The sequence below is a fragment of the Schistocerca cancellata genome, chromosome 6 (assembly GCF_023864275.1).
Source record: "Schistocerca cancellata isolate TAMUIC-IGC-003103 chromosome 6, iqSchCanc2.1, whole genome shotgun sequence".
Lineage (NCBI taxonomy): Eukaryota > Metazoa > Arthropoda > Insecta > Orthoptera > Acrididae > Schistocerca > Schistocerca cancellata.
In genome coordinates, this window is record NC_064631.1 from 266746360 (window position 1) to 266890538 (window position 144179).

The 144179-nt window shown below is 41.9% G+C and overlaps 2 protein-coding genes across 2 annotated transcripts in view; both read left to right on the top strand.

Moving 5' to 3' along the window:
• The first annotated feature begins 30858 nt into the window (after nt 1-30858).
• LOC126088280 (ejaculatory bulb-specific protein 3-like) lies at nt 30859-109759 on the top strand. The gene is made up of 3 exons (XM_049906409.1): nt 30859-30945; nt 35295-35430; nt 109563-109759. The coding sequence occupies exons 1-3, from the start codon at nt 30886-30888 to the stop codon at nt 109757-109759; spliced, it is 393 nt and encodes a 130-aa protein (XP_049762366.1). The 5' UTR covers nt 30859-30885.
• Nucleotides 109760-135480: 25721 nt separating this feature from the next.
• Nucleotides 135481-144179, top strand: part of LOC126088281 (allergen Tha p 1-like) — a 9546-nt gene continuing 847 nt past the window's right edge. Inside the window, exons 1-2 of the mRNA XM_049906410.1 lie at nt 135481-135567; nt 139941-140076. Coding sequence (XP_049762367.1) covers nt 135508-135567; nt 139941-140076 — 196 coding nt within the window. The 5' untranslated portion in view covers nt 135481-135507. The remainder of the gene's footprint in view (nt 135568-139940; nt 140077-144179) is intronic.

Consider the following 144179-nt stretch of genomic DNA (forward strand, 5'->3'; position numbering starts at 1 on the left):
TCTCTGGGTTCCTGAAGGACAAACTATTAATCAGTATTAGTATCTTGAGGTTCCAGAAAAGCAGGTCATGAGTTCTGCATAAAGACAACGCAATGGCCAACACCGCAGTGTTGTTAAGGTGGACACAATCCTCGGTTTGGACGATCCACTTTATTTTTCGGACCCAGCACCATGTTTATTATATATTCCCCAAGGTCAAATCTGCATTAAAAGGAACAATAGATCAGCCCTCTGAAACATCGAAAGAAAAGGCGGTACGCGCTTTCAGGCCCTCACTGTGGGACCTTTCCCGCACTACTATCATCAATGGAAAATTAGTATGGAGCGTTATAGGCGTAGAGGAGGGGAGTGTATTGACGGTGACAGTAACTAAGTACGTACGTTTCTGAAGAATAATCCCGTTATTTTATAGCCACACCTACGGTTTGACAGGACACGTTTCTTTGACGGAGTTCCACGCCTAAGCGATCAATAATTTAGGGATGTTCAGTAAAGTCTCAACTGTTTTGTTTAAGGTATAACGTTACTGATTATATGGTAGAGAAGCATAGTCGATTCATATTTTTACCGCAGTATTCTCATGAATAATGTTATATGAAGAGGGTTTGTTTCCACTAGCCTCACAGGAACGTTACATCAGAGCATGTCACGGTAAACTCCAACCAACCAAATCATTATCCTTGTGATGCCTTAATATTTCATGATCTGTCGAACTGCTGAATATCAACTTGCATAATATCTGTATAAATGGATGTGAGTGTAAATTTAATATGATGCAGGAGTCTCACTTCAGCGCTTTTTCAAAATTCGGCGCTATTATTTACGACAAAATTAGACAAGAATATTTTGCCACTTTAAAGCTAAATTCTATGCGTGCTTCACTTTCACCGTAAAATCGGCTATTCGTTCTCAGGAAGAAAGATAGGGGCAAGTGGGGCAGAAACAAACAGTGCTGACGTAAGTAGCAGCTTTGTGTCAAATAAGAGCTCGTAATTGCCCAATTAACTACCCTCTGAAAATATTTTACTTGTAGTCGGTCCTTTGCAAATGTCTGGACAGCTCATAAATCACGCAGCTATCATGCAAAATCTTCCCTGTGAAACGTTCAGTGACAGTCAGCAAACGGTGACCAGTTCTTTGTGCAAATGTAGTATCGCGCGCTATCGGCAGTTTTAGGGAATGCAAAAGAGTTCGGGGCGTGGCACAGCACACGCCTATCTCTGCCACACAGTCAGTCTGTAATACCTGTTGCTCTAGCTGCCACTGCCGCTCTGCTTTCTCCAGATCAGTCGTTTCAAAGGTCTTAAATGTTGGGCAACTTTGTAGACGTAACTACTGTTGACAAATATCTGATCCGAATAAATCAGTTCCTGTAATATAGGTTGGCCTTACGTACGGGTACGTAAGTATTGTCTTCGTAGTGTGAACAATTATAGCAAGCGCATGCCACTGCTTGCGAGAATAGTACTATTAGTAACGGCCTCATAATTTGGGTTAGAGACATCATCCGATACAATTTGTAAACCACAACTGAAGAAGTCCAGTTATTACTCGAAATATATGATAAATAAAAATTGTAAATTTGGACATCAAAAATGCCACTTGCTTACTTGTATGTGATTTTGTGTTAAAAGCATGAATGAAATGGTTACAGCTGACACCTCAGTTTTGCAGTGACGCCCTTTATTTACATGACAATATGAGTTATTTTTTAGTGGAAACCTGTACGCACCTCATAATTAATTTGAAATATGACATCGTATTTTTGTGATGCTATCAGTTTTAATAAAATCCTACTTTTAGGTTTTCTCCGTAAACTTAAATAATAGATTAATTATTATATTTGTCCCTCAAATGTTAGCTTACTGTTTGTAACTTTAGGTATGCTATGCTCTGTTACAGACAGGATCAGTGGAGTAAAATAGTTAACTAGTACGAGTTCGACGGTTGCAAGTGCCGTTATTCATTCCATCACCTCACCGGTTTCCAACTTTCGGTGTCTTTGCTCTCTGGGTGCAGGCTTTTTATTATATTGTGAGGCTACTTTTCCGTCCATCCCTTGTATCACAGTAAGATTTCAGGAATAATGCTTGATGCCTCCTTTTGATTTGGACGCCTGAATAGGAAGGACGTCTTTGTGGTCACTTCACTGAGCACATGCGCTTTGGTGGTGAGAGCAGTATAGAGCATTGGGTAACACAACAGCCAGAGGTGCTCCATGAGCTCAAACATAGGAGCAGAGAAGATTTTAATGTACGAGTACTGCGACCCACTTCTAGGATTAAATGAGAGGTCATCGGCTCAGATGTACTCTTAAAGCGAAAGATGGGAAAATGTATTGCACCCACGAACATGATCGTTTTAGTAATCCTGGTGATATGGTAAGTGGGGGCATAATGTTGCGTGTGTATGCTGACCAGTCACCAGCCAATGTTTTTACTGCACTGTACTCCTTCCCCACGAGCGTACACTCCGACCAGATTTCATGTTTATGGATGAAAAAGCGCGACCGCATCTAACAGCGCAGGTGAGCAACTCTTGGAACGAGAGGATATTATTCGGCAAATGGACTGGTCTGCCCATTCCCGCTCGACTTGAGTCCCATCGATCAAGTGTTGGACGTGTTTCGAAGACGTACAGCAGCACGTCCGCATGGACCATCGACACCCACGCTGGTGGAGGTGTGGAACGAATGTGGCGAGCATGGGAGCATTGACGTCCGTGGTTATTACGCGCCGTATTGGGAACCGTACGTTGAATTAACGTGTCATTTCTGTTCGTCTCGTTCCGTCTCCCAAACTTCACAGAAGCTCTCCTGGCGGCAGGTAGGGGAAGTAGGAGACGAGGTACTGGCGGACGTAAAGCTGTGACGACGGGTTGTGAGTCGTGCTTGGGGAACTTAGTCGGTAGAGCATTTGCACGTGGAAGGCAAAGGTCACGACTTCGACTGTCGGTCCGGCACACAGTTTTAACCTGTCAGGAAGTTTCACATCAGCGCACACTCCGCTGCAGAGTGAAAATTTCATTATGGAATGTTTTCTGCCATTAGGATTCAGTTACCCCAGGTTAAGTGACTTCAAACTAGCGTATGTTGCGAGCGCTGCTAAGAAAACGGCGTGTTTTGTAAGTAATTCGCAACAGAACAGATGGTACACACATAGATGGAAACATCGCCAAGTATACAAAACCAGATGAACAACAAAAAGGTCTAAATACTATAGACATTACTGCCGCCAAGGTAACGGGTACGGCATATGGGGACGTGCTACGATAACTGCGGAAAGCCACCCAGGGAGATCGAGGAAGGGCTGGGCAAAGGTCCTGTTAGGTATCATTTTCAACTGTACAAAACTTCTTTAACTTGTTCAACAAATTTTTTGATATAAGATAAGGATCGGCTTAAGGCCGTTCAGTTATCTAGATCCAGTTGTTTAAATACATGAGCCGAGAGAAGAACTCTATGGGAACCTTTATTACTCACGCATTCCGTCAGAAATACATAGTAATCCAATAGTAATCATGAGAAAGATCTTCCGATAGCGGAAATTTTCACAAGTGAAGTGAAACTAATGACAGTCAAATGGAAGGAAAGATACTACGTAAACCAGCTGTGGAACAGCAAAACCATTGTGAATTCAACGTGAATGAAACGTGAATATAAGAATATCCTTATATCTAAGCCTTTCAAGAATGATGCATGTGCAGGACACTTCCGTGCAGGCTTTTATTCAAGAGCTTGGGATGGCAAAGCCTAGTGAAATATTAAGGATAATACACTCTAATACAAAGAAAAACCGACGCACCACGAGGCATTTACTCGAATGGGACGGAAATCGGTAAATCTGATTTACATGTACAGACAAAGAAATAATTACAATTTCAGAACAAACCAATGAGTGGGAAAAGTGAAAAAGCTTCAAAAATTGGGCAAGCCAATAACGCGTTATTCCGCTTTATGCAGACAGTTTTTCTGCGTGGTGCTAATTAAGAGTTGTTGGATGTCCTCCTATTGTCCAACTGGCGCATTAGCTCGTGTAAATCCATAGATGGCAGAAGGGCCCGGTCCATGATGTTCCAAACATTGTAGATTGGGGCAAGGTAGGGTTTGGCAAATGGGGGTTTGGCAAATGCGGAGACAATAATAGAAGGTCTCGATGTGTGCGGGCAGGCGTAAGCTCGTTGAAACATAAGCCCAGCATAGATCGCCACCAAGGGCAATAAAACAGGATCCTGGAAATTCGTCGACGTACCTCTGTGTTGGAAGGATGCAGCGGGTGACTACCAAAGGAGCCCTGGTATGAAATAACGTGGCATCCCGGACCATCACTCCCGGTTGTCAGACACGCCAGTGAGGTTGGTATCCCACTGCTGTCTGGGGCTTCACCAGACACGTCTACGCTCGTCGTCGGGGCTCAGTGCGAAACGGGACACATCACTGATCACTGATGACTGAAGAATCAGTGAGATTCTAGGCTGACGAAGTGTCGGGAGACGTCCTGGACAGCGGTGGGATTCTAACCTAGCCGTCTCCCAACGTAAGGCCCGACAACCGGGGATGGTGTCTGGGTGCCTTTCTTTTCACACCAGGACAGCTTTGGTTGTCATCCACAGCAATGTTACTGCACAGCGGTTCGTCGACGGTACTCCACGCACCGTTTCGTTGCATTCCATGGTGAGCCATCCTGTGCTTACATTCCAGCAAGATAATGTCTGCCCGCACACAGCGACAGTTTCTACTGCTTGTTTTCGCCCTTGGCAACCCCTGCCATGGCCAGCAAGATTGTCGGTTATCTTCCCAAATGAGAACTTTAAGCGTTACGGGCAGGGCCCTCCACTAGCTCGGTCTTTTGATGGTCTACCTCACCCGTTGAACAGAATTTATCACAATGTCCCTCAAGGGCAGGCAACAGCTCTATCAATCTATGCCTGGTCGAATAACCGCCTGCATAAGGGTCAAAGATGCTCAATTTGTGAAGCTCTTGGTCTTGAATAAACAACCAATTTTTTCTGAAATTGTAATTTGTCTTCGAGTATATTTACACAGAGATTTTGAGTCTGAAATGTTATATGATAATCTTCCTTATCCTTGTGATGGACGCTCTCCTTACGGCGTAAAATTGTCTGTCGTTTGTAAATGAATACTTCTCAAAAATAATTTGCTCTGAGAAAAATCAGATGCGCCGATGGGCTGAAGCTCAAAATTGCAGTTTGGCACCTAAGGTATAATTTTCTTATATCGTACAGAAAGTGAAGTCTGGAAGCACTCACTACATCGGTATCATGCTCATAAAGTATTGCTATGCAACAGTTCTGATGAACACTCATCTAGAAGATCCTGTCAAAGTTCTGCAAGAAAAACGATCTTTGTGCTTACAGAAAATAGAGAGCTATAATTTAAATATTATTGGCAGAATCGTGTGGAAAATGCTTACGAAAAGGTTACAAAAGTAGGTCGATGTTCTTACTTCATACCAATCGGGATTCGGGAAAGATACGTCAAGTATAAGCCAGATAAGTACTCTACGAATCATCAAGGAATAGTTTTCAGAGTTTAACGTAACTTCATGGATTTTGATCGTGCTTAGGAAATCGGTTTATGAAACATCAGATGAAAAATCTTGAAACAGGAGCCCTTGACATGGATTCACAAGTAAAAAACGAATGTCTGCTACCTCCTGTCCTAAATTAAACAGACTCTTCTACTAAGAAAATTTGGAGTCATTATTTGTTATAAAAATTTCCTGGCAACTGCGAATTAATATGAAACCAACATAAGTGGAAATGCTAAAACGCAGTAAATCAGTAATACCAGCAGATCGATGGCAAGGGTAGATGGCTAATTATTACCGCCGAATCAACAGTTCAACGAGTACGCTCTGACATATGCAATCTATTTGTGAAGCTAGCCAACGTCAGTATCGAACATCCAATATTTAACAGAATCCTTCAACTATATGTGTACTTCAAATATAACTCATCTTTGATAGGGTTACTTAACCCACCTTTTTGAAGGAGTCCTGAAATAATACTAATGTAGGGGGATCTATGTGTTCTGTAGTTAGTAACGTTTGAGAAATACTCACCTAGAGACCAACAGAAGAGCAAATTAAGAAGCGAATGTGGAGGTTCCTTTCAAATCCTTCACCTTGTCTCAGGGCAACCGACGACTGATGGGGTCACACAAGCTGGAGGAAACTAGGACGACCTCGGATTACGCGAAGGAGATCTGCGAGCCGGGTAGACTACTTGCGGCAGTAGACGGTACTTTGCAAGACGCAAAAGATACGACTCTAGAAGGCCTTTGGGGCTCTGCGAGGATAGCCTGTATTTAACTAGGAATTAAAGTATCATGTTATCGACTGTCCGGTCGGAACTATTTGAATCTTTCAATTTTAAAATGAATTCTTTTTTTCTTCATGAATTCATAAACGGAAGGAATACAAGCATGTTTTATAAGGGGCAGCCAAATGAAAACGAGACAGACGAAGACAAGTAAGTAAAAGGTTTATTATTTGAAAAGTAATCAGCGTAACTGTTAATATATTTATTCTACTTTGAAAAATGTTTGCGGTTGCGTACGAAACAACGATTGCTCCCCGGTGTGCACGTCCCTGCCCGAAGGCAATTGACGGCCACGGTGTCTTTCTATAGGGCTCCAAAAGCTATAGAAATCGCAAGGGGAGGCATCAGGACTTCATGGAGCATGTGAGAGAGCTTCGCAGAAAATCAGCTGCTGCGTATTCGAAACAAATGTGAGCGGTCCAACACGTTGCCAAAGTTCTTTCGACCACGCTACAGAGATTTCGCTGGAAAGCACTATGAGACTTAACAGCTGAGGTCATCTCCGTTAGACCTAACCATTCTAAGGACATCACACACATCCATGCCCGAGGAGGGATTGGAACCTGCGACCGTAGCAGCATCGCGGTTTCGGCCTGAACAGCCTAGAACCGCTCGGCCACAGCGGCTGGCAAAGCTCTTACACATCTTCCAACCAGCCCGGATTTCTCTCCACGCGATATCCATAATTTTCGAGCCCTGAAGGAAGAGGTTCGTGGCCGTCTATTTGCTTCGTGTGAAGAGATACACGTCTGGGAGCAATTGTGATTCCGTAGGCAACCACATACGTTTTTTCATGAAGGAATTGACCGTCTCCTATCACAGTGGGATAAATGTATTAACAGTTACAGCGATTACTTTAAAAACAACATTCAGTTTACTTTTTCCCCCCTCTGTCTCGTTTTCACTTGACTGCCCCTTACATATGTCAGATCAAAATTTTTATGATTGGGAGAGTGTTGGTTGATTTGAGAATTTATTAGTCTTACTTATGGAATGTTTATAGTGTCACACTAGTTCAGTCAGAAGGAAGAAGTTTTTTGTTGCTAAACAACCTCTGAATATTTAAAATTTCTAACTAGTGGTATGTCTGCAGCTCGTGGTCTCGCGGTAGCGTTCTCGCTTCCCGAGCACGCAGTGCCGGGTTCGATTCCCGGCCGGATCAGTGATTTACACCTGCCCTGAGATGGCTGAGTGTTGTTGTGTCGTCTTCATCATCATTATTCATCCTCATTACGGTCGCAGTACGGCAACGTCAAACCACCTCCATTACGACCTTGCCTATTACAGTGGTGTGGTCTCCCGCATTGTTCCCTAACGCTTTGTCAAAGAAGCATGGGGCTCCATTTCCATTTCCAACTAGTGGTATGTAATGCACTCCTTCTTCAGACCACAAGTGGCCCATCGGGACCATCCGACCGCTGCGTCATCCTCTGTTGTGGATGGGGATAGGAGAGGCGTGTGGTCAACTCACTGCCCTCCCGGTCGTTATGATGGTTTTCTTTGACCGGAGCCGCTACTATTCGGTTGAGTAGGTCCTCAATTGGCATCACGAGTCTGAGTGTAGCCCGAAAAACGGCAACAGCACATGGCTGCCCGGACAGTCACCAATCCAAGTGGCGGCGACGCCCAACAGCACTTCAGTGGTCTGACGTGTATCCACTGCGGCATGTGGAATGTAAGGAATACAATACTATGACGTAGATGGACTACTACTCCAACGCAATCATCCTTCGAAAACTGCGACTTGCTAACTTAATATATAATGGTCTGCAATAAGAATGATATTGAAAAATACTGAATGATGATTTTTTTTACTATTGCAGGGAAAAGATATATTTTCTGCAAAAATTATGGAGTAAGTACAATGAGTTAGCTATCACAGACTATGGAGTTGGGAAAACAGTACAAATATGTGAAATAAACAGCGGGCAAAGACGTAGTGCCAGTCCATGCACTCCAAGAATGCGTAACAGAGGATTCCTTCAACTTATGTAACAATAAAGAGTTTCTAAAACAAGTAAAAATCGTACCTCTATTAACGAAAGAAAATGTTGAAGACTTAGAAAATGGGCGGCTCACCTGGTCTACGACTCTTGCTCGAGAGCATCACTAATGCTATCATGTATGCGTTGAGCGAGTCGTTGCTTAGAGCAAGTCTGGCTATGGCTTTCACTAGACACGACTTATTCATTACCCTGCAAGTTCAGTTTGCACTGATATCATTTCATGTAACTACTTCTCCACCAGATTAATCATCATCGATCTACTCATTTCATTTCAGTGTATTAATTTCGTATACAATGACGAGCCGACCACCGCGAGACAGAATGGCTGCCTGGTGGCACTTAAGGCACGAGACGCTATAAGCTGTGCAGAGAGGAGTGGGGAATCACCCCAAGAGATCCATAATTGCAGCCGTAAGAAAAGTGAAATGACGGATGACTCGAAGACATAAGGATACCCGAGAAGTTAGCCCTCCATAACATATAAGGAAAAATAACCCAATAATGTTCTTTCAGATGTTGTGTTAGAGAATCATTCCAGAGAGGATACGAGTAGGGAATGGGAAAATCAGCTAACATGACTGACGTGTGTCAGATTATTGTTACCGCCCGACACCCGGTATAGAGCTCATCGGCAACAATAAGCTGTTCGGCCGTTGGAGTGCTACTGTCGTGAAAACCTGTGGAAAATGGTTGAAGGACGCTAATAACACGATCAGGCGACAAGATGTTAGACGTCCACGCTCTATTACAGGCCACGGAAGTAGGAGGCGGACATCTGCGACAGCACAATGCTGGTGCAGGCACAATTTGTTCAGAGCACACAGATCAGTGCAACCCCACGTTTTCTCATGTGGAACCAGCGGAATTGTCAATGACTACAGCTGACGCAGGAAAATCTAGAATAGGCCGTACATCAAAGGAAAAATGTCGTCTGGTCGGATTAATCATGTTTATTGTTACAGCTGGTCGTTGGTCGTGTTCAGATAAGCAGTTATACTGTCGAACGGGTGCTCACTGGGACATTTACCTTGTCTTCCACGTAGAAGAGTACCATGACAGACGTAGAGTACGTTAAAACTGCTGCGGACCAGCTGCATCACTTCATGCTTGATGCCTTCCCCAACGGCAATGCCATCTTCCTGTGGGATAATTGTCCGTGCTGCAAGCCCAGTACTGTACTGGAATGGTTACATTGGTGGAGCACGCTAGTAAACTCACATTGATGCCTTGGCCAACAAATCTGCCGGAGCTGAACCGATGGAACGTGTCTGGGACTCTATTGTGTATGTGCCCCAAAATTTACAGGACTTGCGTGACTCGTGCGTAGACATCTGGTACTACAAACCCTTAAAATACTATCAAAGACTTATCGAATCCATGCCATCATGCATCGCCGTTGCATTGTTGCTCAATAGGTGGGCACATTAATTTGACTGATCTATGTCAACTTATAAAAGGCTGGTCCGTGTACCAACTGACATACTTTTCTCCATGACCACCCACTCTTGGTTGTGGTGGTCCATAGCCCTTCATCTCATGCTCTTAGTAAGGGAATTTGGTCTCGGTGCTAGGCGGTTGGTGACCGTGGCGAGCAAAATTTTGCGAAATATGAAGCAATAAATTATGCATTGGACATTTTAGAGACACAACATGGTCAATTTAACTGAGTACATATTGCTTGTTTCCTATTTTCCAGAGGAAAGTTCTACTTATTCTGAAGTCTTTCAATGTACGTCAGAAAGCTAAACTGGACAGTGAGGGCAGTAAAAGATTACTTCACGCCGTCATACAACATCGTAAATGACATAAGACTGCCTTAATCTATAGTGTCTGTCAATGTCTGTGCCACATTGTCACAAGCTTGATGTGGTTCCAAATATGAGTGGAATTTTGTGATTTATTTAGAAAGTACTTAACGTTGTACCGTGCTGAAACTGCTAGCAACCCGCCATTGGTAAACCAACTACTGAACAACTGCTTTTCACACATGTGTCAACCACCCCCTGTGTTTTCAGGAGATTCATCCTATTTCACCACATATATATGGAGTACATTAAAAAAGAACAGCATCATACAAATAACAACATCCAGATACCACACAGTGGCTAACTCCATGAAACGTACATCTAGAAAGTTTAACAGATTCATGGGATTCTGCAGTCACACCGGACGGAATTTAAAGATTAACTAAATAAAACAATTTCAAGAAAAAGGGAACCATGTGCCTCTTATCCCGACTTGGTTTACATCAGTGGAACTGATGCTTCTAATAGTAGAGAAGAATGAATTGGATGAGAAGATTCAAATAGCTTTATTCAACCTCACTGAAAAAGTCAGACAACGAAAGAATGAGTATGACAAGGGATTGATTCATGCAAAACCCTTTCAACTAGGAGAGAGGATGTTGTTGAATAATCACTCAATGCATCACACCTTTGTATAGAAATGGAAGTGGGAGAAGTATGTTGGATCTTTCTAGATCCTAAGGATACCTAATCCTGGTTTATGTTTATTTGGCTGTCTGGGTAGCCACCAGAAAAAAGGAACTATACCCACATCAAAATGTCAAAAAATGTTGTATTCGATTTAGTGACTGGACATGATGCTTGACAATTTGGTGTTCAGTGAATGTTTCATTTTCAAGATTTACACTATATTATTCTTAATGTAACACTTAAAAGAGAATTTCAACGCATAAATGTAAGGTATTATTATAGCACTGACGAGTCGAAACATAAAGAACACTTACTTAAAAGCGTGTTGGCCCACCTCTTGAATGCGTCTCAGTAGTGATTCTGCATTCCATGGATTGGATCAGTACTTGATAGGTTTCCAGAGATTTATGGCATCAGATACCTATTCACAGATCACAAATTTCCCATAATCTATAGGCGGTTGTTTTGTTGGCGTCGAGTTGTCACCAATAGCATCCAAGTTGTGTTTTAGGGGATTCAGATGATCCGAATATGATTGCCAAGAAATCAACTTGAGTTCAGTATCATACTCTTTGAATCACTTCAGCACGGTTCTGGCCTAGTGACACGGCCATCGCTGTTGGGGAAGACATTGAGCATAAGGGGTTACATGTGGTCCCTAATAATGCTCACGTAGCTCACGGCTGTCATGGTGCATTCGATTACTACTACAGATCCCATGGAAGCCCAGGTGAATGTCCCCCTAACATAATACACCTTCCACCACCGCGCATCATGGCAGGCTGTGTTTTTCGAAAAGTCGTTCTCCAGAGGGCGTGCAAGCCTCCAAACCAAATGTTGTGTGATAAGGCGGCGAGGTCCTACTTCTTGTCGCATTCTCGTGGGTTAAGCATCCTTCAGCCACCTTCCATGCTCATGACATCAGTACGCGAACATTCGATCAGCTTTGGCGTTTCCGAGATGGCATCTCCGTGGCACTGGGCCACAAGAATCAAGCTTTTCTCAAAGTCACTTATGTCGATGGATTTCATCATTTGTGCCGCTTATGGTTGCTAAAGTGATTCCCCATTCTTCTCTGCTCCGCTCATATACCTTTCTTATCGCATCACGTGCCCTCGGCGCCGCCAGCCAGCATACAGCCTCGAAGTGTGCAGTGTTGATAATGTTTTGGCTCATTAGTGTATGTTGTTACTGCAGTAATGACATTTATTTTCAGTAGGAATGTACGTAGACAATATCTACATCTACATCCATACTCTGCAAGCCACCTGACGGTGTGTGGCGGAGGGTACCTTGAGTACCTCTATCGGTTCTCCCTTCTATTCCAGTCTCGTATTTTTCGTGGAGAGAAAGATTGTCGGTATACCTCTGTGTGGGCTCTAATCTCTCTGATTTTATCCTCATGATCTCTTCGTGAGATATACGTAGGAGGGAGCAATATATTGCTTGACTCCTCGGTGAAGGTATGTTTTCGAAACTTCAACAAAAGCCTGTACTGAGCTACTGAGCGTCTCTCCTGCAGAGTCTTCCACTGGAGTTTATCTATCATCTCCGTAACGCTTTCGCGATTACTAAATGATCCTGTAACGAAGCGCGCTGCTCTCCGTTGGATCTTCTCTATCTCTTCTATCAACCCTATCTGGTACGGATCCCACACTAGTGAGCAATATTCAAGCACTGGGCGAACAAGTGTACAGTATCCTACTTCCTTTGTTTTCGGATTGCATTTTCTTAGGATTCTTCCAATGAATTTCAATTTGGCATCTGCTTTACCTACGACCAACTTTATATGAACATTCCATTTTAAATTACTCCTAATGCCTACTCCCATATAATTTATGGAATTAACTGCTTCCAGTTGCTGACCTGTTATATTGTACCTAAATGATGAGGGATCTTTCTTTCTATGTATTCGCAGCACACTTATCTACATTGAGATTCAATTGCCATTCCCTGCACCATGCGTCAATTTGCTGCAGGTCCTGCTGCATTTCAGTACAATTTTCCATTGTTACAACCTCTCGATATACCACAGCCTCATCCGCAAAAAGCCTCAGTTAATTTCCAATGTTATCCACAAGGTCATTTATGCATATTGGGAATAGCAACGGTCCTACGACACTACCCTGCGGCACACCTGAAATCACTCTTACTTCAGAAGACTTCTCTCCATTGAGAATGACATGCTGCGTTCTGCTATCTAGAAACTCTTCAATCCAATCACACAATCGGTCTGATAGTCCATATGCTATTACTTTGTTCATTTAACGGCTGTGGGGAACTGTATCGAACGCCTTGCGGAAGTCAAGAAACACAGCATCTACCTGGGAACCCGTGTCTATGGCCCTCTGAGTCTCGTGGACGAATAGCGCGAGCTGTGTTTGACACGATCGTCTTTTTCGAAACCCCTTGCTGATTCCTACTGAGTAGATTTCTAGTCTCCAGAAAAGTCATTATACTCTAGCGTAATACGTGTTCCAAAATTCTACAACTGATCTACGTTAGAGATATAGGTCTATAGTTCTGCACATCTCTTCGGCGTCCTTTCTTGAAAACGGGGATGACCTGTGCATTTTTCCAATCCTTTGGAACGCTACGCAAGTTCCTTCGCGTACTCTGTGTAAAATGGAACTGGTATCCCATCAGGTCCAGCGGCCTTTCCCGTTTGAGTGATTTTAATTGTTTCTCTATCCGTCTGTCGTGTATTTCGATATCTACCATATTGTCATCTGTGTGACAATCTAGAGAAGGAAGTACGGTGCAGTCTTCCTCTGTGAAACAGCTTTGGAGAAAGACATTTAGTATTCCAGCCTTTAGTCTGTCATCCTCTGTTTCAGTACCTTTTTGGTCACAGAGTGTTTGGGCATTTTGTTTTGATCCACCTACAGCTTTGACATAATACCGAAATTTCTTAGTATTTTCTGCCAAGTCAGTACATAGAACTTTACTTTCGAATTCATTGAACGCCTCTCGCATAGCCCTCCTCACACTACATTTAGCTTCGCGTAATTTTTGTTTGTCTGCAAGATTTTGGCTATGTTTATGTTTGCTGTGAAGTTCCCTTTACTTCCACAGCAGTTTTCTAACTCGGTTATTGTACCAAGGTGGCTCTTTTGCATCTCTTACGAGCTTCCTTGGCACATACTCTGCATATTGTACGATGGTTTTGAACTTTGTCCACTGATCCTCAGCACTATCTGTACTTGAGACAAAACTTTTGTGTTGAGCCGTCGAATACTCTGAAATCTGCTTTTCGTCACTTTTGCTAAACAGAAAAATCTTACTACTTTTTTAATATTCCTATCAATGGCTGAAATCATCGATGCAGTAACCGCTTTATGATCGCTGATTCCCTGTTCTGCGTTAACTGTTTCACATAGTTCGGGTCTGTTTGCCACCACAAGGTCTAATATGTTATCGCCACGAGTCGGTTCTGTGTTTAACTGCTCAAGGTAGTTTCCAGATAATGCACTTAAAAACACTTTCACTGGATTCTTTGTCCCTGCCACACGTTATAAATGTTTGAGTCTCCCAGTCGATATCTGGCAAATTAAAATCTCCACCTAGAATTATAACATGATGGGGAAATGTACTCGAAATATTTTCTAAATTTTCCTTCAGGTGCTCTGCCACAACAGCTGCTGAGCCAGGGAATCTATAGAGACACCCAATTACCACGTTTGAGCCTGCTTCAACGGTGACCTTCACCCCAATTATTTCACATTTCGGATCTCCGTCAGTTTCCTTCGATACTATTGCACTTTTTATCGCTATAAACACGCCTCCCCCCTCACTGTTCAGTCTGTCTCTGCGGTATACATTCCAATCTGAGTGTAGAATTTAATTACTGTTTATGTGGATAGATGTGGATGTATGTGTTCCTATGGTACTAATGACATTTAGTTTCAGAGTTATCATTAGTGATTAAGATATTTATGGATGACTGCTGAAGTAACGGTTGTTATAAGAATTCCATACATAGTAGATAAAAATATTTATTATTACTTTATTAGCATAAGGAGTTTCTCTAATAACTGTATGTGTTCCTGCCATAGAAGTTAAGAAACAGTTCAGATTTTATGAGTAAAATCATTCTGATGGTTATTGTATCGAAACACTTTTACCTTACACTGTTCAGATTTCTGAATTGACGTCAATCAATACAGTTGGGAGTACTTTCCCGAGAGATATTTCAGGTTTTCAAGTACCCTAGCTGTACATTAAGGTATTTCAAGCTGGTAGGGGTGAGGTATTTAAAAGCTTTCTTGTGATGTGTCTTGCACTCCAAATTCCGATCCATCCTTGGAACTACACACTTGTTTGCCAACTGTTGATTTTGGTTGAACTGGAGATTCTTTTTAGTCACTTATCCGAATTCCACTTGATTCGGGTGTGATAACGTTCTGAGTTTGTATACTTATGCCTTATGGTACTTCTGTAACACTGAAGACCGTAATGCTGTTACAAACAATAGACAGCGAACTTCTTGTGAAGATGTTGTTGTGCTATGATATGCAAAATTTGAATAAATGCATGAACACGTGCTCCTCCAGTATCATAGCGAAAAGTAAATATTTTGACGTACACTGCCAGTCAGTGTTCCAGTCGGGATACAACTCAACAATCGAAAATTTAGAGGACACCCAGCGACAGCGTGAGAGGTACATCCTACAGTTCCGCCTGTCCAGCGTCATTCAGTATCAATCCTGATATAAAGATATAAAACAGATCTCCGAAAGATATCTACTAACAGTTTCTAAATTCCCTCGTCCGGTTCACTAGAAGTCAGAGCAGACCAACACTAATTTGATTGAACTGTTTATACCAAACCCATTTCTTTCAGCCTAGTATCAGTACAGATTATTAATTGTTCCTGACTGTGTTTTGTATCCACGTAATGGTCCTGTGCTCGGGAATGGTGCTGTGAGAATTCCGTTGACATCATTTCGCTCACTGATGACCGTCTCTGTTCCAGTCATCCCACACCTCGGCCGATATTGCATGGCTCGCTTAGCCAACACTCCTAGATCACCACCACGTAGTCTACGGCGTCAAGCAAACGTTGTGGTGACGTTATCATCATTGCAGTGTGCGTCATCTCTCAGTTCTGATTTGTTTTGTGAAGGAACTCCTGGCTGCACCAAATAAAATTTTAAAGTCAACCAAAATTTGTAACTTAAATGATCAATCGCAAGCAGTTTTTACTATTATGCACTGTGTTTAATACGATTTTAAGCACTATGTAAAAATTAATTTTCTTTACACGAGTGAACATAGTGCTCCACTCAAACTTTATATCTGGTGTACAAACGGATTATTAACTTGTGCAACTGGACACTATTGATACCACTGAAAGTTAACATACGTTTTTGTGAAATGCTTCTGTTTACTATTGACATAGCAGTAGCATATATTGGGTCATGTAAATTTGTGAATGTAAACCAAAACTGACCTCGTTTCCTTCCCGTTTTTCCGTGGTTACCCGTACAAACCCGCCCCCAAGTTGGGAAGCTCTTTGTGAGATCACTGATCCAAGGTTGCACTAGCCGCTACTGATGTACGAAAAGTGCTAACTGCGAAAATTTTTGGTCAACCTTGGTTCCGGGTAGCTCGAGCGCGTCAACAATCGCTACCAAGCAGAAGTAGTTTTGAATAAGTCAGCTCCATATTTACTCTTAACCAGATTAAAATGAATGTCAATCGGACATTCCGTAACCAAGAAAAATCTGAACGTTTAACCAGTTTGTACTAAAACTATGATATAAAGACAAATGACTTTGAAAGTTACTTTGAATGAATAATTCGACCACTATTATTAACGTGTACAAAGTAATTGTGGTCAAGGCTTAATTCCAGTTCACCATTAATTCCAATATTGCAATTTAAAGACATTCGTAAACAATTTTACCAGGTGTTCTTAGGGCTTTGCATCAACGGTGCTTAATGATGAACAATTTAAAATGACCCAGAATTACTACTTTATCTATCAGAAACGTCAAACAGTTAAAATTGTGCTCCCAAGGGGGAGGAGGAAGGGGATCATGATGCTATCCCTTTTATGTATTATACCTTTTAATTATCTGAGAATGTTGTATAGTTGTAACGCTGTAGCGTGCGATGCGCGCCAAGGATTATGTTTAGACGCTACAGACTACGAATGAGAGCTCTGTGGAATGAATGAATGAATAGTTTACTTCGTGTAATGAGAATTCTATGGGTACCACCAGTCTCACAAGACATTCTGGAAACGTGATGTCGATAGTCGATGCGGCATGCGTTGTATTCAATTTGACAAATTTAGATGTTTGTGTTATAGCTTGCAGTATGGCGTTTCAAAGGAACGGCGCAATGAAAATTTATCACAAACACGTCACTATTGTCATTAAATGTCAATTAATCACCCATAAACGATATAAACCTTCAAGAGATGCTATAATTGTAGAGAATGAAGAATGAGATAAAAATTTGACGATTCCCGAGTGTGTGGCTAGACAAGATCCTAAGAGGGACAGCTGAAATCCTTGCTATTAAAAGAAACAGCAAAGAAATCGTATTCTACGTTCTGACAAATATTTTGTTGCTTATTTCCGACTATGTGGCGATCTCCGAGTGTATTGTCATGCAGAGACCTAAGTGGGCAGCTTAAACTATTGCGAGTGAAAGTAGCAGCAATAACATTCACATTCTTACTTGTCACAAATATTTTGCTGTTTATTTCCAAATAAGTGGCACACGAGCAGTGTCGTAACTACTCAAGAATGTGCAATGAGCAAACAATATATAAAATTTCACCGTCATAAAACTACTTTTTTGAAACATTCAATTGATTAATCTTCAGCCTTCGAATCCATTATAAACCAGTAACCAGAATTCTAAGTTCCTGCAATTTTCTGAGAGTTGAATTAGTGTCATTATTCGTATGCCTCATATTTTTCAGACTATTCCCTGAACAATTAACTTGAACAGTTTGAGAGAAACCTTAGTTACATTTTGGGAGATATAGCTTATGCAGAAGACTGTTGCAGAGAGTGAATGAGGTGTAACCAAGGAACTGACAGTGTTGTCTGTCACATGTAGGGAATGTTTCGCGTAGTAGCGCAATATCTTTCTTTCGAAATGATTTCCTCGCACCTTTCGTCCTCTTTCACACGCTGTCGAGTAATAAGACCTAAGCGATGAGAAAATATAATTTCGATATAATTCCAAAGTGTGCGTTCGTGCATAGAGTCACACGATTGTTTTATTGTCTATGGGAATGGAGAGGATGCGACAACCGTGAATTTCATAAATGTGATACATCTACGACTACGGCTATGTGGCATAGAAAGTTACATATACAAAGACGCAGTCTGCAAAAGGGCACTGTCGCTGCTAAGGTCGTACAGGGACGCGATTTGGAGCAATGAGCCATAGGTTATTACATATTGGTCCTAGGATTTATAAACATTTAAAATAGTTCCCAGCAACTTTCTAGCTGTCATATTTGATATTCTTTCCCTATGTTATAACAGTAGCCGACGATGTATCGAAATTATGAAATTTTTTCGTCAATCATAGCATTAGAGAACCAGGATAAATTATTAATGTAAGCATTTTATTGTCATTTACTTTAAGGAATTTATACAGTGGTTTTACAGTGGCTAGGTAAAATAAGAAGTGTCCTTTAAGGAGGTATATTAAAGTTCTGTATTAATCATCATTGGCAAAAATCAGAACCACAACAGTCTTTTTGTATGTGGTACACGGTCTCAGCTATTTGTCTTTTCAAGTCTCGGACCAATTGATTTTACCATACATGTAAAAAATAGTTTCGATATCCTGGTCAAATTTTAGTGAATTTACTCTAATGTATGGTATATCAGTTCTCAAGTTAAAGTTTCGGAAGCTTACTCAAAATGAAACGAATCTACAAAGTTTGCTACCTCTCTCTCTCTCCCTCTCTCTCTCTCTCTCTCTCTCTCTCTCTCTCTCTTTCTCTCTTCCTCTCTCCCTCTCTCCTGGCACATGTAGCTACAATTCATGTGGGTGGTACTGCCCACAATACATAATTTCTAATTCATACGATGCGTGAAACACTCCTTTAGGGCATCCAGAGAAATGGCGGATAAATATCTGCGGAAGGTGTAAAGTAAAATATAAACTAGAGCCATGTATCTCAAAGACTTGTCACACAAATAACGTTATTTAGCTTTTAAATTTCCTTCTAATATAAAATGTAACTATTGGCTTTAAGCATTTTATGCTTCTTTTTCTCACAAAATAAACTGATATAGAGTACTGTAGTATTTGCTACTTGTTTATTGTTCCGCTTTTGCTTAGAGCAGCTTTATTCGTTTTAGTAATGCTTATAGAGAACATGTGCCTTCTCTTTGCAGTGATACTGTTATTATTTTCGTTTACAGACATATTACCAGAAATTGTAACGTCGGACTGCGCTAAGTGTACGGAAACACAGAATGAAATAGTGAGCGATTTCTTCGCCACCGTATTGCAGCTCTATCCAGACGAGACTGAATATTTCTTGGAAAAGTATGACGCGGATAGAAAATACCGCAGCAAGTACCGAGGGGCTTGGAGTGTGAGACGTGTCCTCACAACAGACATAGAAGGAGAATTTTATAAGTAACAATCCAATGTTTGTTATACAAAATCAAGTAAACTTTAAATTAGACACTGGTAATTATCACACTGGAAGAGTTATCACTTACGTTTCATCATGCCTCAAGCGACATGAAAATAGCATGTGCATCAGCTGTCGGAGAAATAATGATTTAGAGTGCTTTCCTACTCGTTTGGTGCTTGCATGCAAGTCTTTAAGGTTCGGAAGTACTGAAACTCTCTGAAATCTAATAATGGAATGGATTTCACAGAGACATTTGTACATCTGAACATCCTGCAGTACTACTTTTGCAAAGAAAAGTCCTCTGGTTACGTCTTTCTTTCCTGAGTTGGTGACCAATATCGTACTTAAAATGGCAAAAGATTTACTGAGCACAATTTTCCAGAAACCAATGGTTGTAACCAAGTGCGGTGGTGCGGTTGTCAGCGCAGTAGATTTGTCTTCGGGAGGACAATTAGCTAAATCCCCATACTACCATTGAGAGCTATACGATATGAACAATTGAACAGTACACTACAGTGAATTCGGACAAACGTTTCACTTATTCTTAGGTGTATAATCCTTTCATAATTTATCGCATTTTTGTCATTCACTTCGCTTATTCTTCTTTTGCATTAGTCTTCGTTAGCATAAGCCTTATTAGTTAATGCAGGTTATTTAATATTACTCATTCACAAATCCATTTCCATATAAGAAACCGAAGCGTAAAACTGTGTTCATACTTTCTCATGTGAATTACGCAACAAAGAAAATGTTAAATATAACACAATTAAAACATTAAATGTGCCTGCATAGCTTACTGTCAATACGGATGAAACAGAGTGAGGATTGTGTATGAGAGTATATTCGCCTGTACTGCAACGTTCAAAAGTCATAGGGAATATAGCTTCTTCTAAGAGAAGTAAGTGTTCCGTATCAGGCATTATATTGAGATATCTGCCAACATAAACCGCACTTACACCAACCACAATATGGATAAAACACGTTGCGGACGTTAGGACACGGTAACAATAATTTTCTGCTATTCTTCTCTGGACTTCGCCATCAGTTACGGTAACCGACAAGGGCAGCGTCCTCTTCTACCTCGTCGCTCCGTCTCAACCTAGGTCGTCCTCTTGCTCTTCTCTCTCCAGGTTCACTGCAGCAAGCTTTCCTAGCGGGATCTGTCTCATCGAGTCGCATTACATGTCCAGCCCATCTCAGTCTCCACAGCTTTATGAACTTTACCACATCATCCTCCTTATAAAATTCGTTGTTCCTTCGCCTTCCCCAGGTCCAATTTTCATACACAGGTCCAAAAATCCTCCTCCTTCTTTCAAGTGATCTCAGTTTCTTTTCACCCTGCTTTGTAATTGTCCATATTTCTGAGCCATAAGTAAGTACTGGGCGTATCAGCGTTTTGCTAAGTTGGCACGTAGTCCCTCGTGATAGATTTAAAATGTCACAACAATCCAAAGTAGCGTCGGTTAGAAGTACTTATGCGAGCGGTAATTTCAGTAAAAATGGTCCCATTTGCTTTTATCTTTGACCCCACATAGGTAAAACATTCCACTCGCTCAAATGTCATTCCATCAAGGGTTATTGTGGGCTGTAAGGGTTGGTTTGTGCCATTACACATATACTTCGCATTTCTTTCATTAATTCTCAGGCCCATCTTCTCTGCACTCAGTTTCAGAGCTGAAAATGTATTTTGTAGATCTCTAAAGGTTCTGCTCATTAAATCCAAGTCATCTGCATAGCACAGCAACTGTACAAACTTATAGTAGATTGTACCTCTTATCTGAATTCCCGTTTCACGAACTAGTTTTTTAAGTGCCAAGATGAAAAGTTGGCAGGAAAGCCCATCTCCTTGTCTTAGCCCAGTTCGAGTGGGAAACTGAGGTGATAGCCTGGGCTGCACCCGCAAGGTACACGGGGGATGCTTTAGGGTGACCTATAATAAATGCACTAATTTTCCAGGCACTAGAAATTCTCTCATTGCCTCATAAAGTTTGGCCCGGTTCATTGTGTCATACGAGATTTAAAGTCAATGAAAAGATGGTGCACACCAACATTGATTTCATGTGTCTTCTCTACTATTTGTCGGAGAACCAATATCTGATTTACAGATGACTTTTCTGCTCTGAACCCGCATTGATAGTTTTCAATAATGTCTTCTGCTACAGGTGAAAATCCACTAAACAGGGTATTTTATAGTACTTTACTCGTATAATATTTAAAGGCTGTTATGCCTCTGTAGTGGCTGCATTCAAATAGATCTCCTTTCTTACGCACCAGACGGACTGTCCCTACATTCCATTCTTCTGGAAACAAGACACACAGTCTTGTAGATCCTACGATTTAGCTCAACTCTTCCAGCTTTCAATAGTTCAGATGTTCTATTGTCAGTCCCTGATGCTTTATTGTTCTTCAATCGAACAACTGCTTTGTTCACTTCTCCTTGGGAAGGGGGGAGGTACTATGTCATCGTATTCTGGAAGGACTGGGATATCTTCGATAGGGCACTCTGAAGCATCCAACAATTCACTGAAATACTCTACCTAACGCTCCAATACTTCTTGATCATTGGTTAGTAGTGTCCAATTTTTACTTTTACTCAGGTTGGTGCTCGTCTTAAATGCTCTTCTTTCACTATTAATTTTCTGATAAAATTTTCTAACATCGTTTGTTTTTCCAATTGTCTCCAGTTCTACCATCTGCTTGCTTTCCCGTTCCCTTTTCTTCGTCTGATGCAGTTTCCTTTCTTCTTTCCTTTTGTGTTGATAATTTCTTACCGCTAGACGAGTGTATGATTTATCCAGCATTTTCCTGGATGCCATATTTTTCTCCTGACTTATTCTCTTGCGTTTTTCATCAAACCAATAATTCCTCGGTTGTTTTCCTTCTTTCCCTAGCACTTTCTCAGCTGCCTTAATGACTGAATCCCTGCAAGCGTTCCATTCCTGATGCAGATTGTGACTTACACTAGGGGTGTATAATGCAAGATTCTCAGCAACCTTCTCAGAGCAGGTTTCAGAGATATATTCATTTTTTAGCTTCGATACCACATACATTCGGCGTCCCTTTGACTTTTCTTGTATTGGATATTCCATCTCTTAGTTTTTCAATTACAAGATAGAGAGCTAAATCTACATGAACTCCTCTGTAAGTACATACATCTAGAAAGTTTGAGGAATGCCTGCCATCAATAAATACATGATCAATTTGGTTAAGGGTACGCTGGTAATGGCTTATTTTTAACCATGAATGTGCACAAAGGTGGCAAAAATGTTTTGCTTCGCTCTATGCTGAATGTTTCGGTGTGTAATCTACGACTATTATCCAGTTCTTTCACAATTCTCCAAGGAGAGAGCAATAAGCAATAGAAGTAATGAACATAAGCAGTCCCTTTCCCTTACCTCACTACCATCTTCAGACAGACGTGGACAATCAACACCTTTGATTACAGATGTTGCACTGAGTACTGATAGAAGGGACAAACGTGCAGAACCTGAACGCATTTACTGAATTGTAAGAAGCTATTGAACGTTATTCGAATTTTTCGCTTGTGAACGTGATCGTATACAATCCACAGGAAGTAGAATAATGACATCATGTGTTATAAGAGAGGGAACTGTTGTTTCCAGTATTTTTCTGCATTGATAAAAAATCATGGACCGCCATTATAGCTGTCACAAGCCCAGTAACAAAATCTCAGCTATCTCATTGCAGAAGGCTGGAAAATCCAACATGTTATGCAAGTGTTAAAAAAAAATGGGTCAAATGGTTCTGAGCACTATGGGACTTAACATCTGATGTCATCAGTCCCCTAGACTTAGAACTACTTAATCCGAACTAACCTAAGGACATCACAGACATCCATGCCCGAGGCAGAATTCGAACCTGCGACCGTAGAAGCAGCGCGGTTCCCGACTGCAGCACCTAGAACCGCTCGGCCACAACGGCCGGCTTGTGCAAGTTTTTTGCAGCTGTGTATTACATGTTGTGCCGATTCCTCAACTGATGTTCAAATATTCATCATTCCGGTTCTGATCAGCAGTGACAGTTTCATTCCTGGGATGCTGAAATGTACAGTCAGAAGCTGCTGCGTAGATAAATCATTGCTACTTGGGGCCGCTGTCAGCTAGGAGTGTCGATAACCGTTTGTACACATTTTGGTCTATGAAAACAGTGGAAACAACTGCGCAATACCAGGCAGCAGAATTAGTCACAAATCCCTATAAGATGTGCAGATCTGTGGAATGGTATAACTGGACTTTTTCAGTGTTTTGTGATGAGACGCTATGCATTAGCGAGACTATTAAGTGGTCGTCCACATCAACATCCTGAATCCTTGTGCAGACACTTTACATGTTGCTTAACAGATTATTGGGCATTGTGTCGAATTCTGTCATAAAAACTGCACAACAATTCAATGAGGCAGTCGAACTTATAGATGACGTTCAGCAGCCTTGTTGGAATGTTGAACAATTTTTATGAGAGCATCTGCCATATGCAGCTGCTACGAACAAAGAGTCTCAAAGAGGACAATTTTCACGCTGGTCTACATAGTACAAAATGTTTCTGGATTACTCTCTCCATCGCAGTCAGCGGCACGAGTTGCGCATCGGAGGTGGTATGGGAGAGTCATTAATGGACCGCTATCGATCCACACTATATTACCGAGAAACTTCTTAGACTACTATTTTTTTTTGTTGAGTCATCAGTCTTCTGACCGGTTTCATGCGGCCCAGCACGAATTTCTCACAGAGTAGAGCTTGCAACCTAAGTTCTCAATTATCAGCCGGATGTATTCCAAGAGCAGTCTTCCTTTACAGTTTTTGCCCTCTACAGCTCCCTCTAGTACCATGGAAATCAGTCCCTGATAACTTAATAGATGTCTTGTCATCCTGTCCCTTCTCCTTGTCCGTGATTTCCTCTCCGATTCTGTGCAGAACCTCCTCATTCTTTACCTTATCAGTCCACCAAATTTTCAACATTTTCCTGTAGCAACACAAATCAAATGATTCCATTCTCTTTTGTTCCGGTTTTCCCACAGCCCATCTTTCACTACAATACAATGCTGTTCTCCAAACGTACACTCCAAGAAATTTCTTCCTCCAGTTTAGGCCTATGTTTGATACTAGTAGACTTCTCTTGGCCATCAATGCCCCTTTTAGCCAATGCTCGTCTGCCTTTGATGTCCTCCTTGCTCTGTCCGTCATTAGGCAATAGTAATACTGCACGTAAAAGACTTGGAAGATGACACACGACACTTCTGTGGTTGTCTTTCGTACGATTTCTGAATTCCAGCGAACAAAGTCTATGCAAATATGTGCCATAGTGGCTGAAGCTAATCTGTGACAAAAGTCTGTGGATTGGTAAATGATAATAATCACCAAGTGTGCAACCTGTGTTGTACAAGAATAAAATTTCATTCTTCTCGCACCACAGACTCACGCATGCGCGCGCGCACACACACACACACACACACACACACACAAACACACACACACACACACACACATACACATACATACACACACACACACACACACACACACACACACACACACACAGACATAAATATACATGCATCATCAGCGAACATCCATCAAAGCTCAATATCAAAATTTCTAGCGGTTGGCAGTCACAATAATAAACATAATAAACGAGTTTGGTCACGTTCCGTACAGGGGCGTAGACGTTTGCGGAATCTCTTGTCCTAACAGCGGTTTGTGATGTTGTTATCCTGTCACCATATTATCAATATCCAAACGTGTGTTCATATTTTAGTCCACTTGCCTCTCAAGAACTACATAAAATGCTCTACAGTTCCATTAAAAACAATTCAGTATCACAATGCGGCAGCTATGAACATAAAAATAAATTTCGTACGTCACAAAATTCATCGCAATGATCGCTGCGACTTTCTGAGAACCGCATCTCGAAGTAATCACTGATTATAGATAGACTTTTGTATATGATCGTATCAGGTAGGTTCAAGTTATATTTAGTATACCATCGTTTCCAAATAAAATCTGGCATTCTAAAAAGTAATGCCTTTGAATTTCTCATGGAAAGACTCTAAAAAGCTTTTTAATTAAATGACTTTATTAATACTCTACATCTTTAGTCTTCATGCCTAAATATTTATTTCTCAACAGTCAGCCTGGCGATGAGCACACTTCTCTCTACGAGACACCAGTTTTTTCATATCGTCACTGCAGAATGTTTGACATTGTTGATGGAGTCCAACCTCACCTCTGCTTGCACCGCTACATAACTATCAAAGTTAAACTCTTGAAGGTGTCCTTTAAGTTCTGGAAACAGGAAAATCGGATGGGCTGAAGTCGGGATTGTATGGAGAAACGTGACAGTGAACCCAAGGCGTCAGACTTTTGAAGATGTAGCTGCGCTCGTGTGTGATCTGCTATTCTCATGTCGAAGGAGAGGGAGCTCCAGTGTGGACGAAGTCTACGAAGTCGTGCCGTCAGTTTTCTGTGCTGTTTCACCGCCGTGTTAGACGATTCAATTCTGTACCCTCTGACGGCAGAGGGTTACAACATGCGTCAGTGAGGCGACAAAGTCGACCGTCTAATAAGCATGACACGTAACAAGTCAACCGATATTTAGAACAGAATGAAAAACTTGGTGGCATTACGTTTCAGCACACCCTCGCAGCTGTACCCTACTTCGGTAGAAGTGCTTAATCTGCCTCACGTCTGCCAGCGGACATTGCAACACTATCAAACAAAGACGTCGAAATCCCGGGAAGCCGGCCGCGGTGGTCTAGCGGTTCTGGCGCTGCAGTCCAGAACCGCGGGACTGCTACGGTCGCAGGTTCGAATCCTGCCTCGGGCATGGATGTGTGTGATGTCCTTAGGTTAGTTAGGTTTAAGTAGTTCTAAGTTCTAGGGGACTTATGACCTCAGAAGTTGAGTCCCATAGTGCTCAGAGCCAGCCAATCCCGGGAAACCGCTCCATGCCTCCCCTTCATTCTTACACCACCATCTTCTCTACCTCGTCACGGTGACTGCAAGGCTAAAATCTCAATTAGTCAGTCTCGTTTGAACCCGACGGCACTGACACACATCTCAGCTTTATCTCTGTCTCATACTCATACCTTACTATGCCTGCAATTATGTTTCAATAACAAATGTGAAAGAGTACAACATAATCATAACAGACTATATAGCACGTATCGGAAAAAGTATTTATGTAGCTAATTTACAAAGAAACGTTACCACCAATACCAAAAATTCAGGCACGAAATCTTACGAATTTCATTGTACTTAGTTCAGCAGCAACAGCGATTCCTTCGTCAACTAGAGAAGCAATACTACCAAGACTGCACTTAATCTCGTGACAGAAACGCAGCTAGGAATGACTTCCTGCTGCCGAATTTATAAATTTTGGAATTTTGCGGAACCAATCAATAACCAGAATCCATTTCTTTTACAGCAACATCGTCACTTGAAGGTCATAATAATGGTATTAGTCGACAGAACTAAAGAGTAAAATAATGCTAAACAGTGTCTAAACATTACAGATAAGGAAACTTCACGTTTATTTGAAGTTTTAGTTCTTTGAGAATATTTTCGCAGTTGTCGACTTCAGTTAAAATATCTTACTCCGTTTCTTCCACTAAACGCTTGAAAGGCTTTTGCGCAATATTGATTGGAAACAACACAGGGCAAATTTTACTACGAGGAATCTCTCTCAATTTGGTTTGCCGTTTAACAAGGGATACAAACCAGTCATTTACTTCTGGAAGCAAACATGCAATTTTGACCTTAGTTTTCCTGGGTCAGAAAGGGGAACCTTCACGTTGTGTCTGTGTTGTTCTCTGCACAGCTATGGCAGACGTTCAAGATGCCACTAACATTTTTCCTGCGTCTGAGAAACGTAGATGTGTAAAACAGGAACCTGCAAAAGCATCAGAAGTGAAACGCTGTCTTGATCTATCAGGTGGAACTACATAAAGAAAAACACGCCTAATGTTATGGTAGCACAGATATGCTTCTAAGCGGTATTCACTTCGAAGGACGCCTATTTTTTAGTGACTCGCGTATCATATCCGTGTTAACTCTCCACTATTTCGTGATAATTCAAAACGAGCTGCCCTTCTTTGAACTTTTCTCATGTTATCCGTTCATACCCGGTAAGGATCTTATATGTGCAGCAATACTACTAAAATGACGAAAAATCGTAGTATGTGCAGTCTTCTTAGTAATTCTGTTGCATATTTTGAAGTAAATAGCCTTTGGTTCATCTCTCCCATGACATTTCCTAAGTTATTTCAGTTCGTGCGTAATGGTAAAATCAAGGTATTTAGTTCAATCTCTCTCTTTTTATTTTTGCAGGTTGGTATGATGTTTCATGCGACACCACGAATTCCTCTCCTGTATCAGTCTTTGCGTATCAGAGGAGCAGCGTACGTCTCAGTTATTTGCTGTATGTATTCCAATCTCTGTCTTCATCTACAGTTTTTATCCTCTATAGTTCTCTCTTTTATCGTGGACGCAGTTCCCTCATGTCTCAACAAATGTCCTGTCACGCTGGCCCTTCTTGTTACCGGTTTTGTCCATATACTCCTATGATCGCCGATTCTGCGGATAACCTCCCCACTCCTTATCTTTTCACTCCGCCTAATTCATCTGTTGCACTATATGTCAGATACTTTGGTTCTCTTCCGTTCCGAGTTTCCCTCAATTCATGATTCACTACCAAACAATGCTTTTCTCCAAATGTACATTCTCAAAAATTTCTTCCTTAAATTGAAGCAGCTTGGAAGCTTGGCTAGGAATGCCCTTGTGTCCAGTGCTAGTCTGCTGTAGTTTCAATACGGAATATATGACTTCAAGTTTGTAAGCATTCCTAACTTCAGCTGTCTTCTTCATAACCTACCAGATTGTTATTATTAAAGTGCAGCTTCTCACAGAAGCCCAGTGTCGGCTCCATCCGTCCTGGGTTATTTTATTTCCAAGGTGGCAAAATTCCTTAATTTCGGCTATTTCGAGATTCCTGATTTTGATATTAAGTTTGTCATTTTTCCTACCGCTCATTCTTTTTGTCTTTCTTCGATTTAATCTCAGTCCTTACTTTGTACTCATTGGACTGTTCATTCCACTCAACAGACCCTGTAATTCTCTTTCACTTTCAATGAGAACAGCAAATCATCAGCGAATCTCATCATTGATATCCTTTCAACCTGTATTTCAGTCTCACTCTTGAACCTTTCTTTTACTGCCGTCATTGTTTCTTCGATGTTTAGATTGAATAGTAGGGACGAAAGACTACCTCCCTGTCTTACACTCTTTTTAGTCCGAGCACTTCTTTGATGGTCTTCCACTCTCATTATTCACTGTTGGCGCTTGTACATATTGTATATTACACGTTTTGCCCTACATCTCACCCCTATTTGCCTCAGAATTTCAAATATTTTGACATTTTGACAATCAGGAATGCTTTTTCCCGGTCGACAAATTCTATGAACGTGGATGATGTTTTTAAGTCTTGCTTCCACTATCAATTGCAACGTCAGAACCGCCTCTCTAGTGCCTTCAATTTTCTTAAAGATGAACTGATCGTCATCTAACAATTCCGAAGTTTCTTTTCCCATTCTTAAATCTACAACCATTAAATCTGTGTTATTTAACTTACAACCGAAATTTAATGAAATTTATTAATATTAGTGGGAAGGACTTCCACACTATTTCTTTTTCGGGGCCAAGCGTGCTATCTTGTCGAAATTATTCTACAATTCGTTCACATAGACCAGATAAACTGATAGGGCGACTGAGATTGTCTGTTAAATTCTTTAAATAATTACGAACAGCAGAAGGCCTATAACGTTACATTTGGAAACCTCAGATACCATTTCTGTTTGAGTAGATGACCTCCCATGATACTAGTCACTGTGATAGTTTTAACAGGTAGTCACGAATCCAGTCGGACAACTAAGAGGGTGTCAGACTGAATAGAAGCCATCTGTGATGCAAATTGTCAGTCGCCCTTTGGAAATCTGGAAATATAGTATCATCTTGAGATTACTTATCGTTAGCACTCATTATTTGTTGAGAATAAACAGCCAATTGTCTTTCACAAGAGCGACATTTTCTGAATCGGTGCTGGTTATGAGTCAACAGAGTCATTCCGTGCATTGCGAAAGAAAAGAAAAATAAACAAATAAATAAATCCGGATAAGTGCGAGTAGGACTCACGCACCGAGGGTTCCGTACAAACTTTATTATTTATACAGACATTTCATTCATACCAGGAATTGAGAATCTAGACATTTCTTGATGGTTAACGATATCGATGCAGGCAAGATATACACCTACACATTCCCGAGAAAAGGGGACCTTAACAGCACAGGCAGGCATTAGGATAGCAAATGAGAAAAAAATGAAATAATTTAATAAAAAATGACCAATTATGGACTTTTTTCCTTTGCATTTAGAGTGAGGCCTTGCTTCCTTGCAGATACTCTATAGGTTTTGATGAGCTAGTTTGTGAGCACGAAAATTTGTGACATAAATAGCCGTACCTCTTGATTCCATTGAGTTTGAAGCTTACGTTAATTACACCGCCAAAGACTGAAGACCCTAGAATACGTCACACACTTCAAATTGATGCTTCTACCTGTTCCTGATAAAAAGAGGTCATAAAAGATGGATAAATAGATAGACAGTTAGGTAATAAACAACCCAAAAGAATTGTTTTCGTGTGTTATAATTCTGATTTAATAATTTTCTGACTTTTTTCTTTAGTTTTAATGTGAAATTTTGCTTCTTGTCAAATTTAATATATCTAGGTCGACGTGAAGTACCCTATAGGTTGTGATGAGTGCGTTTGCGAACATCCAAATATCCGACATAAATGGCACTATCTTTTGATCTTATTGACATAGAAGCTTCATTTTTTTTCTCCTTCAGGAGCCATAGACCTTAATACGTGATATAAATCTCAGCTTTTTGTTTCCACTCATTCCTAAGAAAATGGGTTTTTAACAGTGGCACAGAGAGGCAGAAGCACGGACAGACAGCAGACGCTACAAAGCGATGCTATAAGGGTTCTGTTTTTACCGTCTGAGGTACGGAACAACATAGACCGAGAAATCACCGAGAAAAAATGAAAGTTACTATGAAGCTCATAAAATTTAATAATAATGTTTTGGAAGGTCCTGGAAACGACTGGTTTATTTTGATATCTGAACCTAGATGTGTCTTTGGCAGTTGGTTGAGGCAGTGGGGAGTGTTTGAGGAGACTAGGTCGTGGCTTGTAATCAGTGTGGAACACCGGCCGTGGTGGTGGAAGTGGTAACCGGCCGTGGCCTGCGGTGAATCAGTGAGGCTGTGGTATCAAGTGTGCGGCCCCCGCTTTCTCCTCCGACAGCCCAAGTGCGATACGCCGCCACTCCAGGCCGGCATATAAGCCGTGCCATCCGTCACTGCGGCACAGTCGACAACAGGTAGCTCACAGTACCGACACCACCACCATGAACCGTCACGTAGCTCTGCTCCTCTGCGCCTCCTTGGCGCTCGTCGCGGCCGCCGAGGTAAGCATCACTTCTCGTCGCAAGGGTCACGCCGCGTTTCTAGTGCACAGTCTTCAATTAGACACAGTCTTCCATAAGCGCCCACAATTCCTGATACACAGTTGTCCACAATGCTTTCAGGTAGCAAACGTACTTCAGGCGTACCACAAAGGAACTACTGTAGGACCTTTGTTTTCTAGTAAGTTTATAAGTAGCCTGGTGGGTATGGCCCCATGCTGCCATTCTCCTACAATGATGTTCTGTGCGTGGGTCTCCAAATCTTAGAGATATCTCATTTTACCCTTTGTTAGACTGCTGTAGTTTCAATACGGAATATATGACTTCAAGTTTGTAAGCATTCCTAACTTCAGCTGTCTTCTTCATAACCTACCAGATTGTTATTATTGAAGTGCAGCTTCTCACCGAAGCCCAGTGTCGGCTGTGATATCCTATTGCTTTAAAGTGGAACCGATTTACGCTGGAAAAAGAATTAGTTCCAATTTTTGCCACCAGGTTCAAATCTGGCACTGTGAATGCAAGAAGTATAGAAATGTTTCCATATGTAATGGATTAGGAACAGGATGTGGGCAGAAAATGTTAAACCAATGAGAAAGTAATAATGTTGACTTACACAAATTGTTGAATGTGAGCGCCGGAAACGTCGGCGAGATATTTTACAGGGCTAGAGTTGCACCTTGTGGACAAATTCGAAACTATTTTTTTTCAGCATAAATAGGCTCCACACTAATGCACTAGCATAATTACCACATCTCGTTGTCATACAATAATTACAGCTCACACAGAACCGTGAATAGTTTCACTTTAATCATAACCACCCAGCAGTTGAATATGTCATAAGACAACTTATTTTTATTCAGTCAGTGAAACTGGCAGCGTCGTTTCCATCATGGTACCCAAAATTGCTTCCATATTCAGGTAGATTTCTATGTTGACCTGAATTTTACACCGTCATTAAAGACTTGTCCTTTGATTTTTCTTCGATTTTTGCTTCCATGTTTCCAAATGTGGTTCTTTCACATTCACTGATAGGCATTCTGATTTGAGAACGTGCAGTAGCACGTAGATTTTGAGATTCCTGTGAACGCACTTGTTTTGTTGTTCTATTATGTATACTTGCACTTCCGCCGTAAGGAGTAGTTACCGACAATAGTGACGTTAGCTAAGACATAATTTGTTGTTATGGTATTCAATGCGAAGACTGATGTAGCTGTTCTCGACGTCTCTCCTGCAGACGCCTCTGCGATTAAAATATGTGATACTCCATGTTTCGACCTACAGAACTAGGGATTTGTTTTTCTTAATGACGACGACCAGTTCAGTACTCCTCATCCGGAATTCCTGGTGGGGAACTATTTGACCTCCACAATATTTTATCAAAGGGGCTACCATCATCAATAAACATTAGATTAAAACGGCATGTTCTCGGAAAATATAATAGCTGTAAACTCCCGTCCTTTTCAGCCAATCACAGTACCAACACACCAACTCCTTGTTGGCTTATGTAAGAAAAAAATGGTTCAAATGGCTCTGAGCACTATGGAGCTTAACTTCTGAGGTCATCAGTCCCCTATAACTTAGAACTACTTAAACCTAACTAACCTAAGAAAATTACACACATCCATGCCCGGGGCAGGATTCGAACCTGTGACCGTAGCGGTCGCGCAGTTCCAGACTGTAGCACCTAGAACCGCTCGGCCACCCCGGTCGGCGCTTATGTAAGATGGCAGCGTAAGTCATTCAGACTGTTGCTCCTGCAACTACATGGAAACGTTGCTGTACTACTTCCGGAACCCTATGCTAGTCTGGCCTCTCTACGGATATGTATGTGTTGTGGTTGCACGAACCGTGCGGTGTCTGAATCGTGGAGAAGCACAAACACGACTGTCCACTCCACTCCCCCGCCTCCCGCCCCCTTTAATGGGTAGGTGCGTGGAACGTGAGGGGTGGCATTGTTATCATGAAGCTCACATTTACCTTAAGAATGGCAGCGAATGTCTAATGTATGGATACTACCAAACACTTACGAAATGTATTGAAATGATCCCGTCGCCACTACTGAGAGCTAATTATTCACTTTAAACGTCAACCAAGGGACCTGTTCATAACTTTCTTACTTTTATAGTCTCCACAATGGCAGTATGTGAAATGAATGTTCTTGTTGGGATGAGGGTGGCTGTGGAAATGAGAGAAAACTCTTTAAAAATGTATCGAACGACGTGAAATAATAATCATGAATTTATGATACGTCTTTGTATAGAATTCACTATGTGTCTAAAACTATGTTTTGGATTCAGAATTTTTCTTCCGGCTGGTACAACGTGCAGAGATCAGGGAGTGTCAGTAGGGCTACATAACCTATAATTGCAACTCGACTAACATTTTCAATTACAGTAAGCACATTAGGTCATAGTAGCAATAGGTAACTTTGATTTTATCCATACATCCAATAGGTAAATCACAACTCAAGGCGACGATGACAAATATGTTTGTCGTCCAGGGAAATAAATTCATTTAGAAAAATCGGCATGTACGACAGACAGAGATAATGGACTACCGCACTGGCCACGGTTATTATTTATGGCTATGCTGTATACATATTATACAGTTAATAAATACTTAGAAACAAATAAAATGTATTTGTGATAAGGCAATATGAAAAGGGAGTCTCTAATTCGTTATTAATAAGTTACATTTGTAAAATAGAGGTCTGCAGCTGCTCATCCATGATGCCTTTTTGCCTATGGTAGTTGAAAATCTCTTTTATGTTAAAATTTTCCACAAATGGTGAACTTTAGTGCAAAATTGTTGTACAATGTCAGAAACAGGTTAAAAAACCTGACTGACCATTCCGAATGCACAATCAAAAGCCATAAAGTAAAAAATTATGGAAAGCTCAGATGTACACAGAAACCAAAGACGACAGTGAGCTGTCTGTCATTCTGAACAAAGTGATTGACAACGAACACACAAAAGTAATAAGGACCTTAGCGAAACTTGCCTCTTCTCTCAAAGCACATCACAAGCAACAGATTCCATTTAGTTTTATTTACTATAGATCCACTTTTCGTAGAAAATGTTATTTTTGCAAACGTATTAAATTACAAACCGAGTAACTTTATCCAATATCATTCAGAATTGAAAATCTGTCATACGCTTTAGTGTTTTTAATTAAATGGATGACATATTTGAAAATCAGACCAAACACATCACTCTTTAACGTAAAACACTGGAAAAAATTAACATCTTCATAAATAGAAAAACTATGTAATACCTCTCTTAACGAGGAAACGCTAGGTGCTTGTAACATCTCTAGTGAAGTCTGTAAATTCTGAATGTATTTAGTCAAATTGCAGCGCCCTCGAGAAAGGTAGGCAACGAATATTAAGGGAATATTTCGCCTTATGAATCCACCAAAAGAATTCTGAACAAAAAACAGGGTTCAAATGGCTCTGAGCACTATGGGACTCAACATCTGAGGTCATCAGTCCCCTATACTTAGAAGTACTTAAACCTAAGGACATCATCATGCCCGAGGCAGGATTCGAACCTGCGAACATAGGAGCAGCGCGGTTCCAGACTGGAGCGCCTAGAACCGCTCGGACACCGCGGCCGGCTCTGAACAAAAAGCGATAAATTTAAAACCTACATACTTCTACATCGATGATTTTCCAAGAACAATGTAACTAGACCTAAACCTGCGAACCAACAGCTGATGAAGGAGCAGAGCCTCCAAAATACGCCGTAAATAATAAAAGAAGAAGAGGAACTTGAAATTTAGTAACTGTTTGCCATGGGTATCTATTTATATTTAAAACAGAGTCACAGTAAGTGCCAGCACAGCATGTGTATATGTAAAACAACAGAGTTCTAGTTTGAAATATAAGTGACAGTATCAACGATCAATTTCCGCTGTCGGTTTTTGAGTTTCCTCTTCTTCTTCTCGTGCTATACCTAAGTTAGGTGACAAAGTTTTTGGGATGTGGTCTTTAATGACAGTTTCATCTTTTGTACATATAAAATTAATCACGTAATTTAAGTACACACTAAGCAAACATTTATTGGATACACACATACCAATGCTAATTATGGTATATATGTCTTCAACAACTCATTAAGGAAGACTTCAGATATTTACTGAGTGAGGTGGAGCATTGGTAAGCTGCTAAGAACGTTTTCGTGAAGATGGTGGCTCCGGTTCGCTAACAGGCTCCCGAGTTACAGTTTAAAGCGATTGCCAGGATGGTACCTTTGGAAGGGTACGGGCGATACCGCCACTTTTATGCGGCAATACGAATTAGTGTGCATGCAATGTGTCCTCTGGTTACAGCGAGTGGTGTGCTGTGTTGCAGGAGAAGTACCCGGCCACGTTCGACAGCCTGGACCTGAAGGAGCTGCTGTCGGATGAAACTCGAGTCCAGGATGCGATGCGCTGCCTGCTGGAAGAAGGAGACTCAGCGTGCAGACCCGCCGGGAAGGCGCTCAAGGGTGAGCCCCATCATAGTCTACACTCCGCTACCCAGTAGGATGGTATAGCCCACACCACACCGAGCGTGGTGGCGCAGCGGTTAGCATACTGGACTCGCATTCGGGAGGACGACGGTTCAATCCAGCATCCGGTCATCCAGATTTAGGTTTTCTGTGATTTTCCTAAATAGTCCAGGCAAATGCCGGGATGGTTCCTTTGACAGGGCACGGCCGACTTCGTTCCCCGTCCTTCCCTAATCCGATGAGACCGATGACCTCGCTGTTTGGTCTCTTCCCCCAAACAATGCAATCCAGTCCAATCCCACACCACAAGCTCACACACTCAAAATGAGACCCGTGCCATGAGTACAGTGAGTCTGTATTCAGTAATCGGGTAGCTCCAGATGGCAGTAACGGGGTCCCAATGGAGCAATGATGACTGGATTATGAGTGTTCCCTGAATTTAAACAAGTCTGCTTGGAAATAAAAATGTGGGTTGGGATAAAGGTATAAGTCAGTCTGAAATTCCAGTCTACTGTGCGTGATAGTGCAATAACTATATTATGCACAGTGAACAACCTCCGAGACCATACTCTGGTTCCATACAGGAAATTAATTCTTCTCCCAGATATATAGAGCTTATAGGTCCCCAGGGTAAAATTAGAAAAATCCTGCTTTACTGCAGTACCAGTCAACTTTACCTATGCATGTACATTTGATTAGCTATGCAGCGTATTTCCTTACCCTGTAACGCAACGCCAGGCCACCTTTATATCTTCTTCCTTAGTGAATAATCTGATATTATTTGTTTTACGTGGTTAGCAAGAAGAGAAAGCGGAATTTTCTAGATAGCGGGGTGGCGATAAAAATCGGCACAGTTAATGACAAGGAATAAGAAGTTGGCCCGTCACTAACAGAGTGATGTGTTGCTGTGGAAAGAAATAAACGTATATCAACACTAGTATTTGCGTTTGTGATGTTCTGTTATTCATTGCATTTAATATTTGATCAGTGAAAGCATATATAGCATTTTCTGTTGAAAGGCCTTTCTGAAAACCAAACTGACATTTTGTTAGTACTTCATCTTTACAAATACATGTAATGCTACACTTGAATACATTTTTTTTCAATAATTTTGAATAAAGATGTCAGAAGTGTGATTGGGCGGTAGTTGTTAGTATCAGATCCATCCCCTTTTTATGCAATGGTTTAACAATAGCATATTACACTCTATCGGAAAAAATTCCCTGTTTCAGTGAGCTACTACATATGTGCTGAGAATCCTACTTATTTGTTGGGAACAGGTTTTTAATACTCTGTTGGATATGCCATCAATTCCATATGAACTTTAACTTTTGAGTGAATTTAGTATTTTCCTAATTTCAGTGGGTGAGGTGGGTTGAATTTCAGTTTTATCAAATTGCATAGGTACTGCTTCTTCCATATCCTGCTTTGCATTTTCTAATGAATATCTGGGACCTATTTTCTCTACAACAGTTAAAAATGATTATTAAAATATTTTCTACTTCTGATTCCCTGTTAACAAACGTTTCATTGTGTCTGATAGAAATACAGTCTTCCTGTGCTCTCAGTTGTCGTGTCCCCCTTTTCACAATATTCCAAATTGTTTTAATTTTATTATCAAATGTGCTAATCTCAGACATAATTCACATACTTCTGAACTTTTTAATAACGTTTCTTGATATAGTGCAATAGTTTTTTTATAGTTTTTCATTGTTTTGAGATCATTACTCCTCCTAGCTATAAGATACAGTTCCCTTTTCTGTTTACAAGATACTTTTATCCCTCTATTAAGCCATGGATTTTTTACATGGTTTCTTACAATTACATTTCACTGTTTTCTTAGGAAACTGTTTTCAAATATACTCTCAAAAGTATCATGAAATAGGTTAAATTTTAAATTAGCATCATGTTCCCTGTACACATCAGTAGTTTTTATAACTATTTATTGTGTTGAGATCATTACTCGTCCTAGCTATAAGATACAATACCCTTTTCTGTTTACAAGATACTTTTATCCCTCTATTAAGCCATGGATTTTTTACATGGTTTCTTACAATTACATTTCACTGTTTTCTTAGGAAACTGTTTTCAAATATACTCTCAAAGGTATCATGAAATAGGTTAAATCGTTAATGGAACACACTACTTCGGAGGACTGTTTTGCATTACTGTATGGAGCTATATCATATATGGTAACTAGCTGTAATCATGATCAGACAGACCATTCTTAACAGGAAAATTTTTTATTTAATTAAATTTACCTTGGTGTATGAGAAAGTTATCTATCAGTGTGCTGCTTTCCTGTACCACTCTAGTAGGAAAATCAATAGCTGATGTCAAATTAAAAGAACCAAGTAATACTTCAAGTTCGAGCTTTCTATCTGACTCTTTCAGAAAATCTACATTGAAATCCCCACAAACAATAATTTGCTTTCCTTTGTCTGACAGGTAGTACAACAAATAATCCAAGTTTTTCAAAAATAATTGAAAATTTCCCAGTGGGGAAAATGGCTACAATTATAAAATTGCCTTTATTTACTTTAAGCTCACATATACATGCTTCTGTGTTGTTGCTCTACAGAAAATTCTTTAGTTTCCAGATTTTTCACACTATGACTGATTTTAACATATACGGCATCTCCTCCTCTCTCCATAGTATCTCTACTTACATGTGCTGAAAGCTTATATTCACCTAAATTTACCATTTTCATACCTGTGACGATATGCTGTTCAGACAGGCATAGTAAATCTATTCCACTTTCCGTTTATAAATCTTCTATACAAACAAGAAGCTCATCTAATGTGTTTTTTAAATCCCTGATATTCTGATGACATATATTAATATTATTGTTTACTGTGTTTTTATGTGAATCTTGTGACATACCAACATTATTTTTCACTGTACTGTTATGAGAATCTTGTGATTTTTCACATCTCTAGTACCTGCCTGTTTGAGCTTTTCATGAAGCTTGATTTCAATCAACCTAGGATTATTGTATATTGATCTTAGCCTAAAAAAGTAATCCCATGAGTTCGGGTGCCCCCACTTAAAGATTTTGCTAGCATCCCAGCCAGTTTACTCTCTCCTTTCCTACTGAGATGCAGGCCATGTCTTGTGAAGTCCCACCTACCCATACCATCAACAGGAACCAAACCTATGCTTGACAAAGTATCTGCCCGAAGCAGCTGATCTAGCTTCATATTGACATTCCTGACGGAGCTGTTCAATAGGGGCCCGTGATACCGTATGATAGCAGGAACCAAGACAACATTTGTATGGTTCGTTGCAGATGCTATTTTCACTACGTCACACTTAATATTATTGCCCTGATCCCTATCAATACTGTTTCCCACTCCACCCACTACCACAACATGATCCTGCTTTGTAAAATCTTTGCACAATAATGCTACATTCTCTATCACTTGGCTACGACATGCACTGGGCTTGAAAATACTTGTGACGTGGTACCTGTCACCTAATTTTTACTGCAAAATCTGGTCCACACGCTTACCATGGCTACTACCTAACAACAGAACTTTCCTCCTTCTTTCTACTTTTTTTGCAACAGTTGGTTTCCTAGTGAAAGTCTCTTGAGTGCTGAATACACTTTCATCTACTTAAGACTCTTCCTTAGCTGATTGAGGTAGCAAGGCAAATTTGTTGCTTGTGCAAATGATGAAACTGCCTGATACTGTTCTCTTTCTGTGGCCCCTGTTCCTTGCTATCACTTCCCACCTTCCTGTTCCGCTATTTTCCTATACCTTGAACATAATCTGCAATACCATGGAAGACACCCATTTACTTCCCCAGTTCCCATGGCACTATATTCACCCGAATGCAACCATCTGCCACAACAGATGCACTGAACCCCATAACTGAATTTCCTATGGCAGCTCAAACTCTTCTTGCTCATGGTTGTTTACGATATTTTTAACAAAATTGGTCTAGGCAGTAACAATAATATTCAATTAACTACAGATCACAAAAGCCACTAATACACGTGTATACTATTAATATATCAACGTAATGAAGTTAAACTAACGTTAAATATCAAAACTTGCATACCTGAAGAAATTAGGTTTATGATCGTGTATGCACAATAAGTACTTTCCGCGTTTTTAAAGGAAATAAAAGATAGAAATTGAAACCTTTAATTCCCCAAGTAGATACGGTACTAGTAAATATATGTGTAATGAAAACAACCTAATTTCTTCACTTAATACTTAATGTAGTACATCTTAAAATTCTGCCCGTAATCATGTTGTTTTGAAACATTTATACGTCCTCGTAACAAAGTTAACCTGTAAAACATGGTCCACTATTTACTTCATCAATATTCCATTATGTTCTTGACTTGAAGTTTCCCCATAAGAAGACGTAGCAGCTTGGTTGGTACCTAAGTTTTCCTTTAATGGCGTAGTTTCTTCCGCAGTATACTCAATTAGCCAAATGGCTATGTTTTAAAACGCCTGGGACCTGTCATTCATCTTATGTTGTTGGCTACAGCCTTGATACTTCAGACCTGATGTCAACCGACACGTTTTAAATCTGGGAATGTGATTATGTGGCAGAACTGTAGAGTCGACGCAGTAATATTTCCAGAAAAATTAAGGAGTAGTTGTGTTTTGACGCCTGAGGACCCTAGCGACTATGTCAACAATTTACGCACTGCTCACCCCAATCTACACATTCTAAACAGGCCGCCATCACGAAGCACAACACAATTCTAAGATTTTAAAAGTATTTTCCTTTGCAGAGGTGCTGCCCGAAATAGTGCGTACAGACTGCGCCAAGTGCACTGAGACACAGCACAAGAAGATAGGAGTTTTCTTCGGAGAGGTTTCGCGCCGCCACCCAGACCTCATGAAGAAGCTGCTGGACAAGTACGACCCATCTGGAGAATACAGGAAGAAGTACGCCAAGTCCTGGGCCGAGTACAGCATCCAACACTAATCCTCATCATCCCTTGTAACTCTTATATTCAATAAATCTATCGCCTACCCCATAATGTAAAAGACCATTTCGACCTACCCACAAACACGGAAATACATGGAACTCCTAAACTCGTTTGTTCTGTGAACACAGGAACGATCTGCTTTCATCTCAGTGATGAAGCAACATTTCATTTTAAAATCAACGTCATTTGCACTTATGGGTCTCAAGAACCAGAAGTCAATCGTTCAGCATTAAAGAGACTAGCCATAAGTGCTTTGTTTAATTTTTTGATGACAAGGTGTACCACATATTCATTTTGGGGACACATCAAGTAACTGGAAAGGTAGTCATGGAGTGCCACAGCCGTAGATTTTTCAACAAATTCAAGAAGACACCAGTGATTTCTTATGCGATCAACAGGCACTCTGAAACTTCCTGGCTGATTAAACCTGTGTGCTGGACCGAGACGCCAACTCGGGACCTTTGCCTTTCGCGGGCAAGTGCTCTACCAGCTGAGCAGCCCAAGCACGAATCACGCCCGCCCTCACAGCTTTACTTCTGCCAGTACCTCGTCTCCTACTTACCAAATTTTACAGAAGCTCTCCTGCGAACCTTGCAGATCTAACACTACTGAAAGAATGGATATCGCGGAGACATGGCTTAGCCACAGCTTGGAGGATGTTTCCAGAATAAGATTTTCACTCTGCAGCGGAGTGTGCGCTGATACGAAACTTCCTCACAGATTAAAACTGTGTGTCGGACCCAGACTCTAACTCGGGACCATTGCCTTTCGCGGGCAAGTGTTCTACCAACTGAGCTACCCAAGCACGTCTCACGCCCCGTCCTCACGTTAGGAGGCGAGGTACTGGCAGAAGTAAAGCTGTGAGGACGCGGCGTGAGTCGTGCTTGGGTAGCCCAGTTGGCTAGACCACGCATTTGACCGAGTTGACCACCATTCCCTGCACGCTGTCTCAGAGAAGGTGGGACTGTCCTCAATATCGGCAGGTGTGGTTCTCTGTCTCATCCACGGAGCCCCTTCCACAGTTCTCGACAATGGCTACCACTCACCACCGTTCACTATAGAGCGCTCAGTGCGACAAGGATGCCCCTGTCAGCCTTTCTCTTCGCTGTCGCCCTCGAGAACGCACTTCATGGTCTACGACAGCGGTTGGAGGGCATTCGCTTCCACGATGTACATTTTAAATGTTGAGCCTATACGGACGATGTAGTATTCTTGGCGAGTTCCGCAGAAGATACATGTACGGCGATCGCGTGGTTTCATCAGTACGGAGAGGTGGCCGGGAGCCGCATCAACCTGCGAAAGTCGCAGTACATGGATGTGGTCAGAGGTCTGCAAACGAGTACGCCAGTTCCCATTACCAAAGTCCCGGCGATGAAGTGTTTGGGAGTGACCTTCCATGGGAACGTGCAGCCTACAGCAGCATACACTTATCGCAGACTACTTAATGTGATCCACACGCAAGTTCGCCTCCATAACTTTCGAACACTTGACTTGATCATGCGGGTTCATTTTGTCAACCTGTACCTCGCTCCGAAACTTAATCATTACACACACGTTCTCCCGATGGCTGCTACGGTCGCTGTCTAGTTCCAGAAGGCGTTCGGTAATTTCGTCAGCCGGGGTAGGGTGTTCAAGAACCGTTACGACACGCTAACGTTGCCCACACACGCAGGCTGCATTGGAGTGATAAACGTGCACAACAGGGCGCGCGCTCTCTTCCTGCGGACGATGCATCGCCTACGTACTTCGGACGAGGCTACCCTCCGTGGTACATTGATTTATTAGGTGGTGCCTCAATCCATCCGTCCGCCGATTCCTGTTGGACATATCACGCCAGCACTGTGTCACATTCGCACCTATGTGGTCGACATGAGGTATCTGTTGGATGTCTTGCCGACCACGCGGGATCCTAGCAGCAAGGACTTCTATCACTACTTTCAACGAACGCCGACATCAGACGGTTGGCTGGAGACGGGTGTGGAGTAACATACACTCCCCTTTCCTTCCCACCACGGTCAGGGCGCTGTGGTATGTCATAACGACGGAAGAATTCCCCACCCGACAACGTTTACAAATGATCCATCTTGCGAGGATCATCTCTGCCCCAGATGCGCCGCTGTTGACACCGACACTCACCGTTTCATTTGCGGTACGGCTGCCGACTGCTGGGTCCTCACACGGCGCATGTTGGCATTGTTGCTGCGACGGACGCCTCAGTCCGTAGAGCCCACCGAGCTGATCCATCCCGGCGTCATTTACTTCCCTGCTACTCGTCATTACGCCACGGTGTGGGTTAAGGGTATGTCATTGTCATACTTTATTAATGCGAGCGTTGCAGGGTTGTTAGATTTCTGGCATTATTTAACGAGTAACTACACGATTTTACGGCGTAATGCGTCGTATGGTACGCTCTTTGCGAATTACTTGGGGTCGTTGTTTACGCGCCCTCCAGACCACTGGGGTGTACCAGTTGTGAGAAGAGACAGAGATTGCACATGATGGACTGATGAGAGTCATCAACGGTAATTATAGGGTATAGCGAGAAGACGACCAGGACATCCCGCCGTCTGACTGCTGTGGACAACCCCTGACGGAAAAACAGAAAAATAGAACAACAACAAAAAATTACAAATAAATAAATAAGAACAAAACGAGCAACGAATAGAATATAATAAAGTATTGTACCTTTTCGTTTCATCTTTCTTTTTTATAAAATGTTCAGAGGCATATTTAATTTTTGTTCGTGGGTGGAATCTGAAGTGGTGGTGAACGGCCTTCCTAGTTAGCTTTAGGATGAAAGTGGCTGGGCACTAGCTTTGTTTTCGTTTTTAGGATAGATAGGTTTTTGGGGCTAGTATGAGTGATAGGGGCCAAAGCCTGAAGTGGAAGAGGTGATTTTCTTTCTTTCTTTATACATAAGTTGGTAGAGCACTTGACCGCCAAAGGCAAAGTTCCCGAGTTCGAGTCTCCGTCCGGCACACAGTTTTAATCTGCCAGTAAGTTTCATATCAGAGCACACTCCGCTGCAGAATGAAAATCTCATTCAGTGTACCGATAGACTGCGGAGGTGGGAAACAAAAATCACGAGCCCAACCAGGCTCGGAAACTCAAGCATTAAGAGGCTCTTAAGAAGCCAAGTTTAGCGTAGATACCTACAGCACAAACCACCCACTAGTAAATATTAAATTACGGACTTCGCAACTGCGCGCATACCAAAACAAATTATCACAGTTAAGCCCAGAACATCCCAAGCAACCTCTATGCACTGACACAATTTCAACTGACTGTACAAATCATAAGTTACAAACAGACAGGAGGCTACAGCCAAATCAAGTGAACAAAAAATTGAATTATTGAAATGCTCAGGTCAAAACTACATCAAAACTGCCATGAAACTAGTTCACCAAGTATCCAATTATAAATCTGCCATATAGGCATTACATATCCCGTTCAGAGACAATATCCAGATAGGCAGTAGACAGAGTAAATGTCAGTACTGAGAGGGGGTAAAATAACAAACACCCACATTGATCACTAATTTTCAAGGTGACAATGTCAGCGAAGCAACTCTAATGCTGGGCCGGATAACTTGAATTACTGTTCTGCACCACTCCAACACAATAAATCATGACTATGAATTCAGAGTTCCCGGAGCAAACAGGAAACTACAATTAAAACAACTTCAGGGTCAACACACCTGCAGATATAGGGCCAGGAAACATGTTAAAATAAAACGCAGGAAACTCACCTTAAAATATTTTCAAGTGCCCACTTCTGACAGCATGAATTCTCCATGCCTAGGATAATACTGCCGACGCCGGCCAAATCGACGACGACTTCGCAAGGCACTTGATGGCTCGTAGTGCTCTGATCTCTTTCCAAAGACCCCTTTCCTCTCTCGTACAGTGCGCCACATCGTGCCCTAAGTGATGGCCGAAGATCAAAACAGAGGGAAAGGGTCGATATCCAGAGAGTCGCCCCGGCTCAAAGCTATTCTTGTAATTTTTCTTTACTTTCACTTATGATAAAAATGTAAGCACTGATATTCTTTCACCCTGAATTTTAATCTCACTGTTGAACCTTCCCTGTACTGCTTCTCTCACGTATCCCAGCTTGGCGTGCTTCAAGGTTCGCCGTACTCTATGGAAATCAATGAGGACCGTTAGGTAGTGCGGCTAGGTTTTTGGGCGCTGCTGTCGCCGTACTCTATGGAAATCAATGAGGACCGTTAGGTAGTGCGGCTAGGTTTTTGGGCGCTGCTGTCGCCGCCGCGAGCGCTGCAGCAAAGACAGTCAGACAGGGCAGTTGTGATTTCTCTGAGCGACAATATTGATCAACATACACACCGTTGTCTTGGTTCTGAATGCGCTAACCTTAGTTTTAGATCTTGGTTTGCTCGCTGGACTCGTTGTTATTCTGTCTCGAGTCTCCGTTCTCCGCCATTCTTTCGTGTTGTCGACCTGTTACTTTCTTGAAGTTCGCTTCCGATTCTCCCGGCCAGTGGGCCAGCCTCCGCTGGGTCTCATGTCATTTCCGGCTTTGCCTCATTCCGGCCATATACCACGTACAGATTGAACAGTAGTGGAGGAAGACTGCATCCCTGTCTAGTTCGGCCATACCTTTCTCGCCCTTACATTCTTGTTGCTCCTTCTTCGTTGTTGTTTGTATTGTGTATTACCCATGTACTACCACAAGCTTCGCATCGGACATACTTTATAGGTTTGCAGGTCGTTTGAAAGTATCTTAATTTTTCTTAAACCTAAACTCCGTCATCAACTACAAAGAAAGAACTGCTTTTCTCAAGTCTTTACCTGATGTAAAGAAAATTTTACTCTCTAAATAACCCTTACTTTCCTTTCAGTTGTTTAGCATACAGCTCTTCTCAACATCTTAGGTGATTGAGCTAATTGTTTTTTCAAATGTATCCGTCTTTGATGTTTTTATCATTTTGTGCATGACACCCTTTCAAAAGGATGATTCTCATACATTCAAACATAGTAACTTAAATAATCCTTTGCTTGACATTTGCTCGAATGATATTAATAATTCTGTAGGAATATCTATACCTCATGCTTTGTATAGTTACAGGTCCTACAAAGGACTCTCAAACTATAATTTTAGATACCCTAAATATTAGAAATCGACATTCATTTCCTTGTCCATCACTTCAGCAGATTTCCTACCTTTCGTAGTGATATTTAAGGCTTTAAATGCTAGCGACGTACATTAACCGTGTACTGTAGTCGTGCTAAGACGTACACTGAGATGGCGAAAGTAATGAGAGACCTCGTAATATAGTTTCGGGGGCGGGGATTTGCTAGCTTAGAGCAGGAACTCAACCAGACGTCGGAAGTCCCCTGCAGAAATACTGAGCCATGCTGCCTCTATAGCCGTCCATAATTACGAAGGGGTTGCCAGAGATGGATTTTGTGCACCAACTGACATGTAGATTATTTCCCATAAATGTTCGATAGGATCCATGTCGGGCGATCTGAGTGACTAAATCGTTCTCTCGAACTGTCCAAACTATTTTTCAAATCAATCGTGAACAAATGTGGCCCAACGACATGGCGCATTGACATTAACAAAAGTCCATCGTTGTTTGGGAGCATTAAGCCTATGAATGGCTGCAAATAGTCTCCAAGTGGATAAAGATAACAAGTTGCAAACACATCTCAAGACTAATGAGGACAAAGCGCAAGGCCAGCAAGATAAGTTCTGTGTGGCTAAGATGTGAATTAGGGTCTGATGGGAGGGGTACTGCGGTAGTGCGTGCAGTTGCCATGACCGCTGTGTATGGATGGCTCAGTAGTCAGCTCACCTGCCTAGTAAGCAAGAGACTCGGTTCGAATCCTGGTCCGGCACAATTTTTAACTATCCCAATTGATTTAAATCAATGCCCACTCACAGCCAACTTCTGAATTCCTTTATATCTCACATCCCACACCATTATTGAGCTACCACCAGCTGGCACAGTGCCTTGTTGACAATTTGGGTCCATGGCTACTTGTGGTAGCCTACCACCAGCCTGTCAGCTCTTACAACTGAAATCGGGACTCATCTGACCAGTCCGTGGTTTTTCTGTCGTTTGGGTTCCATCGCTATTGTCACGAGCCCAGTAAGGCGCTCCAGGCGATGTCGTGCTGTTACCAAAGGCACTCTACCGTCATAGCTCACAAACGCCAAACTTCGCCACACTGTCCGAACAGGTACGTTCATCGTGCGTCCTCCATTGATGTTTGCGATTATTTCACGCAGTGTCTATTAGCTCTGACAAATCGACGCAAACGTCGTTGTTCTCGGCCGTTAAGGCCGTCGACACTGTCTTTTTCGTAGTCGGAGAGATTGTGACCGAAATGTATTATCGCCAGTCTTGACACTGTGGATCTCGGAATGTTGAATTCCCTAATGATTTCCAGACTGGAATGTTCCACGCGTCTAGCTCCAACTAGTCCCGTGTTCAAAGTCTGTTAATTCCCATAGGGCGGCCATAATCACGTCGGAAATCCTCTCATACTAGTCACCTGTGTACAAAAGACAACTCCTCCAATGCACAGCCCTTTTGTATCTTGTGTGCGCTGTACTACCACCATCTAACACCGTCTGTGTGTATGTGCATATAGCTATCCTATGATTTTTATCACCTCAGTGTATACTTGCATATGCGAAAGAAACTTGAGTGTGCCAGGAGTACTAACAAACGATATATACAATTCAACATTTTTTTAGTAAATGCCAGTGATATGGCAGTATGACAAAAAGAGAGAAAAACAAGCAAAGAGCCAAAGAAATGTTTAAAAAGAAGACGTTTGTCTATTTGAAATATGCGGCATTCAAAACGCAGGAGCCGTATGTAGATTACAAAAGCACTCATAATGAAACAAAATCACTAGTGAATTGTTATATTGAAAAGGATGGGAAATCTTTTCTAAAAATATGGATCATCTATTGGCCACAGAAACAAATTTAAAAATTTGGAGGCTAATGAAGCAGAGGAAAGAATTAAACAAAATTTTGAATGTTAACGACATGAATGAGAAATCATATGTTGAATACACAGCGTCGTTTAAAGATAAGAAATTATCAGAAAAACGAAAGATATCAGATATCGGCATATAAGTAAACGTTGGTACAACTGTTTTGCTTGCAGGGGATAAGAATCCGTAACTGCTAAAACTTTGCAAATTTCAGGGAATGAAAGGATTCCCAACGAATCAGGGAAGTATGGAGGATATCGACTAACTGAAAAATGAACCAAGTTAGTTAACAATGTTATAACTCTTATTAAAGTTCCATATGAATAGTGAACTAAACTTACTATTCTCACATACTAAAGAGGACACAAAAGAGAACCATCCAATTACAGAAGGATAAATATGGATAATTCAGTTGTTAAACACTTAACAAAGGAACAGGAATTGAAAACATTATTATAAGGCTTGCAAGGAGCAGTACGGTTGTCGACCTGGTCGGTCGTGAACAGATGCAGTGTTCATTTTTAGACAGGTTGTTGTGGATATGATCATTGGAAACAAAAGACAAGCTTATCTTTGTTTTACTGATTCACAGAAAGATTTCCATACGATTCAGTTAGCAAATCTGGCAAACCCGCTCAACAATCGTGGCATTACTTCCAACTTACTAAAAACAACTGAAGACATTTATTCCAAAACTACATCCAGGCCAAAATAGGTTCCATGTTAACTAGCTGTGTACTAGTTAATGGGTGTATTAGGCGAGGTGAATCTTTGAGCACGCTAGTTTTTAATATTGTCATGGACAATGTGATAAGGAAGGTATGGGTTGGCAGTGGTTATAGGATGGAGAAATCAGAGACAGTTACGCTATCGATGCAGTTCTGCTGGCAAATAGTGAAGGTACTCTGCAGAAATTTTCACATAAATTTGAATTGGTAGCCTAAAACTTATATATGGTCATCTCCACACAAAAAAACCAAATGTATTGCCACATATGTGGAACCAGTTATCTGCAAACTGGAAGTAGATGAAAAATTTATTCAACACGTGATGACATTCAATTACTTTGGTACTAAATTGTCGACAAGTGGACATGTGGAAACGGAAGTTAAATAACACATTGAAAAAGCAAACCAAGTGGTGGGGTGTTCAAATGATACAGTTGGGGAAAACAAACACACAGAAAAACGGCAAAAATGCAAAACAAAACCTAATGAGACCAATTATGTTATACACAGTAGATAAAAGACCTGAATCAACAAAAACAAGAAGATGGCTCTGAGCACTTTGCGACTTAACTTCTGTGGTCATCAGTCGCCTAGAACTTAGAACTAATTAAACCTAATTAACCTAAGGACCTCACACACATCCATGCCCGAGGCAGGATTCGAACCTGCGACCGTAGCGGTCGCTCGGCTCCAGACTGTCGCGCCTAGAACCGCACGGCCACTCCGGCCGGCCTAGAACAGAAGAAGAAGAAGAAGGAAAAGTTGATGAGGATGATGAAAATGAAGACGCTGTGCACCTTGATTCTAGTCTTTCGACATATTAAGAGCCGTTGCACAGCTTCACCTTCCAGATGAACGTTTGACACCGATACTGAGGATGCAGACTTCGTGCCCCACTGAAGTTCGCCGAGTTTATGAACAGGAAAGAGCTGAATCTCAGGGTTCATGATTTTATTTAGCACATTCAGGTGTTACTCTTACACTTTCGAAAAACGGTAGGCACAAAAAATTTTCAGACGTTGTCCGCGAAGGAAAGAGACGCAGTTATTTGCAGAAGAGAATAATAATTACCTCACTGATTTTAGTTCTACTCGGTATGAGTAAAGCGTTTTACAGCATTGAAAGATAGCGGAATAGCAGTATTGTTTTGCTGCCTGGCAGTAACTGATATCGTGACGAGAAATATAAACTGAAATATTCGCAATAGTGGTCAAATGATCCTGTCCTCGAAACGCCGATTATTGGTCAAATAAGGTCATCTGACAGATATTTATTGGTAGGTCATATGTTGCATATTTGCAATAACAATGTTCCCGCTTCACCTGTGGGTCATGTCTGGAAGGGAAGTTCAGAACAGCACTTACTCAATTCTGAAAAGTTTATACTGACGAAATAATTTTTTTTTTCGAGGAACCCTTCATTTTGAGTCAGTACATTCCGTAAAAGGCGTAGTCCTGGTATAAAAAGTATTTTTTCCGTATGATTCTGAAATGGATTTGTAATTGACTTTATACTGGTGCGAACTCTGACATTGTAGTCGGTGAAGACTATTTGGGATTTATTGACTATATTGGGACAACAACTTTGCAACTTTATTTGGGAACAGGGCCAAACTATATGTGGACAATTGCTACACAAGTGCATCTCTCTTCCACTACTGGCATGAGAGAGGAACAAATGCAGTAGGTACAGTTCACACGAACGGGGAAGGTACCTAAAAACTTGAATCCAAATGCAGAGAGGATAGATGGAATTTATGTGCCAGACACTATGTTACTGGTAGTTGGGAGCTCCAACGTCAGGCGCGTAATGGGGCCCCTTAGGGATATGGCAGCAAGAGAGGGGAAGAAAACCAATGTGCACTCCGTGTGCATACCGGAGGGAGTCATTCCAGATGTGGAAAGGGTCCTTCCGGATGCCATGAAGGGTACAGGGTGCACCCATCCGCAGGTGGTCGCTCATGTCGGCACCAATGATGTGTGTCGCTTTTGATCGGAGGAAATCCTCTCTGGCTTCCGGCCGCTATCTGATTTGGTGAAGACTGCCAGTCTCGATAGCGGGATAAAAGCAGAGCTCACCATCTACAGCATCGTCGACAGGACTGACTGCGGACCTTTGGTACAGAGCCGAGTGGAGGGTCTGAATCAGAGGCTGAAACGGTTCTGCGACCGTGTGGGCTGACTTGCGCCATAGGGTGGTGGGGTTCCGGGTTCCGCTGGATAGGTCAGGACTGGGCGGCTTTTTAGGTTAGATGGCCTCGGGCAAGTACAGAAAGGGCAACAGCCTCAAAGGGTGCGGGGCAAAGTCAGGACATGCGGGGAACAAGCAGCAATCGGTATTGTAATTGTAAACTGTCGAAGCTGCATCGGTAAAGTACCGGAACTTCAAGCTCTGATAGGAAGCACCGAAGCTGAAATCGTTATAGGTACAGAAAGCTGGCTGAAGCCAGAGATAAATTCTGCCGAAATTTTTACAAAGGTGCAGACGGTGTTTAGAAAGGATAGATTGCATGCAACCGGTGGTGGCGTGTTTGTCGCTGTTAGTAATAGTTTATTCTGTAGTGAAGTAAAAGTGGATAGTTCCTGTGAATTATTATGGGTGGAGGTTACACTCAACAACCGACCTAGGTTAATAGTTGGCTCCTTTTACCGACCTCCCGACTCAGCAGCATTAGTGGCAGAACAACTTAGAGGAAATTTGGAATACATTTCACATAAATTTTCACAGCATGTTATAGTCTTAGGCGGCGATTTCAATTTACCAGTTATAGACTGGGACACTCAGATGTTTAGGACGGGTGGTAGGGACAGAGCATCGAGTGACATTATGCTGAGTGCACTATCCGAAAATTACCTCTAGCAATTAGACAGAGAACCGACTCGTGGAGATAACATCTTGAACCTACTGATAACAAACAGACCCGAACTTTTCGACTCTGTAAGTGCAGAACAGGGAATCAGTGATGATAAGGCCGTTGCAGCATCCCTGAATATGGAAGTTAATAGGAATATAAAAAAAGGGAGGAAGGTTTATCTATTTAGCAAGAGTAATAGAAGGCAGATTTCAGACTACCTAACAGATCAAAACGAAAATTTCTGTTCCGACACTGACAATGTTGAGTGTTTATGGAATAAGTTCAAGGCAATCGTAAAATGCGTTTTAGACAGGTACGTGCCGAGTAAAACTGTGAGGGACGGGAAAAACTCACCGTGGTTCAACAACAAAGTTAGGAAACTACAGCGAAAGCAAAGAGAGCTTCACTCCAAGTTTAAACGCAGCCAAAACCTCTCAGACAACCAGAAGCTAAACGATGTCAAAGTTAGCGTAAGGAGGGCTATACGTGAAGCGTTCAGTGAATTCGAAAGTAAATTTCTATGTACCGACTTGAGAGAAAATCCTAGGAAGTTCTGGTCTTACGTTAAATCAGTAAGTACCTCGAAACAGCATATCCAGACCCTCCGGGATGATGATGGCATTGAAACAGAGGATGACACGCGTAAATCTGAAATACTAAACACCTTTTCCCAAAGCTGTTTCACAGAGGAAAACCGCACTGCAGTTCCTTCTCTAAATTCTCGCACAGACGAAATAATGGCTGACATCGAAACAAGGAATAGAAAAGCGACTGGAATCACTCAACAGAGGAAAGTCTACTGGACCTGACGGGATTCCAATTCGATTCTACACAGAGTACGCGAAAGAACTTGCCCCCATTCTAACAGCCGCGTACCGCAAGTTCCTAGACGAACGAAAGGTTCCAAATGATTGGAAAAGAGCACAGGTAGTCCCAGTCTTCAAGAAGGTTCGTCGAGCAGCTGCGCAAAACTACAGACCTATATTTCTGACGTCGATCTGTTGTAGAATTTTAGAACATGTTTTTTGCTCGCGTATCATGTCGTTTTTGGAAACCCAGAATCTACTGTGTAGGAATCAACATGGATTCCGGAAACAGCGATCGTGTGAGACACAACTCGCTTTATTTGTTCATGAGACCCAGAAAATACTACATACAGGCTCCCAGGTAGATGCTATTTTCCTCGACTTCCGGAAGGCGTTCGATACAGTTCCGCACTGTCGCCTGATAAACAAAGTAAGCTGGTGGTGGTGGTTAGTGTTTAACGTCCCGTCGACAACGAGGTCATAAGAGACGGAGCGCAAGCTCGGGTTAGGGAAGGATTGGGAAGGAAATCGGCCGTGCCCTTTCAAAGGAACCATCCCGGCATTTGCCTGAAACGATTTAGGGAAATCACGGAAAACGTAAATCAGGATGGCCGGAGACGGGATTGAACCGTCGTCCTCCCGAATGCGAGTCCAGTGTGCTAACCACTGCGCCACCTCGCTCGGTAAACAAAGTAAGAGCCTACGGAATATCAGAGCAGCTGTGTGGCTGGATTGAGGAGTTTTTAGCAAACAGACCACAGCATGTTCTTCTCAATGGAGAGACGTCTACAGTCGTTAAAGTAACATCTGGCGTGCCACAGGGGAGTGTTATGGGCTCTTGCTATTCACAATATACATATAAATGACATAGTAGATAGTGTCGGAAGTTCCATGCGGCTTTTCGCGGATGATGCTGTAGTATACAGAGAAGTTGGCAGCATTAGAAAATTGTAGCGAAATGCAGGAAGATCTGCAGCGGATAGGCACTTGGTGCAGGGAGTGGCAACTGACCCTTAACATAGGCAAATGTAATGTATTGTGAATACATAGAAAGAAGGATCCTTTATTGTATGATTATATGATAGCGGAACAAACACTGGCAGCAGTTACTTCTGTAAAATAGCTGAGAGTATGCGTGGGGAACGATTTGAAGTGGAATGATCATATAAAAGTAATTTTTGGTAAGGCGGGTACCAGGTTGAGATTCATTGGGAGAGTCCTTAGAAAATGTAGTCCATCACCAAAGGAGGTGGCTTACAAAACACTCGTTCGACCTATACTTGAGTATTGCTCATCAGTGTGGGATCCGTACCAGATCGGGTTGACGGAGGACATAGAGAAGATCCAAAGAAGAGCGGCGCGTTTTGTCACAGGGTTATTTGGTAACCGTGATAGCGTTACGGAGATGTCTAGCAAACTCAAGTGGCAGACTCTGCAAGAGAGGCGCTCTGCATCGCGGTGTAGCTTGCTCGCCACGTTTCGAGAGGATGCGTTTCTGGATGAGGTATCGAATATATTGCTTCCCCCTACCTATACCTCCCGAGGAGATCACGAATGTAAAATTAGAGAGATTCGAGCGCGCACGGAGGCTTTCAGACAGTCGTTCTTCCCGGGAACCATACGCGACTGGAACAGGAAATGGAGGTAATGACAGTGGCACGTAAAGTGCCCTCCGCCACACACCGTTGGGTGGCTTGCGGGGTATAAATATAGATGTAGATGTAGATGATGGCTTTGAAGTGGCATGACAAAAGCGACGTATATATGTTGATGACGTTTCATACGGGTGAAGTGAAATTCTCTGGGAAAATTAATCGCCAAACTGATACCGACAAAAGGAAAAATAAACGTGTATTCCATTACAAATAGTCTAGTGCAGTGGTTCCCAACAGGTGCTCCGCGGACCCCCAGGGGTCCGTGAACTATGTCAGAGGGGTCCGCAAGACGCTATTAGAATAAAAAATATACTAAATATTCTTCGTATGATCACAGACTTTTTGTTTTGGCTGCGCCGCCCTCTGTGGCCGAATGGTTCTAGGCGCTACAGTCTGGAAACGCGCAACCACTACTGTCGCAGATTCGAATCCTGCCTCGGGCATGGATGTGTGTGACGTCCTTAGGCTAGTTAGGTTTAAGTAGTTCTAAGTTCTAGGGGATTGATGACCTCAGCAGTTAAGTCCCATAGTGCTCAGAGCCATTTGAACCATTTTTTGTTTTGGCGGCTTTCTGCATGAGGAAATATTCTGGGTTCCAGTTTCGGTTCGACACTCAGTTTAAATATGGTAGGAAGTTTAATATCAGCCGACACTCCACTGCGAAGTAAAAATTCATTGTGCAGGATGGTTGTTGGTGGTAAGTGAAACTGCAGCAATACGTCACCCCCGCGCATCCCACACGTGGTTGATGAGGTGGAAGTTGGGGTACGGGGAGGCCAGTCCATTCGCCGAATATCCTCTCGTGTCTAGAGCTCATTCACCTGCTCTGGAATTGAACGTCCTACAACAAGAGTCCTCACCAACTTTGTCGATAACATGGGAGCACGTTGCAGGGCGTGCTTTGCCATCCGTGATGATCACATACCCTATTAAGAAACATGCCTCGCGTCTGGTAATGGCCAAGGAACATCCGGGAATTCGGTAACTTTGCAGACGCACCTCTACCTGCTTGTCTGATTTCATCATCTGCTATTACCGAGTCTGAGATTCATTCATACCTACTATGGGCGCTTGGTTGTCTCATTTGTTAATACTTCTGATAGTTATTGCTTGAAGCTACCTCTCACTGCTTTCTATGGCTTGTGGCAACAGGGTTTCTTTCGAATTACTGCCCAGTTAATTAAATGATTAATATTAGTTAATTTTCATCACTCAATTAATTGAAATGAAGCACAACGGATAATGCTCCCTGACTTAATTTCTTTCAGGTAATTAATTTAAAAAAGTCGTGTGGAGAGGGCTTCCCGGCGGGTAGACCCGATCGCCTAGTGCAAGCCTTTTGAGGTGAGGCCACTTCGGTGACTTTCGCGTCGATGAGGATGAAATGATGATGATAAAGACGACACAAACACGCAGTCCCTGAGCGGAAAAATCTCCAATCCAGCCAGGAATCGAAACCGGGCCCCCTGGCGGACAATTAATTAATTATCCTCCTCTACCGAATACAATCAAGTACTGGGAATTTACTTTGGCTTGGAATGAGTGAAAGTTTCCCTCACATCAATAGCAACAGAGGGATCTTGATGTGCCGAGATTATCTCCCAAGTTGACGATCATATCGTAGTTACCTCTCCCGTCCACATTAGGACTTTTACATAAGACTATATATAATAATTACTAATGGGGATTCATCTTCGTCTCCTAGTGCAAATATTAAATCGTTACACTGTTAGGTAGCATGAATATTTATATAATGGAATAAATCTCGCCTCACAACACACAATTCTGACTGGCATTCAAGATTGTATTAACTACTAGCTGTTGAGAGCCAAGCATTTGAGATCAGCTGAGTCAGTTCTGACCATCAGATCTTATAATAAAGCACTGCACTCAAAAGCTATCGTGCTGTTTGGATTATTAAGGAATGTATCAGTGAATGGAAATATACCCTTGATTATATTAGCAACGAACTGAGTGAAATTTAAACTTGGTAATCATTTCAGAGAAAGTATTCAAACATGAACTGACTATACGATAACTCTCGTGATTTATGCTAAATACAACGAACTGAAATTGTCGAAATTGTGTTAAATGTGCGTTATACTCTTAGAGAATTTATAGTGGCGGCCTGGTTTCTTAGATCAGAAACCACCATGGTTTTTTTAAATTAAATTAACATTCAGGGCCTCAAAATTCGAGCACAGTTTACCAAACAATGATTGTACAGCCAGGCTATTGTGGCATCGATGTTCTGTGATGTAATACTGCATACTGAAGCTCTCTACAGTGCACAAAACACAGTCACTCAAGGCATAACACGTAGTACCGCCACCCCACACAATGAAAACATGAAAAACAATCACCATCAATAAACATACACTCGCGAAGCTGCTGTTTTCCTTAGCAATGTCTGAACATTAATAAAAAAACATAAACAAATGATTACTGGCCACTGAGAACTGATCCACTAACTTGGTGCAAAACATGTGCTACAAAGCAATTAACAAAAGAGAGAGACAGAGAGAGAGAGGGTGAATGGGAGGGGGAGAGAGACACCAAATCGAAAAAATTACACTGCAAAATTATTTCATATCAGACTATATCCCATCTAACAACTGTTTAGCAAACGCACTTACAAAATTACCAGATTTCTCATAGTCTCCGTTACCTTGGTGTGCCAGTCACAAAGGAAACTCACGAAATGTTAAAAGTGATCCTGTTAAACTGTTATGATTAGCTTTGGACCTATATAGCAATTACGAGCGGTTGTAGTACCCCGTCAAACTTTGAAATTTTATATCTTATGGCTCCTTTACGTTTTCAGTATTAAATGAGCTCAGTACCGAATAAAATCTATCATCATGTCCATAGAACTGAATAATTCTATTCGTTCCTTTAACTGAAGAAAACTTAACACAATTGTTTCGCGCTGAGAGGCAGCACTACACCCGAACTGCTGTTGATACAATAGTATAATTATCAAAATTATCCAAAATATGAAAATTACAACATCTTCTAGCATTTCCCTATCTGTGTTGGCTTTATTTAATACGTTTCGACTATGATCAAAGACAATATAGCTAATTTTTCATCCAGTTTTTCTTACCATACCAGTACACTCGACGACGAGACACCCGCGCTGTAGTCCCTCGAACTACACAGTGCCTAAAAGGGCGCACCCAGGGACGAACGTCGTTCAGTTTGAATCTCTGGGGGTGGAGGGGGTGGTGAAAGTTTCTCTTTGGCGGAGTTATCTGACCATCGATACAATGTGAATACCTGTGCTATCCTCATTGTTCAACCTTGCTCACATATTTCTCTTCGGAAAACTACCACCCTCTATTCGTCTGTGGTTAGTTCTATCTATTCCACATCACAAACACTCATAGTTTCATTCACTCAGTTTCACGTGAACGTAAAGACGGGACTTAAGGATAAGTGATTAGTAAACTGAAACACAATTTAACAGTATTTTCACATCCAAATCATCATTGTTTGAGCGAATTATCTCACGTAGCTTCTCTGTATGCTACCACAATATACACTCCTGGAAATGGAAAAAAGAACACATTGACACCGGTGTGTCAGACCCACAATACTTGCTCCGGACACTGCGAGAGGGCTGTACAAGCAATGATCACACGCACGGCACAGCGGACACACCAGGAACCGCGGTGTTGGCCGTCGAATGGCGCTAGCTGCGCAGCATTTGTGCACCGCCGCCGTCAGTGTCAGCCAGTTTGCCGTGGCATACGGAGCTCCATCGCAGTCTTTAACACTGGTAGCATGCCGCGACAGCGTGGACGTGAACCGTATGTGCAGTTGACGGACTTTGAGCGAGGGCGTATAGTGGGCATGCGGGAGGCCGGGTGGACGTACCGCCGAATTGCTCAACACGTGGGGCGTGAGGTCTCCACAGTACATCGATGTTGTCGCCAGTGGTCGGCGGAAGGTGCACGTGCCCGTCGACCTGGGACCGGACCGCAGCGACGCACGGATGCACGCCAAGACCGTAGGATCCTACGCAGTGCCGTAGGGGACCGCACCGCCACTTCCCAGCAAATTAGGGACACTGTTGCTCCTGGGGTATCGGCGAGGACCATTCGCAACCGTCTCCATGAAGCTGGGCTACGGTCCCGCACACCGTTAGGCCGTCTTCCGCTCACGCCCCAACATCGTGCAGCCCGCCTCCAGTGGTGTCGCGACAGGCGTGAATGGAGGGACGAATGGAGACGTGTCGTCTTCAGCGATGAGAGTCGCTTCTGCCTTGGTGCCAATGATTGTCGTATGCGTGTTTGGCGCCGTGCAGGTGAGCGCCAGAATCAGGACTGCATACGACCGAGGCACACAGGGCCAACACCCGGCATCATGATGTGGGGAGCGATCTCCTACACTGGCCGTACACCACTGGTGATCGTCGAGGGGACACTGAATAGTGCACGGTACATCCAAACCGTCATCGAACCCATCGTTCTACCATTCCTAGACCGGCAAGGGAACTTGCTGTTCCAACAGGACAATGCACGTCCGCATGTATCCCGTGCCACCCAACGTGCTCTAGAAGGTGTAAGTCAACTACCCTGGCCAGCAAGATCTCCGGATCTGTCCCCCATTGAGCATGTTTGGGACTGCATGAAGCGTCGTCTCACGCGGTCTGCACGTCCAGCACGAACGCTGGTCCAACTGAGGCGCCAGGTGGAAATGGCATGGCAAGCCGTTCCACAGGACTACATCCAGCATCTCTACGATCGTCTCCATGGGAGAATAGCAGCCTCCATTGCTGCGAAAGGTGGATATACACTGTACTAGTGCCGACATTGTGCATGCTCTGTTGCCTGTGTCTATGTGCCTGTGGTTCTGTCAGTGTGATCATGTGATGTATCTGACCCCAGGAATGTGTCAATAAAGTTTCCCCTTCCTGGGACAATGAATTCACGGTGTTCTTATTTCAATTTCCAGGAGTGTATTTTACATTAACACACGTCAATATGTAGAAGTCCAGTCAAACGAAATCCACCGTTTACAAGGTATGAGGCACTGTGCCCACGGGATGCACTGGAAATGTAATGAAAATTAAGGACATCGAAATAAAAGTCAAATTTGTGAGGTGTGATCTGCCACAAATGTCACCTGCTGAGAAACGACTGAAATTTCGTGTTTGAGAAACTGAAAGTGTGAGAAATTGTACATACGTATGCAAGCGAATGGACAGTGAAATTTATGAACTAAACATAGGTGCTTTCTAGGAATTTCTGGTGTACACATCTGATTCACTTACGCAAATATGCTATTGGTAAATGAAGAATCCTGGTGAATTGTTGAGAGCGCTAACCTGTGTAGAGAAATACTACTGAAATTTTAAGGGAAGCATGAAGATGTTTCGTATTGCCAGATAATCTGTAAGCAAGATTTTTGCTACCATGCCGTGGTCTGCGAGCTGGTAGTCCATGCTGCTGCAAACGTGGTAAAACTATTCGTGCAGATGGTTGTTGTCTTGCAAATGTCCCCATCTGTTGACTCAGGGATTTAGACATGGCTGCACGATTCGTTACAGCAATGCGGATAAGATGCCTATCATCTCGACTGCTAGTGATACGAGGCCATTGGGATCCAGCACGGCGTTCCGTATTACCCTCCTGAACCCCCCGATTCCATATTCTGCTAACAGTCATTGGATCTCTACCAATGTGTGCAGCATTGTCGCGATACGATAAACCGCTGGCGCGATAGGCTACAATCCGACCTTTATAAAAGTCGGAAACGTGATGGTACGCATTTCTCCTCTTCACACGAGTCATCACATCAACGTTTCACCAGGCACCGCCGGTCAATTGTCGCTTGCGTGTAAGAAATCGGTTGGAAACCTTCCTCATGTCGGCACGTTGTAGGTGTTACCACCGGCGCCAACCTTGTGTGAATGCTTTGAAAAGCTAAGCATTTGCAAATCACAGCATCTTCGTCCTGTCGGTTAGATTTCGCGTCTGTGGCACGACATCTTCGTGGTGTAGCAATTTTAATAGCCAGTAGTGTATTAAACATTTTGCAATAGATATGTAAGCGAATGAGTGAAGCCAGGTGGAGTGGACGTCATACTATCATTAGAATTACAAAATTCTGTTGGAACGCAGGAGATCGTCACTCTGGTTCATACGTCTTGGAGGCAAAGCCTGCTGAATGAAACATCTGCTAGTCATTGATAATAAATAGTAAACTACGGAAAACAAGAACTTACAGACAGACTGTAATGCGGTAATTAAGTATCGTATGGCACATAAGACCATTTTTCGCACCGTTTGCCATACTTGTAAATCTTTGCTGCACAACGCACATCATAGTTCCCACTCTGCGCTAACGGAGTGTCCTCTTTGTCCATAGTGAACTATGCCGCATTTAAACGTGTCAACTAATTATATGTTTCTCATCATTAACATAAGCGCTACCGGCCTCTTTTTCATATTAAATTTTTACAATGACCGAACGGCTATAGAGTTCGCCTCTTTCGCACCGAGAAGAGTTGCTCAATATGACCGGAAGGTATTCTGTGCATCAAACATTTTTCCTCTACGTATTGGTAGCTGTCCATGGGTAAGTGGCATCAGACGTCCACACACAGATGAGTTAATCTGCGCGTATTATAGGTGGTGTGTAGTGGGCGCGGACCTGGAGCCCGATGTGGTCCCACATGTGTTCCATCGGGTTCAGACAAGGAGATTTTGGTGGACGGACATCACTATAGCACGATTCTGACGTTGTGACTCAGATAGTTGCCCTGCTGGCAGATCCCATCCCCGTCAGAGAAGACTAGCATGAAGCGATGCAGGTGGCCTGCAATAATGCTCAAGTATTACACATGTCCCACGGAAGTCGAAGTGACATCTCCCTTAGCATAAATACCAAGCCCGTAGCCGTAAACAGAAATATTAAGAAAGGTAGGAAGATTTTTCTGCTTAGCAAAAGTGACAAAAAGCAGATTACAGAGTACCTGACGGCTCAACACAAAAGTTTTGTCTCAAGTACAGATAGTGCTGAGGATCAGTGGACAAAGTTCAAAACCATCGTACAATATGCGTTAGATGAGTATGTGCCATCAAGATCGTAAGAGATGGAAAAGAGCCACCGTGGTACAACAACCGAGTTAGAAAACTGCTGCGGAAGCAAAGGGAACTTCACAGCAAACATAAACATATCCAAAGCCTTGCAGACAAACAAAAATTACGCGAAGCGAAATGTAGTGTGAGGAGGGCTATGCGAGAGGCGTTCGATGAATTCGAAAGTAAAGTTCTATGTACTGACTTGGCAGAAAATCCTAAGAAATTTTGGTCATATGTCAAAGCGGTAGGTGGATCAAAACAAAATGTCCAGACACTCTGTGACCAAAATGGTACTGAAACAGAGGATGACAGACTAAAGGCCGAAATACTAAATATCTTTTTCCAAAGCTGTTTCACAGAGGAAGACTGCACTGTAGTTCCTTCTTTAGAGTGTCGCACAGATGACAAAATGGTAGATATCGAAATAGACGACAGAGGGATAGAGAAACAATTAAAATCGCTCAAAAGAGGGGAGGCCGCTGGACCTGATGGGATACCAGTTCGATTTTACACAGAGTACGCGAAGGAACTTGCCCCCTTCTTTCAGCGGTGTACCGTAGGTCTCTAGAAGAGCGTAGCGTCCCAAAGGATTGGAAAATGGCACAGGTCATCCCCGTTTTCAAGAAGGGACGTCAAACAGATGTGCAAAACTATAGACATATATCTCTAACGTCGATCAGCTGTAGAATTTTGGAACACGTATTATGTTCGAGTATAATGACTTTTCTGAAAATTAGAAATCTGCTCTGTAGGAATCAGCATGGGTTTCGAAAAAGACGGTCGTGTGAAACCCAGCTCGCGCTATTCGTCCACGAGACTCAGAGGGCCGTAGACAAGGGTTCACAGGTAGATGCCGTGTTTCTTGACATCCGCAAGGCGTTCGATACAGTTCCCCACAGTCGTTTAATGAACAAAGTAAGAGCATATGGACTATCAGACCAATTGTGTGATTGGATTGAGGAGTTCCTAGATAACAGAACGCAGCATGTCATTCTCAATGGAGACAAGTCTTCCGAAGTAAGAGTGATTTCAGATGTGCCGCAGGGGAGTGTCATAGGACCGTTGCTATTCACAATATACATAAATGACCTGGTGGATGACATCGGAAGTTCACTGAGGCTTTTTGCAGATGATGCTGTGGTGTATCGAGAGGTTGTAACAATGGAAAATTTTACTTAAATGCAGGAGGATCTGCAACGAATTGACGCGTGGTGCAGGGAATGGCAATTGAATCTCAATGTAGACAAGTGTAATGTGCTGCGAAAACATAGAAAGATAGATCCCTTATCATTTAGCTACAAAATAGCAGGTCAGCAACTGGAAGCAGTTAATTCCATAAATTATCTGGGAGTACGCATTAGGAGTGATTTAAAATGGAATGATCATATAAAGTTGATAGTCGGTAAAGCAGATGACAGACTGAGATTCATTGGAAGAATCCTAAGGAAATGCAATCCGAAAACAATGGAAGTAGGTTACAGTACGCTTGTTCGCCCACTGCTTGAATACTGCTCAGTAGTGTGGGATCCGTACCAGATAGGATTGATAGAAGAGATAGAGAAGATCCAACGGAGAGCAGCGCGCTTCGTTACAGGATCATTTAGTAATCGCGAAAGCGTTACGGAGATGATAGATAAACTCCAGTGGAAGAATCTGCAGGAGAGACGCTCAGAACAGGCTTTTGTTAAAGTTTCCAGAACATACCTTCACAGAAGAGTCAAGCAGTGTATTGCTCCCTCCTGCGTATATCTCGCGAAGAGATCATGAGGATAAAATCAGAGAGATTAGAGCCCACACAGAAGCATACCGACAATCCTTCTTTCCACGAACAATACGAGACTGGAATAGGAGGGAGAACCGATAGAGGTACTCAGGGTACCCTCCGCCACACACCGTCAGGTGGCTTGCGGAGTAAGGATGTAGATGTAGATGTAGATGTAGATGTAGAACACTGCCCCCACCATCCTGTGTGCGAGGAGCGGAGCATGTTTTAGCAGCCTTTCCCCTGAATCACAGCTCATCCGCTGTCCAGTCTGGACGATAGCGTGTCAGCTGCAGTAGTAGCTGATGCTGTCATTGTTTCAGCATGGTAGCTCGACGGAGGCACCTGCTGCGAAGCCCAATATTCGACAATTTGAGCTGAACGCGGTGCTTCTAAACTCTTTTGCATCCGGGAGAAGTGTGCTCTGTAGGCAAATCTGGACAGATGGTCTCCTACCCTGCTTTATGGGGTGGGTAATTGTCCGACCTCCACGCTCTGGACGTGGACTACCAACTGCTTTTCGCCTACTCGTGACTTTCCATTGAGATGCATGACATCAGACCAAATGCTCATTTCCAAACGTCAGATCATAAACATCCACCGCTTCTCTGTCGCTCGTGTCGGTAGATTTTCTCATTTGCGAATTATTGTTAGAATTATTTGTCTCCGTTCCTCTTACATACACTACTGGCCATTAAAATTCCTACATCACGAAGATGTTTTGCTACAGACGTGAAATTTAACCGACAGGAAGAAGATGCTGTGATATGCAAATGATTAGCTCTTCAGGGCTTCATACAAGGTTGACACCGGTGGTGACACCTTCAACATTGTGACACGAGGAAAGTTTTCAACCGATTTCTCATATACAAACAGCAGTTGACTGGCGTTGCCTGGTGAAACGTTGTTGTGATGCCTCGTGTAAGGAGGAGAAATGCATACTATCACGTTTCCGACTTTGATCAATGTCGGATTGTAGCCTATCGCAATTGCGGTTCATCCTATCGTGACATTGGTGCTCGCGTTGGTCGAGATCCAATGACAGTTAGCAGAATATGGAATAGGTGGGTTCAGAAGGGTAATACGGAACGCCGTGCTGGTTCCCAACGGCCTCGTATCATTAGCAGGCGAGATGACTGGCATCTTATCCGCATTGCTGTAACGAATCGTGCAGCCACGTCTCGATCCCTGAGTGAACAGATGTGGACGTTTGCAAAACAATAACCATCTGCACGATCAGTTCGACGACGTTTGCAGCAGCATGGACTATCAGCTCGGACACCATGGGGTTGCGGTTACCCTTGACGCTGCATCACAGACAGGAGCGCCTACGATTGTGTACTCAACGACGAACCTGGGTGCACGAATGGCAAAACGTCATTTTTTCGGAAGAATCCAGGTTCTGTTTACAGCATCATGATGGTCGCATCCGTGTTTGGCGACATCGCGGTAAACGCACATCGGAAGCATGTATTCGTCATCGCCATACTGGCGTATCACCCGGCGAGATGGTATGGGGTGCCATTAGTTACACGTCTTTGTGACCTCTTGTTCGCACTGACGGCACTTTGAACAGTGGACGTTACATTTCAGATGTGTCACGACCCACGGCTCTACCCTTCATTCGATCCTTGCGAAACCCTACATTTCAGCAGGATGATGCACGACCGCATGTTACAGATCCTGTATGGGCCTTTCTGGATACAGAAAATGTTCGACTGCTGCCCCTGCCAGGAGATTCTACAGATCTCTCACCAATTGGAAACGTCTGGTGAATGGTGGCTGAGCAACTGGCTCGTCACAATACGCCAGTCACTTCTCTTGATGAACTGTGGTATGGTGTTGATGCGGCATGGGCAGCTGTGCCTGTACACGCCGTTCGAGCTCTGTTTGACTCAATGCCCAGGCGTATCAAGGCCGTTATTACGGCCAGAGGTTGTTGTTCTGGGTTCTGATTTCTCAGGATCTATCCACCCAAACTGCGTGAAAATGTAATCACATGTCAGTTCTAGTATAATATATTTGTCCAATGAATACCCGTTTACCATCATCAATTCTTCTTGGTGTAGCGATTTTAATGCCCAGTAGTGTGTTTTCCTTACCGCGTCACGAGCCAGCAGTCCTTCATTCAGTCATGCGGTGGGCGATTGTCACAAATTTTCTGCTCATCCGTGTGTGTTCATGGGATTTGTTGGTCCTTAATGCTTTAAAACATGGTACAAGAGGTTACACTGTTATACAATGCAATCTATTTGTTTTTTAATCATCTAAATCTGAAGACAATACGAATGTCAAAGAGCTATCTTAATGATATCTTTGTGGAGGTGGTTTGACAGCGCCTCTGGTCTGACCTGCGAATGGATAATTGTGGATGACTGTATCTCGTTATGACTCCTCTAGGGTGTTTTTGTATTGAATAGTAACGACTGGAATGGTAAGGCAGGTTGAAATGAAATGCAGGAACAAAACCAATTCCTCTTCAATAGTATCGATATTTCCATCTCTCTTAACATTATTATCTAACATGGATCAGCATCACCAACACCCAATGCTGTCATTCCGCTACAAACATTGAATAAGTATGGTATTCAAATACAGAGGAACAAATTTTGGTGTCATGAACTGTTCGTCACTACCTGATTTCTTTTACTAACTATATACTAATTATGAAAATTACTTCCACGATCAGTGTTCGAATGAATTGTCACGGCTGCTGACCTCATTTGCTAATTTGATTGTATTAATTAGAGGTTTATTTTATGTTTCAGTTCTTGACATGCTATGGTGAAAGCCGACCGCCGTGTTTTGTAGACGGTCGAATATGTAAAAGAAATCCAGTCCACATATATTTTGATATAAGGTAATTTCATTTTAATCTTTGGTACTTACGCTTCGTATATCTCTCGAAACTGTTGTGGCAACTTAAGTGGGAAAGCAAAGAAATATGATTATGTCTACAGAGAAATTTTTAATCGTGAAAATAACACTGCAATTAACATCATCTCTATATAATCTCCGTCAATCCCTATGCATTTGTATCATCTCCTGACAACGTAGTGCCAACCTCAAAGAAGCATTGTAGCATCTTTCACATCTGCTCGTTCAACGTCTTCACAACTTTGTGACAGAGGTGTTCCTTCATCGAATCCAAAAAGTGAAAATTACGTGTAGGACGTCACGACTGTAGGATGGGCATTCATCAGCTCATAAGTAAAATTTTTAATGCTCTGTAGTGCTTCACCAGCTGTATGAGCGCGTGTATAATCCTGAATCAAAACCAGAACTTTGAAAGCTCCACTTTCCTTTTCGGTTTGAATCAGGTTTTACGTCTCGCAGTATCTCACTGTAGCTGTCACTGTTCACCGTTCGACCCCACATAGTGCAATGAACCAGCATTGGACCTTCCATATCCGAAGGCATTGTTATGACAGCCTTTCCTGCGGAAGGCTGGTGTCTGAAATTTTTGCAAAGTTGGTGAAAGTTTTGCACAGTATATCCTTCCATTTCGATAGTTCATAGTAATGGACCCACGTGCCACCAACATTTACTATGGGAATGTTAAATATTTCCCTTCGTCCTCAAAATGCTTTAAATAGGAATTCGACACGTCCGAAAGGTCGTATTTCTGTTTGCTACCTGACGTGGTACCAAATGAGTACCAACTTTGCGATAATTCTGAGATTCACAGCAAATGCAAACCCTGAAGCGTGGCCATACATCACTGATTCTGGCACGACAAATGCCACAAAACATTTGCTCAGCTGAATAAGATTCCGTAGAGCAGTGAAGGAATGTAAAGGAACAGACAAAATAAGCAAAGAAGATATTCGACTGGAGTTGAAAATTTGGTGTCAGAATGAAAAGCTGGACGAAAACAAAATGAAATGCAATGAATGTCTACAATGAATGGATCCAGAGAGACTAGGTGAGATAAAGAACTTTACACCAAAAGGGAGAGATCCTGGAAGACTGACAAAATAGTGGTAACCCTACCAGGACTCAACTGGCCTTATACGGAAAGTGCGGGAAAAGATTTCCCATCAGAATTTTTTTTTTTTGTTTCTGCCCAATACGACATATACAGTAGAACAATGTTATTCCTGTTTAAGGCTGATCGTGCAAACTGAACTTTATTCCTTTGTTTCCTCCAACATATATCTCACTAAGAGACGATTAAATTTAAATGAGATTCGAGCTCACACAGAAGCTAAATTACAATTGTTCATTCCACAGACAATTTGCGACTGAAACAAAAATACAGGTAAGTAATAGTGGTACACAAAGTACCATACGAAACGTAAGGTGCCTTACAGAGTATGGATATTGACGGAGATGTTGACATGTAACATTTTACCGTTGTGGTTTAACTTGGCACAGGTTGTCTCCATATTCTGTAAACCGAATCTTAGACATTCGCTCAGCAGAGGGAAGTTGATCTGAACCTCCTAATTTCTCTGTGACTTTTCATTACCATTTACAGCAGAAATTTCACTACACCTTTGTTTTACATTTCTCTTACCAAAAGTAATCACTACTGAATTTATTGGTTTCTCTTAGCTTCATTTTATTGGAAGTTATTTTTCGTGAGCTATGTGTTGTTCGCTCACAGCCTAGACACACTTACCTCCATCTATCTATAACTAGCCTAATTCGCCCTCTTTGCTTTCTACAGCGCACTGCAGTATCTGCGGGAGAGCAGGCTTATCTCCTGCTTAAGTCCGAGTATGAGAGTTGAACTTTCTTCTTTTTCTTATATCGTCATGTAGCCTTTATTCTCACGACCTTCGGCGAGAATAATTTGTTCATCAAGAATGAACAAATTATGTTGTGTGATGAGTGGCTATAAAATAACATGGTTCATATTGTCACGGAGTATGTAGGTGTGTGACAAAGTTGAACGATCAATATCTGTGAAGCGTGAAGGCTTTTCAGTCGATTTCTGCATCTGTGGTGTCTGTAGACAAGTCAGTGCGACCGTGGCCTTCGTTTCTGTAAGGTTCGTTACTTTTTTTTCAATAATAATGGTAAGGGTAATAGAGCCACGAACTTAAGTGATGTTTCAAATGTAGCGTGGAAAACTGCTGCTGTAACCTATCTCCTGCTATAACAACCGTACGATGGTAACTGTATATCTCGTACGCGAGAATTTGAGTGGTTCAAGAGTCTTCAAAATGACCTAGAAGAGCTGAAGACGACTCACATCCGAGACGTCCTTCAACATCAGCAACGCATGAAAATATCGAAAAAGTATTTGATATAACCATGGGTTGAGAATTCGACCGATCGCGGAAACTCTAGGAATTTACAAAGAATATGTAAGGAAATTTAGCGTAACCAATTGAACATGAAAAAAGTTCTCAAAAATTCTCGCGATCGAACAAAAAGAAGTTCGTGAAAATGTTTGTACTCACATTTCGAATACCACTAAAAATAATCCTAATATCTTGGAAAGCATGATAAAATTTTACAAATCCTTATATGTTATTTATGAATCAAACAGTAAGCGCCAATCCATCCACCGGAAGCCCCAAACTTTAGGTAGCGAAAAAAGCTCGAATGGACGTATCAGAATTAAAGGGATGATATTAATGGATCTTTTATCTTCTCTGGGTTTCTGAAGGACAAACTATTAATCAGTATTAGTATCTTGAGGTTCCAGATAAGCAGGTCATGAGTTCTGCATAAAGACAACGCACTGGCCAACACAGCAGTGTTGTTAAGGTGGTCACAATCCTCGGTTTGGACGATCCACTTTATTTTTCGGACCCAGCACCATGTGTATTATATATTCCCCAAGGTCAAATCCGCATTAAAAGGAACAATAGATCAGCCCTCTGAATCATTGAAAGAAAAGGCGGTAAGCACTTTCAGGCCCTCACTGTGGGACCTTTCCCGCACTACTATCATCAATGGAAAATTAGTATGGAGCGTTATAGGCGTAGAGGAGAGGAGTATATTGACGGTGACAGTAACTAAGTACGTACGTTTCTGAAGAATAATCCCGTTATTTTATAGCTACACCTCATATATACGGTTTGACTGGACACATTTCTTTGACGGAGTTCCACGCCTAAACGATCAATATTTTAGGGATGTTCAATAAGGTCCCAACTGTTTTGTTTAAGGCATACAGTTACAGATTCTGTGGCAGAGAAACATAGTCGATTCATAATTTTACCGCAGTATCCTCATGAATAAAGATATATGAAGAGGGTTTGTATCCACTAGCCTCACAGGAATGTTACATCGGAACATGTCACGGTAAACTCCAACCAAGCAAATCAATTGCCTTGTGATGCATCAAGATTTCATGATCTGTCGAACTATTCCATATCAACTTGCTTAATACCTGCATTAGTGGATGTGAGTGTAAATTTAATATGATACAGGAGTCTCACTTCAGCGATTTTCCCAAATTCGGCGCTATTATTTACGACAAACTTAGACAAGAATGTTTTACCACTTTCAAGATAAATTCTATACGTGCTTCACTTTCACCGTAAAGTCGTCTCTTCGTTTTCCAGGAAGAAAGATATTGGCAAGTGGTGCAGAAACAAGCGGTGCTGGCGTAAGTAGCAGTTTTGTGTCAAATAAGAGCTCGTAATTGCCCTATTAACTACCTTCTGAAAATATTTTACTTTTAGTCGGTCCTTTGCAAATGTCTGGACAGCTCATAAATCACGCAGCTATCATGCAAAATCTCCCCTGTGAAACGTTCAGTGACAATTAGCAAACGGGGGACAGTTCTACGTGTAACGTAGTATCGCGCGCTATCGGCAGTTTTAGGGAATGCAAAAGAGTTTGGGGCGTGGCACAGCACACGCCTATCTCTGCCACCCAGTCAGTCTGAGATACCTGTTGCTCTGGTTTCTCCAGCTCAGTTGTCTTAAAGGTCATTCTAACTGCTGTTATTTCTTAAGACAAAGTAAATGGTGGGCAACTTTGTAACGTAACTACTGTTGACAAATATCTGCCTCGAAAAAATCAGTTCCTCGCATGCCATTGTTTGCGAGAGTACTAGCATTAGTAATGGTCTCGTAATTTGGGTCAGAGACATCATCCGATTCAACTTTTAAACTGCAACTGAAGAAATCCAGTTATTGCTCGAAATCTATGATAAGTAAAATTTGTAATGTTGGATATCAAAAATGGGGCTTATTATGTGATTTTGTGTTAAAAGCGTGAATGAAATGGGTACAGGTGACACCTCAGTCGTGCAGCAACGACCTTACTTACATGGCAGTATGAGTTATTTTTTTACTGGAAACTTGTACGCACCTCATAATTAATTTGAAACGTGACATCGTAATTTTGTGGTGTCATCAGTTTAAAAAAAATCCTGCTTACAAGTTTTGTCCTTGAACTTGAATAATAAATGTAATCGATATATTGGTCACGGAAATGTTAGCTAACTGTTTGTAACTTTAGGTATGCTATGCTCTGTTACAGAAAGGATCAGTGGAGTAAAATAGCTAACTAGTACGTGTTCGACGGTTGCAAGTGCCGTTCTTCATTCCATCACCTCACCAGTTTCCAGCTTTCCGTGTCATTGCTCTCTGGCTTTTTATTATATTGTGAGGCTACTTTTCCGACCATCTCTTCTAGCACAGTAAGATTTCAGGAATCTTGCGTGATGCCTCCTTTTGATTCGGACGCCTGAATAGGAAGGACGACTTTGTGCTCACTTCACTGAGCACATTTGCTTTGGTGGTGAGAGCAGTATAGAGCAATGGGTGACACAACAGCCTGGTGTGCTCCGTGAGCTCAAACACAGCAGCAGAGAAGATTTTAATGTACAAGTACTGCGACCCACTGCTGGGATTAAATGAGAGGTCATCGGCGCAGACGTACTCTTACAGCGAAAGTTGGGAAAATGTATTGCACCCACGATCATGATCAGATTAGTCCTGGTGTTGCGATAAGGGGAGGCATAATGTTGCGTATGTGTGCTGACCACTCACTTGTCAATGTTTTTACAGCTCTGTACTTCTTCCCCATGAGCGTACACTGCGCCCCGATTTCATTTTTATGGATGAAAAAGCGCGACCGCATCTAACAGCGCAGATGAGTAACATTTGGAACGAGAGGATATTATTCGGCGAACGGACTGGTCTGCCCATTCCCGCTCGACTTGAGTCCCATCGACGAAGTGTTGGACGTGTTGTGAAGACGTACTGCAGCACGTCAGCGACACCCAACAGTTGTCAACCGCGCGGGTGCAGGTATGGAGCGAATGTGGCCAGCATGGGAGCATTGCCGTTCGTGTTGATTACGCGCCGTATTAAGAACCGTACCTTGAATTATGGTGTCATTTTTGTTTCGTCTCGTTCCGTCTCCCAAACTTCACAAAAGCTCTTCTGGCAGGAGGTAGGGGAAGTAAGAGACGGGGTATTGGCGGAAGTAAAGCAGTGACGACGGGTTGCTAGTCGCGCTTCGGTTCCTCAGCCGGTGGAGCAACTGCACGTGAAGGGCTAAGGTCCCGACTTCGAGTGTCGATCCGGCATACAGTTTAAATCTGTCAGGAAGTTTCACATCAGCGCACACTCCGCTGCAGAGTGAAAATTTTATTCTGGAATGCTGAAAATGTCTTCTGCCATTAGGATTCAGACTAGTTACCTCAGGTTTAGTTTCTTCAAATTAGCGTATGTTGCGAGCGCTGCTAAGAAAATGGCGTGTTTTGTAAGTAATTGGCTACAGCACAGATGGTACACACATAGATGGAAACATTGCCAACTATACAAGACCAGATGAACACACACCATGTCCTAAATAAAACCGACATTACTGCCGCTATGACGGTAACGGCATATTCGGGCGTTCTACCGTAACTACCGAAAGCCACTCAGGGAAATCGAGGAAGGGCTGGGCAAAGGTCCTGTTCGATATCATTCACAACTGTACCAAACTTCGATAACTTGTTATACAAATTTTTTGGTATAAGATAAGGATCGGCTTAAGGCCGTTCAGTTATTTACATCCGGTTATTTAAATAGAAAAATTGAGAGAAGAATTCTAAGGGATCCTTTATTACTCAAGCATTGCGTCTGAAATACATGGTAATCAAATGGATCATGCAAAATATCTTTCGATAGCGGCAATGTTCACAAGTGAACTGAAACTAATGACAGTCATATTGAAGGAAAGATATTTCGTAAACCAGCTACGAAACAGCAAAACCATTGTGAATTCAACGTGAATGAAACTTGAATATATGAATATCCTTACATCTAAGACTGTCAAGACTGACGCATGTGCAGGACACTTTCGTGTAGGCTTTTATTCAACAGCTTGGGATCGCAAAGTCTAGTGAAATATTACCGATAATATACCCTAATACAAAGAAAAACCGACGCACCACGAAGGAATTACTCGAATGGGACGGAAATCGGTAAATGTGATATACATGTACAGACAAAAAAATAATTACAATTTCAGAAAAAAACCAAAGAGTTGGTTAAGACAAAGAGCTTCACAAATTGGGCAAGCCAGTAACGCGTTAGTCCGCCTTATGCAGACAGTTTTTCTGCGTGGCGCTAATTAACAGAGTTGTTGGATGTCCTCCTATTGTCCAACTGGCGCATTAGCTCGTGTAAATCCATAGATGGCAGAAGGGCCCGGTCCATAATGTTCGAAACATTGCAGATTGGGGCAAGGTAGGGTTTGGCAAGTGCGGAGACAACAATAGAAGCTCTCACTATGTGCGGGCGGGCATAACCTCGTTGAAACATAAGCCCAGCATAGATCGCCACGAAGGGCATTAAAACAGGGTCGCAGAAAATCGTCTGCATACTTCTGTGTTTGAAGGGTGGCGCGGGTGACTACTAAAGTGGCCCTGGCATGAAATAACGTGGCATCCCGGACCATCACTGCTGGTTGTCGGACACGCTAGTGAGGTTGGTATCCCACTGCTGTCTGGGGCTTCACCAGACACGTTTACGCTCGCCATCGGGGCTCAGTGCGAAACTGGACTCATCACTGATAACTGAAGAATCAGTGAGATTCCAGGCTGACGAAGCGTGGGGAGACGCTACGGTCAGCGGTGGGATACTAACTTAGCAGTCATAAGGCCATAAGGCCCGACAACCGGGAGCGGTGTCTGGGACTGCTTTGTCGGTCACCCACAGCAGCATTACAGCTCAGCGGTACGCAGAAGATATTCGACGCATCATTTCGTTACATTTCATGGCAAGCCATCCTGTGCTTACATTTCAGCAGGATAATGCCTGCCCGCACCCGGTAACAGTTTCTACTGCTTGTCTCCGATCTTGGCATCCCCTGCCTTGCCCAGCAAGATTGTCGTTTATCTTCCCAAATGTGAACATGTGGAGCGTTATGGACAGGACTCTGCAACTTGCTCGGGCTTTTGATGTTGTACCTCTACAATACATTTACACAGAGTTTTTGAGTCTGAAATGTTATATGATTATCTTCATTGTCCTAGTGATGGACGTTCTCCTTACGGCGTAAAATCGTCTGTCGTTTGTAAACGGAACTTCTCACAAGTAGTGTGCTCTGAGAAGAACCAGAAGCACCGATGTACTGATGCTGAAAATTGCAGTTTGACACCTGAGGTATAATTTTCTTATATCGTACAGAAAGTGAAGTCTGGAAGCACTCACTACATCGGTATCATGCTCATAAAGTATTTCTATGCAACAGTTCTGATGAACACTCATCTAGAAGATCCTGCCAAAGTTCTGAAAGAAAAACGATCTTTGTGCTTACAGAAACTAGAGAGGTATAATTTAAATATTATTGGCAGAATCGTGTGGAAAATGCTTATGAAAAGGTTACAAAAGTAGGTCGACGTTCTTACCACATACCAATCGGGATTCGGGAAAGATACGTCAAGTATAAGCCAGATAAGTACTCTACGAATCATCAAGGAATATTTTTCAGAGTTTAACGTAATTTCATGGATTTTGATTGTGCTTAGGAAGTTGGTTTATGAAACATCAGATGAAAAATCTTGAAACAGGAGCCCTTGACATGGATTCACAAGTAAAAAACGAATGTCTGCTACCTCCTGTCCTAAATTAAACAGACCCTTTTACTAAGAAAATTTAGAGTAATTATTAGTAATTAAAATTTCCAGGGAACTGCGAATCAATATGGCAACCACATAAGTGGAAATGCTAAAAACCAGGAAATTAAGTTCAGTAATACCAGCAATTCGATTACAGGAGAAGATGGCGCATTATTAGTGCAGAATCAACAGTTCAACGAGCACGCTCTGACGTATGCAATCTATTTGTTAAGCTAGCCAACTTCAGTATCAAACACTCTCTAAACATTCTGCGTGGTGTCTGTTTGTTCTATATCGTGTCTCCCTACCACTTTCACGCAACGACGCTCTGAGCATGTTTTTTAGGGAATTGACTAGTTTGAACCTGGGACCTGTTACTGGTAAGGAGACGCCAGACCACACATGACATGTAGAATTCAGAAGAGTTCAGTGAGACTAGCGATGATATAACCAAATACTTAATGATTTCAGCGTCAGCTCTACTGCACTCCCTGTAAAAGGATCTTAATACTAACTAAATTTAGTGGAAGGGGTTCAAGGCTCTCCAATTTTTAGTTAGCTGGTAAAATAACGTCGAAAAAGCAGTTAAGTTTACCATTGGAAATTTTATTCTACTCACAAAACATTGTTTATAAATCGCACTATTGATAAAAGGAAATGTTTTAATACAGGATGGTAAAAACTAAATGCGTTCAACAAAAATGTGAACGAATATTCCCTGAATTGGTTTCCAAGTTCTAAAATGGATCGAAGGATGTCCTATGCAATATCACATCTATAATCTAGGTTTAATTTAAGTTTCACAAAAGAGAAAACTATCAAAATGGTCTATAGTGACCCTCAATTATCTTTAATTACTTATCTAACATGTCGTAAATTACAGTGGCTGATGTGGCTTCTCAGTAACTATATAACAGAAAAATCATCGCGTTTCAGATTTTTACTTCAAGTGGCAAATGTGAACACCATGAGCTTTAATTGACGATCGACACTAATATTACGAAAAAAGGGGGTGTAACAGATGAGACTTCTGCAGTTCTGAGTGAAGCCTTATGCGCTCAAAAATACGGCATCGCGTGCGTTCATTACCTTGTCGGTGTTCATCAGGGGGCGGCGGACAGCACAGCTCCGCTCACCTCGCCGTCTCCAAAGCAACTCTCCCCTAACTTCTCCTTACTACAATTTACCGCAGTTGTTTTAAAAAAACTATCTGGCTGTGTTTTCATTTGACCAATCAGGGTCTCAATGTTAACCTTAAGCTCCGCCTACAAAAATTCTGTCTACCCAATGAGAAATGTTATACTTTTCATGGTGGGGCAATGTTTTTTAAAGTTTGCAACATAACAGAGACGCGAAAAAGTCTCACGATAAAACTAGCAGCTGGTGTGGTCCTTTTAGTGTTATCGTAAGATCTATATAGTTCTTCTGGAGGGCTCTATCTATTAACATGGGCTGGGGGGTGGTCTTAACGTAACAGAGACGCGAAAAAGTCTCACACTAAAACTTGCTGGTGGTGTAGCCCTTTTTGTGCTTTCGTAAGATCCATACTGTTCTTCTGGAGGGTTCTAGCTTTTAACATGGGCTTTGGGGGTGGTCTTGACGTAACAGAGACGCGAAAAAGTCTCACACTATAACTTGCGGGTGGTGTGGTCCTAGCAGTTAGCTGGCGACGTGGGTGTCCATCCGTCCCTTATCGTAGGGCCTTCCAGCTTAACACGGTTCTGCTCTCGGCTTCTGTTCTCGTTTCTCCCCTCGGAACTGCGTCTGTCTCACGGTGGGAAGGTATGACATGCATTTAGGCATTCTTGTGTTAGTCTGTGGTATTCCATTTGCTCACTCGTTACTCGTATTACTTTGGTTAATTTAAGGTCACGAGTTATTCGGAGCTATGTGACATACTACTGGATTTTCTTATCATGTCAGGGTTTTCATGGAAGGTGTTGGATTTGCCTGACACCTTACAACTCAATATTTAACAGAAACCTTTAACTATTTGTGTTCCTCAAATATAACTCATCCGTAAAACAGTTACGTAACCCATCATTTTTAAAGAGTCCTGAAATAATAATAATGTTGGGGATCTAGGTATTTTATAGTTGGTAGCGTTTGAGAAATACGCACCTTGAGAGCAACAGAAGAGCGGATTAAGAAGAGAATGTGAAGGCTCCTCGCAAATCCTTCGCCTTGACTCAGGGTAACCGACGACTGATGGGGTCACACAAGCTGGAGGAAACTAGGACGACCTCGGATTACGTGAAGGAGATCTACGAGCTGGGTAGACTACTGGCGGCAGTAGACGATACTTCGCCAGACGCAAAAGATACGACTCTAGAAGGCCTTTGGGGCTCTGAGGGGATAGCCTGTATTTATCTTGGAACTGAAGTATTCGATTATCGACTGACCAGTCGCATTTCTCTGAATCTTTAAATTTTAAAATGAATTCTTTTTTCTTGATGAATTCGTAACCGGAAGGAATACAAGCATGATTTATGAGGGGCAGCCAAATGTAAAACGAGACAGATGAAGAAAAGTAAGTAAAAGGTTTATTATTTCAAATGTAATCGCCGTAACTGTTAATATATATTTATTCTACTTTGAAATAAGATGCTCATTACCTTCATGGAAAAATGTTTGCGGTTACGTGCGAAACGATTGTTCCCCTGTGTGCACGTCTCTGTACGATGGAAATTGACGGCCATGGTGTCTTCCTTCAGGGCTCCAAAAGCTATGGAAATCGCAAAGGGAGTCATCAGGACTTTATGGAGAATATGCTAGGGCTTCACAGAACAACAGCTGCAGAGGAGTCGAAACAAATGTGAGCGTTCCCACATGTTGCTAAAATTCTTTGGACCACGCTGCAGAGGGTTTTTCTGGGAAGCTCGTACACATCCACCAACCAGCCCTGATCTCTCTCCACGCGATTTCCATAATTTTAGAGTCTTGAAGGAAGACATTCGTGGCCGTCTATTTTCTTCGTGCGAAGAGATCCACGTCTGGGAGCAATTGTGGTTCCGTAGGCAACCGGAAACATTTTCCATGAAGGAATTGACCGTCTCGTCTCACAGTGAGATAAATGTATTCACAGTTACGGCGATTACTTTAGAAACAACAATCAGTTTACTTTTTTCTCCCTCTGTCTCGTTTTCACTTGACTACCCCTTACATATGTCAGATCAAAATTTTTATGATTGAGAGAGCGTTGGTTGATTTGAGAATTTATTAGTCTTCCTTATGGAATGTTTATATTGTCACACTAGTTCAGTCAGAAGGAAGAAGTTTTTTGTTTTTAAACAACCTCTGAATATTTAAAATTTCTAACTAGTGGTATGTCTGCAGCTCGTGGTCTCGCGGTAGCGTTCTCGCTTCCCGAGCACGGACTGCCGGGTTCGATTCCCGGCGGGGTCAGGGATTAACATCTGCCTCGAGATGACTGAGTGTTGTGTCGTCTTCTTCATCATCATATTTCATCTCCATTACGGTCGGAGGAGGAGAACGGCAAATGACCTCCATTAGGACCTGGCCTAGTACAGCAGTGTGGGTCTCCCGCATTGTTCCCTTACGCTTTCTCAAGAAGCATGGGACTTCAATTCCATTTCCAACTAGTGGTATGTAAATCACTCCATCTTCAGACCACAAGTGGCCCATCGGGAACATCCCACCGTTGCGTCATTCTCAGCTTAGGATGGGGATAGGGGAGGAAGGGGGGGGGCGTTTGGTCAGCATACCGCCCTCCGCCTCTGTAGCTCAGCGGTAGCGTTACCGCCTACCACGCAAGCGGGGCCGGGTTCGATTCCCGGCAGGGGACTGGGTGTTGTCTGTCCTTCATCATCATTTTCATCATCGTTGACACGCTAGTCGCTGAAGTGGCGTTAACTAAAAAGATTTACAATACGTCGGCCGAACCGCGAAGGGGATACCCCTGTCAATAAATGCCATACCGCCCTCCAGGTCGTTATGACGGTTTTCTTTGATCGGAGCCACTACTATTCGGTCGAGTAGCTCCTCAATTGGCATCACGAGTCTGAGTGCAGTCCGAAAAATGGCAACAGCGGATGGCTGCCAGAACAGTCACCCATCCAAGTGGTGGCCACGTCCAACAGCACTTCAGTGATCTGACGTGTATCCACTGTGACAAGGCCGTTGTTAGTGGAATGTAAGGAACACCAAACTGTGACGTAGATGGAGTACTACTCCAACGTAGTCATCCTTTGAACAACGCGACTTGCTTACTTAATATATAATGGTCTGCATTATGAATGATATTGGAAAATAGTGAATGATTATTTTTTTACTATTGCGGGGAAAGAAATTGATTTAGTACAATGAATTAGCTGTCTCAGACTATGAAGTTAGGAAAACAGTACAAATATGTGAAATAAACTGCAGGCAAAGGCCTAGTGCCAGTCCATGAACACAAAGAATGCGTAACAAAGGATTCCTTCAACTAATGCAACTGTAAAGAGTTTCTAAAACAAGTAAAAATCATACCTCTATTAACGAAAGATAATGCTGAAGACATAGAAAATTGGCGGCTCACCTGATCTATGACACTTGTTCGAGAGCATCACTAATGCTATGATGTATGTGTTGAGCGAGTTGTTTCTTAGAGTAAGTCTGGCTGTGACTTTCATTAGTCACGACTTATTGATTACACTGAAAGTTCAGTTTGCACTGATATTATTGCATGTGCCTAATTTTCCAACAGTTTAATCATCATAGATCGACTCATTTCATTTCATTGTATTAAATTAATTTCGTAAACAATGACGAGACGACCACCGCGAGACTGAATGTTTGCCTGGTGGCATGCAAGGCACGAGACGCTGTAAGCGGTGCAGAGAGGAATGGGAGATTACCCTAAGATATCCATAATGGCAGCCGTAAGTAAAGTGAAATGACGGATGACTCGAAGACAGAAGGACACCCGAGAAGTTAGCCCACCATAACATATTAGGAAAAATAAGCCAATAATGTTCTCTAAGACGTTGTGTTAGGGAATCACTCTAGACAGGATACGGGCAGCAAATGGGGAAATCAGCTAACATTACTCTGACGTGTGTCAGATTGTTGTTATCGCCCGACATCTGGTAAAGGGCTCCTCGGCAACAATAAGCTGATCGGCCGTTGGATCAAAATTGCGCCGTACATCAAAGGAAACATGTCGTCTGGTCGGATGAATCATGTTTATTGTTACTGCTGGTCGTTGGTCTTGTTCGGATACGCTGTTATACTAACGAATGGATGCCCACTCGGTCATTTACCTTGTCCTCCACGTAGAGCTGTTCCAAGGCACCATGACAGACGTAGAGTACATTAAAACTCCTGCGGACCAGCTGCATCACTAAATGCTTAATGCCATCCCTAACGTCAGTGCCGTCTTCCTGTTGGATAATTGTCCATGCTGCAAGCCCAGTATGGAATGGTTACAGTCGTGCAGCACACTAGTAAACTCATATTGATGCCTTGGCCAACAAATCTGCCAGAGCTGAACCGATGGAACATGTCTGGGACTCCATTGTGTATGTGCTCCGCGCATATAACCCACCAGCCTAATATTTACAGGAATTGCGTGACTTGTGCATGGACATCTGGTACTACAAACCCTTCAAATACTATCAAAGACTTGTCGAATCCATGCCATCATGCATCGCCGATGCAATGCTGCTCAATAGGTATGCTCAGTAGTTTGACTCATGTATGTCTACTTATAAAAGGCTTGTCCGTGTACGAACTGATAAACTTTTTTCCATGACCACCCACTTCCACCCACACGTGGTTGTGGTGGTCCATAACCCTCGATCTCATGCTCTTAGTAAGGGAATTTGGTCTCCGTGCTAGGCGGTGGGTGACCGTGGCGAGCAAATTTCGCGAAATATGAAGCAATAAATACTCTTATTGAGAGCTATACCAAATGAATAATTGAACAGTATACTACAGTGCATTCGGACAAACGTTTCACTTACTCTTAGGTAGTATAATCCTTTTCATAATTTATCACTTTTTCGTCATTCACTTCGCTTATTCTTCTTTTGCATTAATCTTCCTCAGTATAAGCATTATCAAACTTTTATTAGTTAATGCAGATTATTTAATATTACTCACTCACAATTCCGTTTCCAGATAAGATACCGAAGCGTAAAACTGTGTTCACACATTCTCATGTGAATACGGTTCAAAGAAAACTGTTAAATATAAAATAATTAAAATATTAAATGTGTCTGCATAGCTTAATGTCAATACGGATGGAACAGAGTGAGGATTGTGTAAGTGAGTATACTCGCTAGTACGGTAATGTTGAATAGTCAAAGTGAATGTAGCTTCTTCTAAGAGAACTAAGTGTTCCGTATCAGGAATAATATTGAGATATCTGCCAACATAATCACCCACTTCCACCAACCACAGTACGTTTTACATTGTGTCGTGAACGAAAGGTTAAAAACATTTACACGTATACGATGATGTTCGTAAGTATTGTGTTTATTTAGCTTTACTTACCAGTATCTGTTGCTCTATATTTCGCGGATCTTGCCCTCCACCCTCACCCATTGCCACGCACCGCGACCAAGCTGCCTAAGTAAGGGGACAACTGCATTCATCATATCCTTAATGAGATACACGTCTGTATGCAACTCATACCTAGAATGGTACTCATGCTTTCCCTCATACCTATATCCTGACACTTGCAAAATTTACAATTTTTACTACATATTGAGTATTAGTAACGAGGTGAAGTGTTTTAGGTGATCTACAGCGAACATTCACAATCACTCCACTCACATCTTAACCTGATTCTTTCCCTTTGACTGTCCAGTGTTTCATTCCTCTTTCTGTTCATTGAGTGTATTGCAAATTCTGTACTTTTCCACTCAAAGAGATGGTTTATTTTATGAACATCGTCTCATAGCTGAAAAAGGTTTGAATGCTGTTGCTTTTTATAACCCAATAACCCGGCGATCCAGAGAAGTAATTTTGCTATTCAATTACCTCATACCACCTCACTTTGCTTCTAATCCTTCGAAAAAGCATTTAAACGTTATGACACGGTAACTTTTTTCTTTTTCTTCCGCTTCTTCAACTGGCACTACATCCCGGGATAGGACTTGGCCTCCTCAATAATTTTCTGCCATTCTTCTCTGGACTCCGCCATCAGTTACGGCAACCGACTCGGGCGGTATCAACATCATCGCTCCGTCTCAACCTAGGTCGTCCTCTTTCACTTCTCCCTCCAGGTTGACTGCAGCAGGCCTTCCTTGCGGAATCTGTCTCATCTAGTAGCATTACATGTCAATCCCATCTCAGTCAAACATTTTTATGAACTTTACATCATCCTCCTTATAGCAAACTGGAAGTTCGTCATTCCTTCGCTTTGTCCAGGTCCCAAATTCATACATAGGTCCAAAACTCCTCCCCTGTATACTTCTTTCACATGATCTCTGTTTCTTTTCACCATGCTTTGTAATTGTCCATTTTTCTGAGCCATAAGTGAGTACTGGGCGTATCAGCGATTTGCAAAGTCTACACTTAGTCCCTCGTGATAGATTTAAAATGTCGCAACATTCCAAAGTAGCGTCGGTTAGAAGCACTTATGCGAGCGATAATTTCAATAAAGGTGGTCCCATTTTCTTTCATCTTTGAGCCCAGGTAAAACACTCCACTCGCTGCAATATCATTCCATCAAGGGTTATGGTGAGCTGTAAGGTTTGGTTAGTGCCACTATATGCACAGTTCGTCTTTATTTCATTAATTCTCAGGTCCATCTTCTCTGCACTTAATTTAAGAGCTGAAAATTTATTTTGCAGATCTCTAAGTGTTCTGCTCATTAAATCCAAGTCATCTACATATCCCAGTAATTGTACTGAGTTACAGTAGATAGCACCTCTTGTCTGAATACCCGATTCACGTACCACTATCTCAAGTGCCAGGTTGAAAATATGGCAGCAAAGCACATCTCCTTCCCTTAGCCCAGTTAGAGTGGAAAACTGAGGTGATAGCCTGGACTGCACTCGCACGGTACACTGGGGATACTTTACGGTGACCTATGTTAAATGCACTAATTTTCGAGGCGCTAGAAATTCTCTCATTGCCTCATAAAGTTTGGCCCGGTTTATTTTATCATACGAGATTTAAAGTCAATGAAAAGATGGTGGACACCAACATTGAATTCATGTGTCTTTTCTACTATTTGTCGGAGAACCAATATCTGATTTACAGTTGAATTTTTCTGCTCTGAAACCGCATTGATAGTTTTCAATAATGTCTTCTGCTACAGGTGAAAATCCACTAAACAGAGTATTTTATAGTACTTTACTCGTATAATATTTAAAGGCTGTTATCCCTCTGTAGTGGCTGCATTCAAATAGAGCTCCTTTCTTACGAACCAGACGCACTGTCCTTACATTCCGTTCATCTGGAAACTCTTCCTTTTCCCAGGTAGGGACACAGTCTTGTAGATACTACGATTTAGCTCAACTCTTCCAGATTTCAATAGTTCAGATGTTCTATGGTCAGTCCCTGATGCTTTATTGCTCTTCAATCGAACAGTTGCTTTGTTCACTTCTCCTTGGGAAGGGGGGAGGTACTATGTCATCGTCTTCTGGAAGGACTGCGATATCTTCGATAGGGGACTCTGAAGCATCCAACAGTGCACTGAAATACTCTACCTAACGCTCCAATACCTCTTGATTATTGGTTAGTAGTGTCCAATTTTTACTTTTACTCAGGTTGGTGCCCGTCTTAAATGCTCTTTTTTCGCTATTAATTTTCTGATAAAATTTTCTAACATCGTTTGTTTTTCCAATTGTCTCCAGTTCTACCATCTGCTTGCTTTCCCGTTCCCTTTTCTTCCTCTGATGCAGTTTCTTTCTTCTTTCCTTCTGTGTTGATAATTTCTTACCGCTAGACGAGTATATGATTTATCCAGCATTTTTATGTATGCCAGATTTTTCTCCTGACTTATTCTCTTGCGTTTCTCAGCTGTCTTAATGACTGAATCCCTGCAAGCGTTCCATTCCTGATGCAGATTGTGACTTACACTGGGGTGTATAATTCAAGATTCTCAGCAACCTTCTCACAGCACGTTTCAGAGATATATTCGTTTTTTAGCTTCGATACCACATACGTTCGGCGTCCCTTTTCTTGCATTGGATATTCCATCTCTCAGTTTTGCAATTACAAGATAGAGAGCTGGATCTACACGAACTCCTCTGTAAGTACATACGTCTAGAAAGTTTGAAGAATGCCTGCCATCAATAAGTACATGATCAATTTGTATATAGGTACGCTGGTCAGGGCTTATTTTTAACCATGAATGTGCACAAAGGTGGCAAAAATGTTTTGCTTCGCTCTATGCTGAATGTTTCGGTGTGTAATCTACGACTATTATCCAGTCCCTTCACAATTCTCCAAGGAGAGAGCAATAAGCAATAGAAGTAATGAACATAAGCAGTCGCTTTCCCTTACCTCACTACCATCTTCAGACACAGGTGGACAATCACCACCTTTGATCACAGATGTTGCACTGAGTACTGTTAGAAGGGACAAACGTCCAGAAGCTGAACGCATTTACTGAATTGTAAGAAGCTATTGAACGTTATCCGAATTTTTCGCTTGTGAACGTGATCGTATACAATCCACCGGAAGTAGAATAATGACATCCTCTGTGATAAGAGGGGGAACGGTTGTTTTCAGTATTTTTCTGCATTTATAAAAAATCATGGACCGCCATCATAGCTGTCACAAGACCAGTAACAAAATCTCAGCTATCTCATTGCAGAAGGCTAGAAAATCCAACATGTTGTGCAAATGTTAAAAAAAATGGGTCAGATGGTTCTGAGCACTATGGGACTTAACATCTGAGGTCATCAATCCCCTAGACTTAGAACTACTTAAACCGAAATAACCTAAGGACATTACACACATCCATGCCCAAGGCAGGATTCGAACCTGCGACCGTAGTAGCAGCGCGGTTCCGGACTGCAGCGCCGAGAACCGCTCGGCGACAACGGCCGGCTTGTGCAAGTCTTTTGCAGCTGTGTATTACAGGTTGTGCCGATTCCTCAACTGATGTTCAAATATTCATCATTCCGGTTCCGACCAGCAGTGACAGTTTCATTCCTTGGATGCTGAAATGTACAGTCAGAAGCTGCTGCGTAGATAAATCATTGTTACTTGGGGCCGTTGTCAGCTAGAAGTGTCGATAACCGTTTGTAAACATTTTGGTCTATGAACAAGCAGCCCAATATCAGGCATCCTCTCACACCTTAATACTGAGCGGGCTTCTGTTTCTAGCGTAACGGAAGCTGCTACTGGAATTATGAATAAGCTACCATTAGCTATTGTGCCATGGAGCCCCTCTGAGCCAGGTAGAGTCGGTATGTATCCGATCAGTTTGAGTGGAAACAACTGCGCAATACCAGTCAGCAGTATTAGTCACAAATCCGTATATAATGTACAGATCCGTGGAATGGTATAACTGCACTTTTTCAGTGTTTTGCGATGAGACGCTATGCATTAGCGAGACTATTAAGTGGTCGTCCACATCAACATCCTGAATCCTTGTGCAGACACTTTTCATGTTGCTTAAAAGATTATTGGGCATTGTGTTGAATTCTGTCATAAAAACTGCACAACAATTCAATGAGGCAGTCGAACTTATAGATGACGATCAGCAGCCTTGTTGGAATGTTGAACAATTATTATGAGAGCATCTGCCATATGCAGCTGCTACGAACAAAGTCTCAAACATGACATTTTTCACGCTGGTCTACATGGTACAAAATGTTTCTGGATTACTCTCTCCATCGCAGTAAGCGGCATGAGATGCGCATCAGAGGCGTTATGGGAGAGTCATTAATGGACGGCGATCGATCCACACTACATTACCGAGAAAATCCTCAGACTACTATTATTTTTGTTTTTTTGAGTCATCAGTCTTCTGACCGGTTTGATGCGGCCCAGCACGAATTTCTCACAGAGTAGAGCTTGCAACCTACGTTCTCAATTATCAGCCGGAAGTATTCCAAGAGCAGTCTTCCTTTACAGTTTTTGCTCTCTACAGCTCCCTCTAGTACCATGGAAGTCAGTCCCTGATAACTTAATGGATGTCTTGTCATCCTGTCCCTTCTCCTTGCCAGTGATTTCCTCTCCGATTCTGTGCAGAACCTCCTCATTCTTTACCTTACCAGTCCACCTTACCAACACAAATAAAATTCTTCCATTCTCTTTTGTTCCGGTTTTCCTACAGCCCATCTTTCACTACAATACAATGCTGTTCTCCAAACGTACATTCCAACAAATTTCTTCCTCCAGTTTAGGCCTATGTTTGATATTAGTAGACTTCTCTTGGCCATCAATGCCCCTTTTAGCCAATGCTCATCTGCTTTTGATGTTCCTCTTGCTCTGTCCGTCATTACGCAATAGTAATACTGCACGAAAAAGACTTCGAAGATGACACACGACACTTCTGTGGTTGTCTTTCGTACGATTTCTGAATTCCAGCGAACAAAGTCTATGCATATATGGGCTATAGTGGCTGAAGCTAATCTGTGACAAAAGTCTGTGGATTGGTAAATAATGATAACCACCAAGTATGCAACCCGTGTTGTAAAACAATAAAATTTCATTCTTCTCGCACCATAGACACACGCATGCACACGCGCGGGCCCGCGCACACACACACACACACACACACACACACACACACACACACACACGCACACACACACAAACGTAAATATACATGATTCATCAGCGAACATGTATCAGAGCTCAATATCAAAATTTCTACCACTTGGTAGTCGCAATAAAAAACATAATAAACGTGTTTGGTCACGTTTCGTACAGTGGCGTAGACGTTTACGGAATCTCATGTCCTAACAGCGGTTTGTGACGTTGTTATCCTGTCATCATATTATCAATATTCAAACGTGTTTTCATGTTTAAGTCCAGTTGTCTCTTCAGAATTACAGAAAAAGCTCGACAGTTCCATTAAAACCTATTCGGTATCACAAGGCGGCAGCTGGGAACGTAAAAATGACCTGCGTACGTCACAAAGTTCATTACAATGATTACTGCGACTTTCTGAGAACCGCATCTCGAAGTACTCACTGATTATCGATATACGTTTGCATATGATCGTATGCGGTAGGTTCAAGTTATATTTAGTATACATCGTTTCCAAATACACGAGGGCATGCTAAAAAGTAATGCCTCCTAATTTTTCATATAACATCTCTAAGCAGCTTTTTTAATTAAATAACTTAATTAATACTCTACATTTTATTCTTCATGTCTACATATTTATTTCTCAACAGTTAGCCTGGCGGCGAACACATTTGTCCCTACGAGACACCAGTTTGTTCATATCGTCACTGCAGAATGTTTGACATTGTTGATGGAGTCCAACCTCACCTCTGCTTGCACCGCTACATAACTATCAAAGTTAAACTCTTGAAGGTGTCCTTTAAGTTCTGGAAACAGGAAAATCGGATGGGCTGAAGTCGGGATTGTATGGAGGAACGTGACAGTGAACCCAAGGCGTCAGACTTTTGAAGATGTAGCTGCGCTCGTGTGTGATCTGTTATTCTCATGTTGAAGGAGAGGGAGCTCCAGTGTGGACGAAGTCTACGAAGTCGTGCCGTCAGTTTTCTGTGCTGTTTCACCGCCGTGTTAGACGCTTCAATTGTGTACCCTCTGACGGCAGAGGGTTACAACATGCGTTAGTGATGCGACAAAGTCGACCGTCTAATAAGCATGACAGGTAACAAGTCAACCGATATTTAGAGCAGAATGAAAAACTCGGTGGCATTACGTTTCAGCACACCCTCGTAACTGTTCCCTACATCGGTAGAAGTGCTTAATCTGTCTCAACATCTGCCAACGGACATTGCAACACTTTATCTCACAAACACGTCGAAACCCCGGTAAACAGCATCACTATCTTCTCTACCTCATCACGGTGACTGCAAGGCTAAAATCTCAATTAGTTTCGTGTGAGCCCGGCGGCACTGACACATATATGAGCTAAATCTGTGCCTCATCCTCAGAACTTACTATACCTGCAATTATTTTTTAATAACAGATGTGAGAGTGTCCAACATAATCATAACAGACTACATAGCAGATATCGGAAGAAAGTATTTATCTAGCCAATTTACAAAGAAACGTTTCCACCAGTACTAAAAATTCAGGCCCGAAATTTTATGAATTTTATTGTGCATGGTTTGTGAGCGACAGCGATTTCTTCGTCAACCAGAAGCAATACCACCAAGACTGCACTAAATCTTGTGTCAGAAACGGTGCTAGAAATAACTTCCTGCTCCCGAATTTATAAATTTTGGAATTTTGCGGAACAAATCAATAAACAGGTTCCATTTTTTTTCACAGATCCCGTGTATTTGAAGGTCATATTAATTGTATTAGTCGACAGAACAGAAGAATTAAATAATGCTGAACAGTGTCTAAACATTACAGATCAGGAAAGTTCACGGTTTCAACCAAGTAAAATAATTTTAGTTGTTCGAGAATATTTTCGAAGTTGTCGATTTCAGCTAAAATATCTTACTCGTTTTCTTTCACCAAACGTTTGAAAGGCTTTTACGCAATATTGATTGGAAACAACATAGGGCAAATTTTACAAGGGGGAATCTGTCGTTTATCTAAGTCTGGTTCGTCGTTTAACAAGGGATACAAATCAGTCTTTTACTTCTGGAAGCAAACATGCAATTTTGTCCTTAGTTTTCCTGGGTCAGAAAGGGGAACCTTCACGTTGTGTACGTGTTGTACTCTGCACAGCTATATCAGAGGGTAAAGATGCCACCAACATTTTTCCTGCGTCTGAGAAACGTAGATGTGTAAAGCATGTACCTGAAACAGCGTCAGAAGTGGAACGCTGTCCTGATCTATCCAGTGAAACTAGAGAAATAAAAACACGCCTAATGTTATGGGAGCGCAGATATCCTTCTAAGCGGTATCCACTTCGAAGAACCCCTATCTTTTAATGATTGACGCAACAATTCGCGTATTATATCCGTGGCAAATCTCCCCTATTTCGTGATAATACAAAACGTGCTGCCCTTCTTTGAAATTTCCTCACGTTATCCTTTCATACCCTGTAAGGATCCTGTATGTGCAGGAATAATACAGAAAAGGACGAAACGGTGTAGTATGTGCAGTTTACTTAGTAATTCTGTTGCATATTCTAAAATAAATAGTCGTTGGTTTACCTCTACCATGACGTTTTCTATGTGATTTCAGTTCGTCTGTATTGATGATATCAAGGTGTTTAGTTCAATCTCTCTCTTTTTATTTTTTTCAAATAGGTATGATGTTTCATGCGACACCATGTAGCAGCGTCCGTTTCAGGTATTTGCTGGATGTATTCCAATCTCTCTCTTCATCTACAGTTTTTATCCTCTATAATTCTCTCTTTTATCCTGGAAGCAGTAACCTCATGTCTCAACAGATGTCCTATCATACTGGCCCTCCTTATTACCAGTTCTTATGATCACCGATTCCGCGGAGAACCTCCCCACTCCTTACCTTTTGTGTTCACCTAATTCTTCTGTAGCACTACATGTCAAATACTTCGGTTCACTTCCGTTCCGATTTTCCCTTAATTCATGTTTCATTACCATACAATGCTGTTCTCCAAATGTACATTCTTAAAATTTCTTCCTGAAATTGAAGCAGACGTCTCTTGGCTAGGAATGCCCTATTCTCCAGTGCTATTCTCCAGTGCTAGTTTGCTTTTTGTGTGCTCCTTGCTCCGTCCGTCCTGGGTTATTTTATTTGCAAGGTGGCAAAATTCCTTAATTTCGGCTGTTTCGAGGTTCCTGATATTTATATTGTCTTTGCCATTTTTCCTACTGCTCGTTCTTTTTGTCTTTCTTCGATTTAATCTCAGTCCATACTTTGTACTCATTGGACTGTTTATTCCACTCTAAAGATCCTGTAATTCTCTTTCACTTTCACTGAGAACAGCAAATCATCAGCGCATCTTATCATTTATATCCTTTCAACCTGGATTTCAGTCTCACTCTTGAACCGTTCTTTTATTTCCGTAATTGTTTCTTCGATGTTTAGATTGAATAGTAGGGACGAAAGACTACCTCCCTCTCTTACACCCTTTTTACTCCGAGCACTTCGCTCATGGTCTTCCACTCTCATTATTCCCTGTTGGCGCTTGTACATATTGTATATTACTCGTCTGCCCCTACATCTTACCCCTGTTCGCCTCAGAATTTCGAACATTTTGCACATTTTGAAAGTCACTTCCCGGTCAAATAATTCTATGATTATGAATAATGTTCTTTCAGTCTTGCTTCCAGTATCAATCGCAACGTCAGAACTGCCTCTCTAGTGCCTTCACTTTTCTTAAATCTGAACTGATCGTCATCTAACAATAACGAAATTTCTTTTCTCATTCTTAAATCAACAACCATTAAATCTGTGTTATTTAACATATAACCGAATTTTTATGAAATGTATTAGTAGTCGTGAGAAGGACTTCGCACTATTTCTTCTTTGGGGCCAACCGTGCAGATATCTTGTTGAAATTGTTCTGCAATTCGTTCACATAGACTAGACAAACTGATAGGGCGACTGAGGTTGTCTGTTAATTTCTTTAAATAATTACGAACAGCAGAAGGCCTATAACGTTACATTTGGGAACCTCAGATACCATTTCTGTTTCAATAGATGACCTCCCGTGATACTACCCACTGTGATAGTTATAACAGGAAGTCACGAATCCAGTCGGACAACTGAGAGGATGTCCGATTGAATAGAAGCCATCTGTAATGAAAATTGTCAGTCGTCCTTGGGAAGTCTGGAAACATAGTACCATCTTGAGATGATAGCACACATTATTTGTTGAGAATAAAGAGCCAGTTGTCTTTCACAAGAGCGACATTTTCTGAATCGGTGCTGGTTATGAGTCAACAGAGTCATTCCGTGCATTGCGAAAGAAAAGAAAAATTAACAAATAAGTAAACCCGCATAAGCGCGAGCGGGACTCACGTACCGAGGGTTCGGTACAAACTTTATTATTTATAGAGACATTTCATTGATTCCAGGAATTGAGTATCTTGACATTTCTGGATGGTTAATGATATCGATGCAGGCAAGATATACACCTACTCGTTCCTGAGAAAAGGGGATCTTAACAGGACACGCAGGCATTCGGATAACAAATGACAAAGAAGTGGACTTTTTTCCTTTGCATGTAGAGTGAGACCTTGCTTCCTTGCAGATACTCTATAGTTTTGATGAGCTAGTTTGTGAGCACGAAAATTTGTGACATAAATAACCATACCTTTTGATTCCATTGAGTTTGAAGCTTACGTTAATTACACCGCCAAGGCCTGCAGACCTTAGAATATCTCACAAATTTCAAATTGATACGTCTACCAGTTGCTGATAAAAAAAGAATTTTTTTCGTGTGTTATAATTCCGATCTAATAATTTTCTAATTTTTTTATTTAATTGTTATGTGAAATTCTGCTTCTTGTCAAATTTCATATTTCCAGGCCAACATGAAGTGCCCTATAGGTTTTGATGAGTGCGTTTGCGAACATCCAAATATCTGACATACATGGCCTTATCTTTTGATCTTATTGACTTCTAAGCTTCAATTTTTTTCCCGTCAGGAACCATAGACCATAATACGTAAAATAAATTTTAGCTTTATGTATCTACTCATTCCTAAGAAAAGGGGTTTTAACAGTGTGACAGACAGGCACCGAGACAGACAGACGCAACAAAGTGATGCTATAAGGATTGCTCTCCTACCGACTGAGGTGTGCAACACTAAAAGCCGGAACAACATAGACTGAGAATTCGTCAAGAAAAAACGAAAGTTACTTTGATGGTTTGGAAGATCCTGAACACACCAATAAAAACGACTGGTCAATGATGAAACTTGAACCTAGATGTGTCTTCGGTAATTGTGTGAGGCAGTGGGAAGTGAGGAGACTTTTTCGTGGCTTGTAATCAATGTGGAACACCGGCCGTGGTGGTGGAGGTGGTAACAGGCCGTGGCCCGCAGTGGATCAGTGAGGCAGTGGTGTCGGGTGTGCAGTCTGCGCCCCCCGCTCTCTTCTCCGGCAGCCCCAGCGCGATACGCCACCACTCCATGCCACGCCAGGCCAGCATATAAGCTGCGCCACCCGTCACTGCGGCACAGTCGACAACAGGTAGCTCACATCACCGACACCACCAGCATGAACCGTCACGTAGCTCTGCTCCTCTGCGCCTCGTTGGCGCTCGTCGCGGTCGCCGAGGTAAGCATCACCTCTCGTCGCCAAGGGCCACGCCGCGTTTCAAGTGCACAGTCTTCAATTAAACACAGTCTTCCTTAAGCACCCACAATTCTTCATACACAGTTGTCGACAATGCTTTCAGGTAGCAAACTTACTTTGGGTGTTCCACATAGGAACTGCTGTAGGACCTTCCTTTTCAAGTATGTTTACAAGTAGCCTGATGGGTAAGGTCGGAAGCTCCATGCTGCCATTCCCGTACAATAATGTACTGTATGTGGGTCCCAAATATTTCAGATATCTCATTTCACACTTTCTTAGACTGCCGTAGTTTCAATACGGAATATATGACTTCAGGTTTGTAAGCAACTTCAGCTGTATTCTTCAAAAGCTACCATGTGGTTACAATTAAAGTGCATCTTCTCACAGAGGCCCAGTGTCAGCTGTGATTATCATACGACACCGACACTTTGTACATATCCTACTGCTTTAAAGTGGAACCGATTTACGCTGGCAAAAGAATTAATTCCAATTCTGGCCACCAGGTACAAATCTGGCGCTGTGAATGCAAGAAGCATAGAAAGGTTACCATATGTAATGGATTAGGAACAGGGTATGGGCAGAAAATGTTAAACAAGTGTGAAAGGAATAATGTTGACATTGTTAACCCTGCTTACATAATTTGATCAATGTGAGCGCTTTCAACGTTGGCGAGATATTTTACAGGGCTAGAGTTGCACCTTGTGGCCGAATTGGGAACTAATTTTTTCCAGCTTAATTAGGTTCCACATTAAAGCACTAGCATGATTACCAGGTCTGACTACCATACAATAATTACAGCTCTCACAGAACTGTGAGTAGCTGCAGTTTAATTATAACCACCCAGCAGCTGAATATGTCGTACGACAACTTATTTTTATTCAGTCTGTGAAACTAGCAGCGTCGTTTCCATCATGGTATCGAAAATTGCTTCCATATTCAGATATATTTCCATTTTGATCTGAATTTTACACCTTCATTAAAGGCTTGTCCTTTGATTTTTCTTCGATTTTTGCTTCCATATTTCAGGCCGTAGTTCATTCACATTCACTGGTAGGCATTTAGGCATTCTGATTTGAGAACGTGCTATAGTTCCTACTTTTGAGATTCCAGTAAACGCACTTGTTTTGGTGTTCTGTTATGTATTCTCGCCCTTCCGCCGTAAGGAGTAATTAGCGACAATAGTGATGTAAGCTAAGACATAATTTGTTGTTATGGTATTCAGTGCGAAGACCTATGTAGCTGTTCCAGTCGTCGATCTGCGGACACCTCTACGTTTAAGGTGTGTGACACTCCCTATTTCGACTTACAGAGCGACGGTTTTGTTTTTCTTAATGACAACGACCCGCTCAGTAGTCCTCATGTGGAATTCCTAGTGGGGAACTATTTTACCTCCACATTATTTTATCGAGGGCGCTACCATGACCAATAAACGTTACATTAAAGTCGCGTGTTCTCGGAAAATATAATGGCTGTAGACTCCCGTCCTTTTCAGCCAAACACAGTACCAACATAGCAACTCCTTGTTGGCTTATGTCAGATACCAGCATAAGTCATTCAGACTGTTGCTCCTGCAACTACATGGAAACGTTGCTCTACTACTTCCGGAACCATCTGCTAGTCTGGCCTCTCTACGGATATCTACACGTTGTGGTTGCACGAACCGTACGGTGTCTGAGTCGTAGAGGAGCACAAACACGACTGTCCACTCCGCCCGTCGCCCCTTAGTGGTTAGGTGCGTGGTACGTAAGTAGTGGCATTGTAATCATGATGCCCACTGTTATGTTAAGAATGGCAGCGAAAGTCTGATGTATGGATACTACCAAACACTTATGAAACGTATTGAATTCCCATCGCCACTACTGAAAGCTAATTATCACTTTAAACGTCAACCAAGGGACCTGTGCATAACTTTGTTACTTTTATAGTCTTCAATAATGGCAGTATTTTAAATGAATGTACTCGTTTGGATGAGGGTAGTTGTGGAAATGAAGAGAAAAATATTTAAAAATGTATCGAACGACGTGAAATGATAATCATGAATTTATGATACGTCCTTATATACTATGTTTTGCATTCAGAAATTTTGTCCGGGTTGTACAACCTCAGAGATCAGGGAGTGTCAGCAGGGCCACGTAACCTATAATTGCAGGTCGACTAACATTTTCAACTACAGCAAGCACGTTAGGTCGTAGTAGCGATAGATAAATCACAACTCAAGGCGACAATGACAAATATGTTTATCGTCTAGGTAAGTAAATTCATTCAGAAAAATCAACTTGTACGACAGAACGAGATAATGGACTGCCGCAATGGCTACAGTCATTATCTATGGCAATGATGTATACATATTATTCAGTTAATAAACACTTTCAAACAAATAAAATGTATTTGTAATAAGACAATACGAGAAGGGAGTCTCTAATTCGCAATTAATAAGTTACATTCGTAAAATATAGGTCTGCAGCTGGGCATCCGTGATGCCTTTTTGTCTCTGATACACTACTGGGCATTCAAATTGCTACATCACGATGATGACGTGCTACAGACGTGATATTTAACCGACAGGAAGAAGATGCTGTGATATGCAAATGATTATCTTTTCAGAGCATTCACACAAGGCTGGCGCCTGTGGCAACACCTACAACGTGCTGACATGAGGAACGTTTTCAACCGATTTCTCATACACAAACAGCAGTTGACCGGCGTTGCCCGGTGAAATGTTGTTGTGATGGCTCGTGTAAGGAGGAGAAATGCGTACCATCACGTTTCCGGCTTTGATAAAGGTCGGATTGTAGCCTATCGCTATTCCGGTTTATCGTATCGCTACATTGCCGCTCACGTTTCTCGAGATCCAATGAGTGTTAGCAGAATATGAAATCGTTGGGTTCAGTAGGGTAATACGGAACGCCGTGCTGGATCCCAACGGCCTCGTATCACTAGCAGTCGAGATGACAGGCATCTTATCCGCATGGCTGTAACGGATCGTGCAGCCACGTCTCGATCCATGAGTTAACAGATGGGGACGTTTGCAAGACAACAACCATCTGCACGAACAGTTCGACGACGCTTGCAGCAGCTCGGAGACCATGGCTGCGGCTACCCTTGATGCTGCATCAAAGACAGGAGCGCCTGCGATCGTGTACTCAGCGACGAACTTGGGTGCACGAATGGCGAAATGTCACTTTTTCGGATGAATCCAGTTTCTGTTTACAGCATCATGATGGTCACATCCGTGTTTGGCGACATCGCGGTGAACGCACATTGGAAGCGTGTATTCGTCATCGCCATACTGGCGTATCACCCAGCATGATGGTATGGGGTGCCATTGCTTGCACGTCTCGGTCACCTCTTGTTCGTGTTGACGGCGCTTTGTTGAAGCAAATATCGTTATAGTGAAGATTAGTTATATCCAGTGCTATTTTTCTGGGGGAACGCTGGCGGATGCGTACGCCTTAACATTTTGTCGACAAAGTAATTTTTTTACGATGTTGAGAACTTGGAAGAGTGCTAAAGATTTATTTCACGGACGTAAATTTTTTATTTCATTTTTTTCTGGTTGGTAATTGCAATACGAACGACACCAGTGCAGTTTTTGGTGGGAAAAGCGTTGTTATTGACTGTTTCCAGCATTTCGAAGCTGCGGCAACCGTTCTCGACAACTGAAGCGCTGGCAGCCAGGTCGACAAGCATGTAGTGCCCTCTCCCGCTAATAGTGAGCGATGGTAGTGCTAAACGGATATGCATATGCTCAAAGACGAGCTACTGATAGATGTCTACAGTCCCGCTACCGTGATCTTACGTGATTCATTGCCATCTTTGCTTTGTTATTCTTTATTCGTTTGCGTTTGCCGTTCCGTTTGCTGTTTCATTTGAGGTGTATTATAGGTCAATTGAAGTGTACGATACCATTTTCTTTTATTGTTCAGGGGTTGATGGGAATCGCATACTTCATTTGAGGCGATGTAAACTGATGTGTTCGATAGCCCATTCTCTTGCATGTTTGGGTGTTTGTCGGTATCGCCTGCTTCATTTGAGCTGTAAAGTCAACTGAAGAGTCCAAAACCATTTTTTTCTTTTTTTTTAGTTCTACATGTTGATGGCCTCATGGCTGAAAGCAGACGGGTGGTATACCATGCTTCAGTTATAAGTAATTTTTGCTGGATATATCCAATGTCGGAGTACCCTCAAACGTTCTTTTAGAAAAAAAAAAAGCACTGGTTGTATCTCCATGCGAAGTAGTGATTACCGGCTAGCAGAAGTACACTGGCTGCAAAGATACGCTGTATGCAAACCAGATAGCCGTACTTGGCTTTGGAAAACAGCAAGTCAGTGTGGGTCAGCGGCGAGGCGCCAGGTACCCATACATATACACACACTGACGTACGAGTGTTGTAGGTCGGGAGGGAGAGCGGTCCAGTCGGCTGTTGCGCCACCAGTGGCGCAGGTCGCGGTTTCGCCGACTGGAACACAGGCGTCACGCCGTAATAGCTGCATCTGCAACTGATGACAGAGTAAAACTTTAATAGCAGCATACCACGCGATAGTATTGCCTTTATTAGTCCCATACCACGCGATAGTATTACATTTATTGGACCCATCTGCTACCAGATACCTAGGATCCTGAACAAATGTGAGGTCAACATCAGTGTGTCGTTCAAAACTAACTCAATAATCCATCATACGCAAATAGCAAACAACGTAAACTCTATTAAGGCTTGAGTGTATAATTTTCAGCATAGTTGTCACAACTTGTATATTAGACACAGGGAGAGCGTATTAGAACGTATGGAGCCCTTCCACGAAATAATTACAGTAAGTGAACTGTTGGAATCCTTCTGCACCAGGCTGGACACAAAACGACAGACATCAATACCTGACTGACCATTTTGAATGCACAATCAAAAGGCATAAAGTAAAAGTGTGAGGAAAGCTGAGCAGTACACAGAAACCAAAAACGACAGTGCGCTGTCATTCTGAACGAAACGATTGACAACGAACACACAAAAGTAATAAGGACCTAACGAAACATGCTTCTTCTCTCAAACCCCATGATATGCAACAGATTGCACTTAGTTTTATTTATTATAGATCCTCTTTTTGTAGAAAATGTTTTTTTGCAAACATATCAAATTACAAACCGAGTAAGTTTATCCAGTAGCATTCGAAATTCAAATTCTGTCATACGCTTTAGTGTTTTTAATTAAATAGATGACATATTTGAAAAACAGACTAAACACATTACTCTTTAACGTAAGAAACCGTAAAAAGTTAACATCTTCATAAATAGATAAACTATGTAATACCTCTCTTAACGAGGAAACGCTAGGTGCGTGTAACATCTCTAGTGATGTCTGTAAAGTCTGAAGTGTTACGTCCAAATGCATGGCCCTCCAGAAAGGTAGGCAACTAATATTCTGGGAATATTTCATCTTTGGAATCCACCAAAAGAATTCTGAACAAAAAACGATAAATTTAAAACCTACATATTTCTTCATCGATGATTTTCCAAGTAAAATGCAACTAGACCTAAACCAGGAAACCAGCAGGTGATGAAGGAGGAAAGCCTCAAAAATGCGTCGTCAATAATAAAAAAAAGTAGAGGAACTTAAAACTTAGTTACTGTTTACGATGGGTCTATATTTATATTAATTGAAACAGAGTCACAGTAAGTGTCTGCACAGTATGTGTATATGTAAGGCAGCAGAGTTCTAGTTTGAAATATAAGTGACAGTATCAACGATCAATTTCCGCTGTCGTTTTTTAAGTTTCCTCTACTTCTTCTTCTTCTTCATCTTCTGGTGCTGTACCCGAGTTAGGTGACAAAGTTTTGGGATGTGTTCGTTAACGACAATTTCACCTTTTGTACATATAAAATTGATCGTGTAATTTATGTACAGACTTATCAAACATTTATTGCATACACACATACCAATCCTAATTTTAGTATATATGCCTTCAACAACTCGTTAAGGAAGACTTCAGAAATGTACTAAGTGAGGTGGAGCATTGGCAAGGTGCTAGAAACAGTTTCGGGAAGAAGGTGGCTCCAGTACCCCAAGAGGCTCCCGAGTTACAGTTTAAAGCGATTGCCACGATGGTAATTTGGAAGGGTACGGGCAATATCGACAGTTTTTTTCGGAAATACGAATTAGTGAGCGTGCAATGAGTCCTCTGGTTACAGCGAGTGGTGTGCTGTGTTGCAGGAGAAGTACCCGACCACGTTCGACAGCCTGGACCTGAAGGAGCTGCTGTCGGATGAAACTCGAGTCCAGGACGCGATGCGCTGCCTGCTGGAAGAAGGAGACTCAGCGTGCATACCCGCCGGGAAGGCGCTCAAGGGTGAGCCCCATCGTAGTCTACACTCCGCTACCCAGTAGGATGGTATTCCTCACACCACAAGCTCACACACTTAAAATGAGGCCCATGCCGTGGATGCAGTGAGTCTGTATTCAGTAATCACGTAGCTGCAGATTGCAGTAACGGGACCCCAATGGAGCAATGACGATTGGAATATGAGTGTTCCCCGAATTTAAATAAGTTTGCTTGGAAAGAAATACACTCCTGGAAATTGAAATAAGAACACCGTGAATTCATTGTCCCAGGAAGGGGAAACTTTATTGACACATTCCTGGGGTCAGATACATCACATGATCACACTGACAGAACCACAGGCACATAGACACAGGCAACAGAGCATGCACAATGTCGGCACTAGTACAGTGTATATCCACCTTTCGCAGCAATGCAGGCTGCTATTCTCCCATGGAGACGATCGTAGAGATGCTGGATGTAGTCCTGTGGAACGGCTTGCCATGCCATTTCCACCTGGCGCCTCAGTTGGACCAGCGTTCGTGCTGGACGTACAGACCGCGTGAGACGACGCTTCATCCAGTCCCAAACATGCTCAATGGGGGACAGATCCGGAGATCTTGCTGGCCAGGGTAGTTGACTTACACCTTCTAGAGCACGTTGGGTGGCACGGGATACATGCGGACGTGCATTGTCCTGTTGGAACATCAAGTTCCCTTGCCGGTCAAGGATTGGTAGAACGATGGGTTCGATGACGGTTTGGATGTACCGTGCACTATTCAGTGTCCCCTCGACGATCACCAGTGGTGTACGGCCAGTGTAAGAGATCGCTCCCCACACCATGATGCCGGGTGTTGGCCCTGTGTGCCTCGGTCGTATGCAGTCCTAATTGTGGCGCTCATCTGCACGGCGCCAAACACGCATACGACCATCATTGGCACCAAGGCAGAAGCGACTCTCATCGCTGAAGACGACACGTCTCCATTCGTCCCTCCATTCACGCCTGTCGCGACACCACTGGAGGCGGGCTGCACGATGTTGGGGCGTGAGCGGAAGACGGCCTAACGGTGTGCGGGACCGTAGCCCAGCTTCATGGAGACGGTTGCGAATGGTCCTCGCCGATACCCCAGGAGCAACAGTGTCCCTAATTTGCTGGGAAGTGGCGGTGCGGTCCCCTACGGCACTGCGTAGGATCCTACGGTCTTGGCGTGCATCCGTGCGTCGCTGCGGTCCGGTCCCAGGTCGACGGGCACGTGCACCTTCCGCCGACCACTGGCGACAACATCGATGTACTGTGGAGACCTCACGCCCCACGTGTTGAGCAATTCGGCGGTACGTCCACCCGGCCTCCTGCATGCCCACTATACGCCCTCGCTCAAAGTCCGTCAACTGCACATACGGTTCACGTCCACGCTGTCGCGGCATGCTACCAGTGTTAAAGACTGCGATGGAGCTCCGTATGCCACGGCAAACTGGCTGACACTGACGGCGGCGGTGCACAAATGCTGCGCAGCTAGCGCCATTCGACGGCCAACACCGCAATTCCTGGTGTGTCCGCTGTGCCGTGCGTGTGATCATTGCTTGTACAGCCCTCTCGCAGTGTCCGGAGCAAGTATGGTGGGTCTGACACACCGGTGTCAATGTGTTCTTTTTTCCATTTCCAGGAGTGTATATGGGTTGGGATAAAGGTATAAGTCAGTCTGAAATTCCTGTCTACTTTGGTTGATACTACAAGAACTATGTTGTGCACAGTGAACAACCTCCGAGACCATACTCCAATTCCATACAAGAAATTAATTCTTCTCCCAGAATACATAGTGCTTATTGGTCCCCAGCGTTAAACTGCTGAAATCCTGGTTTACTGCGGTGCCAGTAAGCTTTTGCGAGGCACGCACATTTGATTAGCTGTGCAGCTTATCTCCTTACGCTGTAACGCAACGCCAGGCCACCTATATATCTTCTTCCTTTGTGAATAATCTAATATTATTTGTTATACGTGGTTAGAAAGAAGAGAAAGCGGAATTATCTTGATAGCGGGAGTGGCGATAAAAACCGACACAGTCGATGACTGTTTGTCCGTCACTAACAAAGTGATGTGTGGCTATGGAAAGAACTAAACGCATATCAACACCAGTATTTGCGTTGGTTAAGAATCCTTCTTTTAAAAAGATCGAACTCCTTAAAACGAATGTTCAGTAGACACCGATTCCATTACAGATCATGCATGATCTATTTAAGGATGCAGCATATGGATGCCGATCAATAGCTACGCCTTATTAGCAACACCCAAATCCATTTGGTGTTACTCGTTAAAATCCAGGAAAACTATTTAAAACAGAGAATATTAGTAATACCGAACAAAAGTAGTACAGTTTTGGAGCATATTAATCTAAGATGTAGAAGGATTATCAATATGACCTTCTACTTTCTGTACTGACGGTAGAGAGGCCAAGAAATAAGTTGTACAAGAAACTGAACTAATTTCAGCAAATGCTTTATAGCAGAAGCACAACGAAAAGTTGACATAGGGGCTACAATTTTATACATCACCTCATATCTTGGGAGGCTGTGGTTTCTCTTTCATATAATAATGTTCTATTACACGCCACAGGATGCACACAGATATACCCACTGAAGAAATCACCGTTGTCACACTATACACTTTTATCATCAGTGGACTAGTAAAAACAGAACAATTAGATCGATTAAAATGGAACATTGTTTATCAATCACAAGCATTAATTCTTCCTTCAGGCATGTGGAATTGCTCTGTAGTTCTCAATTAAAGAGGGCGGTCAGTAACAGTCTGACAAGCTAGTAAAAGTGTTCCATGGTAGCTTGTGCTGAGAAACAACAGTTAAGAATGAAACTCCAAACGTTGCGCCGTTTCCGACTTCATTAGTATAGAAATTAGTCAATCAGGGCGTTGTACGAGCCAGAGAAGGTGTCGCCAAACGTGTTCATCGTTTGATTTCCTAATACCGGAGAAGAGAGCGATACAAAAGTTGAACATGGGACGGTAGTAAGTATCGAACTCGAGGCAAAGCCTGCGCTATAATCTGCGCCAGATTACCTAACTACAATGCTAATTAACTTCGGAACAGCGCAGCTTATCGAGTTATCAGCTGAACAATTATTTATTAGCATAACCTAATCTGGAACTCCCTTACAAGCTTTTCAGTTTATTCCTCACCACCCTGTGTATCATCAACCAATCAATAAGCTGCCCGGGAACATAAATCAGCTCAAAATACTACACACACTGTCTCTAAATGAAAGAAGGAATATTAATTGGTTGACCAAAGCATAACACTTTACACTAAAACACCACTCATGGTGCTAACTCAGCTTCATTTCTATTACATCTTCAAGCTCGCCTAATGACTGTAGTAATGGCGGTATAACAGTCCATTCCGCTAGTCAGAGGCCTACTCTATCGTCCAGTTGTTCATTGTTATCACCGTTAAAAATTGCAAACCTCACAAGTAGACACCCTAACGAGCCAAAATTTTGTCACCAGCTGTTTAGTATTCTTTTCGTACACTGTTGGTACGTAATAAGGAAGTGTGCGTGGAAAGATTTTTGAAAGTCCTAGTTGGGTCTGTGAAGGTTTATGACACCAAATCTCTACGCACTGCCCACGAGTTTTCTGTAAATCACGGGCTGCAGATATGTAGTGGCGGAGCTGGCACCCTGAAGAGTCACAGATGCGTTTAGTTTGTGTCTTTTCATACGTATTTGATGACCAAAATACCAATTTGAGTTCACTGTCTTGCTGCTAAAACTGCTGTATCATGATTCTGGTCTTGTGATGCGGGCAGTTATACTGCTGGAAGATGCCATCACCATCGGGAAAGATATCAAACGTAAAGAGATACAGGCGGTCCGCAATAATGTTACTGTGGTCCACAGCTGTGATGGTGCCGTCAATTGTTAAAACAGATCCTATGGAAACCCAAGAGAAAGTCCACCATAGCGCGCTAGGCGGTAATCTTGGTGCGATGAACCTTCGGATTGATGACGGTATATCCAGGCATGACCATCGACCTGGAGTAACAAGAAATGTGATTCAGCAGACCAGGCGACAAGCTTCCACTTGATCCACGGTCCAATACCGGTAACGGCGTGTCCGTGCTCCGAAACACTTGTGCCCGGAGAGCGAGATATCTCCGAGCTCCACGTTATGTGGTGGAACGTGGACGTCCATCAGCTTGTGGTGTAACCGTAGTTTCACAACCTTCGCCGGCCGGAGTGGTCGTGCGGCTCTAGGCGGGCGACCGCTACGGTCGCAGGTTCGAATCCTGCCTCGGGCATGGATGCGTGTGATGTCCTTAGGTTAGTTAGGTTTAATTAGTTCCAAGTTCTAGGCAACTGATGACCTCAGAAGTTAAGTCGCATAATGCTCGGAGCCATTTGAACCTTTTTTTTTTCACAACCTTCAAACAGTTTCCGTACCGGTTCACGACCTAATCACGTGAAAAGCCGACCATATTCGCCGTTTCATAGATGCTCTTTCCGCGGCGTCGAACCATAACAATCTGCCCTTCGTCAGAGTGGCTTATATCAGTGGACTTCTCCATGTCGTAGGATACGCCGCGAACTTACTCTCGCAATGCTTCCAGCAAGAGACATTACGTCGCTCTAACTTCTCGTACTCAGTTAATCACAAGTAAATGCCTAATTACCACTATCATTCTCCGCTAATTGATCTGTTCCTTTCCTAGCCTCAAGTCTTGTACAGTGGAAGATGGCATTCTGTCTACGCTATTCGACTCACCTTATGACAGTTCGCTACGGACAGATATACGAGGCGGGATGACTCCCTAGTTAATGTCAGAACCACACTTCCTGGCCCTTCTTCAGCCAATCGATGCTTGTGTTTTGACTTTAGTTAACTTATTCTAAAGGCAATTGCACCCTAATATTTCTTCAAATCTACTAGCGTAATAGCTTGTTTCGTATTGAATTACATTGTCTACGAGCGTGAATTATCCAATTTTACACATGTATTCAATGTTTGGAACTATTTTACTTAAATGATGTTATTGGAAATCTTGTTATTACCTTTCAACATAAAATTAATGCACTAGTTTCCACCCAGTAGGCCTCTATATCTAATTATCTACTGGAATACTCCACATAGAATTTGGCGTTCGTAAGCGGTGGCTTATTATTCTTGGTGTTTATATTTTTATGGAGCGAAAGTTTCAGGATGAGACAGATGTAATGTCTTCCCGTATTTCATTAAAAACCTGAGCAGTACACGAACGAAAATATTAGTACCAAATCCCATTGCCTCTGAATTCTATGTGCTTCCCGAACAGTTTTGATACTGAAACTCCTTGGCAGAATGAAACTACGATACCGGAACTCCAGACTCCAACTATTGCATTTCGCGGGCAAAGATCTGATCTACCGACTGAAATATCCAAGAACGTCTGAAGTGCTACACTGACCAAGCTATCGAAGAGTGACCCACGTCTCGCCCTCACAGCTTTAGTTTCGCGAGAATATCTTCTCCTGGCCCTACACACACTTTTATTCTCCCAGGAAGTTGAGAATTGTCGACTGGAAGACCGCCGCCTCCTTTTGCCACTAAGGTATAAGGTTATTGAGCCACCTGTTTGGAAAAGTATTCGTAACTATTATTCCGTCCTGAAGTGTCAGTGACATGACCTAAGCGTATCTACTAAAGGTTGCTGATAGATGCGTCCGGAAACAGTTGACCCCACTTCTTGAATTTCTGATGACATTGAGAACTAAGGGAGAGGGAAAATGTTATGAAAATTTCAAATCGTATGAAAACAAGCTAAATCTCGACCCTATGTTTTAGTGACAGTTTTCACTGCAGAGTGTCTTATTTGGTCAATAATTATAAGATTCCTTCCTTCGAGTCTATTCTTAAACGTCTGTATATACCAAAAAAATGTAAACAGCTTCGAAATGTTAACTTTTTTGGATCAAGGATGGATTTTGGCGAAAAATCGTCTTCTCTGCATGTCTTTCCAACAAGTGTTCTTTTACCTGTATCTTTATCCACAAGCTGTACGATGGTGAGGTAGTTATCTGTAGGCCTAAACCGGAAAAGCAATTGCTATATATTTAGACATCCCTGCGTACAGCCTTTTTTAGAAGTTACATATGCTGCGGAAGTGCGCATATTTGTCGTGATATGATTTATGACCCCCCCATGAACCATGGACCTTGCCGTTGGTGGGGAGGCTTGCGTGCCTCAGCGATACAGATGGCCGTACCGTAGGTGCAACCACAACGGAGGGGTATCTGTTGAGAGGCCAGACAAACATGTGGTTCCTGAAGAGGGGCAGCAGCCTTTTCAGTAGTTGCAGGGGCAACAGTCTGGATGATTGACTGATCTGGCCTTGTAACATTAACCAAAACGGCCTTGCTGTGCTGGTACTGCGAACGGCTGAAAGCAAGGGGAAACTACAGCCGTAATTTTTCCCGAGGACATGCAGCTCTACTGTATGATTAAATGATGATGGCGTCCTCTTGGGTAAAATATTCCGGAGGTAAAATAGTCCCCCATTCGGATCTCCGGGCGGGGACTACTCAAGAGGACGTCGTTATCAGGAGAAAGAAAACTGGCGTTCTACGGATCGGAGCGTGGAATGTCAGATCACTTAATCGGGCAGGTAGGTTAGAAAATTTAAAAAGGGAGATGGATAGGTTAAAGTTAGATATAGTGGGAATTAGTGAAGTTCGGTGGCAGGAGGAACAAGACTTTTGGTCAGGTGATTACAGGGTTATAAATACAAAATCAAATAGGGGTAATGCAGGAGTAGGTTTAATAATGAATAGGAAAATAGGAATGCGGGTTAGCTACTACAAACAGCATAGTGAACGCATTATTGTGGCCAAGATAGACACAAAGCCCACGCCTACTACAGTAGTACAAGTTTATATGCCAACTAGCTCTGCAGATGATGAAGAAATAGATGAAATGTATGACGAGATAAAAGAAATTATTCAGGTAGTGAAGGGAGACGAAAATTTAATAGTCATGGGTGACTGGAATTCGTCAGTAGGAAAAGGGAGAGAAGGAAACATAGTAGGTGAATATGGATTGGGGGGAAGGAATGAAAGAGGAAGCCGCCTTGTAGAATTTTGCACAGAGCATAACTTAATCATAGCTAACACTTGGTTCAAGAATCATGAAAGGAGGCTGTATGCATGGAAGAAGCCTGGAGATACTGACAGGTTTCAGATAGATTATATAATGGTAAGACAGAGATTTAGGAACCAGGTTTTAAATTGTAAGACATTTCCTGGGGCAGATGTAGATTCTGACCACAATCTATTGGTTATGAACTGCAGATTGAAACTGAAGAAACAGCAAAAAGGTGGGAATTTAAGGAGATGGGACCTGGATAAACTGAAAGAACCAGAGGTTGTAGAGAGTTTCAGGGAGAGCATTAGGGAACAATTGACAGGAATGGGGGAAAGAAATACAGTAGAAGAAGAATGGGTAGCTCTGAGGGATGAAGTGGTGAAGGCAGCAGACGATCAAGTAGGTAAAAAGACGCAGGCTAATAGAAATCCTTGGGTAACAGAAGAAATATTGAATTTAATTGATGAAAGGAGAAAATATAAAAATGCAGTAAATGAAGCAGGCAAAAAGGAATACAAACGTCTCAAAAATGAAATCGACAGGAAGTGCAAAATGGCTAAGCAGGGATGGCTAGAGGACAAATGTAAGGATGTAGAGGCTTGTCTCACTAGGGGTAAGATAGATACTGCCTACAGGAAAATTAAAGAGGCCTTTGGAGAGAAGAGAACCACTTGTATGAATATCAAGAGCTCAGATGGCAACCCAGTTCTAAGCAAAGAAGGGAAAGCAGAAAGGTGGAAGGAGTATATACAGGGTTTATACAAGGGCGATGCACTTGAGGACAATATTATGGAAATGGAAGAGGATGTAGATGAAGACGAAATGGGAGATAAGATACTGCGTGAAGAGTTTGACAGAGCACTGAAAGACCTGAGTCAAAACAAGGCCCCGGGAGTAGACAACATTCCATTAGAACTACTGATGGCCTCGGGAGAGCCAGTCATGACAAAACTCTACCATCTGGTGAGCACGATGTATGAGACAGGCGAAATACCCTCAGACTTTAAGAAGAATATAATAATTCCAATCCCAAAGAAAGCAGGTGTTGACAGATGTGAAAGTTACCGAACTATCAGTTTAATAAGTCACAGCTGCAAAATACTAACGCGAATTCTTTACAGACGAATGGAAAAACTGGTAGAAGCCGACCTCGGGGAAGATCAGTTTGGATTCCGTAGAAATGTTGGAACACGTGAGGCAATACTGACCTTACGACTTATCTTGGAAGAAAGATTAAGAAAAGGCAAACGTACGTTTCTAGCATTTGTAGACTTAGAGAAAGCTTTTGACAATGTTGACTGGAATACTCTCTTTCAAACTCTGAAGGTGGCAGGGGTAAAATACAGGGAGCGAAAGGCTATTTACAATTTGTACAGAAACCAGATGGCAGTTATAAGAGTGGAGGGGCATGAAAGGGAAGCAGTGGTGGGGAAAGGAGTGAGACAGGGTTGTAGCCTCTCCCCGATGTTATTCAATCTGTATATTGAGCAAGCAGTAAAGGAAACAAAAGAAAAATTCGGAGCAGGTATTAAAATTCATGGAGAAGAAGTAAAGACTTTGAGGTTCGCCGATGACATTGTAATTCTGTCAGAGACAGCAAAGGACTTGGAAGAGCAGTTGAACGGAATGGACAGTGTCTTGAAAGGAGGATATAAGATGAACATCAACAAAAGCAAAACGAGGATAATGGAATGTAGTCAAATTAAGTCGGGTGATGCTGAGGGAATTAGATTAGGAAATGAGACACTGAAAGTAGTAAAGGAGTTTTGCTATTTAGGGAGTAAAATAACCGATGATGGTCGAAGTAGAGAGGATATAAAATGTAGACTGGCAATGGCAAGGAAAGCGTTTCTCAAGAAGAGAAATTTGTTAACATCGAATATAGATTTAGGTGTCAGGAAGTCGTTTCTGAAAGTATTTGTATGGAGTGTAGCCATGTATGGAAGTGAGACATGGACAATAACTAGTTTGGACAAGAAGAGAATAGAAGCTTTCGAAATGTGGTGCTACAGAAGAATGCTGAAGATAAGGTGGGTAGATCACGTAACTAATGAGGAGGTATTGAATAGGATTGGGGAGAAGAGAAGTTTGTGGCACAACTTGACTAGAAGAAGGGATCGGTTGGTAGGACATGTTCTGAGGCATCAAGGGATCACAAATTTAGCATTGTAGGGCAGCGTGGAGGGTAAAAATCGTAGAGGGAGACCAAGAGATCAATACACTAAGCAGATTCAGAAGGATGTAGGTTGCAGTAGGTACTGGGAGATGAAGAAGCTTGCACAGGATAGAGTAGCATGGAGAGCTGCATCAAACCAGTCTCAGGACTGAAGACCACAACAACAACAACAACATGATTTATGATAAAATTTCTGTACATACATAAATTAATCCTTTTTTCATAGATCATGACTACGACATTTCGTAATGATGTGGAACGTGTCTTCCTGTGCTCTCAGTTGCCCTGTTTCCCTTTACACAGTATTCCAAATTGTTTTAATTTTATTATCAGATGTGCTAATCTCAGACATAAGGACATACGTCTGAACTATTTTAAAACTTTTCTTAATACAGTGCAGTAGTTTTTATAATGTTTCATTGTTTTGATGTCATGACTCCTCCTAGCTATAAGATACATTTCCCTTTTCTGTTTGTAAGATATTTTTATCCCTTTAGTAAGCCATGGCTTTTACAATTATATTTCACTGTTTTCTTAGGAAACTGTTTTCAAATATACTCTCAAAGGTACACATGAAATGGGTTAAATTTTAAATTAGCATCATGTTCCCTGTAGACCTCATCCCAGTCTGTTGCAAGGTTTTCCTAAAATTTTGAAGTGTTAAATCGTTAATGGGACACACTATTTTCGAGGACTGTTTTGCATTACTGTATAGAGCTATATCATATACTGTAACTAGCTTTGCATCATGATCAGACAGACCACGCTTAACAGGAAAATTTTTATTTAATTAAATTTATCTTCGTCTATGAAAACGTTATCTATCAGTGTGCTGATTTCCTGTACCACCCGAGTAGGAAAATCAGTAACTGATGTCAAATTGAAAGAACCAAGTAATACTTCTAGGTCAAGCTTTCTATCTGACTCTTTCAGAATATCTACGTTGAAATCCCCACAAACAATAATTTGTTTCCTTTTTCTTACAGGATGCACAACAAATAATCCACGTTTTTCTACAATAGTTGAAAATTTCCCAATGGGGAAACAGCTAAAATTATAAAAGTGCCTTTATTTAGTTTCAGCTCATATGCAAATGATTCATTGCGTTGGTCTGCGCAGATTTTTTTAGTTTCCAAATTTTTCACACTATGACTGATTTTAACATACATCCTCTTTCCATAGTGACTCTAGTTATATGTGCTGAAAGCTTATATCCACCTACATTTACCATTTCCATACCTGTGACTATATGATGCTCAGACAGGCATAGTAAATCTATTCCATCCTCAGTTTCTAAATCTTATGTACAAACAAGAAGCTTATCTACTTTGTTTTTTAATACCCTGATATTCTGATGCAATATATTAACATTATTTTTACTATACTTATATGTCAATCTTGTGACATACTAATATTATTTTCACTGTACTGTTATTAGAATCTTGTGATATTTTCACATCCCTAGTACCTGCCTGTCTGAACTTTTCATGAAGCTTGATTTCAACCAATGTAGGATGATTGGATACTGATCTTAGCCTAAAAACGACTCCCATGAGTTCCAGTGCCCCCACTTAAAGATTTTGCTATCATCCCAGCCAGTTTACCCTTCCCTTTCTTACTGAGATGCAGGCCATGTCTTGTGAAGTCCCACCTACCAATACCATCAGTAGGAACCAAACCTATGCTTGACAAAGTAGCAGACCGAAGCAGCTGATCTAGCTTCATATTGACTTTCCTGACAGAGCTGTTCAATTGGGGCCAGTCATACCGCATCAGAGCAGGAACCAAGCCAACATTTGTATGGTTCGTTGCAGATGCTATTTTCACTAGGTCACACTTAATATTGTAGCCCTGGTCGCCATCAATACTGTTTCCCGCTCCACCCACTACCACAACATTATCCTGCTTTGTAAAACCTTTGCAAAATCATGCTACATCCTCTATCACTTGGCTAAGACATGCACTGGGCTTGAAAATACTTGTGACTTTGTACCTGTCACCTAATTTTTCCTGCAAAATCTGGCCTACACCTCTTTCATGGCCACTACCTGAAAACAGAACTTTCCTCCTACTTTATAGGTCTTTGCCACAGTTGGTTTCCTAGTGAAAGTCAGTTGAGTGCTGAATACACTTTCATCTAGTTCAGACTGAGGTAACAAGGCAAATCTATTGTTTGTGCCAATGATGAAACTGTCTGATACAGTTCTCTTTCAGTGGCCCCTGTTCCTTGCTATCACTTCCCACCTGTCTTCACCCTCCTCCGCCCTTAACCTCATCAGTTCCTCCCTAGCACTATCCAGTTCAGCCTGATGGGCTCTAATGTTCCCTTCCCGTTCCGCTATTTCCTATGCCTTGAAGATAATCTGCAATACCATGAAAGAGACCCATTCACTTCTCCGATTCCCATGGCACTATCGTCACCCCAGTGCAAACATCCCCCACAACCGCTGCACAGAACGCCAGAACTGACTTTCGTACAGCAGCTCAAACACTACTTGCTCATGGTTGTTTAAATATTTTTAACAAAATTTATTTAGGCAATAACAATAATATTCTATTAACTACTGATCACAAAAGCCACTAAAGTTATGTGGAACACTAATATTCGTGTATAATGTTAATATAGTAACGTAATACAGTTAAACTAAAGTTAATAATCAAAACTTGTATACCCGAAAAATTAGGCCTAAGATCATGTATGTGCGATACGTATTTTACGCGTTTTGAAAGGAAATAAAAGATAGAACTTAAAAACTTTAATTCTCCTAGTAGATACGGTACTAATAAATATATCTGTAATTTAAACAACCTAAATTCTTCACTTAATACTTAATGTAGTACATCTTATAATTCTCTCCGCAATCCTGTTGTTGTCAGACATTTAAACGTCCTCGTAACAAAGTTAACCTGTAAAACATGGCCCACTATTTACTTCAACAATGTTCCATTAAGTTCTTGACTTGATGATTCCCCATAAGAAGACGTAGCATCTTGATTGGTACCTAAGTTTTTCTTTGATGGCGTAGTTTCTTCTGCAGTATACCCAAGTAGCCAAATGGCTATGTTTTAAAACGCCTGGAATCTGTCATTCATCTTTTGTCGTTGGCTACAGCCTTGATACTTCAGACCTGATGTCAAACAACAAGTTCTGAATCTGGGAATGTGATGATGTGGCAGAACTGTTGAGATGACGTAGTAGTATTTCCAGAAAAATTAAGGAATAGTTGTGTTTGACGCCTGAGGACCCTAGCGACTCTGTCAACAATTAACGCACTGCTCACCCCAATCTACACATTCAAAACCGGCCTCCATCCCGAAGCACAACAAAATTCGATGATTTTAACAGTATTTTTTTTTGCAGAGGTGCTGCCCGAAATAGTGCGTACAGACTGCGCCAAGTGCACTGAGACACAGCACAAGAAGATCGGAGGTTTCTTCGGAGAGATTTCGCGCCGCCACCCAGACCTCATGAAGAAGCTGCTGGACAAGTACGACCCATCTGGAGAATACAGGAAGAAGTACGCCAAGTCCTGGGCCGAGTACAGCATCCACCGCTAATCCTCATCATGGTTCAAAAAATGGCTCTGAGCACTATGGGACTTAACATCTATGGTCATCAGTCCCCTAGAACTTAGAACTACTTAAACCTAACTAACCTAAGGACAGCACACAACACCCAGCCATCACGAGGCAGAGAAAATCCCTGACCCCGCCGGGAATCGAACCCGGGAACCCGGGCGTGGGAAGCGAGAACGCTACCGCACGACCACGAGATGCGGGCAATCCTCATCATGCCTTGTAACTCTTATATTCAATAAATCTATCACCTACCCTATAATGTAAAAGACCATTTCGACCTACCCACAAACACGGAAATACATGGAGCTCCTAAACTCGTTTGTTCTGTGAACACAGAAACGATTTGCTTTCATATTAAGATCAGCGTCATTTGCACTTATGGGTCTCAAGAATCAAAATTGACACTCTGACAATGTTGAGTGTCTATGGAAAAAGTTCAAGCCAATCGTAAAATACGTTTTAGGCAGGTACGTGCCGAGTAAGACTGTGAGGGACGGGAGAAATCCATCGTGGTTAAACAACAAAGTTAGGAAACTACTGCGAAAGCTTCACTGCAAGTTTAAACGCAGCCAAAACCTCTCAGACAAACAGAAGCTAAACGATGTCAAAGTTAGCGTAAGGAGGGCTATGTGTGAAGCGTTCAGTGAATTCGAAAGTAAAATTCTATGTACCGACATGACAGCAACTCCTAGGAAGTTCTGGTGTTACGTTAAATAAGTAAGTGGATCGAAACAGTATATCCAGACACTCTGGGATGATGATGGCATTGAAACAGAGGATGACACGCGTAAAGCTGAAATACTAAACACATTTTCCCAAATCTGTTTCACAGTGGAAGACCGCACTGCAGTTCCTTCTCTAAATGCTCGCACGAACGAAAGGAATAGAAAAGCTACCGAAATCACTCAACAAAGGAACGTCCACTGAACCTGACGGGATATCAATTCGATTCTACACAGAGTACGCGAACGAAGGAATAGAAAAGCTACCGAAATCACTCAACAAAGGAACGTCCACTGAACCTGACGGGATATCAATTCGATTCTACACAGAGTACGCGAAAGAACTTGCCCCCCTTCTAACAGGCGTGTACCGCAAGTCTCTAGAGGAACGGCAGGTTCCAAATGATTGGAAAAGAGCACAGGTAGTCCCAGTTTTCAAGAAGGGTCGTCGAGCAGATGCGCAAAACTATAGGCCTATATCTCTGACATCGATCTGTTGTGGAATTTTAGAACATGTTTTTTGCTCGCGTATCATGCCATTTCCGGAAACCCAGAATGTACTCTGTAGGAATCGACATGGATTCCGGAAACAGCGATCGTGTGAGACCCAACTCGCTTTATTTGTTAATGAGACCCAGAAAATATTAGATACAGGCTCCCAGGTAGATGCGATTTTCCTTGACTTCCTGAAGGCGTTCGATACAGTTCCACACTGTGCCTGATAAACAAAGTAAGAACCTACGGAATATCAGATCAGCTGTGTGGCTGGATTGAAGAGTTTTTAGCAAACAGAACACAGCATGTTGTTCTCAATGGAGAGACGTCTACAGACATTAAAGTAACCTCTGGCGGACCACAAGGGTGTGTTATGGGACCATTGCTTTTCACAATATATATAAATGACCTACTAGATAGTGTCGGAAGTTCCATGCGGCTTTCCGCGGATGATGCTATAGTATACAGAGAAGTTGCAGCATTAGAAAATTGCAGCGAAATGCAGGAAGATCTGCAGCGGATAGGAACTTGGTGCAGGGAGTGGCAACTGACGCTTAACATGGACAAATGTAATATTGCGAATACATAGAAAGAAGGATCCTTTATTGTATGATTATCTGATAGCGGAACAAACACTGGTAGCAGTTACTTCTGTAAAATATCTGGGAGTATGCGTACGGAACGATTTGAAGTGAAATGATCATATAAAATTAATTGTTGGTAAGGCAGGTGCCAGGTTGATATTCATTGGAAGAGTCCTTAGAAAATGTAGTCCGTCAACAAAGGAGGTGTCTTACAAAACACTCGTTCGGCCTATACTTGAGTATTGCTCATCAGTGTGGGATCCGTACCAGGTCGGGTTGACAGAGGAGACTGAGAAGATCCAAAGAATAGCGGCTCTTTTCTTCACAGGGTTATTTGGTAAGCGTGATAGCGTTACGGAAATGTTTAGCAAACTCAAGTGGCAGACTCATCAAGAGAGGCGCTCTGCATCGCGGTGTAGCTTGCTGTCCAGGTTTCGAGAGGGTGCGTTTCTGGATGAGGTATCGAATATGTTGCTTCCCCCTACTTATACCTCCGGAGGAGATCACGAATGTAAAATTAGAGAGATTAGAGCGCGCACGGTGGCTTTCCGGCAGTCGTTCTTCCCGCGCACCATGCGCGACTGGATCAGGAAAGGGAGGTAATGACAGTGGCACGTAAAGTGCCCTCCGCCACACAACGTTGGGTGGCTTGCGGGGTATAAATGTAGATGTAGATGTAGAAGAACCAGAAGTCAATCGTTCAGCATGAAAGAGACTAGCCATAAGTGAAAGTGTTTTGTTTAATTTTTTATGACAAGGTGTACCATATATTCTTTTTGAGGACATACACAGAAACTTGAAAGATAGTCATGGAGTGCCACAGCCGTAGGTTTTTCAACAAATTCAAGAAGACACTAGTGATTTCATATGCAAACAACAAGGAGTCTCACTTCACTGGCGCAACAACGAGCGGCAATTCCTCAGTGACACACTGCTCCATGTTCTTGATGTCCATGTTTCCAGACATGATACCATCCTATAGTTCATGTGTACCTAAAGGATTCCTTACAACTTCTTCTCGTGACATGAATCAGCTCTTCGGCAGAACAACAAGAGCAGTGACTTTTGTCGTCAAAGGAATCTTGCTTAGCGTAAGTGAAGAATTTTGTAGACGTCATCTACATGATTAGTGATAATAACACAGCGAAAAACTTTGGTTTTGTAAACATTTTGCGGTTTTTCTCTGTTTTAAAGTGATAATCCACTAGTATATATAAGTGCTTATACTCATCGTATTATTTTTGAAACCCAACATCCTAGCACAACCAGTGTCCAACGTAGATCCAGCTAACATAGGTAACCAGATTTCCAAGGTATTAGCAGCAGAGAAACAGCTTAGGTACTTGTAACTACTGCTTGATATAGCTTATGGAGACAGAATTCATCGACACGCAAGTCGCTGAAATGGCGTCAGCTAACGAGACTTGAAATACGGCGGCCGAACCCCGAAGGGAATATCCCGTCCAATAAATGCCATACGATAATTTCATACACTGCTGTGGTCCAGACGTACTCTCTCAGGAATTTCGTCTTCAATTTAAGACCTACGGTTTATGCTAGTAGACATACTTTGCCTGTTTGCCTTGCCTGTGTTAGTGTTCTCCTTACAGCCTCCTTACTTCATCCATCGAGAGCCAATATGCCGCTATGGCATCAGAATTACTTCACTTCGAGTGTTAATTTGTCAGCAGGATTGATGTTAGGTATATTACTAGTGTAACTTCAGCTGTAAATTGTTGCAACCACTTTGGTTTGATTTACTTTTAATTCTTATTCTGAGCTGAGTAATTTGGTCATTCTGTACAACAGTGTAATGGGGTTACAATCGCCAACGTCAATGTTAATGGAAGGACTGGACCACAGACCTCTGATTCGTCATTCATCATTCATAGCATACAAAACAATTTCTTCATGAAAAGTTTTAGAATTTAAACAACGTATTTTACGTGGAAATACAAAGATACCGAAACTCAAACAAAGTTTACAATTTTAAAGCAACAATTCGGAAATATAAAGCTTTTAGATATAAAAACAATAATTTAATTTAAAGGAACTTCAAAATTTGTTTGAATGACTGCAATAACAACCTCTTATTGAGCAACAGGTCAATAAGTAATACTTCATTTCAGATGAACCAACTAAAAACCAAGTTTCAAATGAATAATGTCAAATCCCAGAATTTATTTACAAGGTAACAATGTCAGATAAGAAACCTGGAGGGCTGGCAACCATACTAATAATGCCTTGCCCCTAAAAAGCAAGATGATGGTAATAAACACCAAGAGCTCGATACAGGGATATGAGGTGATTACAACCCCGCTCATTAAAGTAAATTTGAACACTACCCACTAATCGCTGTCACTGGGGCAAGAGACCCCCCATAGTCTTAATGAATGCCATTGGCGGGCGAAATTCATGTCCACTAACATTTCTAGGAACACATTAACATGGGAATCTTTTTTCTTTTAGACGTATAAAAATACAATAGTAAGAAACATGCCAATCTCACTAGAGAATTTCAACTGAAACATTAGAACTCTTTTCCTTAAAATAGAATTTGGTGTCTGCTTGGAGAGCACAAGCTATTAAAGCAAACACTCCCAACTTATGTCAAAGACTTTTCCAGGTAGTACAGAAGGAATTCAACTAATCTTTTGTGTAAGCTCCGTTCATGGAGAGGTTTCCGATGATACCGTCGCACACAACAGTAGCCACAGCTAACGCCTGGCTATCGCGTCGGCTCGCCAGACGCCGTAGGGACAAGCAGTGTACTGGCAGACTGCGGAGGTGGGAATTAAGGATCACAAGCCCCAACCAGGCTCGAAAACTCAATCATTACAAGGCCCTTAAGAAGCTAAGTTTAGCGCAGATACCTACAATACAAACCATCCACCAGTAAATATTCAGTTATGAACACCCCAGCTGCCCGCACACCAAACCAATTTAACACGGCTAATCTCACAACATCCCATTGAACCCCTATGCGCTGACACAATTTCAATTGAGTGTTCAAAATATAAATTAGAAACAGATCATTTGAACAAAAAATTTAATTATTGAAATGCTCAGGTCAAAACTACATGAAAAATGCCATGAAACTAGTTCACCAAGTATCCAATTATAAATCTGCCATATAGGCATTATATATCTGGTTCAAAGACAGCATCCAGATCGGCAGAACACAGAGGAAATGTGAGTACTGAGAGAGGGTAAAATAACAACACCCACATTGATCACTGATTTTCAAGGTAACAATGTTAGCGAAGCAACTTTGACGCTGGGCCCGGTAACTTGAATTACTGTTCTACACCACTCCAACACAATAACTCATGAATATGAATTCTGCATTCCCGGAGCAAACAGGAAACTGCAATTAAAACAACTTCAGGGTAAGCACACCGTCCGCCGTGTCTTATAGACTGGCTTATGTACTTAAACTGTCGAATTTGTAAAAAAAACTCCAGCCCACATATATTTTGATATAGGGTAATTTCATTTTAATCTTTGGTACATACGCTACGTATATGTCTCGAAACTGTTGTGCACCTTAAGTGGGAGAAGCAAAAAAATAAGATTATGTCTATAGAGATATTTTTAATCGGGAAAATAACACTGCAATAACATCATCTCTATATCGTCGCTGTCAATCCCTATGCAATTGTATCATCTCTTGACAACATAGTTCCAACCTCAAAGAAGCATTGCAGCATCTTTCATATCTGCTCGTTCAACGTCTTCACAACTTTCTGAAAGAGGAGATCCTTCATCGGATCCAAAATGTGAAAATTACGTGTAGGACGTCACGACTGTAGGATGGGTGTAAGTGAGCTCATAAGTCAAATTTTTAATGCTCTGTAGTGCTTCACCAGATGCATAAAAGAGGGTATCATCCTGAAGTAACTTTGAAAGCTCCACTTTCCTTTTCGGTTTGAGACAGGTTTTACGTCTCGCAGTAACTCACTGTAGCTGTCACTGTTCACAGTTGGACACCACATAGTGCAGTGAACCAGCACTGGACATTCCATATCCGAAGGCACTGTTATGACAGCCTCTCCTGCGGACGGTTGGCGTCTGAAACTTTTGCTGGGGGCTAAGGTGAAGGTTTGCACAGCATATAAGTCCATTTCGATGGTTCATAGTAATGGACCCAAGTCCCAACACTTACTGGGAGACTGTTAAATATTTTTCTTCGTCTTGAAAATCCTTTAAATCGGAATTTCACATCTCCGATTGGTCCTATTTGTGTTTGCTACTTGACGTGGTACCAAATGAGTACCAACTTTGCGACAGTTCAGATATTCATAGGAAAATGCAAAACCTGAAGCGTGGCCAAAGTTCAACTCATACCCAACATCACTGAGTCTGGCACGACAAATTCTTCAAGTCATTGGCTCAGCTGAATAAGATATCTTAGACCAGAGAAGGAATGTAAAAGAACAGACAAAATACGAAAAGAAGATATTCGACAGGAAGTAAAAATTTAGTTTGTGAATGAAAAGCTGGACGAAACAAAATGAAATGCAATGAACATCTACAATGAATGGATCCAGAGAGGCTAGGTGAGATAAAGAACTTTAAACCAAAAGGGAGAGATACTGGAAGACTGACAAAAAGTTGGTAACCGTAACAGGACACAACTGGCCTTGTACGGAAAGTGCGTGAGAAGAAGATTTCCCTTTTCAATTGATTTTTTTTTTACTGCCCAATACGACATATACAGTACAACAGTGTTATTCCTGTTTATGGCTGGACATACAACCTGAACTTTTTTCCTTTGTTTCCTCCTACATATAGCTCACTGAGAGACGATTAAAGTAAAATAAGAGAGATTCGAGCTCAGACAGAAGCTCAGTAACAATTGTTCATTCCACAGACAATTCGCGACTGAAACAAGATTACAGGGAAGTAATAGTGGTAACAAAGTACCTTAGGAACAGTACGGTGCCTTACTGAGTACAGATATTGACGGAGATGTAGACATGTAAAATTTTACCGTTATGGTTTTAGTGGTTTTAGTTGACACTGGTTGTCTCCACAGGCTGTAAACCGAATCCTAGACATTCGCTCAGCAGAGGGAAGTGAACCTGGTACCTCCTGAACTTCTGTGACTTTTCGTTACCACTTACAGCAGAAATTTCACTACACCTTTGTGTTACATTTCTCTTATCAAAAGTAATCACTACTGAATTTTATTGGTTTCATTTTATTGGAAGTTACTTTTCGTGAGCTATGTGGTGTTGCCTCACAGCGTAGATACACTTACACGGATACCTCGATGTAGCAATAACTAGCTTCATGATTTACCCGCCTCATTCGCCCTCTTTGCTTTCTACAGCGCACTGCAGTATCCGCGGGAGAGCAGGCTTATCTCGTGCTTAAGCCCGAACATGAGACTTGAACTTACTTCTTTTTCTTATATCGTCTTGTACGCTTTATTCTCACGAACTTCGGCAAGAATTATTTGTTCATCAAGAATCAACAAATTATGTTGTATGAGTGGCTATAAAATAACATGGTTGCTATTCTCACAGAGTAAGTAGGTATGTGACAAAGATGAACGATCAATATCTGTGAATCTGGAGGACTTTTCAGTCGATTTCTGCATCTCTGGTGAATGTAGACAAGTCAGTGCGACCGTGGCCTTCGTTTGTGTAAGGCCCGTTACTTTTTTTGCAGGAATAATGGTAATGTATTAATAGAGCCACGAACTGTAGTAATGTTTCACATGTATCTTGGAGAAACAGCTGTTAAAACCTGTCTCCTGCTGAAACAACTGTATGGTGGAGAGTGTATATCTAGTACACGAGGCTTTGAGTGGTTCAAGCGTCTCCGAAGTGAGCTAGAAGACGCCGAAGACGACTCACGCACGAGATGCCCTTCAACATCAACAACACATGAAAACATCGAAAAGTAGGTAAGCTGATTCGATACAACATTCGGCTGAGTATTCGAGCGATCGCGGAAACTCTAGGAATTTACAAAGACAGTTTCGCGTAACCAATTAAACATGAAAAAAGTTATCGCAAATTCTCACGATCGATCAAAAAGAAGTTCGTGAAAATGTTTGTACTCACATTTGGAATACCACTAAAAATGATCCTAATATCTTGGAAAAGACAACAAAATTTGACGAATCTTTATATTTTATTTATGAATTAAACAGTAAGCGTCAATCCATACACCGGAAGCCCCTAACTTTAGGTAGCGATAGAAACTCGAATGGACATATCAGGATTAAAGCGATGACGATTGTTGTTTTCGATAAGAATAGAACTATTACCTTCACTGGGTTCCTGAATGTCGAACTATTAATCAGTATTAGTATCTTGAGGTTACGGAGAAACAGTTCATGGGTTCTGCATAAAGAGAACGCACTGGCCAACACCGCAGCGTCTGTTACGGTGAACAGCATCCCGGGTTTGGACGATCCATTTTATTCTTGGATCTAGCGGCATGTGTATTATGTATTCCTCAAGGTCAAATCTGCATTAAAAGGAACAAGACATCAGCGCGCAGAAGCATCGAAAGAAAAGGCAGTACGTGCTATCAGGTCCCCACAGTGGAACCATTCCAGCACTACTATCATCAATGGAAAATTTGTATGGAGCGTTGTAGGCATAGAGGAGGGACTATGTACGTGCGTTCCTGACGTAAAATATTTAACAGCCATAATCGCGTTATTTTATAACCACACCTCATTCAATGGACACACTTCTCTGACGTAGTTCCACGCCTTCGCGATAAATTATTTAGGGATGTTTGGTAGGGTTCAACTTGTGGTGTCACAGCCAGACACCACACTTGCTAGGTGGTACCTTTTAAATCGGCCGCGGTCCGCTAGTATACGACGGGCCCGCGTGTCGCCACTGTCAGTGATTGCAGAGCGAGCGCCGCCACACGGCAGGTCTAGTGAGACGTCCTAGCACTCAGCACAGTTGGACAGCTGACTTTGCTAGCGAAGCTACACTGACAAATACGCTCTCATTTGCCGAGACGATAGTTAGCATAGCCTTCAGCTACGTCATTTGCTACGTCCTAGCAAGGCGCCATTAACAGTTAATATTGAGATTGCACTTATGTATCATTAAGAGCGATGTACACCAATTATGGATTAAAGTGAAGTATTACATCAACTACGTACTTTCTTTGCTATTATAAATTCCCATAACTGTTCCAGACCTCACTCCAGTCTGCGTGAGCTTAAACGCGTGCATTTCGGCCTCCTCTAGCTACACGGTGTTGGCTCTTCTGCCAACACATCACAACTGTTATGTTTAAGGCATACAGTTACAGATTATATGGCAGAGAAACATAGTCGATTATAATTTTACTGCAGTGTACTCAAGAATAAAGTTACATGAAGAGTGTTTGTTTCCACTAGCCTCAAAGGAACGTTACATCATAACATGTCGCGGTAAACTCCAACCAAGCAAGTAAATTCCTTGTGATGCCTCAAGATTTCATGATCTGTCCAACTGTTCTATATCAACTTGCTTAATATCTGCATAAATGGATGCGGGTGTAAATTTAATATGATGCAGGAGTCTCACTTCAGCGCTTTTTCGAAATTCGGCCCTATTATTTACGACAAAATTGGACAAGAATATTTTACCACTTTAAAGCTAAATCCAATATGTGCTTCACTTTCACCGTAAAGTCGTCTATTCGTTTTCCAGGAACAAAGACAGCAGCAAGTAGGGCAGAAACAAGCGGTGATGAGGTGAGTAGCAGCTTTGCGTCAAACAAGAACTGGTAATTGCCGTATTAACTGCCTCCTGAAAATATTTTACTTCTAATCTGTCCTTTGCAAATGTCTGGACTGCTCATAAATCACGCAGTTATGATGCAAAATCTCCCCTGTGAAACGTTCAGTGACAGTCAGCAAACGGTGAACAGTTCTACGTGAAACGAAGTATCGCGCGCTATCGGCAGTTTTAGGGAAAGCTAAAGAGTTTGAGGCGTGGCACAGCACACGCCTATGTCTGCCACACAGTCAGTCGGTGATACCCGTTGCTCTAGCTGCCACTACCGTTCTGCTTTTTACAGCTCAGACGTTTCAATGATAGTTGTATCCTAACTGCTGTTATCTGTTGTTTGTTAAGACAGAGTAAATGGTGGGCAACTCTATCTTCGTAGAGTGGAAAATTATAGCTTGCGCGTGCCATTGCTTGCGTGAATACTACCATTAATAATGGCCTCATAATTTGGGTTAGAGACATCATCCGATACAACTTTTAAATCGCAACAGAAGAAGTCCAGTTATTACTCTAAATGTATGATAAATGTAAATTCTAGTGTTGGATATCAAAAATGGCACTTATTATGTGATTTAGTTTTAAATCATGAATGAATTTTTTTATTGGACACCTGTACGCACCTCATAATTAATTTGAAATATTTCGTATTTTTGTGATGTTATCTGTTTTAATAAAATCCTGCTTATAGTTTTTGTCCTTGAAATTAATATATTTGCCCGGGAATGTTAGCTAACTGATTGTAACTTTAGGTATGATATGCTTGGTTACAGACAGGATCAATGGACTAAAATAGATAACTATGACGCGTTCGACGTTTGCAAGTGCCGTTCTCTGCGTCTTCAAGTATCTCAGTTTCTTCATTCCATCACCTCACCAGTTTCCAGCTTACCGTGTGTTTGCTCTCTGGGTGCAGGCTTTATATTATATTGTGAGGGTACTTTCCCGTCCATCCCTTGTAGCACAGTAAGATTTCAGAAATCATGCGTGATGCCTCCTTTTAATTTAATTCGGACGACTGAATAGGGAGGGCGTCTTTGCGCTCACTTCACTGAGCACATTTACTTTGGCGGTGAGAGCAGTGGGTAACACAACAGCAAGAGGTGCTCCACGGGCTGAAACACAGCAGCAGAGAAGATTTTAATGTACGGGTACTGCGACCCACTGCTAGGATTCAATGAGAGGTCATCGACGCAGACGTACTCTTAAGGCGAATGGTGGGAAAATGTATTGCACCCACGAACATGATCGTTTTAGCAGCCCAGGTGACATGGTAAGTGGGGGCTTAATGTTGCGTGTGTGTGCTGACCTGTCACCAGTCAACGTTTTTACTGCACTGTACTTCTTCCCCATGAGCGTACACTCCGCTCTGATCTCATTTTTATGGATGAAAAAGTGAGATCGTATCTAACAGCGCAGGTGAGTAACTCTTGGAACGAGAGGATATTACTCGGCGAATGGACTGGTCTGCCAATTCTCGCTCGACTTGAGTCCCATCGATCAAGTGTTGGATGTGTAGCGAAGACGTAGAGCAGCACGTCCACATGCACCAACGGTCCCAACAGTTGTCAACCCGAGCAGGTGGAGGTACGGAAGGAATGTGGCCAGCATGGGAGCATTGCCGTTCGTGTTGATTACGCGCCGTATTAAGAACCGTACCTTGAATTATGGTGTCATTTTTGTTTCGTCTCGTTCCGTCTCCCAAACTTCACAAAAGCTCTTCTGGCAGGAGGTAGGGGAAGTAGGAGACGAGGTACTGGCGGAAGTAAAGCAGTGACGACGGGTTGCTAGTCGTGCTTCGGTTGCTCAGCCGGTGGAGGCTGAAAGGCTAAGGTCCCGACTTCGAGTGTCGGTCCTGCATACAGTTTAAATCTGTCAGGAAGTTTCATATCAGCGCACACACCGCTACAGAGTGAAAATTTCATTCTGGAAATCTCAAAATGTCTTCTGCCATTAGGATTCAGACTAGTTGCCTCAGGTTGAGTGTCTTCAAAATAGCGAATGTTACGAGGGCTGCCAAGAAAATGGCGTGTCTTGTAAGTAATTGGCAACAGCACAAACAGTACACACATAGATGGAAACATCGCCAGCTATACAAGCCAGATGAACACACACCATGTCGTAAGTAAAACCGACATTACTGCCGCCATGGTAACGGGAACGGCATATCCGGGCGTTCTACCGTAATTGCGGAATGCCACTGAGGGAAAGCGAATAAGGGCTAGGCAAAGGCTCTGTTAGATATCATTCACCACAGTAGCAAATTTCATTAACTTGTTCAACAATTGTTTTGGTACAAGATAAGGATCAGCTTAAGGCTTTTCAGTTATCTACATCCGGTTATTTAAATAGATAAACTGAGAGTTGAATTCTAAGGGAACCTTTATTACTCAAGCCTTCCGTCTGAAATACATGGTAATCAAATGGATCATTAAAAAGATCTTCCGATAGCTGCAATTTTCACAAGTGAAGTGATACTAATGACAGTCAAATGGAAGGAAAGATACTTCTAAACCATCGACGGAACAGCAAAACCATTGCGAATTCAAGGGGAATGAAAGGTGAATATAAGAATATCAAATAGTTCAAATGCTGCGATTCTCTTATGTTCCGGTTTTCCCACAGTCACTATCAAAATGTGCTGAAACGGTTCAAATGGCACTGAGCGCTATGGGACTTAACTTCTGAGGTCATCAGTGCCCTACAACTTAGAAGTACTTAAACCTAACTAACCTAAGGACATGACACACATCGATGCCCGAGGCAGGATTCGAACCTGCGACAGTAACGGTCGCGCGGTTCCAGACTGTAGCGCCTAAGAACCGCTTGGCCACCATGGCCGGCTATAAGAATATCCTTTCATCCAAGACTATCAGGACTGACGCATGTGCAGGACACTTTTATGCAGACTTTTATTCAACAACTTGGGACCGCAAAGCCTAGTAAATATTACCGATAATACACCCTAAAAGAGAGAAAAACCGGTGCACCACGAAGGAATTACTCGAATGGGACGGAAATCGGTACATGTGATTTATATGCACAGAAAAGCAAATATTTATAATTTCAGAAGAAACCAATGAGTTGGTCAAGCGAAAGAGCTTCACAAATTGGGCAAGCCAAAATCGCGTTAGTCCGCTTTATGCAGACAGTTATTCTTTTTGGCACAAATTGACAGAGTTGTTGTATGTCCTATTGTCAAACTGGGGCGTTAGATCGTCAAAATCCATAGATGGTAGAAGGGACGCGCCCATAGTGTTCCAAACATTGCAGATTGAGGAAAGGTTGGGTTTGGCAAGCACGGAGACAACAATAGAAGCTCTCGATGTGTGCGGACAGGCATAACCTCGTTGAAATGTAAGTCCATGATAGCTCGCCACGAAGGACAATAAAACAGGGTAGTAGAAAATCATCGACATACCTCTGTGTTGGAAGGGTGCCGCGGGTGACTGCCAAAGAGAACCTGGTATGAAATAACGTGGCATCCCGGACCATCACTCCTTGTTGTCGAACAATCCAGTGAGGTCTGGGGCTTCATCACACACGTCTACTCTCGTCATCGGGGCTCTGTACGAAACGAGGCTCATCACTGATCACTGATGACTGAAACATCAGTGAGATTCCAGGCTGACAAAGTGTCGGGAGACGTCCTGGTCAGCGGTGGGATACTAACCTACCCGTCTCCCACCGTAAGGCCTGACAACCAGGAGTGATGTCTGGGTGCGTTTCTTTTCACACAAGATTTATTTGGTTGTCATCCGCAGCAACATTACAGCACAATGGTACGTCGACGATATTCCACGCACCGTTTCGTTGCATTTCATGGCAAGCCATCCTGTACTGACATTTCAGCAAGGTAATGTCTGCCCGCACACAGCAACACTTTCTACTGCTTGTTTTCGTGCTTGGCAACACCTGCTTAGGCCAGCAAGATTGTCGGTTATCTTCCGAAATGAGAACATTTGGAGCTCTACGGGCAGGACCGTACAACTAGCTCTGGATTTTGCTGGTCTACCGCACCCGTTGAACAGAATTTGTCAGAATGTCCCTAAGGGGCAGGAAACGGCTCTATCAATCTATGCCCAGTCGAATAACTGGCTGCATAAGGATCAGAGATGCTGAATTTGTGAAGCTCTTTATCTAGAATAAACCATCCAATTTTTCTGAAATTTTAACCAATTGTTTGTCTGAACATGTTCATCACGTCTACCGAATTCCGTCCCATTCTAATAATTTCCTCGTTGGGCGTCGGTTTTTGTTTGTCTTAGAGTATATTTACAAAGAGTTTCTGAGTCTGAAATGTTATGTGATAATCTTCCTTGTCCTTGTGATGGACGTTCTCCTTACGGCGTAAAATCGTCTGTCATTTGTCAATGAATACTGCTCACAAATAGTGTGCTCTGAGAAAAACCAAATGAACGGATGTACTGTAGCTCAAAATTGCAGTTAGGCACCTAAGGTATAATTTTTTTTATATCGTACAGAAAGTGAAGTCTGGAAGCACTCACTACATCGGTATCATGCTTATAAAGTACTGCTATGCAACAGTTCTGATAAATACCCATCTAGAATTTCGTGTCAAAGTTCTTGAGGAAAAACGATCTTTTAGCTTACAGTAACTGGAGAGGTATAATTTAACTATTATTCGAAGCATCGTGACGAAAATACTTATGAAAAGGTTATAGAAGTAGGTCGACGTTCTTACCTCATACCAGTTGGGATTCGGGAAAGGTACGACAAATATAAGTCAGATCAGTACTCTAGAAATCATCAAGCAATAGTTTTCAGAGTTTAACGTAACTTCATGAATTTTGATCGTGCTTAGGAAATTGATTTATGAAACATCAGATGAAAAATATTGAAACAAGAACCCTTGACGTGGATTCACAAGTAAGACACGAATGTCTGCTACCTCTTGTCCTAAATTAAACAGACTCTTTTACTAAGAAAATTTCGACTCATTGTTAGTAATAGAAATTTCCAGCGAACTGCGAATCAATATGGCATCCACGTAAGTGGAAACGCTATAGAGCAGGAAATTAAGTTCAGTAATACCAGCAGATTGATGACAAGAGAAGATGGCGGATTATTAGCGCCAAATCAACAGTTCAACGAGTACGCTCTGGCATATGCAATCTATTTGTGAAGCTAGCCAACTTCAATATCAAACACCCAATATTTAACAGAAACCTTCAAGTATTTGTGTTCTTCAAATATAACTCATCCCTGAAAGAGTTACGTAACCCACCTTTTTAAAGGATTCCTGAAATAATGCTACTGTAGGAGGATCTATGTCTTCTATAGTTAGTAACTTTTGAGAAATACTCACCTAGACACCAACAGAAGAGCGAATTAAGTCGAGAATGTGGAGGCTCCCTTCAAATCCTTCACCTTGTCTCAGGGCAACCGACGACTGATGGGGTCACACAAGCTGGAGAAAACTAGGACGACCTCGGATTACACGAAGGAGATCTGCGGGCCGGGTACTTGGCAAGACGCGAAAGATACGACTCTAGAAGGCATTTGGGGCTCTGCGAGGATAGCCTGTATTTAACTACGAATTAAAGTATTCTGTTATCGGCTGTCCACTCGGAACTATTAGACGGCCGGAGTGGCCATGCGGTTCTAGGCGCTACAGTCTGGAGCCGCGAGACCGCTACGGTCGCAGGTTCGAATCCTGCCTCGGGCATGGACGTGTGTGATGTCCCTAGGTTAGTTAGGTTTAAGTAGTTCTAAGTTCTAGGGGACTGATGACCTCAGAAGTTGAGTCCCCTGGTGCTCAGAGCCATTTTTCGGAACTATTTGGATCTTTTAGTTTTAAGTGATCCACAATGAACATTCACAATCACTCCACTCACATCTAAACCTGATTCTTTCCCATTGACTGTCCAGTGTTTCATTCCTCTTTCTGTTCATTGAGTGTATTGCAAATTTTGTACTTTTCCAGTTTACTAATTTGAGAGCCTCAAAGAGATGGTTTATTTTATGAAAATTGACTCCTAGCTGAAAAAGGTTTGAATGCTGTTGCTTTTTATAAACCAATAAGACGACGATCCAGTGAAGCAATTTTGCTATTCAGTTACCTCATACCACCTCACTTTGCTTCTAATCCTTCGAAAAAGCATTTACAAATTTTAAACGTTATGATTCGGTAACTTTCTTCTTCTTCTTCTTCAATTGGCACTACATCCTGAGGTGGGACTTTGCCTCCTCAATAATTTTCTGCCATTCTTCTCTGGACTTCGCCATCAGTTACAGCAACCGACTCGGTGATGTTCGGTTTGTGGGGCGCTCAACAGCGTGATTATCAGCGTCCTCTCCAACCTCGTCGCTCCGTGTCAACCTATGACTTCCTCTTGCTCTCCTTCCTGGAGCAGGCTTTCCTTGCGGGATCTGTCTCATCGAGTCGCATTACATGTCCATCCCATCTCAGTCTACACATCTTTATGAGCTTTACCACATCATCCGCCTTATAAAATTCGTTGTTCCTTCGTCTTCCCCAGGTCCAAAAATCATCCTCAGTATACTTCTTTCACGTGATCTCAGTTTCTTTTCACCCTGCTTTGTAATTGTCCATATTTCTGAGCCATAAGTAAGTACTGGGCGTATCAGCGTTTTGCTAAGTCGGCACTTTGTCCCTCGTGATAGATTTAAAATGTAGCAACATTCCAAAGTAGCGGTAATTTCAGTAAAGATGGTCCCATTTGATTTTATTTTTAACCCCACTCGCTCGAATGTCATTCCATCAAGGATTATTGAGGGCTGTAAGGGTTGGTTAGTGCAATTACACATATAATTCGTATTTTCTTCATTAATTCCCAGGCCCATCTTCTCTGCACTCAATTTCAAAGCTGAAAATTTATTTTGTAGATCTCTAAGTCTTTTGCTCATTAAATCCAAGTCATCTGCATATCCCAGCAACTGTACAGACTTATAGTAGATTGTACCTCTTGTCTGCATTCCCGTTTCACTTACTACTTTTTCAAGTGCCAAGATGAAAAGTTGGCAAGAAAGCGCATCTCCTTGTCTTCGCCCAGTTCGAGTGGTAACTGAGGTGATAGCCTGGGCTGCACCCGCAACGTACACGGGGGATGCTTTAGGGTGACCTATAATAAATGCACTAATTTTCCAGGCACTAGAAATTCTCTCATTGCCTCATAAAGTTTGGCCAGGTTTATTGTGTGATACACATATTTAAAGTCTATGAAAAGATGGTGCGCACCAACATTGAACTCATGGGTCTTTCCTACTATTTGTCAGATAACAAATATCTGATATACAGTTGACTTTTCTGCTTTGAACCCGCATTGATAGTTTCCAATAATTTCTTCTGTTACAGATGAAATTCCACTAAACAGGGTATTTTATAGTACTTTATTCTTATAGTATTTAAAGAGTGTTACGCCTCTGTAGTCGCTGCATTCAAATAGATCTCGATTCTTACGCACCAGTCGCACTGTCCCTACATTCCATTCTTCTGGAAACTCTTCCTTTTTCCAGATGAGGCACACAGTCTTGTAGGTCCTACGATTTAGCTCAAATGTTCCAGCTTTCAATAGTTCAGATGTTCTATTGTCTGTCCCTGATGCTTTATTGTTCTTGAATCTATCAATTTCTTTGTTCACTTCTCCTTGGGAAGGGGGGAGGTACTATGTCATCATCTTCTGGAAGACTGGGATATCTTCGATAGGGACTCTGAAGCATCCAATAGTTCACTGAAATACTCTACCCAACGCTCCAATACCTCTTGATCATCGGTTAGTAGTGTTCCATTTTACTTTTACTCAGGTTGGTGCCCGTCTGGGATATCTTCGATAGGGACTCTGAAGCATCCAATAGTTCACTGAAATACTCTACCCAACGCTCCAATACCTCTTGATCATCGGTTAGTAGTGTTCCATTTTACTTTTACTCAGGTTGGTGCCCGTCTTAAATGCACTTCTTTCCCTATTAATTTACTGATAAAATTTTCTAACATCATTTGTTTTTCCAGTTGTCTCAGTTCTACCATATTCTTTCTTTCACGTTCCCTTTTCTTTCTCCGATGCAGTTTCTTGTCTTCTTTCCTTTTATCTTGATAATTTCTTACCGCTAGACGTGTATACGATTACTCAAGAATTTTCCTGTACGCCAGATTTTTCTCGCTTTCTCTTATTCCACCACCATCTTCAGACACAAGTGGACAGTCAGCACCTCTGATCACAGATGTTGCACTGAGGGACGGCAAAAGGGACAAACGCGCACGAAGCTGGACGCATTTACTGAATTCTAATAAGCTATTGAACGTTATGCGTATTTTTCGCTTGTGAACGTGACCGTATACAATCCACCGGAAGTAGCATAATGACGCTCGCAGTTACATAATTTCTTTGGTGATTCAAAAAAAAAAACCGCGAGAAAATTGTGACTGACTCCGACGTTATTTAGGAGTTATTTTGTACTGAAATGTGTTCTATAGCGACTGTCGTTGATCCGCTAAGAGAGGGAACTGTTGTTTACAGTATTTTTCTGCATTTACAAAAGATTATGGACCGCCATTATAGCTGTCGCGAGTGCAGTAACTAAATCTCAGATAGGTCATTGCAGAAGGCTGGAAAATCCAACAAGTTGTGCAAGTGTTTTGCAGCTCTGTATTACAGGTTGTGCCGATTCCTCAACTGATGTTCAAATATCCATCATTCCGGTTCCGGTCACTAGTGACACTTAGTTTCATTCCTGGGATGCTGAAATGTACAGTCAGAAGCTGCTGCGTAGGTAGATCATTGTTACTTGGGGCCGCTGTCAGCTAGGAGTATCGATAACCGTTTGTACACATTTTGGCCTATGAACAAGCAGCCTCGTACCAGATATCCTCTCACACCTTAATACTGATCTGGCTTCCGTTTGTAGCGTAACGGAAGCTGCCACTGGAGCTACGAATCAGCTACCATTAGCTATTATGCCATGGAGCCCCTTTCAGCCAGGTAGAGGCGGTATATATCCGATCAGTGTGAGTGGGCGGCCCAGTGTGGCAAGCGGTTTTAGGCGCTTCAGTCTGGAGCCATGCGACCGCTACAGTCGCAGGTTCGAATCCTGCCTCGGGCATGGATATGTGTGATGTCCTCAGGTTAGTTAGGTTTAAGTAGTTCTAAGTTCTAGTGGCCTGATGACCTCAGATGTTAAGTCCCATTGTGCTCAGAGCCATTTGATTTTTAGTGTGAGTGGAAACAACTGGGCAATACCAGGCAGCAGCATTAGTCACAAATCCGTATATGATGAGCAGATCTGTGTATGGTATAATTGTACTCTTCTAGTGATGAGACGCTATGCATTAGCGAGACTATTAAGTGGACGTCCACATCAACATCGTGAATCGTTGTGCAGACACTTTTCGTGTTGCTTAAAATATTATTAGCATTGTGTCGAATTGTGTCATAAAAACTGGACAACAATTCAATGAGTCAGTCGAAAATATAGATGACGAGCAGCAGCCTTGTTGGAAAGTTTCACAAATTCTATGACAGCATATGCCATATGCAGCTGCTACGACCAAAGAGTCTCAAACAGAACATTTTTCACGCTGGTCTATATGATACAGAATGTTTCTGGATCACTCTCTCCATCGCAGTCAGAGGCATGAGATGCGCATCAGAGGTGGTATGGGAGAGTCATTAATAGACGGTGATCGATCCACACTACATAACCGTGAAAATCCGTAGACTTTTTTTTGTTTTTTGTTTCTTTGAGTCAACAGTCTTCTGACTGGTTTGATGCAACCCAGCACGAATTCGGATGTATTCCAAGAGCAGTCTTCCTCTACAGTTTTTGCCCTCTACAGCCCCGTCTAGTACCATGCAAGTCAGTCCCTAATAACATAATAGATGTCCTCTCATCTTGTCCCTTCTCCTTGTCAGTGATTTCCTCTCCGATTCTGCGCAGCACCTCATTCCTTACCTCACCAGTCCACCTAATTTTCAACATTTTCCTGTAGCAACACAAACCAAATGCTTCCATTCTCTTTTGTTCCGGTTTTCCCACAGCCCATCTTTCACTACAATACAATGCTGTTCTCCAAACGTACATTCGAAGATATTTCTTCCTCCAGTTTAGGCCTACGTTTGATACTAGTAGACTTCTCTTGGCCATAAATGCCCTTTTTGCCAGTGCTCGTCTGCTTTTGATGTCCTGCTTGCTCTGTCCGCCATTAGGCAATAGTAATACTGCACGACAAAGTATTCGATGATGACACACGACACTTCTGTGGTTGTCTCTCGTACGATTTCGTATTCCAGCGAACAAAGTGTTTGCAAATATTTGCTATAATGGCTGGAGCTAATCTGCCACAAGTCTGTGGATTGGTAAATGATAATAATCACCAAGTGTGCAACCCGTGTTGTACAAGATTAAAATTTCATTCTTCTCGCACCACAGCCACAGGCATGCACACACACACACTCTCACACACACACACACACACACACACACACACACACACACACACACACACACACAAACCTAAATATACATGCATCATCAACGAACATCTGTCAAAGCTCAATATCAAAATTTCTAGCGCTTGGCAGTCACAATAATAAACATAATAATCGAGTTTGGTCATTTTTTGTACAGTGGCGTAGAAGTTTGTGGAATCTGTTGTCCTAACAATGGTTTGTGACAGTGGTTTATCCTGTCACCATATTATCAATCTCCAAACGTGTTTTCATATTTAAGTCCACTTGTCTCTCCTCAATTACATAAAAAGCTTAACAGTTCCATCAAAAACAATTCGGTATCACAATGCGGCAGCTATGAACGTAAAAATAACTTGCGTACGTCACAAAATTCATACCAATGATCGTTGCGACTTTCTGAGAACCTCATCTCGAAGTACTCACTGATCAGAGATATATGTTTGTATTTGATCGTATCAGGTAGGTTCAAGTTATATTTAGTATACCATCGTTTCCAAATAAAATCTAGCATTCTAAAAAGTAATGCCTCTGAATTTTTCATGTAAATACTCTAAACAGTTTTTTTAATTAAATGATTTCATTAATACTCTACACCTTTGCTCTTCATGTCTAAATATTTATTTCTCAACAGTCAGTCTGGCGATGAACACATTTCTCTCTACTAGACACCAGTTTTTTCATATCGTCACTGCAGAATGTTTGACTTTTTGATGGAGTCCAACCTCACCTCTGCTTGCACCGCTTCATCACTATGAAAGTTAAACTCTTGAAGCTGTTATTTAAGTTCTGAAAACATGAAAATCGGATGGGTTGAAATCAGGATTGTATGGAGGAAAATGAGTGACAGTGAACCCAAGGCGTCAGACTTTTGTGGATGTAGCTGCGCTCATGTGTGATCTTTTATTCTCATGTTCAAGGAGAGGGAGCTTAAGTGTGGACGAAGTCTTCAAATTCGTGCCGTCAGGTTTCTGTGCTGTTTCACACTCACCGACATAGTTACGTTACCAATGCCGTGTTAGACGCTTCAATTCTGTACCCTCTGACGGCAGAGGGTTACAACATGCGTTAGTGAAGCGACAAAGTCGACCGTCTAATAAGCATGACAGGTAACAAGTCAACCGATATTTAGAACAGAATGAAAAACTTGGTGGCATTACGTTTCAGCACACCCTCGTAACTGTTCCCTACTTCGGTAGAAGTGCTTAATCTGTCTCAACGTCTGCCAACGGACATTGCAACACTATCTCACAAAGACGTCGAAACCCCGGGAAACAGCACCAGGCCTCCGCTTCGTTATTACACCACTATCTTCTCTACCTCATCAGAGTGACTGGAAGGCTAAAATCACAATTAGTCAGTCTCATTTGAACCCGACGGCACTGACACACATCTCAGCTTTATCTGTGTCTCATCCTCAGACCTTACTATACCTGCAATTATTTTAAATAACAAAAGTGAACGAGCCCAACATATTTATCTAGCCAATTTGGAAAGAAACGTTTCCATCAGTACTAAAAATTCAGGCACGAAATCTTATGAATTTTATTGTGCTTAGTTTGGGAGCGACTGCGATTTCTTCGTCAACCAGAAGCAATACTACCAAGACTGCACTAAACCTTGTGACAGAAACGGTGCTAGGAATGACTTCTTGCTCCCGAATTTATAAATTTTGGAATTCTGCGAAACAGATCAATAAACAGGATCCCTTTTTTTCACAGCAACAGTCTCATTTCAAGGTCATAATAATGGTATTAGTCGACAGAACAGAAGAATAAAATAATGCTAAACAGTGTCTAAACATTACAGATCAGGAAAGTTCACGTTTATTTGAAGTTTTAATTCTTTGAGAATATTTTCGAAGTTGTCGATTTCAACTAAAATATCTTACCCCGTTTCCTTCACCAAACGTTAGAAAGGCTTTTGCGCAATATTGATTGGAAACAACACAGGGCAAACTTTAGTACTGAGAATGTGTCGTTTATCTAAGTTTGGTTCGTCGTTTAACATGGGATACAAATCAGTCATTTACTTCTGGAAGCAAACATGCAATTTTATTCTTGGTTTTCCTGGGTCAGAAATGGGAACCTACACGTTGCGTCTGTGTTATACTCTGCACATCTATGTCAGAGGGTAAAGATGCCACCAACATTTTTCCTGCGTATGAGAAAGCATCAGAAGTGGAACGCTGTCTTGATCTATCAAGTGAAACTACAGAAATAAAAACACACCTAATGTTAAGGGAGCGCAGATATACTTCTATCTTTTAATGATTGAGACAACTCGCGTTTCATATCCGTGACAACTCTCCCCTATTTCGTGATAATACAAAACGAGCTGCCCTTCTTTGAACTTTTCTCACGTTATCCGTTCATAGCCGGTAAGGATCCTATATGTGCAGTAATACTACAAAAAAGACGAAAAAGCGTACTATGTGCAGTCTTCTTAGTAATTCTGTTGCATATTCTAAAGTAATTAGTCTTTGGTTCATCTCTCCTATGACATTTCCTAAGTGATTTCAGTTCGTGCGTAGTGGTAAAATCAATGTATTTAGTTCAATCTCTCTCTTTTTATTTTTTTCAGATTGGTATGATGTTCCATGCGACACCACGAATTCCTCTCCTGTATCAGTCTTTGCGTCTCAGAGAAGCAGCGTACGTCTCAGTTATTTGCTGGATGTATTCCAATCTCTGTCTTCATCTACAGTTTTTATCCTCTATAGTTCTCTCTTTTATCGTGGACGCAGTTCCCTCATGTCTCAACAAATGTCTTGTCATGCTGGCCCTTCTTGTTACCGGTTTTGTCCATATACTCCTACGATCGCCGATTCTGCGGATAACCTCCCCACTCCTTACCTTTCAACTCCGCCTAATTCATCTGTTGCACTATAAGTCAGATACTTCGGTTCTCTTCCGTTCCGATTTTCCCTCAATTCATGTTTCACTACCAAACAATGCGTTTCTCCAAATGTACATTATCAAAAGTTTCTTCCTTAAATTGAAGCAGCTTGGAAGCTTGGCTAGGAATGCCCTTGTGTCCAGTGCTAGTCTGCTGTAGTTTCAATACGGAATATATGACTTCAAGTGTGTAAGCATTCCTAACTTCAGCTGTCTTCTTCATAACCTACCAGATGGTTATTATTAATGTGCAGCTTCTCACAGAAGCCCAGTGTCGGCTCCATCCGTCCTGGGTTATTTTATTTCCAAGGTGGCAAAATTCCTTAATTTCGGCTATTTCGAGATTCCTGATTTTGATATGAAGTTTGTCATTTTTCCTACCGCTCATTCTTTTTGTCTCTCTTCGATTTAATCTCAGTCCTTACTTTGTACTCATTGGACTGTTCATTCCACTCAACAGACCCTGTAATTCTCTTTCACTTTCAATGAGAACAGCAAATCATCAGCGAATCTCTTCATTGATATCCTTTCAACCTGTATTTCGGTCTCACTCTTGAACCTTTCTTTTATTGCCGTCATTGTTTCTTCGATGTTTAGATTGAATAGTAGGGACGAAAGACTACCTCCCTGTCTTACACTCTTTTTAGTCCGAGCACTTCTTTGATGGTCTTCCACTCTCATTATTCACTGTTGGCGCTTGTACATATTGTATATTACTCGTTTTGCCCTACATCTCATCCCTATTTGCCTCAGAATTTCAAACATTTTGACATTTTGACAATCAGGAATGCTTTTTCCCGGTCGACAAATTCTATGAACGTGGATGATGTTTTTAAGTCTTGCTTCCACTATCAATTGCAACGTCAGAACTGCCTCTCTAGTGCCTTCACTTTTCTTAAAGATGAACTGATCGTCATCTAACAATTCCGAAGTTTCTTTTCCCATTCTTAAATCTACAACCATTAAATCTGTGTTATTTAACTTACAACCGAAATTTAATGAAATTTATTAATATTCGTGGGAAGGACTTCCACACTATTTCTTTTTCGGGGCCAAGCGTGCTATCTTGTCGAAATTATTCTGCAATTCGTTCACATAGACCAGATAAACTGATAGGGCGACTGAGATGGTCTGTTAAATTCTTTAAATAATTACGAACAGCAGAAGGCCTATAACGTTACATTTGGAAACCTCAGATACCATTTCTGTTTGAGTAGATGATCTCCCATGATACTAGTCACTGTGATAGTTTTAACAGGTACTCACGAATCCAGTCGGACAACTAAGAGGATGTCAGACTGAATAGAAGCCATCTGTGATGCAAATTGTCAGTCGCCCTTTGGAAATCTGGAAATATAGTATCATCTTGAGATTACTTATCGTTAGCACTCATTATTTGTTGAGAATAAACAGCCAATTGTCTTTCACAAGAGCGACATTTTCTGAATCGGTGCTGGTTATGAGTCAACAGAGTCATTTTGTGCGTTGCGAAAGAAAAGAAAAATAAACAAATAAATAAATCCGGATAAGTGCGAGTAGGACTCACGCACCGAGGGTTCCGTACAAACTTTATTATTTATACAGACATTTCATTCATACCAGGAATTGAGTATCTAGACATTTCTTGATGGTTAACGATATCGATGCAGGCAAGATATACACCTACACATTCCCGAGAAAAGGGGACATTAACAGCACAGGCAGGCATTAGGATAGCAAATGAGAAAAAAATGAAATAATTTAATTTAAAATGACCAATTATGGACTTTTTTCCTTTGCATTTAGAGTGAGGCCTAGCTTCCTTGCAGATACTCTATAGGTTTTGATGAGCTAGTTTGTGAGCACGAAAATTTGTGACATAAATAGCCGTACCTCTTGATTCCATTCAGTTTGAAGCTTACGTTAATTACACCGCCAAAGACTGAAGACCCTAGAATACGTCACACACTTCAAATTGATGCTGCTACCTGATAAAAAGAGGTCATAAAAGATGGATAAATAGACAGACAGTTATTTAATAAACAACCCAAAAGAATTTTTTTCGTGTGCTATAATTCCGATTTAATAATTTTCTGACTTTTTTCTTTAGTTTTAATGTGAAATTTTGCTCCTTGTCAAATTTAATATATCTAGGTCGACGTGAAGTACCCTATAGGTTTTGATGAGTGCTTTTGCGAACATCCAAATATCCGACATAAATGGCACTATCTTTTGATCTTATTGACATAGAAGCTTCATTTTTTTTCTCCTTCAGGAGCCATAGACCTTAATACGTGATATAAATCTCAGCTTTTTGTTTCCACTCATTCCTAAGAAAATGGGTTTTTAACAGTGGCACAGAGAGGCAGAAGCACGGACAGACAGCAGACGCTACAAAGCGATGCTATAAGGGTTCTGTTTTTACCGTCTGAGGTACGGAACAACATAGACCGAGAAATCACCGAGAAAAAATGAAAGTTACTATGAAACTCATAAAATTTAATAATAATGCTTTGGAAGGTCCTGGAAACGACTGGTTTATGTTGATATCTGAACCTAGATGTGTCTTTGGCAGTTGGTTGAGGCAGTGGGGAGTGTTTGTGGAGACTAGGTCGTGGCTTGTAATCAATGTGGAACACCGGCCGTGGTGGTGGAAGTGGTAACCGGCCGTGGCCTGCGGTGAATCAGTGAGGCTGTGGTATCAAGTGTGCGCCCCCCGCTCTCTCCTCCGACAGCCCAAGTGCGATACGCCGCCACTCCAGGCCACTCCAGGCCGGCATATAAGCCGTGCCACCCGCCACTGCGGCACAGTCGACAACAGGTAGCTCACAGTACCGACACCACCACCATGAACCGTCACGTAGCTCTGCTCCTCTGCGCCTCCTTGGCGCTCGTCGCGGCCGCCGAGGTAAGCATCACTTCTCGTCGCAAGGGTCATGCCGCGTTTCTAGTGCACAGTCTTCAATTAGACACAGTCTTCCATAAGCGCCCACAATTCCTGATACACAGTTGTCCACAATGCTTTCAGGTAGCAAACGTACTTCAGGCGTACCACAAAGGAACTACTGTAGGACCTTTGTTTTCTAGTAAGATTATAAGTAGCCTGGTGGGTATGGCCCCATGCTGCCATTCTCCTACAATGATGTTCTGTGCGTGGGTCTCCAAATCTTAGAGATATCTCATTTTACCCTTTGTTAGACTGCTGTAGTTTCAATACGGAATATATGACTTCAAGTTTGTAAGCATTCCTAACTTCAGCTGTCTTCTTCATAACCTACCAGATTGTTATTATTGAAGTGCAGCTTCTCACCGAAGCCCAGTGTCGGCTGTGATTATCATACGGCACCGGCACTTGGTACATATCCTATTGCTTTAAAGTGGAACCGATTTACGCTGGAAAAAAAATTAGTTCCAATTTTTGCCACCAGGTTCAAATCTGGCACTGTGAATGCAAGAAGTATAGAAATGTTTCCATATGTAATGGATTAGGAACAGGATGTGGGCAGAAAATGTTAAACCAATAAGAAAGTAATAATGTTGACTTACACAAATTGTTGAATGTGAGCGCCGGAAACGTCGGCGAGATATTTTACAGGGCTAGGGTTGCACCTTGTGGGCAAATTCGAAACTATTTTTTTTCAGCATAAATAGGCTACACACTAATGCACTAGCATAATTACCACATCTCGTTGTCATACAATAATTACAGCTCACACAGAACCGTGAATAGTTTCACTTTAATCATAACCACCCAGCAGTTGAATATGTCCTAAGACAACTTATTTTTATTCAGTCAGTGAAACTGGCAGCGTCGTTTCCATCATGGTACCCAAAATTGCTTCCATATTCAGGTAGATTTCTATGTTGACCTGAATTTTACACCGTCATTAAAGACTTGTCCTTTGATTTTTCTTCGATTTTTGCTTCCATGTTTCCAAATGTGGATCTTTCACATTCACTGATAGGCATTCTGATTTGAGAACGTGCAGTAGCACGTAGATTTTGAGATTCCTGTGAACGCACTTGTTTTGTTGTTCTATTATGTATACTTGCACTTCCGCCGTAAGGAGTAGTTACCGACAATAGTGACGTAAGCTAAGACATAATTTGTTGTTATGGTATTCAATGCGAAGACTGATGTAGCTGTTCTCGTCTTCTCTCCTGCAGTCGCCTCTGCGATTAAAATATGTGATACTCCATGTTTCGACCTACAGAACTAGGGATTTGTTTTTCTTAATGACAACGACCAGTTCAGTACTCCTCATCCGGAATTCCTGGTGGGGAACTATTTGACCTCCACAATATTTTATCAAAGGGGCTACCATCATCAATAAACATTAGATTAAAACGGCATGTTCTCGGAAAATATAATAGCTGTAAACTCCCGTCCTTTTCAGCCAATCACAGTACCAACACACCAACTCCTTGTTGGCTTATGTAAGAAAAAAATGGTTCAAATGGCTCTGAGCACTATGGAGCTTAACTTCTGAGGTCATCAGTCCCCTATAACTTAGAACTACTTAAACCTAACTAACCTAAGAAAGTTACACACATCCATGCCCGGGGCAGGATTCGAACCTGTGACCGTAGCGGTCGCGCAGTTCCAGACTGTAGCGCCTAAAATCGCTCGGCCACCCCGGCCGGCGCTTATGTAAGATGGCAGCGTAAGTCATTCAGACTGTTGCTCCTGCAACTACATGGAAAAGTTGCTGTACTACTTCCGGAACCCTATGCTAGTCTGGCCTCTCTACGGATATGTATGTGTTGTGGTTGCACGAACCGTGCGGTGTCTGAATTGTGGAGAAGCACAAACACGACTGTCCACTCCACTCCCCCGCCTCCCGCCCCCTTTAATGGGTAGATGCGTGGAACGTGAGGGGTGGCATTGTTATCATGAAGCTCACATTTACCTTAAGAATGGCAGCGAATGTCTAATGTATGGATACTACCAAACACTTATGAAATGTATCGAAATGATCCCGTCGCCACTACTGAGAGCTAATTATTCACTTTAAACGTCAACCAAGGGACCTGTTCATAACTTTCTCACTTTTATAGTCTCCACAATGACAGTATGTGAAATGAATGTTCTCGTTGGGATGAGGGTGGTTGTGGAAATGAGAGAAAACTCTTTAAAAATGTATCGAACGACGTGAAATAATAATCATGAATTTATGATACGTCCTTGTATAGAATTCACTATGTGTCTAAAACTGTGTTTTGGATTCAGAATTTTTCTTCCGGCTGGTACAACGTGCAGAGATCAGGGAGTGTCAGTAGGGCTACATAACCTATAATTGCAACTCGACTAACATTTTCAATTACAGTAAGCACATTAGGTCATAGTAGCAATAGGTAACTTTGAATTTTTCCATACATCCAATAGGTAAATCACAACTCAAGGCGACGATGAAAAATATGTTTGTCGTCTAGGGAAATAAATTCATTTAGAAAAATCGGCATGTACGACAGACAGAGATAATGGACTACCCCACTGGCCACGGTTATTATTTATGGCTATGCTGTATACCCATTATACAGTTAATAAATACTTAGAAACAAATAAAATGTATTTGTGATAAGGCAAAATGAAAAGGGAGTCTCTAATTCGTTATTAATAAGTTACATTTGTAAAATAGAGGTCTGCAGCTGCTCATCCATGATGCCTTTTTGCCTATGGCAGTTGAAAATCTCTTTTAAGTTAAAATTTTCCACAAATGGTGAACTTTAGTGCAAAATTGCTGTAAAATGTCAGAAACAGGTTAAAAAACCTGACTGACCATTCCGAATGCACAATCAAAAACCATAAAGTAAAAGATTATGGAAAGCTCAGATGTACACAGAAACCAAAGACGACAGTGGGCTATCATTCTGAACAAAACGATTGACAACGAACACACAAAAGTAAAAAGGACCTTAGCGAAACTTGCCTCTTCTCTCAAAGCACATCACATTCAACAGATTCCATTTAGTTTTATGTACTATAGATCCACTTTTCGTAGAAAATGTTATTTTTGCAAACGTATTAAATTACAAACCGAGTAACTTTATCCAATATCATTCAGAATTGAAAATCTGTCATACGCTTTAGTGTTTTTAATTAAATGGATGACATATTTGAAAATCAGACCAAACACATTACTCTTTAACGTAAAACACTGGAAAAAATTAACATCTTCATAAATAGAAAAACTATGTAATACCTCTCTTAACGAGGAAACGCTAGGTGCTTGTAACATCTCTAGTGAAGTCTGTAAATTCTGAATGTATTTAGTCAAATTGCAGCGCCCTCGAGAAAGGTAGGCAACGAATATTAAGGGAATATTTCGCCTTATGAATCCACCAAAATAATTCTGAACAAGAAAAAGGGTTCAAATGGCTCTGAGCACTATGGGACTTAACATCTAAGGTCATCAGTCCCCTAGACTTAGAACTACTTAAACCTAAGGACATCATCATGCCCAAGGCAGGATTCGAACCTGCGACCATAGGAGCAGCGCGGTTCCAGACTGGAGCGCCTAGAACCGCTCGGACACCGCGGCCGGCTCTGAACAAAAAGCGATAAATTTAAAACCTACATACTTCTACATCGATGATTTTCCAAGAACAATGTAACTAGACCTAAACCTGCGAACCAACAGCTGATGAAGGAGCAGAGCCTCCTAAATACGCCGTAAATAATAAAAGAAGAAGAGGAACTTGAAATTTAGTAACTGTTTGCCATGGGTCTCTATTTATATTTAAAACAGAGTCACAGTAAGTGCCAGCACAGCATGTGTATATGTAAAACAACAGAGTTCTAGTTTGAAATATAAGTGACAGTATCAACGATCAATTTCCGCTGTCGGTTTTTGAGTTTCCTCTTCTTCTTCTCGTGCTATACCTAAGTTAGGTGACAAAGTTTTTGGGACGTGGTCTTTAATGACAGTTTCATATTTTGTACATATAAAATTAATCACGTAATTTAAGTACACACTAAGCAAACATTTATTGGATACACACATACCAATGCTAATTATGGTATATATGTCTTCAACAACTCATTAAGGAAGACTTCAAATATTTACTGAGTGAGGTGGAGCATTGGTAAGCTGCTAAGAACGTTTTCGTGAAGATGGTGGCTCCGGTTCGCTAACAGGCTCCCGAGTTACAGTTTAAAGCGATTGCCAGGATGGTACCTTTGGAAGGGTACGGGCGATACCGCCACTTTTATGCGGCAATACGAATTAGTGTGCATGCAATGTGTCCTCTGGTTACAGCGAGTGGTGTGCTGTGTTGCAGGAGAAGTACCCGGCCACGTTCGACAGCCTGGACCTGAAGGAGCTGCTGTCGGATGAAACTCGAGTCCAGGATGCGATGCACTGCCTGCTGGAAGAAGGAGACTCAGCGTGCAGACCCGCCGGGAAGGCGCTCAAGGGTGAGCCCCATCATATTCTACACTCCGCTACCCAGTAGGATGGTATAGCCCACACCACACCGAGCGTGGTGGCGCAGCGGTTAGCATACTGGACTCGCATTCGGGAGGACGACGGTTCAATCCAGCATCCGGCCATCCAGATTTAGGTTTTCTGTGATTTTCCTAAATAGTCCAGGCAAATGCCGGGATGGTTCCTTTGAAAGGGCACGGCCGACTTCGTTCCCCGTCCTTCCCTAATCCGATGAGACCGATGACCTCGCTGTTTGGTCTCTTCCCCCAAACAATGCAATCCAGTCCAATCCCACACCACAAGTTCACACACTCAAAATGAGACCCGTGCCATGAGTACAGTGAGTCTGTATTCAGTAATCGGGTAGCTCCAGATGGCAGTGACGGGGTCCCAATGGAGCAATGATGACTGGATTATGAGTGTTCCCTGAATTTAAACAAGTCTGCTTGGAAATATAAATGTGGGTTGGGATAAAGGTATAAGTCAGTCTGAAATTCCAGTCTACTGTGCGTGATACTGCAATAACTATATTATGCACAGTGAACAACCTCCGAGACCATACTCTGGTTCCATACAGGAAATTAATTCTTCTCCCAGATATATAGAGCTTATAGGTCTCCAGGGTAAAATTAGAAAAATCCTGTTTACTGCAGTACCAGTCAACTTTACCTATGAATGTACATTTGATTAGCTGTGCAGCGTATTTCCTTACCCTTTAACGCAACGCCAGGCCACCTTTATATCTTCTTCCTTAGTGAATAATCTGATATTATTTGTTTTACGTGGTTAGCAAGAAGAGAAAGCGGAATTTTCTAGATAGCGGGGTGGCGATAAAAATCGGCACAGTTAATGACAAGGAATAAGAAGTTGGTCCGTAACTAACAGAGTGATGTGTTGCTGTGGAAAGAAATAAACGTATATCAACACTAGTATTTGCGTTTGTGATGTTCTGTTATTCATTGCGTTTAATATTTGATCAGTGAAAGCATATATAGCATTTTCTTTGAAAAGCCTTTCTGAAAACCAAACTGACATTTTGTTAGTAGTTCATCTTTACAAATACATGTAATGCTACACTTGAATACATTTCTTTTTCAATAATTTTGAATAAAGATGTCAGAAGTGTGATTGGGCGGTAGTTGTTAGTATCAGATCCATCCCCTTTTTATGCAATGGTTTAACAATAGCATATTACACTCTATCGGAAAAAATTCCCTGTTTCAGTGAGCTACTACATATGTGCTGAGAATCCTACTTATTTGTTGGGAACAGGTTTTTAATACTCTGTTGGATATGCCATCAATTCCATATGAACTTTAACTTTTGAGTGAATTTAGTATTTTCCTAATTTCAGTGGGAGAGGTGGGTTGAATTTCAATTTTATCAAATTGCGTAGGTACTGCTTCTTCCATATCCTGCTTTGCAATTTCTAATGAATATCTGGGACCTATTTTCTCTACAACAGTTAAAAATGATTGTTAAAATATTTTCTACTTCTGATTCCCTGTTAACAAACGTTTCATTGTGTTTGATAGAAATACAGTCTTCCTGTGCTCTCAGTTGTCGTGTCCCCCTTTTCACAATATTCCAAATTGTTTTAATTTTATTACCAAATGTGCTAATCTCAGACATAATGCACATACTTCTGATCTTTTTAATAACGTTTCTTGATACAGTGCAATAGTTTTTGTATAGTTTTTCATTGTTTTGAGATCATTACTCCTCCTAGCTATAAGATACAGTTCCCTTTTCTGTTTACAAGATATTTTTATCCCTTTAGTAAGCCATGGCATTTTTACATGGATTCTTACAGTTATATTTCACTGTTTTCTGAGGAAACTGTTTTCAAATATACTCTCAAAAGTATCATGAAATAGGTTAAATTTTAAATTAGCATCATGTTCCCTGTACACATCAGTAGCTTTTATAACTTTTTATTGTGTTGAGATCATTACTCGTCCTAGCTATAAGATACAATTCCCTATTCTGTTTACAAGATATTTTTATCCCTTTATTATGCCATGGATTTTTTACATGGTTTCTTACAATTATATTTCACTGTTTTCTTAGGAAACTGTTTTCAAATATACTCTCAAAGGTATCATGAAATAGGTTAAATCGTTAATGGAACACACTACTTCGGAGGACTGTTTTGCATTACTGTATGGAGCTATATCATATATGGTAACTAGCTGTAATCATGATCAGACCATTCTTAACAGGAAAATTTTTTATTTAATTAAATTTACCTTGGTGTATGAGAAAGTTATCTATCAGTGTGCTGCTTTCCTGTACCACTCTAGTAGGAAAATCAATAGCTGATGTCAAATTAAAAGAACCAAGTAATACTTCAAGTTCGAGCTTTCTATCCGACTCTTTCAGAAAATCTACATTGAAATCACCACAAACAATAATTTGCTTTCCTTTGTCTGACAGGTAGTACAACAAATAATCCAAGTTTTTCAAAAATAATTGAAAATTTCCCAGTGGGGAAATGGCTACAATTATAAAATTGCCTTTATTTACTTTAAGCTCACATATACATGCTTCTGTGTTGTTGCTCTACAGAAAATTCTTTAGTTTCCAGCTTTTTCACACTATGACTGATTTTAACATATACGGCATCTCCTCCTCTCTCCATAGTATCTCTACTTACATGTGCTGAAAGCTTATATTCACCTAAATTTACCATTTTCATACCTGTAACGATATGCTGTTCAGACAGGCGTAGTAAATCTATTCCACTTTCCGTTTCTAAATCTTCTATACAAACAAGAAGCTCATCCACTGTGTTTTTTAAATCCCTGATATCTGATGCCATATATTAATATTATTTTTTACTGTGTTTTTATGTGAATCTTGTGACATACCAACATTATTTTTCACTGTACTGTTATGAGAATCTTGTGATTTTTCACATCTCTAGTACCTGCCTGTTTGAGCTTTTCATGAAGCTTGATTTCAATCAACCTAGGATGATTGTATATTGATCTTAGCCTAAAAAAGTAATCCCATGAGTTCGGGTGCCCCCACTTAAAGATTTTGCTATCATCCCAGCCAGTTTACCCTCTCCTTTCCTACTGAGATGCAGGCCATGTCTTGTGAAGTCCCACCTACCCATACCATCAACAGGAACCAAACCTATGCTTGACAAAGTAGCCGCCCGAAGCAGCTGATCTAGCTTCATATTGACATTCCTGACAGAGCTGTTCAATTGGGGCCCGTGATACCGTATGATAGCAGGAACCAAGACAACATTTGTATGGTTCGTTGCAGATGCTATTTTCACTACGTCACACTTAATATTGTTGCCCTGATCCCTATCAATACTGTTTCCCGCTCCACCCACTACCACAACATGATCCTGCTTTGTAAAATCTTTGCACAATAATGCTACATTCTCTATCACTTGGCTACGACATGCACTGGGCTTGAAAATACTTGTGACGTGGTACCTGTCACCTAATTTTTACTGCAAAATCTGGTCCACACGCTTACCATGGCTACTACCTAACAACAGAACTTTCCTCCTTCTTTCTACTTTTTTTGCAACAGTTGGTTTCCTAGTGAAAGTCTCTTGAGTGCTGAATACACTTTCATCTACTTAAGACTCTTCCTTAGCTGACTGAGGTAGCAAGGCAAATCTGTTGCTTGTGCAAATGATGAAACTGTCTGATACTGTTCTCTTTCTGTGGCCCCTGTTCCTTGCTATCACTTCCCACCTTCCTGTTCCGCTATTTTCCTATACCTTGAACATAATCTGCAATACCATGGAAGACACCCATTTACTTCCCCAGTTCCCATGGCACTATATTCACCCGAATGCAACCATCTGCCACAACAGATGCACAGAACCCCATAACTGAATTTCCTATGGCAGCTCAAACTCTTCTTGCTCATGGTTGTTTACGATATTTTTAACAAAATTTGTCTAGGCAGTAACAATAATATTCAATTAACTACAGATCACAAAAGCCACTAATACACGTGTATACTATTAATAAATCAACGTAATGAAGTTAAACTAACGTTAAATATCAAAACTTGCATACCTGAAGAAATTAGGTTTATGATCGTGTATGCACAATAAGTT

Bases quoted from the DNA above. Each gene is read 5' to 3' on its own strand.
- LOC126088280 (XM_049906409.1), top strand. From the start codon at position 30,886: ATGAACCGTCACGTAGCTCTGCTCCTCTGCGCCTCCTTGGCGCTCGTC. The intron at 30,946-35,294 runs GTAAGCATCACT...GCTGTGTTGCAG, and splicing joins CGCTCGTCGCGGCCGCCGAG to GAGAAGTACCCGGCCACGTT. The intron at 35,431-109,562 runs GTGAGCCCCATC...TTTTTTTTGCAG, and splicing joins CGCCGGGAAGGCGCTCAAGG to AGGTGCTGCCCGAAATAGTG.